Here is a 143,757-nt window from a genome sequence, read left to right as displayed (position 1 = left end):
ATGTTGGGAACTTCCATCAAAAGTATTTTATATTTTCTCTAACTTGTCTGCTTGTGTGGCACAAAACATGAAAGGTACAATCTCATCCAAAATAAAATAAACCTATGAAGCCTTTTGAAACAAAAAAATGGAACCATTTCATTCTGGTAATGTTGATCTTACTGAAGCACTTCACTTTTCCTTCCCCTTTCACAGGGAGGAGCCTAAATTAGGTTTCCCTAAATCCATGATTGGAATAGTGACGCAAAGCCTCACTAGAAGTCAAGCAGCTCGGAAAGAATGGGATGATCACAATACAGTAGAACCCTATTTATCTGACCCTCTATTATCCGGTTCTCCATATTAACCCAACAACCAGCGCGCACAGGTCCAGAAGTGGGCAATCTCTCCTATGGTCCCTAGATGGCGCTGCAGCCTGGCACTTTCCCATTCATCTGATCATCCGATGTTTTGGTTAACCAATCTGGCCCTGGTCCCAACTCGATGGGATAAAGGGGGTTCCGCTCTCCTTGTAAGTGATTGTTTGATGCAGGGAATCTGCTGCTGGTGTTATTCCTTGTGGAAAAGTACAAATTGCAAAACTGATGGGAGGGGCCTTCTGAGGTGGTAGGGAGGGGTCATGCTGTTACCTGCAATGTACAAAGGCCCCGCAGCAGGGATGCACCTCGGACTGTGCATATAAACAGGTTAAAAGTGCTTCACAACAGTGAAGCCGTTGTCAAGATGCTATTTTGTGCAGAGGATTGTAAGACAGCCCCTGTTCCTGATCTGAGGCCTGAATGCCATAGGGATATCCCACTCGAGAGCATTGAGGTGTGTGAAGAGGTTACTGTAACTGAAAAGACAGAGGTCATGGTTGTGCTGCAAAGCCACTGGCAGGTATTATCAAGCAGGCCAGGCCTGACTCACAAAAGTTGCCTAAGATGAACACTGTGGGATCACAACCTGCACCCAGGAAAGCATCCCACAGAACTGGTCCATTGCGGCAGCAAGTTCATAAGGAGATGGCAAGCCTGCTGGACAGGGAATCATTAGCGAGTCAAACAGTCCCTGGGATGAGGAGGTCGTTTTGCTGATGTTTACAGGGAGCTCCTCCCGAGTGTGGGGGGCAGAATGGGAGGAAGCATGAAGGGGCTTGTTTGAAGATTTAACCAGGGAATGATGGGGGTTAGCATCATGATCCATGTAACTGCGAACACTGTATGCACTTAGCCCAGGGGTGAGCAAACTGCCCTGTCTGCAGGCACTGCCTCTGAAGCTCCCATTGGCTGTGGTTCCCAGCCAATGGGAGATGCAGGGGTGGTGTTTGGGGCAAGGAGAGCGTGTGGAGCCTCCTTGCTTTCCCTATGAATAGAAGGCAGATAGGGGATGTGCTGCTGCTCTGGGAGCCACACGGAGACATGGTGTTTTTGTCGCTCTTATCTGGACTCTCTGCAATTGGTCCACATTTTTCCTGAAAAGTGGTGCCCAGAACTGGACACTAGACTCCAGTTGAGGCCTAATCAGCGCGGAGTAGGGCAGAAGAATCACTTCTTGTCTCTTGATTACAACACTCCTTCTCTTACCTCCATATTACAAGTGACAAACTCAGGCAAAGGGAGACTAAACCCAGGTTTTTTAAAGGTATTTAGGCCATCTAAATCCCACTGATTTCAATGGGATTTAGGAACTGAAATCCCTTTAAAAAATCTGGCCATAAGTGATTTGCTCAAGGTCGCAAAGGAAGTCTGCAGTGGAGGCAGAACTTAAACTCAGACCCCTCAAGTCTTAGTCGAGTGCGATAACCTCTGGACCATCCTTCCTTTCTCCTGTGTCTATCTAATGACGTGCTTCTGTCTATCTAACCCCAGAGATAACCATGTCTCTGTCTATCTATCCCAATAGAAAAACATTTGTCTGTCTAGTGTCTACCTGTCTACCTACTTTTCCATAATTAAGCCAGGAGCTATGCTATTTATAATAAATCAATTAAAACCACAAACTAGGAATAAACTCTGATAAGTTCAATAACCAGCATTCTTGTTGAAATCAGTAAGATTATGTTCACACTCATTCACTGTATATTAACTGAGGAGATATGAATGAAGAGCAAAGTTAAGCAGCGGGAGCTGAATTAAAACTATGGGTGAAACCCTCGTGCCTGCTCTGGCTTCTTGCACAGCCTAAAACTGGAGTTCTTCAGTGGGGAAGCAGAGGCAGCAGGTGAGTTTGGAAAAGCTTCCACCTCCAAAAGAAAGGACCCTAATGAATACTAAGTAAAACATCTCCCTCTCTCCCATGCTCACATGCAGTATCTTATCATCCTGTACAACCTACAGCTACAAATCTCTATAATTTACCATGAGTGAATCGAGACAGTGGGAGGACCAGCCTGTCCTTATCAGAAGATAGTTCGTTAGCAGAGTCATGAAGCAGCTTCCTAGAGAATACCCACTGATCTCCACCTAAAGGGCCACAATGAATTGCAGGTCAAACAGCATCAAGAAAGATGGTTCCCTTGGAGGCTAGGTGAGTCCAGATGTTCCTATTCCTTCTCCCGCTTCAAACTAAGAAGAAAACTCAACTATGCAAGAGAGATTTCATTCTCTTATCGGTGTGTATCCACCCCAAGCCCATGAGAGCTTCCATGGGGGCAGAGAATGGTGCACTGGGGAAGCCCATTCCATACTGTATTGTCTTTATTCACAGTCTTCTCTCTCCAGGGCTGTCGACTGGGAATATTTCACCAGCACAAAACTTACTCTGGGAAATTTTAAATGAAAATGTTTGCTATTCAAATAAATGAAACACATTGTTAGAAAAAAAAGAAAAAACCCTCCATTAAACAAGATTCTGTGAAACCAAGAGGTAATTTTAAACAGACTATTTTCATCTTGATTTGCACAGCGTATGACACCTTTAAACTCAGTACAGCAGAATGGACCAGACACTCGGTTGGTATAAATCACCGTAGCTCTGCTGATGCTGATGGTTCTGTGACAACTGACGCCAGGTGATGATCTATTCTGATATTCCCAAACTCTGACATGCAGCATTCAGGATAGTTTAGGCAGTTGGTCCCATTTCACTGCAAGTTATTTTGTGAGAGAAAATGAAGACAACATTTTGGGGTCAAATGCATCAACACTTTGAGAACAGAAAAGCAACCTTTTCTCTTGGTCGACAGAATGGATTTTGAAGCTTTCCTCAGGTATTAGAACTGAAAGAAAAATAGACCACTCACCTTAGTCTTTGTCCCATAATCTTAAAACTTGTTGCAAGACAGATCTCTCTTACTTGAACTCAAATGGATTGTGTAAGGGGTAATTGGAGGTGGGGTTTATTTGTTCTGCCAACACAAGAGGACAGAATTCATAGAATAGCAAAGTTGGCAGGGAACTCAGGAGGTATCTAGTCCAACCCCCTGCTCAAAGCAGGACCCATCCCCAGACAGAATTTTACCTCCATTCCCTAGATAGCCTCCTCAAAGATTGAACTCACAATACTAGGTTTAGCAGGCCAATGCTCAAACCACTGAGCTAGCCCTCCTGAATCTCAGGTCAGGCACAAGTGGAGTGAGTGTGTCGTTAAAATACCAGCTGCGTCTCCCGGCAGCAGGAGGTAGACAGACACCAATATATGGTCTTCAAATATTGTGCAAGTTCTTAGACATGTTGATGCTTCTCTCTGTTTTTCCCTCTGTTTTATGCAGTTCATCTGTCTGAAAATCCCCCCTAGCAAGAAGCACATCCAATTACATATACACTTAGAGGAGCATGGCAAGACATTAATCAATATCTGCCAGGATTAGGCAGGGCCGCCCAGAGAATTCAGAGGGCCTGGGGCAAAGAAATTTTGGGGCCCCCTTCGATTAAAAAAAAATTGCAATACTATATTCTCCTGAGGGCCCTTGCGGGGCCAACGGCAAATTGCCCCACTTGCTCCCCACCACGGGTGCCCCTGGGAAAAATAAACCTTCCGCATTTCGGCACAAACCCAGTTTTGAGAAAACTTCTTTACAAGGTATCACTGGTTCTCAGCATCAGCTAGTGCTAAAAGGCACTAAAGCTCATTAAAAGGGTTGGACAAATATTTTCCATCAAAATTTTTTCTGGATCGAAAACTAGGGGTTTTTAAAAAGCAGAAAAAAATCACGGACAATGTCCGCTTTCCTTTAAAATTTGTTGTTTTTTTAATTGAAAAGCTGAAATTAGTCTGTCAAAACCTGAATATGGTTTGAGGTTTCAGAAGTGTGTGGCCAAATATTTGCTGCTTGCTGTATTTGATTGTTTAAAGAAACAATAAAAAAATTCTGCTTAAAAAAAATCCAAAACTTTTGAACCACCTCAGCTTGTGACCAAATGCCTGAGCCCATCCAGGCAGAGATTTTTCCAGGTTTCTGATACTCTGCTGGCTCCTTGACTCATATCTGTCTCCATAACTTTGGGTTCATTTAGGTTAGAATATAAGAACAGCCATACTGGGTCAAACCAAAGGCCATCCAGCCCAGTATCCTGTCTACTGACAATGGCCAATGCCAAGTGCCCCAGAGGGAGTGAACCTATCAGGTAATGATCAAGTGATCTCGCTCCTGCCATCCATCTCCACTCTCTGAGAAAAAGAGGCTAGGGACACCATTCCTTACCCATCCTGGCTAATAGCCATTAATGAACTTAATCTCCATGCATTTACCTGTTTCCTAGAGACTGGCTCCATGTGGTCCCTCACAAACTGGAGACAGTTACTGTGGGTTTGCCTTTAGTATAGCTTATGTACATACTCCACAAACTGAGCATTTGAGCTTGTTCCAGAATCTGAGATGAGCCTATGTTGTCAAAACTGAAATGTTCAAAATAGCACATGCATGTGAATGGACACAGGTTGCTAAAATTAAATTAATCCAGAGGTTCTCAAACTGGAGGTCAGGACCCCTCAGGAGGTCATGAGGTTATTACTGGGGGTCGTGAGCTGTCAGCCTCCACCTCAAACCCCACTTTGCCTCCAGCATTTATAATAGTGTTAAATATATAAAAAAGTGTTTTCAATTTATAATGGGGGGGGGGTCGCACTTAGAGGTTTGCTATGTGAAAGTGTCACCAGGACAAAAGTTTGAGAACCACTGAATTAAACCTTCTGGAGCCTCAGGGAATGCAGGGGAGGGGGGTCTCCCTTGGTAGGGTTGGGAAGGATATTGCTCTTCTCATGTGATTCCTCCCCCAGTGGCTAATTTTAAATGAAGCTACCCTCCCCTGACATGAATCTCCCTATAGCACTGAAATTACATGTAGACTATAACTTGGCATTGAGAAGTGAAAGGGAAAAGCTAACAGCTTGGCTCTTCTGCAAGCCTCAAACTGCTGAATGAGCTTTAGGGTAGAGAAGGCTGTGCCCTGCCCCAAACAGCCTGGCTCTGCCCCTATTCGACCCCCACCCACTTCCTGCCCCCCCCGACTGCCCCCCTCAGAATCCCCGCCCCATCCTGCTCCTTGTCCCCTCACTGTCCCCCAGAGACCCCCCCAACCACCACCCTGGGCCCCACCCCTGCTCCCTGTCTGCCCCAACCCCTATCCACCCCCCCGCTGAGTCCTGATAGACCCCCCCTGGAACGCCCCCAATCCAACTCTTCCCCATTCCCTGCCCCCTGACTGCTCCCCCAATCTCTGCCCCCTCCCTGTGCCCTGACTGTCCCCAGGACTCCCTGCCCCTTAGCCAACCCCCCTGGCCCCAGCCTCTTACCCCTGGCTCCCTCCTCACCCGGAACCTCAGCGCGTCGCTGAACAGCTGCAGCGTGTCTCTGGCGGGGCCCGAGCTCCGCCCCCACTCCGAGCCACGTGGGGAGGGGGCGGGGCTGTGAGCTCCCTGCCGAGCGGAGGGAGCTGAGCTCAGCCTGGAGCTCGCAGCCCCACCCCCTCCCCACGCGGCTCTGAGCGGGGCGGAGCTCAGGGGCCCCACTGGGGCCATGCTGCGGCACTGTCTGAGGATGCCACTTGATGCGCTAAGGCTCCAGGAGAGGGGCAGAGGCGGGAGCCTCAGGTGTTCTCTTGGGGGCCCCTGCGGAGCCCGGGGCCCGAGGCAAATTGCCCCACTTGCCCCCCCTGGGCGGCCCTGGGATTAGGGCTGTGAAGACGGTTTCTTTCAGAGCAGCAGGACTAGATGTCTGGATGTCGCACAGCCAAAGGGCAGGGAGCATTCTGCTGCTCGGCACGGAGCAAGAAGGAACATTTGCAGCAGCATGAGAGGGTCCAGGAGTCCAGTAAAAAGTCAGGCAATGCAGCTGCACGTGTCCGTCCGATTCAGATCTCGATTGGGTGCTGTCAAGGGCCCTCAGCAAAGAGCCTGTCATGCCACATGCCATTTAGCTGAGCCCTGGCGGGATCCTTATCAGGCAGGATAACGAGGGAACAGGGAAGATCCTACCAATGTCCCTAAAGGCCAGGATGTGACCTCACATTAGATCAGGAGGACCAGTTTGGAGACGATAGCAGTGAAAACTCTGGAGAGGGGGATGTGCCTGGCCAGAGATTGGAAGTCCAGGTGGTTACTGCAACTCTCTAACCCCTCCCTCCCATTGTTTTCTAGAGAAATTGGACTTTCAACACTGAGGATTTGGTAGGTTATGGCCAAATAATTTACTGTGCTGGATATTATGCCCTGCATTGCTGTGTGTGTATGTCTGTGGGGTAGTGCAGATGCCACAACATTTGCGTGGCCTCCTCTCCCTTCCCCTCCCCTCCACCAGCCTCTGCTGGGCACAATCCCAAGTGGATGCAGGGCACTGGGGGGAAAGTTTTCGGAAAAGCCAGCTTTGCTGTTTATCCGAGAGTACAGAGTATGGGCTGTACGGCTTGTGCTGAAGCCCACGGTCTGTAGCAAGTTCACAACTATAAATCAGTGCCCCTCTGGCCGTTTCACCACAGGCAGGAAGGTGGGGGTGGAGGGGTTCAAACATGGCTTGGATCAATGCTCTCCGTCCTAGCTCAGGCTTTGGTTGGTTTCCTTAGTTTCCCTCCAGTCCTGGTAGCTTGTTCTGGGAAGTTTCTCAGGCAGCAGGAATTCTCCATGGCCTTTCAGGAGAACTGGGAGTGCAAACCTGCTCGGGCCTCCATAATAGCCACATCTCTACCAAATTCAGGGCTCACTTTGACTAATTTACACACCCTCTCACCTTGAAATTGACCAACGTCACCATTTCAGATGTTTCCACCTGACATTTCCTGGTATTGTAACCATGGCAGTACCGACCAACCTGGGAGAATGGGGGAGTTCAGAGGTTGTTGTGGGGGGTCACAGCATTGTCACCCTCACTTGTGTGCTGCCTTCAGACCTGGGTTCCAAGGGCAGCAGCCAGCAACCTTTCTGAAGCTAGAGGAGGTTCCCAGATGTGCAGGTGGGGCCCTGCTGTTGGCAGCACCTCAGCTCCTACCTACTACTTGGGAGCACCTTGACTCCTACCATTTTCGGGGCACCCAGAGAAGTGGACCCTTGAGCCCCAGAAGGAACTGCAAGGGAAGCCCCGAGCTCTCACTGCAGAGACCGGGCAGAAGCCCCAAGCCCAGGAACCCAGAGCGCCGGCAGGAGTTGGGAGGGGCATGAAAGTCCTGAGCCCAGTGCCCCAGCACTGGCTGCAGCCACAGGGGGCCAGAAGCTCTGAGTCCGGGCACCCAGAGACATGACTGGAGCAGAAGCTGCCAAGGCCAAAGCCCTGAGCCTAACGCCGGGCTGATGCAGCGCATGAGTGATTACATAGATTCCTGGAGCTCTGTCTGCTGGCAGCTCAGGGAGGAGGAGCCAAGGCAAACTCAGAGTCTGCCCAGCAACCAATAGGGAGTGGAGATGCCCCTCCCAGGGAGTTGAGGGGAGGGAGAAGCCATTTTTTGAGGAGAGGCTGGAGCCAGCCAGGGCAAAGGCCAAACTGGCTGTGTGGGGAGCTGGTGAGTCCCAGGACTGCAAGCAGGGTTCCCCCTGAGAACTGGCCTCTAGGGACCTGACACCAGAGTCCCCAGCTGGTTTTTCCTTCCTCACGGATGATTCCCAATTGTTATGTTTGCTGAGAAATTTCCCCAGCCAGGCTGGGTTCGCCTCCAGCTCCCATGGTGAGACCAGTCCCCACATGGTCAGCGCTGCTAGTCCAGGGCTGATTCCTGCCTGAGGAGGATCCCTGCCAGCGGACAGCAGCCCCTGAAATCGTTCAGCGTCATCCTCAACCCTGAAGATCATTTGTGGAGTTCGTGGGTGCCTTGTCTTCAGTTAGTTAGTCAGGGAATTTGTTTTGGGGACCCTCTACTCCCTGAACTGTGTCCTCAAGCCAGGGAGTGAGGGTTTGAGGATTTTATAATCTACCGCTTATTACACCTGTGGAGGGATTCACCACCTCCTCTCTCTTGGGGTCTTTTGGGCTGTACTGAACCCAGTCAGCCACACTGCTACACCTCTGCAGAGAATTGTATAGGTCATCAAGGGCCCCAGCAAGGTACGCGTACCAACAGGACACTAGTTTTACATTTGTTACATCCAGACACGGGTATTTTAAGTGTGAGCACCGGTGACCCTAAACATAGTGTTTCCCCTATTATGTTGTATTTGTTGCCTGTTTAATATAATTGTTGTGTTGAATATATTTTTATGTGTTGTGTTATCTCTTGGAAGTCTCCAACTATCTGGCAAATAAGTGGGGATTCCTCTGTAGTTAGGATTTTCCACCCAAGCTGCCCTGGTGACCCTGCCAGGAATGAGCGAGGGGGGTGGAGGCACCACCAACTAATTTCATAACCAAAAAAAGAAAAAAGATTCACCCTGCTGAGTGGGTGGCGGGATCCAAAAGAACCCAGACCTGTCCATCAGAACATGTAAGCGGATTGCCATTAAAGGAGGTAATCAGGTGGAGAGGGGCGCTACACTCACTTATGCATTGCCGCTGCAGGTGCGTCTGATTATAAGCGTTTTTTTTTTTGTTTGTTTGTTCTTTATCTTGACTTCTACTTCCTTCTGTTACTGGAGCAGCACTGGAATCCCATCCTCCATCTCCACTTGTTATATCCTTGGGGGCAGCCGGTTTAGGAGGAAATCACTTAAGGTCAGAGAGCAGACAGCTAACAAAACTACCATTTATTTACAGACACAGAGCTCACCTAACCGGCCGAAGCTGGCTGGGCTATCCCCTAATAATCTAACTCAGTTGCCATAGCAACAAAAACCATGACAACCAAATACACAACAGGAGTTGAACATCAGAGTGTTAAAAACAGGAACAGTTCTGTTAGCTGCTTTCAGTTAAGTCTGCAACTTTGGGGCATGTGGTTCAGACCGTGGGTCTGTGTTGGAGCAGACAGGAGTGTCTGGGTCAGCAAGACAAGGTGCTGGATTCCCAGGCTGGCAGGGAAAGCAGGGGCAGAAGTAGTCTTGGCACATCAGTTGGCAGCTCCCAAGGGGTGTCTGTGATCCAACCCATCACACCTGCTTTTTAGACAATTACACCAATGTTGATGGGGTACACACGGCCTTTGTGTTGAACGGGTGTTTTGTCCATGGCTGTGTCACCTATTGTTGTGAAAAAGCACAGAACCCTATGACAGGGACAACTTTGAGGTTTCTTTATTACAAGATGCAGCTCAAGACTGACTGTCTGAAAAGACTTGGTTTTGTAGTGAGGACTCTCTGGGAGCACGAGTAGGTGGTGATGACAGAAACAGACAGGGAGCTTGCTGGTTTTTAAACCAAGCCCACTTGTCCTAGCCTCTTGTGCCTAGGGATGCTCTTTTTGAGGCGAGGACAAATGCTATCCTCCTGTATTACAAACCTAACCCCGGGAAAAAAATCCACTATTATGATTTTACCAACATATACCCTTTTGTAAACAAAACCCAATATAGTTTATGGCAAATTTGAACCCCTCACAAATAATTTTTGAATTGCAAAAGTTAAAGTGTACCCGCCGCAAGGCCTCTTTTTCCCATTGTTACCTGTCAGAATGGGTAGTAGGCTTATGTTCCCGCTATGCTGAAATTCTGTGGAAACAGAGCAGCGGGAGACATGCACTCATACTGATGAGGAGAGGGCCATCCTGGGGACTTGGTGCACGGTGGAATTGAACGCGACCATAGCAAAGGTGTACGAGGTGGCTAAAATCTATGAAATCTCACATTTTAATGAAAAATCTGACACACTCTTTTCAGAGTACATAAAATTACACCTCCACAAGAAAAAAGAGGCTTCAGGGTATCCCAACTGGTGCACAGTTGAAGAAAAACAAAATAAGTACGTTAATGATTTCTACCAAAAGAAGGCGTGCGTTTACGCCAACATGAGAGCAGGTTGAACCTCGCTAAATGCCAAATTGCTAAACTGTTTTTACATTCTCTGTGGGGCAAATTCGGCCAAAGAACTAACCTACCCAATACTAGCATCGTGAGAGACCCTGACGAACTCTTTCAGTAGCTGTTTTCCCCCCAATTACAAGGTTTCATTCTGTGAGTTTATCAATGATGAAACAGCGTACGTGTCTTGGAAGCATGCAAAAGACCGATACTCGGTCCTGGCAATAACACTGGAATTCTGGTCTGTCTGAACAGCCGCAGCAAAGGACTTACTTTCCAGACCAGAAAATAACCACTGGGGATGTTGAAATGCCTATTGATATCCTTGGGGACCCAGCCTACCCCTTAATGCTATGGCTCATGAAGCCATACACAGGCACCCTGGACAGTAGTCAGGAGCTGTGTAAGTGCAGAATGGTGGTAGAATGTGCATTTGGACGTTTAAAAGCACACTTGCACAGTTTTCTGACTCAGATCTCAGCGAAACCGATATTCCCATAGTTATGCCTGCTTCCTGTGCGCTCCACAATATCTGTGAGGGTAAGGGGGAGATGTTTATGGCAGGGTGGGAGGTTGAGGCAAATCACCTGGCCACTGATTACGTGCAGCAAGACACCAGGGCAGTTAGAAGAGCACAGCAGGGTGCGCTGTGCATCAGAGGAGCTTTGAAAACCAGTTTCATGACTGGCCAGGCTACGGTGTGACAGTTCTGTTTGTTTCTCCTTGATGAAAACCCCCTTGGTTGACTCTAATTCCCTGTAAGCCAACCACCCTCCCCTCCCTCCTTCAATCACCGCTTGCAGAGGCAATAAAGTCATTGTTGTTTCAAATTCATGCATTCTTTATTAAATTCACCACACAAAGAGGGGGATAACTGCCAAGGTAGCCTGGGAGAGGTGGTGGAGGAGGGGAGGAGGGAAGGACAAGCTACACTGCACTTCAAAACTCATTGAATTCCAGCTTTCTGTTTGCTTGGGCAGTACTCTGGGGTGGAGTGGTTGGGTGACCGGAGGCTACCCCCCGCCCGCGTTCTTGGGTGTCTGGGTGAGGAGGCTATGGAACTTGGAGGAGGGTGGTTGGTTACACAGGGTCTGCAGTGATGGTCTGTGCTCCTGCTGCCTTTTCTGCACCTCAACCATATGCCAGAGCATATTAGTTTGATCCTCCAGTAGCCTCAGCATTGCTTCTTGCCTCCTCTCATCATGCTGACGCCACCTATCATCTTGCTCCCTCCTTCTATCCTCTTGTGTGTCCCTCCCGTCCTTGCATTCATTTTGTGCTTTCCTGAACTCTGACAGTGTCTGCCTCCACCCATTCTGCTGAGCTCTTTTGGTGCAGGAGGACTGCATGAGCTCAGAGAACGTTTCATTGCGAGTGTGTTTTCTTTCACCTTCTTATCTGCGCTAGCCTCTGGGACAGAGATGATAGGGGGAGTGTTGAAACATTTGCAGCTGCGGGAGGGAAAAAAAGGAGAGTAGTATTTAAAAAGACACATTTTAGAGAACAATGGGAAGACTCTTTCATGGTGAACCAAGCTGTTAACATTACATAGCACATGTGCTTTTGGTACAAGGTCGCATATAGCCTCTTATATTGAGAGCCTGCCAGTTTGGTGTGAGAGATTCCACTCACAGGGCCGGCGGGCAACAGACTTCGGCTTGCAGGCAGCCATGGTAAGCCGCAGTCTTTTGGCTTCTTTAACCTTCATAACATGTGGGAATGGTTTCAAACAGCAGTGCCCTCATTTCCCATATCACACACCTGTTGGGTTAGCCATTTAAAAGGAGGGGCTGCGTGTAGCAGGGTGGATCCCTGCTTAGGGTTTTTAAGGGGTTTGAGAGCGGCTTGGAAGGGCTTGAGAGCTGCTGCTCTCAAGCTGGGCTGATTGGGGAAGTAGCCGCAGCTGGGCGACACCCCAATCAGGCCACAGCTGGCCCCTATAAAAGCCTATGAGCCAGGAGCCCAGTCAGTCTCTCTCTGCCTTCAGAGGGAGATGGGCCTGGCTGCTGGGAACTAGAGAGAAGGTACCTGAGTGAAGCAGGGCTGGGGAAAGGCTGAGGATCTGGGGAGCTCCAGCCTGGAAAGCCCCAGGTTGCATCCTAGCTATAGGCCAAAGATACTGTGGGTTGCAGAGGGCAGCCCAGGGGTAGGCCAAAGCAGCAGGTCCAAACCCCTTTGCCTGTGATGAGTAGGCTGATACTGCAGTCTGCCCCAGAGTGTGGGGCTAGACAATGACTGGCAGTAGCCACTACTGAGGCAAAGTGGGGATAGTAGGGTGGGGGTTCCCCTGGGAGGGGGAGACCCAGAGAAAGGGGCACCAGAGTCCTGGGAGGGACACGGGGGCCAATAGTAAACAGGTGGCTCACCAGCCTGCAGAGGGCGCTCCAGGCTGGAGCAGAGCTAATTCCCCAGAGTCACCAGCAGGAGGCGCCGCAGGGGTGAGTCTACCCGTTACACTGTGGTTTTAGGGTTAATGTGCAGCACAAAGCCAACTAACCCCCCCACACATACATCCCCCCCTCAGTTCTCTGGGATGATCACTTCACCCCACACCACGTGGCTAACAGTGGGGATGATTTTTCAACCACAAGCAAACAGTCCAGCAGGAACAGCCACCTCTGAATGTCCCCTTAATAAAATTCCCCTATTTCAACCAGGTGACCATGAATTATATCACTCTCCTGAGGATAATACAGAGAGATAAAGAAAGGATGTTACTTGAATGCCAGCAAACACCAAGACCATATGCTGCCATGCTTTGTTGTGCAATGATACCCGATTACTTGCTACTGGCCTGGCGTGGTAAAGTGTCCTACCATGGAGGACGGAATAAGGCTGCCCTCCCCAGAAACCTTTTGCAAAGGCTTTGGGAGTACCTCCAGGAGAGCTTCATTGAGATGTCCCTGGAAAATTTCTACCCCATCCCCAGACACATTAAATGACTTTTCCAGTAGCTGTACTGGCCATGAATGCATCGCAAACCTTCAGGGCAAATTAATCATTAAACACACTTGCTTTTAAACCGTGTATTATATTTACAAAGGTACACTCACCAGAGGTCCCTTCTTTGTCTTCAATGTCTGGGAGCTGGCCTTGGGTGGGTTGGAAGGGTACTGGCTCCATGGTGATGAACAGTTCCTGGCTGTCAGGGAGAACAGTTTCTCCAGTTGCTTGCCATGTGCAATCTTCAACCCTATTCTACTATTCAGCTGTTAGTAAGGGGCCCCCTGTGCTAGCACACTCAGAACCACTAGCCCAAAGTAAGGTTAATATGTAAACCTAGGAATCAGTGATTTCAGCTCCACAGCCTGTAATAAGACCCCTAAATAAATCAAAATTAGCTCTGTTATTACACACCCACCCATTCATCTGTCAACTCACTGGGTTTTGGAACCTATGTCCCTTGTCTAGTGAGTGCTACCAGGTTGAGGGCGAATCCATCCATCATTAAGTGCCAAGTACAGTTCTACTGTCTTTGAGTCACATAACCAGGATAGGAACACTTTATTACACATGCTCCAATAACAAAGAGACTGTGCTTCCCACAGCAGCCAAAGTGACCATTTGGGCAAGCAGTACCATCATGCTAGGCGGGGTGGGTGTGCCCATGCAGACGAGATCAGCCCCTGAAGTCCTTTTCCACAGCTCACCACCAGATGTCAGGGTAGAGCTCATTCTGACTCTGCTTACATCTATGTAGGTTCTTTGATAATCCTCCTTAAATATTGGGCAACAGAATTAGACACAGTTTCTCCAGCAGGGGTAGAATCAGTGTAATCTACAGAAGTAATTTAATCTCCCTGTTCATTATTTCTCTCTTTATGCATCCAAGTATTAATTCTTTTGGCCGTAGCATCGCACTGGGAGGTCATGTTCAGCTGATTATCCACCATGAGCCCCAAGTCTTTCTAGGGTTGCCAAATGTCTTATTGCACAATCCCAAACACCCATGCCACTTCCCCAAGGCCATGTCCCTGCATTGCCCCTTCTCTGAGGCCCTGTCCCCACTCAATCCATCCCCCTTCCTCTGTCACTCACTTTCCCTCACCCTTGCTCATTTGCACCGGGCTTGGGCAGGCGGTTGGGCTATGGGAGGGGATGCAGGCTCTAGGCTGGGAGGTGGGGCCAAGAAGTTTGGAGTGTGGGAGAGGGCTTCATGCTGAGCCTGGACCAGGAGGTTGGGGTGTAGGACAGAGTGAGGTATGTGGGCTCCAGGAGGGAATTTGGGTGAGGGAAGGAGCTCAGGGTTGGGGCAGAGGGTTGCGGTGCATGAGGGGATGAGGGATGCAGGCTCTGGTAGGGAGTTTGGGTGTGGGATGGAGCTCAGGGCTGGGGCAAGGGGTTGGGATGTGGGACGCGGTGAGAGGTGCAGGCTCCAGCTGGGTGGCGCTTACGTCAGGTGGCTCCTGGAAGTGGCCAGCATGTCTGGCCCCTAGGCTCAGGGATGGCCAGGTGGCTCAGCCTGTAGGTTCTGCCCCCACAGCTCCCATTGGCTGCAGTTCCTCGCCAATGGGAGCTGTGGAGTTTCTGCCCGGGCAGAGGCAGTGTACAGAGCCCCCTAACTGAGCCTTTGTCTAGGAGCCTGCCTGCCCCGCTGCACTGCCAGACTTTTAACCACCTAAAATCTCCTGGATTGGCTTCAATAGCCTCCAGGAAATTCAGCCTGATTCCAGGAGACTCCTGGCCAATCCAGGAGGGTTAGCAAACAAGTCTTTCACAGGGTCACTGCTTCCCAGGATAAAGTCCCCCATCCTATAAGCATGGTCTACATTCTTTGTTCCTAAATATATAACTTCACATTTAACCATACTAAACCACATATTATATGCTTGCGTTCAGTTTACCAAGTGATCCAGATCATTCTGTATCAATTACCTGTCCTTTTCATTATCTACAACTCCCCCAGTCTGTTGTAATCTTCAAACCTTATCAGAGATGACTTTGTTTTCTTCCAGGTCTTTGATAAAAAAGATTAAATAACATAAGGCCAAGAACTGACCCCGTGGGGCCCCACTAGAAACACACCCACTCAATGATAAATCCCAGTTTACAGTTACATTTTGAGACCTGTGTTGACCTGTAACACTGACCTAATCTGTGTTGCAAGATTAGATTATATATCACGTGTTAAGACATATTAAAATGTTTGAAGATAGTAAAATAGAAGATATCAGAGCTGTAATGCAAGACTTGCTAATAGGTTTACATAAGAATCCGTGCATGAACTAATGAAGAATTGACAATAAAATGAGGCCTAGTGGGTTTGTTAGTAGTTATGGTAGCCTGTGTACAAAAGGAGTTAGCATGACATCTTAACCTAATGTTATAAGATTTAACAATAGTTTACAATAGTAGCTTGGGATACACAAAGGACACTATAAGATTGCATGAATGGGAGGGTGTTGTGTTATATGTATTTGTTTTCATATAATTATGCTTGGATTTATTTGGATTTAAAATAAATTTAAATAAATTCTTCTTATTTCTATTTGTCTGATTCACCAGTCTCACTAGATAAAAATCTTAGGTAGCTCCCTGAGTAAGGAACTGGTTATTAGTGACCTGTGTAATTTGCACCTTAAACTTATCAGTGGCTCCACTTGTCAGGTAACCACTTTTTAGTCCATAATCACGATGATGCTATTTATCAACAAAAATTATAATTTCACCAAAAAGAGGTATCAAGGTAATTAGACAGGATCCATTTTCCATAAACCCATGTTGATTCACATTAATTATATTATACTTTTTAATTCTGTATTAAATGAGTTCCATATTAGAAGTTCTATTCTTTTGCTTGGAATCAATGTCAGGCTCACAGGTCTACAATTACTTAGGTCATGCTGTTCAGCCTTTTTAAATAGTGGCACAACATTAGCTGTCTTCTAGTCTTTCCAAGCTTCCTCAGTGTTCCAAGAGTTACTGAAAACCAATATTTATGATTCAGACAGCATCTTGGCCACTTCTTCTAAAACTCTTGGTTGCAAGTTATCCAGACCTGCTGATTCTAAAATGTCTAACCGTAGCTGCTGTTTAACATTCTCCTGAGCTTTTTCTTCATCATCATCCTTGTCCTCATGTGATATGACTACATCATCTGACTTTGTCCTAAATATGGAATAAAAATATATAATTAACACTCCTGGGGGTTTTTTTGTTTTTGTTTTCTGCATTGCTACTGATAATTATTCCATTTCTGTCCAGTAAATAGACTGATACCATTTTTAGGATTCTTTTTGTTGCTAGTATACTTTAAAAATTGCTTCCAATTGGCCTTAATTCTGCTCGCTATGGAATTCTTCTTGTATGCCTTTGCTTACCTTATCTGTTTTCCACAATTCCTGACTGTTCATATATACTCATTTTTATCACATATATATAATTTTTATAACAGCTTCCAATTCCCCTCTAAGCCCTGGTCTACTCTACAAGTTTAGGTCGAATTTAGCAGCATTAGATCGATTTAACCCTGCACCTGTCCACACGACGAAGCCATTTTAGTTGACTTAAAGGGCTCTTAAAATCAATTTCTGTACTCCTTCCCAACAATGCGATTAGCGCTGAAATCAACATCACCGGGTCGAATTTGGGATAGTGTGAACTCAATTTGATGGTATTGGCCTGTGGGAGCTATCCTAGAGTGCTCCATTGTGACTGCTCTGGATAGCATTCTGAACTCAGATGCACTGGCCAGGTACACAGCAAAAGCCCTGGGAACTTTTGAATTTCATTTCCTGTTAGGCCAGTATGGCAAGCTGATCAGCACAGGTGACCGTACAGATCTCATCAGCAGATGTGATCATGGAATCCCACCATCGCAAAAGATCTCCAGCCTGGACTGAATTGAAGGTACTGGATTTGATTGCTATATAGGGAGACGAATCCATGCGATCAGAACACTGTTCCAAAAGATGAAATGCCCAAATATTTGAAAAAATCTCCAAGGGCATGAAGGACAGCGGCTATAACAGGGACCCATAGCAGTGCCACGTGAAACTTAAGGAGCTCAGGCAAGCCTACCAAAAAACCGGAGAGGCAAACAGCCGCTCCGGGTCAGATCCCCAGACATGCTGCTTCTATGAGGAGTGGCATGTAATTCTAGGGGGTGCCCCTCCTACTACCCCACCCCTGTTTAGGCTGAATAGTAGAATACAGTTGAATATGCCATTACATCTCCCCCTTTAAGGTCTACATTCCTACCATTTACAATATTTACACTATCATACTGTTCTTTGAAGCTCAGTATATATCAGTCTGCTAAGTGTCTGAATCACACTGTTTTTCTAATTATACAACCCAAACACATAACAACTTGGTCATCTGTTTGTGCATTAGTTGCAGCGACAGGCTGTAGCTGGTCTAGAATCCTTGGGTCTTCTTCTGGATCTGCATCTGCCATTTGTACAGTTTGCTCTGTTGATTGTTCTTTCTGAGGAATAAACAGTAGATGTCAACTGTTTCTGTTAAACTCTCCACTCTCAGATTCTATCACATATGATCTGGGCATTAAATTCTTTTTTTTTCTTCACGATAGCTGAAGTGTGGCCCTCTGTAGCTCAAAGCAGCATGCTGGAACCCCCATACTCAGTCCTGTCACATAAGTATACATTTCATACAATGCATGCCATGTAAGATATCACATGAAAGGTTATGATCTGGTGAAACCCATTGTTCTGTCAAAATACATATATCGTTAATGTGTGTGATGTTATGAAATTTTGCTTTATGGTTGTTACTGTAAATTTGAGATTCTCCACTGCTAGTTACCCAGTGACACCAAAGGAAGTGAGCCACTCCCAGAAGGATGTTAAACGGCCATTAATCAGCAGGAGAGTGGTAAGCAAGGGATTTACAATGCTGTAAGAGGGCTGTACAAACAACGAGGGATTACTCAACTCTGTGACTCAGAAAAGACCACCAGGACATGTCTGGGCTTGTGTTATCCAGGCACATGGACTGAGGATATAAAATAGAGGACAATGGAATCATGCTTTTACCTTTCTCCTCCCACACCTATACTAGAAGCAGCAAGAATGCTGGGAAGACAAAGACTTGAACTGAGGAGACAAGTCCCAGGCTTAAAGAGGAAACCTGTATATTAAAAACAGTAACCTACCTGCAACATCCAGTGGAGTGAGAAAGACTATTTGATCCAAATACTGCCTAGTCTAATAAGGTTTAAGAGTTAGATTTTTGTGCTTACCTTTTACTTTCTTGGTTAACTCTCTCTGACCTTTTGTGCCTACCACTTATAATCACTTAAAATCTCTATTTCTGCAATTAATAAACCTGTTTTATATTTTTCCTTAAAACAGTGTGTTTTTGTTGAAGTGCTTGGGAAATCTCAGCTCAGTTACAAAGACTTGTGTGTATCCTTTCCACATCGAGGGAGAGTCAGGCTGGGTAATAAACTTACACTGGTCAGACTTCTGACCATGGCAAGACGGTATATTCCAGGGATACAAGGCTGGGAGCTTGGGCAATTTGCTCCTGCCTTTCTCTGTATGATTCTTGAGTGATTCAGGGAGCATTCACACAATTTGGCTGGCGGGAGGTCGCTCCACATGCTGTTATGCTCAGTGATAACAGTGCCTGGAGGGGATTGCTGCTTGTCACTAGCAAGGCATTGTGAGAGACAGCCCAGACTAGAGAGTTAAGAGGGCACAGCGGTACCCTGGTTTCATATTGTACCCCATGGATCCCTTCACAAGGAGCGGTCTATCCTTTATCTCCATTCGGTTTGACATGAACACATGGCTGTACTCAAACTGAATTACATCTATTGTAAAAGTGTTCATAAGCTTTTTTAGCCTTTTTATCCAGTTTGGCTACTTTCTTCATGACTGGCCACTTTGAAGACAGATTGATCTGAGTCAAGCATAGTTACAGATGCACACTGATGAAATGTCCCAAGAGCTGTTGACTATTAGCATAAGGGGCTTTATCGATACTGTTGCCTACCCTTCGGAATAACATCTGCTCCCGCCCTGTTCCAAAAGGCTATGGACCAGATCTTTTGTGGCTTGCCAGGAGTCCAGTGCTATCTGGATGACATCCTGGTCACTGGAAGGAATGAGGAGGATCACCTACAGAATTTAAAGGCTACCCTACAAAAACTGGAAGAGTATGGACTGCGAGTCCGCAAAGACAAGTGTGAATTCTTCCAGCCCTCTGTTGAATATTTGGGACACATCTTTGATGAAACTGGTCTTCATAAGGCCCCTGCCAAAGTTAAAGCTATTGTGGAGGCTCCCCCTCCTCGAAATGTTAGCCAGCTTCACTCGTTTCTAGGACTATTGAACTATTATGGAAAGTTTATCTCACAGTTAGCCATACTGCTAAAACCACTTCACAAACTACTTGGGCAGAACAAGGCCTGGAAGTGGACTGAAGCCTGTGATGTTGCATTTAACAAAGCTAAGGATGCATTGCTAAATTCTGAAGTTCTGCCTCACTTTGATCCATCGTTACCCCTACAGTTGGCTTGCGATGCGTCACCTTATGGAGTGGGAGCAGTCCTGTCACACATTTTGCCTTCGGGAGAAGAGAGACCTATTACTTTTGCTTCACACACTCTAAGCAAAGCCGAAACTAATTTTGCTCAAATCGAATGTGAGGCATTGGGAATCATTTTCGGAATTCAGAAGTTTAATCAGTAACTTTTTGGATGGAAGTTTACACTTCTCACAGACCATCTACCTCTGACTTCAATTTTTGGACACCACACAGGCATCCCTCCATTAGCCACTAGTCGTATGCAATGGTGGGCATTGTTTCTTTCCGAGCAACATATGAAATCAAATATCGGAAATCCACTCTGCACGGCAATGCAGATGGTCTCTCAAGGCTGCCTTTGCCAAACAACCGTCAAGATATTGCCCAGAAGGAAATCTTTTACTTTGAACAGGTAGCGAATACACCCATCACCGCTATTCAGGTAAAGAAGGCAACTCGAGTTGACCCAATATTATCCCAGGTTATAGACCTGGTGATGCATGGAACATCTCAATGAACCTCTCTGGTCTCATCCGACCTTGTTACCTACATGTCCAGGAGGACGGAGTTATCAAGCCAATCTGGTTGTTTGTTGTGGGAGAGGCGTGTCATTATCCCACCACAACTGAGATCACAGATGTTAGAACAGCTCCATTCCAGTCACTGTGGAATAGTATGGATGAAGGAAATTGCACTAAGCTATTTTTGGTGGCTTGAGTTGGACAGTGATATTGAAGAGAAGGACAGAGCTTGTATGTCATGTCAGGGTGTGAGGAATGCACCCCAGTGGGCACCCCTACATCCATGGGACTGGCCTGAAAAGCCGTAGCAATGTATTCACGTTGACTTCGCTGGCCCCCTTGAAGGAAGCATGTTCTTGGTGGTGGTAGATGCCCATTTTAAATGGCCAGAAGTCTCTATAATGCAGTCCACTACTGCAGAGAGTACTATCCAAAAACTACAAGGACTCTTTAGTCGTTTCAGTCTGCCAGAACAACTTGTGAGTGACAACGGACCGCAGTTCGTCTCGCAGGAGTTTCAAAAGTTTGTGAAGGGAAATGGGATACACCACATCACTTCAGCACTATATCATCCATCCACTAATGGATTAGCTGAAAGATTTGTGCAGACAATGAAACAAGCTTTGAAATCAGCAAGGGGACAATTATCCATTCAAAAGTGTCTAGACACCTTCTTACTATCCTACAGAAACACACCTCATGCTACGACCCAAGCATCCCCGGCCTTTCTAATGATGGGACGACAGCTGCGCACTTGCTTTGATCTGCTGAACAGACAAATTATGCAATGTCAGCAGCAAGATCAAGTCAACAGGCATGCACCCAGAGCAAAAGACTGAACCTTTAGCCCGGGACAGCTGGTTTTGGCTTGGAATTATACTTTTGGAGCTAAATGGATCCCTGCCACTGTCATCGCTCAAATGGTACCTGTTTCCTACACAGCCCGGACTGCAGAGAATCTCACCTGTCAGCAACATGCAGACCAGCTGCTGCCAGGTCATACCAGTGCTCAGGACATATCCTCAGTTGAGTTGCCTGACTTCACCACTTCCGGCAAGACACCGAATCAGGAGTCACCTGTTCCTGACTTTTCCCTTCCATGACTGCCAGCGGCAGAGATACCCTTCTGCCCGGCACGAGCTGATACCCCATCCTCATCCCTTTGCCCTACGAACCCTGAGCCCATTGTCAGGCCCACGCCCAAGACACTTTCCGGTGCAACAACACCAGAAGTCCGTCTTATTCCACCTAGAGGCAGAAGGCCTCCTCATCGGCTAGATCTTTAGCTAGGGCAAACCCATGGTTACAGGGCAAAATAATCCCTGGGGTTTAGCCGGGAATGGAGGCAGTCTACCCTCCTTCTCTAGTTAGTGTTTGTTTTATTTTGGGGACCTTCTTATTAAGGGGGGGAGGAATATGTTGTGTATTTGGTTGTCGTGGTAATAGAATCTTGTGTTGCTATGGCAACTGAGTTAGATTATTAGGGGATAGCCCAGCCAGTTCTGGCTGGCTGTTGGTTAGTTCTGTGTGTAGCAATAAATGGCTGCTCCAACGTTTACAGCTCTCTGTGTCTCCAGTGATTTCCTCCTAAAACTGTTGCCCCCAAGGTTATAACACTCCTGTATGGGTAACCAGACATCTAAGTCGGGACAGTTCCCTAAAGGAACGCTGGCTCATTTTATGTATTCTAGGAAGGGTCCAGAGTCCTCTAAATTTCTGGAAAAATGGTCTAGGTTAAGTCAGGGAGATCCCAAAACTCAGTGGCCACTGTTAGAATCTTGGGACAAAGACCAAGTGGACGTCTTAAAAGACAAACTTAGCCAACCTAAAACTAAATTGGCCAGAGGAGAGGTTCATTGTTTCATGCAGTGGTGGGAAGAGGCAAATCGTAGGTGGACAGAATCGAAACTCGCCTCTCTTAAAGATTCAGATGATAAGTTAAAAGCTTTATTGGAAGCCTCCTCTCCCACCACCAGACCGAGCACTCCCCTTTTCCCTGTTCTCTGAGCAGACTCAGATTGATCCCAACCCCCTTCATACTCCCATCTCATTGTGAAAAAGGATGAAGAAAACCCCTTGTTAAATTCTGGGGACAACAATGAGGAAGACACATTAATTGGCTTGGCAGCCTTGCATCAGATCAATAGATGATCACCAGCCTCCTCAGTTCAGGAACAATTCTCAGAGGTCACCAGTCCGGACCGTTCAATGCCGCCCAGGCCCATTCCTCTGGTACTGCCCCTGTTCCCCCAAACCCTCCAGTCTACCTGACTCCTCTGCTTTTACTTATACATGCAAAGACAGCCTGAATAAGGATGGGGCCCATTGCTTGCGCTCTAGCTCTAAAGCTGTCCAGGCTCCCCTCTGAATCCTGCATACTGGGGGCCAAGAAGGGGGTCCCACTTGGGGCTATAAACCCTGGACTCGTACAGAGCTCCTATCAATTGTAAAAGGCTTTCCAAAGCCCCTGGAAAATTCTACCAAATTTGCAGAGGAATTTTTGTTGGTATGTGACACCTATGAACCCTCTGATGCAGACCTCCTGCAGCTGTGTAAGCTAGCAAACATGAAAAATGGCTCACAGCAGCAAATTGGCCCATCAGTGAGCATCACTCTAATTTGCCAGACACCGGTCCTGACGCTGAATACCGGAAAAAGAGTAAGAACTGAGCTAAAAATCTACTTGAAGCCATCCCTGGAGTATGGACTCTTAAAACCAACTGGATGGCCATACATTGCTGTAAACAGTGACAGGGAGAAAACCTGGGCGACTATTGAACCTGGCTGACTGATGTTTTTCTGCACCATTCTGGTATACAGCAACCAGATGAAAATGGACAGGGCGCCCTGGCTCATGCATTTGTTAATGGCCTCCTACCTGCTATTGGCAGTATGCTAAAGCAAATAAGTGTTGGGTGAGAGGTCGAAACCATGGACAAATTGCAAACAGTGGCAGAGCACTGCCAACACACTCTGAAAGGAAAGGAGGAACAGTCCTCTCAAAAATTAATGGCCCTGTAAATACAACATTATTCAGGGCAGGGCAAACAGTACTGGGGACGGGGAAGGTTCCAGGGATGGGGACGTGGTTGCGGACGGGTCATGGAACTGGATTTTTGGGTTTTGGGGATGTTTGTATTTACTATAAGCATGCCCGAACATTGGAAGAATGAGTGTCCGAACTGGCCTGATAGGTCTGTAAACAACCAGCTAGACCCCATTGTCAGTCTTACTTTGTCCCACAATAATGATGGGATGCTGGGGGACCTCAGGAAATTTTAGCTCATTTACTACCTCTCACTCCCATGAGTGAGTGTGTTTTGACTATCAGTGATCTTTCTCTCCCTTTCCTTGTTGATACGGGAGCTTCGCTCTCTGCAGTTTGTACTACCGATCTGCCTGCGGTTCCCTGCTCCAGAAAAACCGTGTCTGCTGTGGGTATTACGGGAGTCCCAACTCCTTATCCTCTTTCAAAACCTCTACCGGTCCAAGTCAGTCCCCTTTCCATGGATCATGCATTCCTTCTCTCTGATTCCACTCTGGTAAACCTTTTGGGTCATTATCTGTTATGTAAACTTGGCTTTAACATCTATTATTCTCTGGATGGTGTCTACTTACAAATCCCTCAGTCCTCTCTGAGTGATTCTGTGGCCTTCCTGCAGTCTGAAACTCCCCTTTCCACTCCAGTTCCCTGTTACCCATTGATCCCGTCCCCTGAACACCTAATTTTGCAGGTCCCATCCTCTCTGTGGCCAACCCACCCATATGAAGTGGGCCGCTTAAATACTGAGCCCATCTGCATTACTGTTGACTCCTCCAAACCGCTGCCTCACCTGTCTCAATACCCTTTAAACCAAGAAGCAGAGGCTGGCATTGCTCCGGTCATGACTGCCCTGCGGGAACAAGGCATTACTGTCCCCTGTTTCAGGCCCTGTAACACCCCTATCCTCCCAGTTCGAAAAGCTGATGGTAAATCATGGTGACAACTTGGATCGTGTATTACATATCACACATCTGCTGCACTGTCCCTACCACCCACAGAATGCAGGTGCAGTTGATAGATGAAATGGTGTACTTAAGAATAAGCTTGCTAAAATTTGTGACTCTGCAGGATTAATCTGGCCAGCAGCTTTACCACTAGCCCTTATGGAAATGCGACCCACTCTATCCCAAAGGCATAAATTGAGTCCCTTTGTAATTGTTATGCGACGCTCTATGCGATCTGTGGCTACTTTTACTCCAGTCCCGGACTTTAACTTGTCTCACAATACACTCCTTCAATATTGCCAGGACTAATGCAAGCCGTAAGTCACTTCCATTCACAGGTTTGAGCTGCCTGGCTGACGGAGCCCACCTCTGCCGCTTGCTGTAGTAAGAGGAGGCCCTGGGATATAAACCTTGGTATCAGAGGCCCGGTATGAGGCCTAAGGCCTGAACTAAAGTAATGGTCAAGACTTTGCTAACATAAAGCAAAGTTAAGCTGTGAGCCAGAGGCAGGCCCTGCTCACAGAAGCTGGCAAGGAAAGGGCTGATGCTGCAAGAAGATACGTACCTAAAAGGTACTGAACATTCACATACTTGCACATTCCACAGAGATAACAAAGAACAGGCTGGCCCATCCCAATGACAGGGCCAAAAGGGTAATATGATGGATAGAGTCGTTTTGATCGAACCAACATGTACAAGGTGAGAGGCGGCACCTTACTACGTAGAGGGGTTGTACCTTGCTACGTGGAAGGGTTGCACCTCAATACGTCAGGAGTGATGTGTAACTTGTTTGTATCTGTGTATAAGAATGCATCCCTGGGGCGGTGTCTTTGTCCAGCCGAGGGGGCAGTGGAAAGTCCCGCCACTGACTGAGCTGAGTCCATTGCCAAGAGGCACTTTCTCGTAGTATGCCCGGTAGACAAAGTAATTTATGGGGAACTGCCATTGTGTCCAAGATCGCAATAAACCTAGCCGACGTGACTTTGCATCTTACTAGACTCTGTGGTTATTGGGGGTTCTCGTCGGGTCTGCTGTCTCAGCTCTCTACGCAGTGCTGGGGCAGCATACAGAGGGAACACATGCACACAGCCGAGTGATATCAACATTGGAGAAAGCAGAGCACCACACCAGCAGCATTTCTGACAACACTGGTGATCCCGACCGCTGATCTGGTGAGTAAGCGAACCTGCCATAGTAAGAATCGTAATCCAACATGGCAGCAAACCTCGAGCTAGGGAACCCCCTGATCCCCTCCTTTATGATCCCCACAGAGTTTGATAACTCTTGGACCCGCTGGATTGCCAGTAAGGGGGGTCCATATAAATTTTAAAAAGCGAGCAGGAAACATGGACTGGCATATGTAGAGCGATGGTAGAAATCGAGGCTCTGAGAAACAGTAATAAAAGTAAAAAAGCAAGAATTTTGCAACTCATGTCTATGGCAGTGAGATGGCTTAAACAGCATGCTGGCATGCTGGCCAAACAAGTAACAGAAAAAACAGGAGAAGTAGAAGAGGCAACCCGGGCAGTCGAGCACTGGAAAGCCCAAGCTCTGTTAGCAGGGCAACAGGCAGTCCAGACTCATCATATGCTCGAGAAAGTAAAGCAGGAAAATAAAAAATTGGAGACAGCTGTGGAAAACCTGCAGAAGCAAAAAGTGCCGTCCCCTAGTGTTCAACGTACTTCAAGTACTGTTACAGTGCACGAAGAATGGGGGCAGAAGTGGAAAAAGGTGGCCCTAGTAAAATTAAAAGATGAAATGGGGTCCATTGCATTGCAACCATCACCTTATGATAAAAACCAGGTTCCAGTTAAACTTAAACCGGAACCTAGACTGCTGCCTGTCAGAACAGGACAAGTAAGTGCACAGAAGGAAAGAGTAGCAAACAATACTCTCACTGAATTGGTAAATCAAATGAAGGAAAAAATGGAACAGTTCACAGAGCATATTAGGAGACAGGAGCTGCGACTCGATCACAGGGGAGTGAATAAAAAAGAATTTCAAAGTAAAAAACTGAAATTAAGTGGGCTGACACCTAGAATTGATGCATTAACACATGGAGTTGCCCCAAAACAGTTAACTGCAGCAAAAAAGGGCACTCCCACTATCCATTTGGCATGCACACAAAAGCAACAGACACTGGGGGAACAAATTCAAGTTTTACAAGAGCAGGTAACTACCCCCAATCTCCTTTCAGAGCCAAGATAAAAACCAGGGGCGCAATTCCCAACTGTGCAGGTTCCCAATTGCTTTAACCCATGGAACCACACTCCGCGCTCATATCTAAAAATAGGACCTTCTTTCTCAAATATTTTTACATACCGGTTAAGTTTTGTCTTTTATATGTTTTCTCAGTTTGCTAAACGTGCTGCTGCTGCCTGTAATTTCAGATACCTTGATGAAGTTAATCTCTGTTGGCTCAGGTCTCACTACCTTCCTAGGTTTCTCTTCACCCTCCCTTTTCCCCCGCCTCTCCTCACTTCTGCTCTCTCTCTTTGTTTTAAAAGTTATAATTTTTACAGAAACCTCCAAAAGATAAAGCAATTGAAAACAGAACAAAACAAGAAACAAAACAAAAAAAAAAACAAGGTAAAAACTTTAAATAAATCCAGTAAATTAATTATTTTAACCCTTCAGGAATGCAACAGCTGGAATTATTCCTAACTTTCTTGAAGATATGGTCGCCAAGCAACAGAAATGCACTCTCTGCTTCTAATCCTAACCACTAACTAATATTTGAAACATGGACTCTTCTTATTTCCATGTAGCAGAGTTTTAAAATAATGTTAAATATAAAGTAATGCAAAATTCCTGGTTACCAAATTAATACAATACATTTGGCAAATATTAATATATTTTTTATCAAATTTGTGCTACAAGTTTTAAATAAGGTAATAACTTGTTTATTCAAATGTTTAACCGTTTTTACTTTTTATTTTTGGTTGTGTTATTTTGTATTGTTATGAATAGAATTCTGGCACCGTTTGTTTTTAATTGTAAGTTTGTCCTGTATGTCATGTGTGTGTCTTGTGTCTATGTTGTGTGTGTCACGTGACTATTTTTTTAAAATTATTTTTATTTTGTTGCAACAAAAGTCAATTTTATACCCTTTTAAATATATATATAAGATGTGGTACCACACTATTTTAAAATCATGGTTAGGGTGTAATCATAGTATTATTAGCACCAATTTTTGTGCAAAGTTCAAAAAGGTTTCAGTTACAAATATATGTACATATATTTCTGCCTCAACAAGTAATGCAATTGCAAACAAAAAGAATTCTCTTTTATCAATTACAGTTTGGGTTTTTTAAGTTTTTTTTTTAAATTGTTATTCAAAGAAAAAATGTAAGGGGAAACCTCAACATTAAGGTAAAAATAATATTAACAAAATGTCAATTTCTTGTTTGGGCTTTTTATAAACTTGTTTGCACTTTTAAATATAGTTATAAGAATGTCATAACCAACATGTTTTAAAATAACAATTTATGCATAAAGCTAACCAAACAATTTCAACAGGTTTCCGCCTTTGGCTCCCAAACTTAACGGAGCATCATGAAAGTATACCCTCAAAGTATTTGCATGTATCTGTATTTAAAAATTATTTTGGTTTAATTTTATAGTTGGTTTAGTTTTATTTGCTTTTCTTTTGTTATGTTATGTTAATGGGAAGCAATGGTTGTTAAGGTTTGTGCTTCTAAACAGTTAACAAGAATGAAGTTGGTGTCACAAGCAAATTAACTCTAAAAAGCTAGTTAAAATTATGTTACTAACTCTTTTGCTGTAACAAAGCAATATACCTTCTCATGGAATATTATGAACATTTATTTTAGCCGCTAAGCATTACATTTAGTATTAAATATTAGTAATGCACCCCAAATAAAAATGAATGTCTATGCAACAATTGCAAAAGTATAGCTTGTGTTACAAAAGGCTCGGTCCCTATTACATTGTTCTTATTACATTGTAAACAAACTAAATTAAAACTGTATATTAAGTTTGGGTTACTGAAAACAAACAAACAAAAAAACTTTACTGTTAACTAACAAAAGTTGCATCCCACAGATAAAAGATGCCAAAAAAATCACACCCTGAAGACACCAGTTCATATCTGTATACAGTGAAGAAACCCCCAAGCATCAAGAAAAGAAAAATGAAGTGCTTTATAAATAAGAGACTGGTCAAATACACCTCTATCTACCATATATGGACAATTAAGTTAACAATCAGCTAAAAACTACTAGCTGGACCAGGAAAACTGTCATTTAATTTCAACTTGGTTACTGTGTAAAAACAACTGTATTACTGCTGTACTACTGTATTATCATTGTATTGCTGTGTTATTGCTGTATTGTATGATTGCTGTACAACATGTACAATGTGCATAACCTTGCTAAATTGTTTAACCAACACACAGGTAAAAAATCAACAAATAAATGGCAGCAAACAACATGAAGGCAAGGAAAAAACAAATTGGTAAAGAAATTAAGTTACATAGTAACTGCAAATTGGGTAAACAAATTGCCTGTTAGTACCAGTCATAATTTGGGTCAGTAACACTGCATCCTAGCTAAGGCACATGTTATTCAAAACAATCTTGTTCAGTGTCTGGGTATCAATATTAAATCCTGACACAGCAATATTTGATAAATTGGTTACTGTCTGTTCAGTAGGTTATCTGGAAGACAGCATCCATAAGAAACAACTGGATCTACAGCAACCAATGGAACAGAGAAGCTACCCACTTCTGTTTCCTGCCCAGTAAAGCTGACCAGAGGGTGACAACCAGCCTTAAGGATAACCTATAATATGAATGGACAGTACTGTGTAGTAACTAATTACAATATATTTATATATAAAGGCCTCAGTGGTAGTGTCACTACTCCAAATTTTTGTTTTACTTCTCATATACATAGCAGTGTGGGACACACTATCACAATCCCAATCCCAGTATTTTAAAACACTCAGCCTACTACTAATAATGAGAGAGATAGTCACTGGAATTGCCCTAATAAGAGTGTGTTTCTATCTGTGTCACAAAAGTAAAAGGGCCAGAGTACACCAGCAGACTGGAAAAACATGGTTATGCTTGGATATAAGGTGGTGTCATATGTACACATACATACTATACATATATGCCCACTACATACATACACACTACAAATATATATGCCATATCCATATAATTCATATATATTAATTATTTGGGAGTGCCTCTAAGGCTCAATCATAATACTACATTCCTCAGTCATGGTCCCGGGCCTAACATTCCCAGGCCCACCATAAGGGGCCAAAATGAATTGGATAATGAAAACTGTCTGCCAGTTGTATGAGGGAATGTGCAGACGAAACAGACAGATGGGGCATAAGTGTATGGATGGTAAAAAAAGGTAACCACATAACAGTGTTTAGCCCACTGGGTTACCTTTAGTCCATGCATTATGCTTTTCTGGGACGATGGGTAAACATCCTCCCCATAAAAAGACAAAAAGTGTGGGAATGTAGTAAGAGGAGGCCCTGGGATATAAACCTTGGTATCAGAGGCCCGGTATGAGGCCTAAGGCCTGAACTAAAGTAATGGTCAAGACTTGCTAACATAAAGCAAAGTTAAGCTGTGAGCCAGAGGCAGGCCCTGCTTACAGAAGCTGGAAAGGAAAGGGCTGATGCTGCAAGAAGATACGTACCTAAAAGGTACTGAACATTCACATACTTGCACATTCCACAGAGATAACAAAGAACAGGCTGGCCCATCCCAATGACAGGGCAAAAAGGGTAATATGATGGATAGAGTCGTTTTGTTCGAACTAACATGTACAAGGTCAGAGGCAGTAGCTTACTACGTAGAGGGGTTGTACCTTGCTACGTGGAAGGGTTGCACCTCAATACGTCAGAAGTGATGTGTAACTTGTTTGTACCTGTGTATAAGAATGCATCCCTGGGGCGGTGTCTTTGTCCAGCCGAGGGGGCAGTGGAAAGTCCCGCCACTAACTGAGCTGAGTCCATTGCCAAGAGGCACTTTCTTGTAGTATGCCCGGTAGACTAAGTAATCTACGGGGAACTGCCATTGTGTCCAGGATCGCAATAAACCTAGCTGACATGACTTTGCATCTTACTAGACTCTGTGGTTATTGGGGGTTCTCGTCAGGTGTGCTGTGTCAGCTATCTGCGCAGAGCTGGGGCAGCACACAGAGGGAACACACGCACACAGCCAAGTGATATTAACATTGGAGAAAGCAGAGCACCACACCAGTAGCACTTCTGACAACACTTGCCACGACCTCGAGCCAGGTGATTGGGTCTACGTACATCACCATCATCAAAAACAGGCCTTGGAGCCCCGGTGGAAGGGTCCTCATCAGGTACTGCTTACTACCCAGACAGCTGTTAAACTATCTGGCATTGCAGCGTGGATACATGCTTCGCAGTGTAAAAAGGCAGCGAAGCAATCATGACCTCAGAACCACGCAGAGTCAATTTTGACACCAGAAGAAGATGTAGAGGAACAGCCCGCAATACCTTACAATCTACACTCTTGTAAGGGTTGCCAGAAGCAGACGGCGAGCTAAAGCAAGGCCCAAGAAGAAGCAGTAGCAAACCTAGCGCCTGCTGCCTGGTGGATGTAAAACTGTGACTGTGGTTCCCTCAGTTGAGGTTGTCAGAACCAGAAGGGCCTTGCCTCCAACATGCGCCTCTGGTGGCACCTGTTCCTCGGCTGCTGGTGTCTTAAGGCCTGGGGAGTCCACAATGACAATTATTTTATCCAGCAGCAAGTGTGGATAGCTCAGACCCTTAATATTTCTAATTTCTGGGTCTGCAGCCACATCCCAGCCCACTCTCAAGCTGGTGTTCCTGTCCTGGCAATCCCACTCAGTTCCCTAGACCTCACTGGAGGACCTCGTCCATTTAACAAAACATGGAACAGCAATGACACTTGGGAACAGTGGGAATAAATTATCTAAATGGATAAGTGTGGTGGAGGGAAAAGGTCATTGGTGTTGGGTGTGTAATGGGACAGGGATGGATCTGGGAAAAAGCCGTTGCCTTCAGCATATTGTGGCCAATGGTGTATGGGATTATTCAAACAAAACTAAAGAGTGGCGGGCCGGGTATGAGGATATGATTTTTTTCTCAACCTGGGATCAAACAGAAAAATCAATCTCATGTTCCCCCTACAGTAACTTTTAGTGAAAACAATACAATCTTTCAATGCCATGCAAATAACACCACTCCTTGTAAGGAGAATTACCTTGTGCCCTTTACTTATCCTTTGCAGGCACCTATGTGACAAATGGTTGCAACCAACCCTTCCCGGCCTTAATAGGCCATCATTGGGTTTGTGGGACCAAAGCTTACACTGCGTTACCAGCTAACTGGTCAGGTATCTGTTATCCCACCCAACTCTTCCCACAATTCCGAGTGCTAGGGTCCTTCCCATGAGAATGCCTCCGTAATTTCAGGCGAAGAAGAAGGGACTTACCAGATGCCCAATGATATGTAAATAACATAAACCCTTTAACTTGGGAAGAGGCCATTGGCGGCTCCCTTGCCCCACTTGGGGGAGTAATAGGCCATGCAAAAAGGTTCCTGAGGTTACAAGCAGTAGTTGGTCTGTATGAGCAGGGGGATATGAATGCTCCAGAGATTTACCTGGTGAAAGAACTGAGTGTCAAATGATACTCCAGAACTCATATACAGTAAGATCGAGGAGTGTTCAGCTGTGCCTGAACTATTCCTTCTTCTGGGGAGCCTTTCAACCAGACATGATCTCCTGTGTTCAACTCCCTCAGGGTTTGATTCTGTGATGTCTGACAAAGATTCTCTTCTGATAGCTTTAGGTTGTTCTTCCTCCCTTCATAGCACTGGAAACTCAGGCCAACGAAGGTCAAAGAGTGAAGGGATGGTTGAGATGATGACCCTCAGCTCAGCAACTCATAAGGGCTACATCTATTTGTCAGAGGTGCTGGTCTGTATGGGAACAGGGCCATGTAAGGCCTGTGGGTTTTGTAAAAAGCTGTTTCACCATTTTTACTGAAAGCTCTGTTTTGTAAAGACTGGGATGTCACATGGGTGAAACTGCTGGGCTTTGCAAACCTAACAGTTTCTGATACAAATTGAGGATCATTATCAGAGAGGACTTGCAGTGGGGTTCCATTGCAGCCAAACATGGATTTCATCCTGACCCCACTGTCTGTGCTGTAGTGGTTAGCAGCTTGGCTACTTCAATAAATCTTGACAAACAACCAGTGAATGGAAGAGAGGTTCCATTAGCCAACTGGAGAAGATCTTTCTGCTATGGTTTGTTTCGGGGAGGGAAGGTAACAATGGTTCTGGCTGGTTGGTTCTGATGTGAGTGCAGGTCTCAGAGTTCTCACCTCTCTCTGGTACTTGTTGCTCAGTCAAGGTCACTGAACTGACTGTTGAGCTGTTTCTGTGCATTTGGGGCTGGCTTGGTGGCCCCTGTGCAGTTTATGCAGAATGTCCTTTTTAACCCATGTGGGGATGACTAGTCTAGGTGTCTAGGCTAAGATCACCTGAAACCACCCCATGCAGTTTAGTAGAGATGTCTGATGTTACACTTTTGCCCAGCCCTCTTTGCAGTGGGTCATAATTTAGCAATTCAGCAATTCATCTGCTGTTGGCTTTTCTTTCATTTTGCAGGTGTAGCGATGTGCCGACTGACTGGTATGGTGCCTCCTGCTGGTCATCCAAGGAATTAGCTTTTCCAGCCTTTGGAGTGCCCTCTGCAGGCCAGAGTCCCACTTGCTTCAGGCCCCTGTGTCCCTCCTGGACCCCAGTGCCCCTTTATCTTGGGTGCTACCCCCTAGCAGTACCCTCACTCTCTGGGTCTCCCCACCCAGGGGAACTCTCTATTTCTACCTCACCTCAGTCTTTGGCTACTGCCAGTCACCATCAAGTCCCCACTCACTGGGGCAGACTGCAGTATAATTGCCACTCATCATCGGCAAGGACGGTCTGGACATGCTGCATCTGCCTACCCTTAGGCTGCCCCACTGCAACCCCAGTACCCTTCTCAGCCTTTAACAAGGCCTGCAGCCTGGGGGCTTTCCAGGCTGGAGCTCCTCAGATCCTCTGGCCTTTCCCCAGCCCTGCTCCACTTTAGGTACCCTGCTCAGCTGCCAGCAGCCAGACCCATCCCTCTCAACATCCAGAGAGAGAGACTGTCTGAGCTCCTGGCTTGCAATCCTTTTACAGGGCCAGCTGCGGCCTGATTGGGGCATGGCCCTAGCTGTGGCTGTTTCCCCAATCAGCTGAGGCTTGCTGCTATGCCCTGCCACAGCCTTCTCCCAGGGCTGTTTTAAGCCCTTCAGGGCAGGAGCAGGTGCCCACCCTGCTACAGGAGGGTATGTCTACACGGTAATCACAGGGTGTGATCACAGCTTGATCTGACACACTGGCTCAAGCTTTAATCTAGCTAGCTCAGGTATCAGAGCAGTGAAGTCACAGCAGCATGTGCTTCATCAGCTCTGTACAAGCCCATCCAGAACCCTGTGCTAGCCTGGGACTAGCCTGCATTGAAGCTTCTGCTGCTGCAGCTTCACTGCTCTGGTACCTGAGTTAGGTAAATTAGAGCAGTGGTTCCCTCACTTTTTCCTAACACTACCCACTAACTGCATTTTGCTTTTCTTGTGACCCACCATTACCTATATGCACCCTACACCCCAGCACCACAGCACTGAATCCTGGCCCAGTGCAGAGGGGGCAGCCCCCGGATTGGCTCCCTGCTCTGGGCATTGTGAGCTGGCACATGGGGTTGCAGGGTGTGTCCAGTTTGGCTCGTCTTCCCCTCCATAATTATGGAGGAGCAGCAGGGCCAGACCCTGAGTGGTGCTGCAACCCTATGCACCAGCTGCAGCCACAGGGGTCAGAAGCTCTGAGCCCGGGCACCCAGAGATGTGACTGAAGCAGAAGCTGCCAAGGCCAAAGCCCTGAGCCCAAGGCCAGGCTGATGCAGTGTACTTGCTTCTTCACTGCCTCTGGAGGTGCATCTGATATCCCCACGGAGAGCAGCCATACAGGGGAAGTCCTGTCCTCAACCCCAAAGACAAACAGGTTGGAGGCCCCTACTGGGGTGCTCCTGGCTGGGGGGCTCCCAGCAGGCCCGGGAGATCGGATTTCACGGGGCAGGGCTAATTCGATCTAGCCAAGAAAGGCAAAACAAGAACCAATGGCTGTCAGCTGAAGCCAGAGAAATTCAAATGAGAGGTAAGGCACACATTTTTTACAGTGAGAGAGACTAGAACAAATTACCCAGGGAAGAGGTGGATTCTCTGTTTACAGGTGTCCTCACATCACAACTGGTTGTCATTCTGGAAGGTGCCTTTTAGTGAATTACAATCCATTGGGCTTAATATGGTGCTAAGTGTGTGAAATGTCATAGCCCGTGAAATAGAGGCTGGATTAGGAGATCAAATTGTTTCACAACGAACACCTGTATAAAAAACTCAGTGCGGGGTGAGGAACAGACTCTGTTGTTTTACTGGGTAGGCTGATTGCTCCCCAGAATTAATAATGAGCAAGTGGGGTGATCCGGGGTGCAGCTCAAACATCCAGCTGGGCTGGGCAGGGGCAGACATCAGGCCTGCCAGGGAAAGGTGGGTGTGGCAGTGACTTCACAAAGGCCTTTGGCAGGAACTCAGCCTATTGGGCAAAGATGATGAGGCAGCTGTAACCTCACAGAGCTCCCTTGACAACAGCCAGGCAGGACAGGGATGCGGGGTAGGAGGAACCTTGAAGACCCCTGTAACCTTGCTGCAACAAGCCTCCATCTCGCAGTCTCGCTGTGAGGACCAAGAGAGGATTTGTGGGGAGGACATTTTTTGTGATTTGTTTCATTTCTGTGTGGATTTTGTCAAAATAAGTCAACATCTGGGTAGAAGGTAAGAAATATAGGCTCTATGCACAAGATGGGGGACTCTATCCTGGGAAGCAGCAGCCCTGAAAAAGGCTTGGGGTCATGGGGGATAATCAGCTGACCATGAGCTCACAGTGGGCCAATGTGGGCCAATGTGACCCTTGGAGCCATACATAGCAGAATCTCAGGTAGAAATAGAGAGTTTCCATATTTGTGTATTGGGCTCTGGTGCAACCACTCCTGGAATATTGTATCCACTTCTCGTGTCCACAATTTGAGACAGATGCTGATAAATTGGACAGGGTTCATATGAATGATGAAAGGATTAGAAAACATTCCTTGTGCTGACAGGCTACAGGAACTCAATCAAAGAGAAGGTTAAGGGATGAGCAAAAGGGAACAAATATTTCCTGCCCCTTCTACCACCTCTTAGCTGGCCCTACACAAAAGAGACTAGCTAGAGTTTCAGAAACTTGTTTGTTTAAGATTGAGAAGATAAGACACAACAAATTACTGGTATGATTAATTTTGCTGCCTCCTCTCCTTTAATAGAATAGGAGCAGTTTATGATACTCCCGAATGAAGTAGTTCTTCTGAAATCAATGTGAATACTAATCAATGGCTTTTTCAAAACCAAAAAAACCCAAAATGGATTTTTTTTAATTTAAACTGGATTTTTGAAATGTAAATTTAAAAACAGTTGTGTTTTTTTTAACAAAGCTGTCAGGTATAAAATGTGAAACTATGACAAGCTATATTAAGGCCTATAGTTGCTCTAGTCTATTAAACTAATTTAAATTAAATAACTATATGAAGTCCATGTTTGCTGCCACGTTTCAGAGGAAGTCAAACCACTGAACTGTTGGAAGTCATTGCCTAAGCACTTGGGGGTCCAGAAGTTGCTGAAATAGCCAGATTTTGGCAGCAATAGTCTCTTCTGCAGGTGCAGAAGGAATATTTTCTTCAGTTCAGTTGATGAAGCTACTTCATTCAAATTTAAGAAACTGATTGGGAATTGAAAAAGGATGAAGGCTTCTTTTTCTCTTGTAATATATGAATAAATGCTAGAGAGGAGGAAATGTGAGCTACTACTTCTAAAATCTGGAAGGAGGCTTATGACCAGGAACAATCTGTTCAATGCACGAACTAGAGATACTTCTTTACCTCAGTTTGTTTGAAATTTAAAAAAAAAAAGGTTCAGTCAACCTTTTTGTTCTTATGTATCCTGCAAAACCAGCATGTTTTAATGGTTACCAATTCATAGAATCATAAGGTAGGAAGAGACCTCAGGAGGTCATCTAGTCCATCCCCTGCTCATATCAGCACCAACCCTGTTATATCCTTGGGGGCAGCCGGTTTAGGAAGAAATCACATGAGGCCAGACAGCAGACAGCTAACAAAACTACCATTTTATTTACAGACACAGAGCTCACCCAACTGGCCGAAGCTGGCTGGGCTATCCCCTAATAATCTAACTCAGTTGCCATAGGAACAAAAAACATGACAACCAAATACACAACATATTCCTCCCGCCCCAATAAGAACATCCCCTAAATAAAACACACACTAGACTAGAGAAGGAGGGTAGACTGCCTCCATTCCCGGCTAAACCCTGGGGATTATTTTACCCCATAACCGTGGGTTCGCCCTAACTAAAGATCCAGCCGATGAGGAGGCCTTCTATCTCTAGGTGGATTAGAGCGAATTTCTGGTGTTGTTGCACCCGAAAGTACCATGGGCTCAGGGTCCGCAGCATGAACAGGTGAGGAGGTGGTATCAGCTCGTGCTGGGCAAAGGGGTATCTCAGCCACCGGCAGTAATGGAGGAGAACAGTCAGGAACAGGTGATTCGTGATTCGGTGTCTCACCAGAAGAGGTGAAGTCAGACCTCTCAACTGCAGATGTGTCCTGAGGACTGGCATGACCTGGCAACAGCTGATCTACATGTCGCCGCCAGGTAAGATTCTCTGCAGTCCGGACTGTGTAGGAAACAGGTCCTGTTTGAGTGATGATTGTGGCAGGGACCCATTTAGCTCTGGAAGTATAATTCCAAGCCATAACTGGCTGTCCCGGGCTAAAGGTTCAGTCTTTTGCTCTGGGTGCCCGTCTGATGACTTGATATTGCTGCTGATGTTGCACAATTTGTCAGGATTCAGAAGGTTTCAGCAGATCGAAGCAAGTGTGCAGCTGTCGTCCCATCATTAGAAAGGCCGGGGATGCCTGGGTCGTAGCATGAGGTGTGTTTCTGTAGGAAAGTAAGAAGGTATCCAGACGCTTTTGAATGGAGTGTTGTCCCCTTGCTGATTTCAAAGCGTGTTTCATTGTCTGCAGAAATCTTTCAGCTAATCCGTAGGTGGATGGATGATATGGTGCTGACGTGATGTGGTGTATCCCATTTGCCTTCATAAAATTTTGAAACTCCTGAGAGATGAACTGCGGTCCTTGTCGCTCACAAGTTGTTCTGGCAGACCAAAACGACTAAAGAGTCCTCGTAGTTTTTGGATATAGTACTCTCTGCAGTAGTGGACTGCATTATAGAGACTTCTGGCCATTTAGAATGGGCATCTACTGCCACCAAGAACATGCTTCCTTCAAGGGGGCCAGCGAAGTCAATGTGAATATGTTGCCACGAGTTTTCAGGCCAGTCCCATGGGTGTAGGGGTGCCCACTGGGGTGTATTCCTCACACCCTAACATGACATACAAACTTTTGCCTTCTCTTCAATAGCACTGTCCAATCCAGGCCACCAAAAATAGCTTAGTGCAATTTCCTTCATGCACACTATTCCACAGTGACTGGAATGTAGCTGTTCTAACATCTGTGATCTCAGTGGTGGTGGAATAATGACATGTCTCCCCCACAACAAACAACCAGATTGGACCGATAACTCCGTGCTCCTGGACATGTAGGTAACAAGGTCAGGTGAGACCGGAGAGGTTTGTCGAGTTTTTCCATGCATCACCAGGTCCATAACTTGTGACAATACTGGGTCAACGTGAGTTGCCTTCTTTATCTGAGTAGCAGTGATGGGTGTATTAACTACCTGTTCAAAGTAGAAGATTTCCTTTTGGGCACTATCTTGATGTTTGACCGGGAAAGGCAACCTTGAGAAGCCATCTGCATTGCTGTGCAGAGTGGATTTCCGATATTTGATTTCATATGTGTGTGCTGAAAGTAACAATGCCCAACGTTGCATACGACTACCAGCTAATGGGGGAATGCCTGTGTAGGGTCCAAAAATTGATATCAGAGGTCGATAGTCTGTGAGAAGAGTAAACTTTTGCCCAAACAGGTACTGATGAAACTTTCAAATTCCAAAAACAATTCCTAATGCCTCACGTTTGATTTGGGCATAGTTAGTTTCTGCTTTGCTTAGAGTGCGTGAAGCAAAAGCAATAGGTCTCTCTTCTCCTGAAGGCATAATGTGTGAAAGCCCTCTCCATAAGGGGAGGCATCACGACTGCACCCACTCCATAAGGGGAGGCATCGCAGGCAAATTGTAGGGGTAAGGATGGATAAAAGTGCTTTAGAACTTCAGAATTTAGCAATGCAACCTTAGCTTTGTTAAATGCAACATCACAGGCTTCAGTCCACTTCCAGGCCTTGTTCTGCCCAAGGAGCTCGTGAAATGGTTTTAGCAGTGTGGCTAACTGTGAGATGAACATTCCATAATAGTTCAGTAGTCCTAGAAACGAGCGCAGCTGGGTTACATTTCGAGGTGGGGGAGCCTCCACAATAGCTTTAACTTTTGCAGGGGCCTTATGAAGACCTGCAGAATCAATGATGTGTCCCAAATATTCAACAGAGGGCTTGAAGAATTCACACTTGTCTTTGCAAACTCATAGGCCATACTCTTCCAGTCTTTGTAGGGTAGCCTCTAAATTCGTTAAGTGATCCTCTTCATTTCTTCCAGTGACCAGGATATTATCCAGATAGCACTGAACTCCTGACAAGCCACACAAGATCTGGTCCATAGCCCTCTGGAACAGGGCAGGAGCAGGTGTTATTCCAAAGTGTAGGTGACAGTATCGATAAAGCCTCTTATGCGTCAACAGCTCTTGGGACTTTTCATCAACGTGCATCTGTAAATATGTGTTGGAAAATCATAGTGCTAATGAAGCCTTTTTGTATTAGGCCTGAGTGAACCAAAGTTATGCTATGCTTGTCCAAACTGTGTTGGAAAGCTTACAGAACTCATTAGACTGAAGGCCGTGTATTTACCTATGTCAGCTATTTTGCTTATCAGTTTTATTTGGCTCCCCAAGTATATGTTGGCTCCCCAGTATATGCAGCTGTGTTCCCATGAATGTTTCCAAAGTATATAGCACAAAGGGTTGATGGGTGTATCTTGTTTCCCCTTCAGAATGACAAATGTTTCCTCAACAGCTGTATGTATCTTGTAGCCCCCACAAAATGATATATAAAAACAACAAAGAATCCTGTGGCACCTTATAGACTAACAGACGTTTTGCAGCATGAGCTTTCGTGGGTGAAGTGGGTATTCACCCACGAAAGCTCATGCTGCAAAACGTCTGTTAGTCTATAAGGTGCCACAGGATTCTTTGTTGCTTTTACAGATCCAGACTAACACGGCTACCCCTCTGAAAAATGATATATGTATCCTGCATATCCAATTATCCCCTAATAGATACATGTACAGGGTCTATAGGTCAACCAAATGACGTAGACAAACGTAGGCTAAGTTGTTTGTTACCAGCTATAAAGGTAGGCCGCTTGGCCATGAAAGGTGTGTCTCTCTCGGGCACTAGCCGGGACGAGAACACCCGCTCAGCTGATCGATCAATAAAGCTAATGGTACTCGTCTTCCTGGTCTTCCGTGCCTCCTTGGTGTAATTAGGTAAGCTCCGGGGGGAAAACGAGCCCTTTTGGCTAACATATGCTTGACTCAGATCAATCTTACTGAACTTTTATCCCCCAACCAGGCCTGCGAAGAGGTCATTGATGCGGGGAAGCGGGTATTGCTCTGCACACAACACTGGGTTGACAGTGACTTTAAAATCACCACAAATCTGGAGAGAGCCATCTTTCTTCACTATTGGAATGATAGGAGTGGCCCATGGGCTATGGGTAACTGGTATTAGGACTCCATTGGTGACCAGACGCTCCAGGTCTGCTTCAACTTTTGGCCTGATGGCATATGGCACAGTTAGGGCTTTCAGATATTTTGGTGGACTGTCAGGTTTAATGTTCAATGTCACAGTGATTCCCTTTATACTTCCCAAATCATCTCCAAAAACAGCAGCATGTTTCCTTAGTATAGGGGTTAGATTGGTTTCTTCTTTAGTCATCCGGTGCACTTCTGCCCAGTTCAGTTGAATCTTCCCAAGCCAAGACCTACCCATTAAGGCTGGGTAGTTACCTCTCACCACAAACAGTGGCAATTTAGCAGCTGTCCATTGAGCTCCACCTTAAAATCAATAGTGCTCAACATGGGCACAGCTTCTCCCGTATACGTCTTCAGAACAGTTTTTGCTGCCTTAAGCGGAAGATTCTATAGGTTTTCTTTATACAGTCTTGGAGACCAGCGAGACAGCTGCACCGGTGTCCAGTTCCATGCGTATAGGTTTGCCGTCCAACAGCGGGGTTACCCAGTATTCATGTGAGCCCACTGCCAAAGATAAAACATGCAGTGGCACTTCCTCTTGCGATGAGGTATCACCTTGATCATCCTGGGTCTGCTCTAGGGTATGCAGGGTTCTTCTTTTTGTCGGCCAGACAACAGGCTTCTTTTTCTTTTGTTTACAGGCACACTCAATGTGTTCCTTTTTGCCACAGTGTCGACACACCAGGTCCTTACAACAGCATTCTGATGCCTGGTGACCTGGCTTACCACAGCGGTAACATTCTTGACTCTGCACAGTTTTGGGGGTCGGTTCTTGTGACACTTTTTCCACTCTAGGGGATGCACCGATGTATTGCGCCTCCCTTGTAGTCAGTTCCACGGAGACAGCAATATCAACAGCCTTCTGTAATGTAAGCTGAGCCTCTGTCAGTAGGCGCTTTCGTATAGCTTCACTGTAGAGGCCACACACTAACCTGTCACGCAGGGCATCATTTAATATCTCTTTAAATTCACAGTGTTCTGCTAGCTTTTTTAAAATTGCTACAAATTGTACAACTGTTTCATCTTCCTTTTGGTCTCTTTTGTGGAACCTATATCTTTCAGCAGTTACCAGTGGTTTTGGGGAAAAATGGGACCCCAGGATTTCCACAATGTCACTGTAAGATTTAGTCTCAGGCTTAACAGGGTGTAGTAAGCTGCGTAGCAGGGAGAAGGTTTTAGCCTCTACAACACTTAAGAATATTGGCACCTTCTTTGCTTCTGTAATGTCATTTGCAATAACAAAAAGCTCAAAACGCTCAGTATACACACGCCATTGCTCTATATTCTCATCAAAAGGTTCCAGTGGCCTGGTCAGAGTAGCCATGATTTTTAGTTTCACTTTCACAGTCAGTGCAAACAAGCAGGTTTTTGTTTGTTTGTTTGTTCTTTACCTTGACTTCTACTTCCTTCTGTTACTGGAGCAGCACCGGAATCCCATCCTCGTCGCCACTTGTTATATCCTTGGGGCAGCCAGTTTAGGAAGAAATCATTTGAGGCCAGACAGCAGACAGCTAACAAAACTACCATTTTATTTACCGACACAGAGCTCACCCAACCGGCCGAAGCTGGATGGTCTATCCCCTAATAATCTAACTCAGTTGCCATAGGAACAAAAACCATGACAATGAAATACACAATAAACCCCAACCTAATCATCCCAGGCAGGCTTCGTCAAGCTGACCTTTAAAAACTTTGAAGGATGGAGATTCCACCACCTTTGGTTTTCTAAAAAATCTCCTCCAATTTCCTTGGGAATTATTTTGAGGGACATTCTATGGCTAATGTGAAACAGAAAGTCAGACCAGAATGGTTCCTTCTGGGCTTGGAATTTGTGAATCTGTGACTGGCTGGGGGCATTTGAAATTTGTCCCTTTCTGCTTTCCTCTTCCTCCTATCCTCTTGTCTCATCTTCTCTTTTTTCCCATTTCTTTCTTCCTGTTACCGTCCAAGCCTCCGTAATCCAAGAAACACCCGATGGCTGCGGGAGACAGAGGGGTGCTAGGAAGGTCTAACTCATGATTGCCAACACAGAGATGTGTTATTGGCTTTGGATGAGGGACAAGTAACAAATCTGTCAGTCACTACAACAGGTCACACTCAGAGCCAGGCAGACTGGCAATAGAGTCCTGCTGGCACTTCCCAGCTCTGGAAGGGAGTGTTCCTCCAGTGGTTAGTGCGGGAGCCTGGACAAAGGACTCCTGGGCTCCATCCCCAGCTCTATCCCTGACTCTCAGTGCAACCCTGAGGCAGCGGCTTCTCCTGCCCAGGCCTCTGTTTCCATCAGTGGGGCTGGGAACACTGGCCTAGAGCCCTTGGGCCGTCACACTTCAGGAATGCGCGTGAGGTACTAGGAGATCTTGAGATGGGAGGTTTCCTGTTGGCCGTCGGTCAGTGTTGTGACCCCCCCACACAAAGCTGTTAGCCTGAGTTTCTCCATCCCCTGACAATAAAACATCATTTTGTTTTCACAGCCACTTTTGATCTCCTGGCTTCTGCCCCATGCTCTGCTGGCAGGGCATTGTGCAGCACCCTTTCCAGCCCACCTGGGTGTGGGAGACCGAGGAGGAGGGTAAAGAAAGGATCATCCAGCTCCATCCCATCTAGAGCAATAAGTGGAGCTCTCCAGAGCCATCCTCAGTGTGGTGGAAATATCCCACCAATAGGGCTGCCAGCCTGTCCCTTGTCAGAGTTTGTTGCCCAGGTTGAGGGTTTCTGTGCCCTGGGGTGGGATGTGATGGGAGGAGAAATTGCCTCAGCAGAGGGGAGGTGGGCAGGGGAGCAGGCAGGCCCATTAATGAGAGGCTGCTTTGAGGCCAGACTCATGGCTGCTCCCCACTCAGTTCCAGGATGGAGCGGCTGAAGCAGATGCTGAGGAGGAAGGCCGGGCAGGTGGCTCCAGAGCCTGAGGGAACCAGCAGTCAGCTTGCCAGAAGGAGAGTGGCCCCTCTGTCCCCACGGGTGGGGAAGAGGCTAGTGGCCAGGCTAAACGGAGGAGCTCCTTGGCATTCTGGAGGAGGAGGAAGACACCATCTCCCATAGCTGACCCTGAGGCACCTTCTGGGCCTAAATGGAGGTGGCCCCCAGTACAGCTATGGAGGAGAGAGCCAGGAGAGGGCAGGAGCTGGGCAAGGCAGCTCTGGGGCTTCCTTCACAGGAAGCCGAGGAGCCAGGAGCTGCGACCCAGGGCCCAGCAGGAGCCATCCACCCCCCTGGCCACTGAGGAGCCCCCCGACCAGCCCCAGCCTGGCCACTGAGGAGCCCCCTGCCAGCCCAGAGCAGGAGATGGGCGACTCTAGGACAAACACCAGCAGCTCTGCCTACTCCCGAGGGGCCAGCAGCTCCTCCGTGTGGTCTGACAGCCCTGAGGCTGAAGGCTCCCTCTTTGCAGGTGAGGGGAGACCCAGGGGAAAGGGAGGAGGACTGGGGCGGTGGGGGACTAGTAACATTCTGTGCCCATTGGCTCACCAAGGCACCAGGACTGACCCATGTGAGCCTCTCTAACACCAGAGCGGGGGGGGGCACAGCCACGCCCCTCGGCAGGGGAAGGTGGGTGGAGTTGGGGGAGATCCAGCCTCCCCTGATCATGTTGGGTGGGGGCTGACTGACACGGGGCCCTGAGGCTGATGGGGCTGAGGGCGTCTCTGGGAGGGGTAGGGTGGGGCCCTCGCTGCCATGGGGTTCCTTACAGAGAAAGGGGAAACATGGAGCCTTCTCCGTCCACTGCATCCCCCCAGCAGCAGAAGGGATTAAACTTTCTCTTTCCCTCCCTGGTGCAGAGACACCCAGTGCCCAGCTGGAGTTGGTTGAGGAGGAGGAGGAGGATGTGTCCCCTGAACAAGACACCATCAGGGTCATTGAGCTGCACCTCCAGGGCAGAGATGAGGTACAAAAATCCCCCAGCTGAGCTACCACCGAGTCTGTCCTGCTCCTTGTTCCATCCCCACCCAGGCAGAGAGGTCTTGTACCAAAGAATTTCTCACCCCCAATGGGCGGGGACACATCTCCTCTGTTATCTGGCACCCCAAAGTGGGGACATTTGTCCCACACAGGCCAAGGTGTCTGCTCCCTGCAGACACTGTCCAAGTTACAACCCCTGTCTGTGCAAGGCGACACTGGTTTCGGGAAGGGGGTGGCTTTCCCTGACCAACCCCGTGGAAGTCCTGAGCCCTGGATCTGGTTTGGGTTGGGTGGGGAGGTCCCAATGTAACAGGCTCTCTCTCTCCCCCCACCCCACTCCTAGTTGGTGGAGAACAGGGCCAAACAGCTCCGCTTCCTCCAAGCTGTCCTGAGTCTGTGTTTCTCGGCACAGCAGCAGAGGCGGGACACTGTGGAGCCCCACTTTTCAAAAGCGACCCTTGTGGAGAGCATTGAGGTGAGTGGGGCTAGGGATCCAGACATGGAGGAAGAGTTAGTGGGGCCGGAGGGGGAAGCAGAGGACAGGGGTTCCTGGGGCTGAGGGCTGAGAGGCAGGGAAGGGGATAATTGTGACACTGATTGGGAGCTGACAGTGGGAGAATTATAAGCCTGGAGGGGAGCGGAGGGAGGAATTGGGTGGGAGAGGGGGGAGGAAGTTTGTTGGATGAGAGGAATGGGGAGCCCATCTGGTTGGGGGTGACACTGGCTGTTTCTGCAGAGCACTTTGGCCTCCTCCCTGGGAAGTGCCTGTGGGTCTGCGGGGCCTGAGTCTCACACAAAGTTTTGTTTCCTTGGGGTCTCCCAGAAGCTGATTGAAAATCTTCCTGTGGTGTCTGAGCCAAGCTCCATCATGTCCAGCTCCATGGCCAAGGTTTACAATCTCAGGTACCAGGACCCTCCCATCCAGCTGCCCTAATCCTGGCGCTGATTGGGCCCAGAGCCGGGAGTCCCAGATCCTCCTCCAGCTAGGTTACCCTGGCACCAGCTGTGGCTGTTCCCATCCCTCAGCAGAGGAGGTGGGAAGACCCCTCTTTCCTGGCTGCGGGGTTGATTTCACTCCAGTAACGTTACAATGGCCGTAGGAAGGGGGTCATGTCCATGGCAGTGCCAACACCATGCTGGTGCTGCAAAGTGTATGACAGGCTCCTCTGTCCTGCAAGCAAACTGAAGCCGCCGCTTGCCCTGGAGCTGGAATCACGCCTCCTGCGGGCTGTTCTCCACAGAATCTTTACCATGGGCACTGGGAACGACACCACCCACTTCCGGGTAGGTCCTGATCCTACTTCTCTGTCCCAGGAGCAGGAGCAGGCTCTGGTCCCTGCTCCCTCGCTTTGATGGAGCTGCTGAGAATAGGGGAGAGGTGAGCAGAGCTGGGTACAGACCCGGGACAAACTGGCAGGGAGGGCCCCTTCCCTCCAGAGGGGATTGTGTTACCCCTCCGTGGCTGATCCCAGACTTTCATCCTCTCCTCATTCTCTGATCTCCTGCCTGGACTCTCCCAGGGATCCTACCTCCCACCCATTGCAGTTTGGCTGTTCCATAGTCTGCTGGGTACCAGGCCCTGCAGAGAGAACTGCTAAGAGCAAGGATTGAAGAGGCAGCAGGCATCTGGCCATGAACTCTTGCTAAGTGTCCCTGGAGTGATGTGAATGGGAGAGGCCAGGATGTGCCTTTTGAGTCTTGCCCAGGCTCCTGGAGAACCTTCCTGATTGTCCCCTGACCGGTGTAGCCCCATGTCCCATGACTGACAGGTGCTCCCTTTCTTCCTGCAGGCTCTGCACAAGAGCTATTTACAGAGCTTGGACACCATCCTCAGGGGCCTGCTGACAGAAACCCCCACCTTGGACAAGCTGCAGCACCTCTTGGAGGTGAGTAGAATGGGACGGTCTGGGGTGGAATTTCCTCTTAGCTCCGTGGGAGGGCAGCAAAGGAGAGACGAGAAGAGCCATGTTTCCATTGCGTCATCCCAGCTTGGACCTAGCCGGCCACACGTTCCCAGAGCTGTCAGTGCAGGGGGAAGGAGTTGGGACTGTAAGCCAGAGCTCTGCATGGTTGCATTAACAGTGAAAACCAGGCCTGGCTGGGCACTGAGAGACTGAAACCACTGTGAGATGCAGGATATAGGTCTCTGAGAAGAGTCACTGGCTCCTCTCTAGGGAGACCCTGAGATACAGGAGGAGCCTCAGGGAATCAGCTCTTCTGTCCTAGGGACACTGCAGTTACCGGAGGGATTGTCCTCATGGCCGTTCAATCCATCCTACCAAGGCCTTTGCAGCTGGGGTCTGGGGGTCCAGGACATTTGCCTTGATCCTGACTTGCCGTTCATGGATCAGGGGTTCAAAGCAAATAGACCAGCCTCAAGACTTACCATTGTCCCAGGCTAGAGAATGAACTTGTGCCCAGTAAGAGGTGGGCAGTTTCATGAACCCCCTTTTCAAGCTCTGCAACCAGGGCTCAGCTATTCCACCCTGAGCACAAAGTCTCAGCCCCCTGGGGAGGGGGACTGGCTCGTTTGTAGAGCATGTACACCTGCTCGTTGACCCTCCCTTCTGACTCCTTCTCCCGCAGCACGTCCATTTCTGGCTCCACTCCAAAAAGACCCAGGAGAGAGCTAGGGCCATACAGAGCAGCGCTGCCCTGCTCGAATTTCCCACCTCCTTGCCTGGAATTGACAAAGTGAAATTTGACCCCAGCATCCTGCAGAGTCAGGACTTGAGTCAAGTTCCTCATCCTCTTACTAATTGGTCCCCCCTGATCTGTAAGGGACTGCGTTCCATAGGCCACTCATTGGCAGATTTCTGCCTGGCCTCAGGGCCCTTGTTATTCTGGAGCAGCTGGGCAGCGAGTGCTCTTAGAGGGCCCATGCCCTGGTCCCTTTGCTCCAAGCTCCCTTGGGGGCAGAGAGAAAGAGGGCTCTCGCTCCTCTCCCCCAGCGCTTCCTACAGAGGGGTGGGAGCAGAGCTCTGGCCCAGGGGAGCTGGAGAGCTGAAGGGAGAATGTTGATGGATTCCCATCTCCTCCTCCTTCCACCAGACCTCCTCCGCCTTCTTCAAGGCAGGCAACTTTGTGCTGCAGCTGGAACTCTGTGTATCTCACCCAGCCAACAACATCAGCCGGCAAGCCAGGGGTGGGATATATTGGCTGCAGAGGCTCCTGCTGCAGAAGAGGGGTAAGAAACCCAGCTGGGCAAAGGGATCCCATGGAAATGAGCCTCTGGGAGACTAGCTCCAGCTGGCCATTGGGACGCCTCTAGAACTAAGGCCTCTCTGCTTAGACCCGCTGTAGCAGGGAAGAGGAACCCCAATAGAAACAAGGCCCCTCCTTTGAGACTCCCTCTGCTGGGCAATGGGACCCTACAGAAAGAAACCCCCTCCTCTGAGACCGACCCCAGCTTAGATGGTGACTCTTTCTCTCCCCCTCTCTCTGAATTAGGGAGATGAGTGTGAAAGTGCCAAGGAAATTGGCTGCTTTATCTCATAGCCCAGCTCTGTCCCCCAGCCCAGGGAAATCAGCCCACCCCCGTACGGGGCATCCAGCTCGTGAGAGGACAGGAACAGAGCTATTGAGACACATGGAGGGAAAGAGCCCATCATGAGGGCAGAGGCAGGAGCAGGGACCACAAGGAACCGATACAAAGCTTGTAGGATGTCACCAGTTGGGTAGCCAGGGCCAGATTCTGACTTCAATGGGTGTGGGGGGTTCTCTGTATTAGACACCCCCAATAACAGGCACCCACTCGCAGAGCACAATGACCATAAGGGTCACATTATTACTGTGATGGCTGAAACAAATCCCCCTTCTGGTACTAACCCGCCTGGCATGGACCCTGCGATTCCATTGGGCCGTGGATGCCATGAGGACCCTGTGCACCCAGAAGGAAACAGGCACTGAAAGCGGAATGCCAAACCTCCCCAACGGGTGTGTCTTTCACCCCAGGGCTGAACATCAGAGAGGCAAGAGAGCTGTGATGTCGGGACAGGCTCCAGAACACCAAATGCCTGGGCTACAGAAACCTGGCCAGGGTGGCAGAGGTAAGGACTCTCCGCCGGTGCATTGCAGCAGCTCAGGTGTGGAGCTGTCTTCCCCTGCAGTGAGTGTGTCATGAACACAGGGCAAGAGCCTGCTACTTATTTCCAGCAGAGTATGTGAGGCTCAAGGGAATGTCAGTGGGGTGAGGAGTGGGAATGAACCAGATCTAAAAGGCCCCTAACCTCCAGCAGGTGAGCTGCAGCAGCTATCGCTGCTGGGAGCAGTAGAGCTTCCTTTGTTGTCTGTGTGAGCTGGGTTTCAGAGTGCGGAGACACATTTCCAGCATCTCATGACACCTGCGGTGAATCTTGCTCCAGAAAGAGCTATTCGAGGCCTCAGTGCCTGCAGCTTCTTACTGAAGGGGGTTCTTGGTCCATGGGACCCCAAAGGTTGGCTGCCCCAGGACTCTTATCCACCTTGTGAGACACTAGAGGGATTTGGAGCCTGGTTCTGGACAATTGCAAGGTTTGGTGCTGTTGGTTTTAGGTCTTTGGAGAGATCTTCACGGAAGACCAAAGAAGAACTTTCCTCCAGGCGGCGCTTCTGGCCATACGCGACCGCCAGCTCTGTGTCAGCCAGGCTGGGCTGGTGCTCACATATTCCATCCTGGGTGAAGCCAGCTAGCTGATAGGGGACAAGGTAACCAAAGAGGGATCAACTGGGAAGGGACCCCCAGGGCCTTTCACCTCCAGGCCATTGAAAATCACTCCCATCCCATCCCCATGCGGTGACCAGGGAGCAAGGAGAGGATAAACCCAGGCAGGTGCCATTGGTAGGTGCCAGCTTGTCCTCTGAGCAGCTCAAAGTAGTGCAGACCCAGCTCTCCAGCAAGGCTATATCCTAACAGGCATCACATCAACACGACACACTGCCATTGCTCATGCTAGGGGCTGCAAACTTCCCTAGCCACCTCTCTGAGCCTTTCCTACCCCCCAGGGCCTCAGGCTGGTTCCTAGTGCTCTGGTATCATGCTATCCCACCTGCTCTGGGAGAACTGGAGACATCAGTCAGCAGAGGCTGCTTAAGTGCCCCATTCACCAGAGCTACTGCCCATGGCATCACATTAAGGACATGGGGATCCCTTGAGGAAAGGAGTCCACTTCCTCTCATCCCACAGCACTACTGCCCAAAGCCTCCCAACCCCTCAACTGCAGGGAGCGAGGGTGACTGAGGGGATTCCGGGGAGCAGACCTGGATTCTTGCTGGGTTGGGAGGTAGAACAGCTCTCATGGGAGGACTGAGAAACTGTGGGCAGGAGTTCATTCCACAATGGTGGGAGAGGGGTTGGACGTGACTAGAGAAGAGACAAGATTTTGTCTTGGGAGTTGTGTGGGGGAATCCGTCCCTCAGACATGGGGAGGGTTGGAGAGGAAATTTTGCTGGCTCCCAGTGCTGTTAATACCCTTCGTTCTCATGGGTGTCCGAGTCTCTGATTGATCCTTGTTCCCTTGCAGCGGGAGGACATTAAACCAAAGGTCATGGCCCAGCTATTTAACATCAGGTGCTTGCACCAGGTGCCCAAAGGACTGCAGGGGTTGTGCTCCATGGGACAGCCTTGAAGGGCCCCCCCTTTGCATGACCAGAAGCTCCCACTCCCTGCCGCAGGTACTGCTCTGTCTCACTGTGCCTGGAGCGGGAGGGCTGGGGGGAGCGGCCATAGAGCCCACAGCATTGAGAGAAACTGAGGCCGAGCACCTCACTCTCAACACCATGCCCCACCCCGACCCCTGGAGCTGGGGCCAGACCAGATACTGGTTCGGAAGAATCAGGCTGTTCAGGCTGTGGGGCTGGCCCAGAAATGAGAGAATCCGCAGAACCAGGGGTTATGCTCAATAGCCATTGCAGTCTGGGAGGGGTGTCCTGACATGGAGCCCCTCCCCTGTCATCACTGCTCAGACCTTCCCATGGCCCATGTCACCCCTGACACAGAGAATGTCTGACCATCCCCCACCTGGGGCCCAATCCACCCACCTGGTATCTGAGCCCTTCCCAGCCAGGAATGAAACTCCCCCCTAACACTCTGGGGCAGGGAAGGATCCTCCCCATCTGGGAGGTGGGAACTGAGACCTAGAGGAAGGGCTGTGGTCCTGGTCACACAATCCTGGGTGTAGATCTGAGAAGTGGACTGGGTCCCAGCCAGGAACCTTTCCCTCAGGGGCACCTTCGCTTTCTGCCCTTTATTCTCCCCTCCGGCTAGGGAGTCTGTGAGAGTTAAAGAAACAGGGAGGGTGATGGCATCCTAGCACATAGCCTGGATGAGAGCTCCCCTTGGCTTGGACCCCAGGGTCAGAGACATCTTTGTCATCCTGTTGTCCTTCTTTTATTCCTAGGAAGGGAGTCCCATGTTGAGGGGTTTCTAGGGCTCCAGTAAGTCCTCCTCGTTCCTGCCCGCATGTACCCCCTACCCTGCCCTCCGGTTTCTTCGCTGTTGACACTGGCTTGACTCTTTGCTCTGGTTTCTGGCTATGAAATTGGCGTGACCCTTCTTGACTCCAGATTTTGGTTATGAACCCTGGCTCAGTATTCTCCTTGCCTTTCTCTAGCCTCGCTCCAGGTCCTCCATCCACCTGCTCCAGCATTGCCTCCTGCTCCTGATCTTCCCCCACCCCTCAGATTTTGACTACTCAGTTTTGACCTTCGGCCTGTATCTGGACTTTGGCTTGGCATGGACTTGGCTGATCTTTGGTCTGACCACCTGGCTTCGACCTCTGGCCTGCACATGGACACTGGCTTTGGTTCTGCCTGGACGTACTCAAACATTCTTGACTCAGACACCCAGCAGTAGTATATGGGCCCTTCCATCAATCAAACCCTAACCCTGCCCCATGACCCCTTAGTCCCTCCCACCTGTCTCCGGAAGTCCTCCCCCATAGAGGTATTACTTCTGGGGTCAAGGTGGCCACATGACCAGAAGCATGGTGCGTCATGTGACCCCTCTGAAAACTCCTCCCACCACCCTCTATGAATCAGGATTGGGCTTTGTCCCGAAAGGACCACCTCAAGAGGAGATTTGACCAATCAGGGTGATTTCCAGAGTGGGGGGTGACCCATCCAGAAGTGGGTCATGCGACCCCTCTAAGAACTCCTCCCACTACCCTCTACCAATTAGGATGGGTTTTGCCCAAATAGGACTGCCCCAAGAGGAGATTTTGACCAATCAGAGCGAGTTCTGGGGCAGGGTGACCCATCCAGAAATGGGCCATCCCAAGGCCCTCTGCTAATCAGAGTGCAGCACCATTATCCCATAAGTCCCACTGCCAGACAGAGGAGGCCATCTCTTAGCAAGGACATGATTTTTAGAAATCGTGGAAAGGCTGCTGAGAGGAAACATGGACTCCTTCACCACCCCCCTGAGAACTTCGGACTCTGTCTTAGCCCCGAGGGTCTTTGACCATCCACGGAGAAAGTGCTACATCAGTGACAGTCCCGAGAAGGAGGAGGGAGCGACTGAGGGGAGCCCTTTGGCCCAGCCATTGATGGATATGCCGGAACCCAAACCCAAAACCCAACTGCTTGTGAGACACCCCAATGAGCATGGTGGCCTCTCTTTGTCCACCCCCTTAGAGGTGAAATGCGATTGATGAATGATTAAGAAATGACGGTCAAGGTCGTGAGATGTTCCAATAGATCTCTGTTGGTTGCAATGCCCATGACAGAAGATGGTACATTTAGTTCCGCCATGACATTCAGAAACACATCCTATCTTTTAGGTACATGTCTACTAGGAACAGAGCGCGTCTGGGTGATGGCCCTGAGTAAGTCGAGCATGTTAGAATCATTAACCACGGAGCCTTTGTTCATAAAAGCCCCTTTATCGTTCCATGAAGAGAGATTTTTATCCTGGCCCAGCTTATTTGGCAATAATAATGCATTTTTCTTATAACGTTTATTCACGTTATCCAACACCTCCTGAGCAACAGAGTCTGAGGTCTTTGGTGTTTCTGGGGGTTTGGCAGTTACATTCTGTTCCTCTTCTGGTAGAAACAGACTTATTTTCACTTTATCCGCATCGCTCAGCTTCATGTACATTAGGTACCTTTGAAGCACAGCATTGTAAAGTTTAGCCTTTTAGTATTTGGCCAAGTGAGTTCTTTGAAAAACAGACTTCATTTCAGCATTCAGTAAGCGAGTTGCAGTCGGTCGTTAGGCCCCCTGAGGATATAGTTCTCAGTGTTCTGAGCGAAACGTCATATTTTTCCCAGTTCTTTTTAGAATGCCGTTCTTTTAGACCCCCCGAGGATACAGCATCCCTCAGTTTTCTGAATGAAGTATCAAACTCTTCCCAAATACTAGAATATAGGGGAGCTGTGATGAGCTTATGGTTTTGGGAGAATGGTTTGTCAGGCCTTATTTTTTTATTCACAACCCCTAGAGCGCATGCTCTGGGTTCGTGAATGTGTGTGGTTCTGCGCACGTTCAGAGCCCCTAGAGCGCATGCTCTCGGTTTGTGAATGTATGTGTTTTTGCGCACGTTCAGAACCCCTAGCATGTGTGCTCTGGGTTTGTGAATGGGGGCATTTTCGCTCACAGTTTTCTCAGGGTTTGGTGTGGCAGTGGCCGCTGAGGAACTGGAGTTGTGGTTGTGTGGTTGTTTTTTACCAGAGTCTTGTTTTGCCGTTGGGTTTGACGTATATGAGGTTTGGACTGCCCGGATGCTTCATCTGTACTCTTGTGCTGTTTTGCATTGTTATAGGTCTCAAAGCAGATTCTTGGTTCTTTGGCGGTTCTGGAGGAGGTGTCCTTGTAGCTCTGACTACAGTATTGTCAGAAAAGTTGCCCATGCCTATAGGGTGGTGAGGGCGGATCATTTTACAAAACTGAACTTTACCATCTTTCTCACCCACACCTATGGACATTTTTTTAAAATACATCTTATTTTGCAGAATAAAAAAAACAAACTGCTTTAAAATCCATTTTAAACCACATTTTGCACAGTAAAAAACCCTGTTGGTTTGAAACAAACCAAGTACTTTTTAAAAACCTACACCTGTGCCTTGCACAGACCTCTCTCACACACAAAACAGCAGCTTTATAAAACACACCAAACCAAGTTTGCCTACATATACTTTTCAATAACTCCCTCATGCATTTAAAAGCCAGTTGCAAAAAAGTTCCCTTTCACTATAGGGTAACTAGAGCATGTGCAACCTCTGCACTGATTTGATATCCTCAGCTGTTGCCCTGAATTGATCAATTAATAGAAAAATAAAACTCAGGTCTTGGCAGGTAAACGTTACTTCACCTCTAAGAGGGAGCAATGTCTAGTGGTTAAAGCACCTGATTTTGAGTTAGGAAATGTTGGTTCTAGTCTTGGCACTGCCATTCACTTGCTGTGTGACTGTGCAGGTCACTTAGCATGTGTGTCTCAGAAGGCCATGCTTTTAAAGGGAAAAAACTGGCACATGTTCATGGGGACATCTTTTAGGGCTGCAAAGAGTCAGACAAAAGGAAACTTTTATTTTTAAGTGTGCTGATGTCACCACTGCCAGTGTCTGACCCAGGGAGACCTGCATATTTTGGAGTGGAGGATTTTTTCCAATACTTTAGTGTTCTGCATTTATTGTGAAACATTGATCAAGTGTCATCAACAGTCGCTCTGAACAAAGGAACAGCTTTGATAGCGTTTACTTTCATTCAAGTTCTCTTCATTCCAGACATTGTTCATTACCCTGAAAGCTCATTCCACGGGCTGTTTGTTCTCAGTAAACAGTGCAAATTCTACTCAGCTTAGCAATGCATCTCGAACAAGCGTCGTGTAGCTATAAAAAACAAATATTTTGGCTGATGAAATGAAAAAAAATAACACAGGATATTTCAGTTATCCTGGGGCATCATAAGAAAAACCAAGACTATCCCAGTTGAAATAGGTTGTATGGTCACTTTATAGTTACCTCACAGGTAACCAGGGGATATTTACTTCCACCTTACAGAGCTGTTGTAAGGCTATGCTCAGGAGTGCCGGCGCCACCAACAGAGGCGGCGGAAGGTCCAGCCCCCGAAATACCACCGACAACCACCTAAGCGGTCACTGCCTCCTAAATGTCTAGGTCTCCTAGGTCGCCTAATGGGTTGTGCCAGCCCTGGCTATGCTCATTAATATCTGAATTGCTTTGAGAGCCTCAGATGAAAGGCTCTCTGAAGTATCGTTTTAAAGTGGGGATTTTGACAGTAGCCTGGTAATCTGAAATGAGCCTCCAGAACTAGTGCTGCTAATTCTCCCTCCACCTTCCAAAACTCACAGAGGTACAGTCAGACAAGATGTTCCTTCTCGTTCCCCATATTTCCAGAACTGTGCTCCACTGCAGAAGCAAATGACCTAAAATGCTTCTGAAATTATATTTTCTATGTGATTTCCCAGCCCAGCGGGGTGGAAAGCATAGAATAAGTGGAAACAGAAAACTGGTCACTTATCTGAAACAGAAGCTAATCACTTATTTACTGCAAGTGAGTACTGACTAAAAACTGAGATCTCTGAAATGTGTTGCTGTTTTTTTCAGTATGAACCCAGTTCTAGTCGTATGACCACTGAATTTCAGTCAGATGGAACCGCTACAGAACTGAAATCCATGTGCTGTTTACATGGTACAAGGACAATCTTTGACAAAGATATGTATTTCTGTTCTTGCAACAAGGCTGATTCTTATAAAGCACACACACTAAATCCTCTCTCCTAATCATGCCATTTGAAAAGCCTGCATTTTCTCTTTGCTTACAGGCAGCTGTAGTTATGGTGGAATTGTGAATACCAGCCAGCCCTATGTTGTACAGCTGAATTGGAGAAGATTTTCCTTCAAATATGGTTCCTGGGGTAGGGATTACTCTCTTCGGACTCCGCAGAAGGACCTATACTGGATTGCACCTTTGAACACAGATGGGAGACTCTTAGAATATTACAGACTTCATAATTCCTATGATGATTTGCTGCTATTAAAAAATGCTAGAGAGTTACAAATTCAATATGGGGAAGGCAGTGGCACCACAGTTTACAATAACTTCATGTATTACAATGTATATAATTCAAGAGAGAGAGGCAAGCTCGATTTAAACACAAAAACATTGGCTGTGAGGAAAACTCTGTCAAATGCTGCTTATGGTAACCGTTTCTCTTATGCTGGTGTTGGGTGGCAAGATATGGACTTTGCTGTGGATTGTGGGTAATTTATTCAACCGAGGACAGCACAGGAAACGTTATGATTAGCAAACTCAATGAGACCACACTTGATGTGCTCCATACTTGGAATACAATGCAGTACAAGCCGTCCATTTCCAACGCTTTCATCATATGTGGTGTTCTATATGCCACAAGACCTGTCAACACTAGGAAAGAGGAAATATTTTACACATACGACACAAACACTGAACAGGAAGGTAAAATTAGCATAATTTTGGATAAAATGTTAGAAAAAATTCAAAGTATCAGCTATAACCCCTGAGACTGAGTCCTGTATGTTTACAGTGATGGCTACCTTGTTAAATACAATCTTATTTTTCAACCTGTGTTACACTGAGATGAATATACACAACAACTAGAGATCACAGAAAGTCGAATTTTATATCCCTTTGGAGAATGTGAATGTTAAAGTAGGGTCTAATCCTATGAAGAGTAGCTCCTGATCATAAGGTTTATTACCATGAGCTGTCCCATTGAAGGATAATAAGCTCTATGCCTGGTACAAGATTAGGTTCATAGCTTTTTAACTGGTGTTCAGATACAGTGGCAACAGGACTACTAGAAATGCCTCTGCTATAAACATTAAATAGATGACTTAGTGATGGACAGAACATGTATCATGATAGGGAGATTGCTCACACACTGATGTGCATTTGGAGGAATGTCTGTATTTGGATAACACATGGAAACTGAACTGCTGTTTTGTCATCATTGCTCAAAGTATGCAAGGCCATAAATATCATATTAAGGATTAGCCTCAAATAATTATGAAAAGATTAAAATTAGAGGAGAATTGGAACTTGATCTTTAAAGAGCAGCCATGGGTTAAGCTGAACTGTGGAAACGGTTGCCTGGCTCCTTCTTGCAACCCATCAATGTATTTTAGATGGCAGGGCACCAATGCATTACTTTCCTAAAGTTGCACTTCATGAAAAAATATTATTAACCATTTTTGGATGGTTGCATTTTCTTAGCACTGTCCTAGGGGCCTGACCCAAAGCCCAATGAAAGCAGTCCCTTGGTATCTGGCACATGCTGCAGTAGAACATAAGCTATGCCATCCTACATGCTCCATTTAGTCCTGGAGTCCATTTAGTCTGCAATTTACTGTGATCTCCATTAGCACCTTTCAAAACACTCTGAAAACAAGGAGCCAAATTAATTGACAGTATAATTCCATTTGCATCAATTATCTTATATTGGGGGTGAATCTGGCACATGATCTATCAGTTACAGAATACTGAAGTTGGGAAATTTTTGGGATGCAGCAAGAAGCCACCTTGAACAAATGATATTGGAAACAGAAATCATATTCCTTTGGGCTTAGTGTGTTTAAGAGCTCCTGGAACAACACAAATATGTGAATCAATATATCAATAACTAGAGGAGAGACTTTATTTCCATCCATTGAAATATGTTCACCGGTTAGATTAACATTCTCCACCAAGCTGAGATGTTGTTTGAGAGGTCTGAGGCTGGTGACACATTTTTAAGTCAGGTGCTGCCATTTACCAGGTATCTGCATCAGTTTCCTGAAAGTGTGTCAAATGAATTTGAAAGCCAGCCATCACTGGCGCAGTAATCTGATCCACGATCATGGGCCTTTAAAGAATCCACAATAGTTCAATTGAGGGTTTGTTTAACTATAAAAAAATAAAAGACAGCAGAACATTTCTTGATTCACATTTTTTGGGGTGGCATCCCATTAATTCCCAAGGGTTGCCCTATTCACAGGCATAAAAGGCAACTCTCTATGGCATCACATTTTAAGGAGCAATTTGGGGCTAGATCCACAAAGAGAACTTAGGTTCAGTGTTGCAACACCTAACTTTAGGTCCCCTGTCACTTACTGGAATCTTCAGCTCTGACTCAGGTACACAGGCTCCCTATAAATGTATGTGGAGAGCTGGGCATCTAAGAATGGGATTCACAACAGCTGAGTGGGAGGCTGCTGAAGCTAGCCAATAGCAAATGCTGAGTAGAGGGTTAGACTTGAGTCCGCTTAATGCCACTTGGGAGTCACAGATGTGAACCCGCCCCTGGAATTAGGTGTTTAATCCAGGTCACCCCTGTCTGAAGTGGGAAAAGAAAAGGCAACTTGGAGGTTCTGATGCCCTTTTATACACAGTATTTAAAGCATTCAGCCTGGTTGTGGGAGATCAGGGTTCAAATCCCCACTCTTCTGGTCTCAGAGCAATCACTTGAATCCAGGTTTTTCACTATCCAAGTGAGTATGCTAAGCACTGGGCTACAAGGAGAGTTGGGGGATAGTTCCAAATCACCTCATACCAAGTCTTGAATCTTGGCTTGTCTCTTTGTCATCTCCTTGTGGATGTTTTGCTATCTATTTCATTGTAACTTGGTTAAAATTGAGCTCCTTTAATTCCTCTCAAGATCTCCACTGCATTATCAGTCACCATTGACAGTACTACCATCCTTCCTGTCACTCAGATTCACATAAGGGTCATCTTTCACTTTTCACCATCTCTAGAGCCATACATCCAAGCTGGATCCAAGCCTTGCCACTTCCTCCTCCCTCGTATTTCCATTATAATATAATAATTGGAGATATACCTATCTCCTAGAACTGGAAGGAACCTCAAAAGATCATCGAGTCCTGCCTCCTGCCTTCACTAGCAGGACCAAGTACTGATTTTTGCCCCAGATCCCTAAGTGGCCTCCTCAAGGATTGAACTCACAACCCTGGGCTTAGCAGACCAATACTCAAACCACTGACTAAAATTCTCTCCGGTGCTTATCTGCATCCTCTCAGACCTTCCTGGCACCCACCTCACTCTCCTGTCTAGTCAAAATGATGTTGCAAAGTCACCTATTTGACCTGTCACAGTGACAATGTCAGTCCCCTTCTCGAGTCCCATAGAACATGTTATATGCAAGCTTTTTGTTCCTCCTTTGTGGGTCTTTCACAAACTAACCCTTCCCCACTTGTCTATTCTTGTATCCAACCCTGCCTTTTCTGCTCTGCCAATGCTGTCAGCCCCTATCATCCATTAGTTCACCTGTCACACAAGCACCTTCCCATTTTCTTCCATTCTGACTCTTATGCAGGGTCACTCCCTCTAAACTAATCCATAAAACCATTACACTGTGCTCCTCCAAATAGCTCCTTAAGATCGACTTCTTCCAGATGCCTGTGGTAAGTTGCCAACTGATTACAGCTAAGCAGATGTCTCCAGTAGGAACTTCTGATATTTATCGTACTTAATTATATTAAAGACATGAACCAACTCAAAACCGTCTATCTGTGCACATAGTTGGCCTCTGCAAACTCGTGATCTTGTTACTTTTACCCTCATTATTTATCCCTCATTCTTTTCAATTGTTGTTACAATTACTTGTTGTGACTTAGCTTCACTTTTGATGTATGTTCTTCTAGGGAGGAACTGCCTTTTTTGCTCTGGTTAGAACAGCATTGAGCACCAATTGTGGCCTCTAGGTACTTCTGGGATACAAACAATAAATAATTGCCTGCCTAGGATTTTTTGTGCATCTGTATTTTTGTCTGAAATTTCATGTGTGCACCTATATGGATTGAATATAAATTGGCTTTGAAAAGTAGGCAAACTATATGCTTCCAGACAACTGTGTAAACATACTGTTGGAATCATTATGTGCCCATAATGACATTTAAATTTCATTAATTCATCCCTAAATTTATAAGGATCGCTTTCTCCTGTAGATATTACATTTTTTTTGTGATTGAATATTAGTGCTCCTAAAAGTTAAAGTTAAAGACTAACAACTCTAGTCTGAGGCAATCACAGAGCACAAAGCCATTGGGCAGTCTTGTGCACTATTGGTGGGACTCAGTCATAAAAACAACATATAACATATCTCTTGAGAATAGATTGAAAAATCATGAATTGCAGTCTCTGCTGAAGATTCTTGAGGAATTTTGTTCCTATTTGTTCTTAGTCTGTTTTCAAACTCTAACAAATAGTTCTAGTATTAATTACTTAACACTCTTTAGTTAGTTATTTGCCAGTGTAACACCCTTGGAGTTCAAGGAGCATGGCCCCTATAAAACCTTGTTCTGAGGCAGAAGAAGTGCATGTTGTTTCAGGGGCGTGGGAAGTGGGAGAGCGACAGGGCGGGTATGTCTGTAGCTCCAGACAAGAGGGCTACACCGAGCAGGCCCTTGTGTAAAGCAGCAGTGGAGAACTAGCCTGGAACCTGGGAGGGACAAAGTGGCTGACTGGGGCCACCCCAGGCCTGGAGCCAGGAGGAGCACTGTGTCAGGCAGGAATCACCTGAGAAGGATAAACCAGAGCCTGATTACTGGGGCTTGTGATCTTGCATTGAGAATAAAGATGGAGGCTGTAGCTCGTTAAGTGAGGAGGTTGTTGCTCTGTGTGGCTTTGTAGAGAGTGGCAGAAGAGGGCGCCGGAGGGGTTTGCTGGGGAAAATTTACTGGCACCAAAGACTCACTGCCAGACTGGAACTTTGCCCAAGACTCCTTGCTCAATGGCTGCCCCTTTCAGACTGTGGTACCACTGGGGCCTTGTGTTGGATGTAACCCTGTTTTACTGCTGTTCCTCTCTTTCCCCCTGTTGTTTTTCTCCATTCATCCCTCTGTGGTGAAGTATTTCCCTTTCCTTAATTCCTTGTACTATTCTGGTGCATGTGTGTTTACACCAGGGGATGTGGAACAGGTATTCCTGGGTTGGAAGGGACACAACTGTACATGCTTGTGCACCATGCATTTCATGAGCACAGGCGTATTCCTGGCATGGTTTACCCCCGTCCGCGCTAATTGCCCTTTTTGCAGAGTGAAGGAGACCCTGGCACATGTCTATTTGGAATGTGCCAGGTTGCAGCCCCTTTTTCAGCTTGTCCAAAACCTTCTCCTAAGATTCTGACCACACTTTCCCCCACATCTTTTGATTTATGAACACCCAGTCCATATCCTCACGAAATCACGAGACCTCCTCATGAACCTCCTCCTGGTGCTGGCCAAGATGGCCATCTATAAAACCAGGAGGAGGATGCTGGATGGGGAGGTGCGCTGCGACTGTGGGTCTTATTTCTGTTCCCCCCTCTGATCACGTGTCTGGGCAGAGTTCTTCTGGGCCATATGTGCTGGCTCCCAGACACCTTCAAGGAGCAGTGGGCGCTATCTGGGGTTCTCTGCTTGGTGTCACCCTCTGGCTCCTGGCTTATGACTCTATGATCTCACTCCTGCCCTTGTTTTCTTATTAGTTGTCCCTGAAGCCATTTGGGCCGCGGGTTTAGTCTCTCATCCCCTTAGGCTGGGGGATGGGCCTTCAGACGTCAGATGTGGGTGAACTTGTGCCTGCCCTTCTCTCGGAACTGATGAGGTGCTGGACTTTGTTAGCATCCCCATCAGTGCGCTGGAGGTTGGTCCTGGCAGGTATCACCAGAATCGGAGATCTCCTGGACTACGACCGGAGGGACTGGGTGGATCCTCTGGCATTTGGCCTCATACCCCATGGCACATACTCCAGAAGGTGAGGGCTGCCTTACTGCCCACCTCTTGGGTCTTCCTTGAGCAGGTCTTGTGGGAGGGTGCTCCCGGCCTGCCTCTCACCCCTTACCTTCTGGACCTTTTCATCAGGCCTCTGCCCCTCGCAACCCTCCACCCCAGTCCCCAGTTTCCCTCTGCATAACCCAAGCTGGCTATGTGATTTGCAGCTGGTTCATTTTTGAACCATGCCTAGGGAACAGCTGTACACATCTGTGCTCCTCATTTTCATTTTCTCACCCTTGTGTCCCTCCCTGGATGGGGAGGTGCTCTGTGACTGTGGGCCTATTTCCTCTTCTCTCTTCAATTACACATCCAGGCAAAGTTCCTCTGGGCCGTATCCACTGGCTCCCTATATATCTTTGAGGTGCGGTGGGTGCTGTATGGAGTTCTCTCCTTATTGTCCCCCTCAGGATCCCTGCTTTTGTCCCTGTAACCCTGACTCCCATTCCTGTTTTATCATTTGTTGTCCCCTGTATCCATTTGAGTTTAGTGACTTCTCCCCTTAGGCTGGGGGAGGGGCCTACAGATGTGGGGGGGCTTGCACCCACCCACCTTCCTGGGACTTCAGTAGGTGCAGGCCTTCACTGAAGTGCCCCTCGGTACACCGGAGATTGGTCCTGGCAGGAACCATGAGAATCGGAGGCCTCCTGGAGTACGACTGGGTGGATTCCCTGGAACTCGGCCAGCACATGGAGCTTTCCACTCTCCACATTCTCAGGTGTGTACTCCAGGAGATGAGGGCTGCCTTACTGCCCACCTCTCGGGTCTTTCTTGAGTGAGTCCTGTGGGAAGGTGCTCCCTGCCCACCTCTCACTTCTGGCCCTTTGGGCCTTGTTATCGGGTCCCTGCCTCATGAGTCCCCACAACCCTTCTCCCCTGAATAACCCAAGCCAGCTGTGTGACTTGCAGCCAGCCAGTTCATTTATGAACTACACCTAGAGAACAGCTGTATGTGCTTGTGCTCCATATTTTCATTTCCTCACCCTCGTGTCCCTCCATCACACTAAGTGGCAGGAACTTTTATCACCAGTGAAGGGTGAGGAACCCAGGTGGGCCAGCCTGTAATTCACCTTGGTCCCACGGCCCACCAGGGATATCAGCTGGCAGCTCCTTCATGGAACTGTGAGCACAGGCATGTATTTGGTGTGGTTGACCCTCCCCTCCCCTACATCTGCTCCTTCTGTGGCATCAGGAGACCCCTGCCACATGTCTACCTAGAGTGTGCCAGGTTGCAGCCCCTTTTCTGGCTTCTCCAGTTCCTTCTCCTCAGGTTCTGGCTGCACTTTTTCCTGCACCTTCTGATATGCGTACACCCCATCCAGGGCCCCATGAAGTCAAGAGACCTCCTCATCAACATCCTCCTGGCCCTGGCCCAGGTGTACATCCAACACACCCGGAGGAGGATGCTGGACTGGGAGGTGCTCTGTGACTGTGGAGCCTATTTCTGCTCCTGCCTTGGCTCACATATCCAGGCAGAGTTTCTCTGGGCTGAGTTTGCTGGCTCCCTAGACACCTTCGAGGAGCAGCAGGTGCTGTCTGGGGTTCTCTGCTCTGTGTCCCCTTCTGGATCCCTGCTTTTGAAACTGTAACCCTTCCTGCTGTCCCTGTTTTCTCATTACTTCTCCTCAGTACTTGCTTGAGTCCTGTGTTCAGTAGCTCCTCCCCTTAGGCCAAGGGAGGGGTCTTCAGCTGTGGGCAGGGATGCACCCACCCACCCCTCGATTCCCAATAGTTCTAGGCCTTCATTTCTGACCGGGGGTCAGGGGGGCATAAAATGAAGAACATGAACAAGTGGCCTGGTTTTCAGACGTGCTCCTTTTGCTTCTTTAAGTACCCAGATTTGAAAACTTCAGTCTTGGCCAAGGTCACCCAAGTGGTTTGTGGCAGACAGGAGCAGAGCCCACATCTCTTGATCCTCCTAGTTACAAGACCATTCTTCTCATTGGTACATTCCAATTAAATCCATGTTCTCTGGAATGCTGACTGCTTTGATGGAAGAGGTCACCCTGTCTCTGGCTGTTGCTAAACTTGTCTTACCAGAGATGAATTTCCCTTGAGGCTCAAAGACACTACTGAAGAGCAAGTTTTTACCTTTGGAATAGACCACATTGCACTACAGTGTCAGCCATTTCCAAATATATTTTCAGGGTGGAGTAGCAGAAAACCTGAAAGCTCATCGTCCCTTCAGCCTCGCCAACCTCAATCTTGATCTCACTTACACCAGTTTTTCACAAAAGTAAAACTCCATTTATTTCAGCAGAGTCAGTCCAGTTTTACACCCCCATTGGTGACAGGAGAATCAGGCCCAGTACATTTACTACCCACTCATCCTGCTTTCCTCCAAGCTAGGGTTATAAAGAAAACAATTTTGTTCAGAAATGGAAAACAAATGGAAAGATTTTTCTCCCTATCTTTCTCCTTTCTGTAGTTCATGCAATCTCCAGGACATGAAGTGTATCACAGACCAAGGGGAAATTTTTGTGATTCCTTTTTAAAGTATGAGGAGCTCATCCCTCTATGAGAGCACTTTTGCTTACAGTGAAATTCCATGGGGAGTATTTATACATTTTACACACACACACACACACACACACACACACACACACACACACACACACACACAAGAATGTGTGATTTTACATGTTTATAACGCTACAATTGACAGGTATGAGCCCTATATAGACCGACTTAAACAGCAATGGCTATTGCACCAGCTGTATTTAAATTACAGGTTGGTGAAGATGCAGATTTACTTCAACCAACAAATGTAGGGATTTGTTGCCAAACAGCGAATTGTGTCTATTTCAGCAAATTGTTCAGTCAGAAACAAATAAACAGGCAATGAACAAATGCTTTGTTTGGATAATGTCAAAGTGAAACATTTTGATTTTTGGGGATAAGCTCACCAGAGAATTTAGGCACCATTCACAAAACCCCAGAGGTTGGGGTTCCCTTCCATACACCCATAGCCCACTGATTAGGGTACTCACGTAGCAGTAGTGACATCTGGGATCAACTCTCTGCTCCCAGAGTAGGGATTTGAATCTGGGTCTCCTACATTCCAGGTGGGAGCCCAAAACCCCAGACTATTAGCTAGGTGGGGATAGTGCTCTGTCAGTCTCACCTTTTGAAGCTGATCCACTGTGTATAAAACATGTCTATATTCCCTGGGCTAGAGAGATAGAGTAAAGAAAAGAAAAAAGATGGGACTTTGTAGACTGGTGGTAGGGCACTCACTTAGGAGGAGGGATCCTGGGTTCCAATCCTTATGCCAATTTGTCAAATTGCTAATTTGCCAAAAGTTCCCCCCAAACCCCAATGAACATTATTTTTGGTCCAACTTAAACTGAATTTTTGTTTATTTTTAGGAACAGCCAGCAAACCAGAAAAACTCATAGACTCATAGACTTTAAGGTCAGAAGGGACCATTATGATCATCTAGTCTGACCTCCTTCACAATGCAGGCCACAGAATCTCACCCATCCACTCCTGTAGGAAACCCTTAGCCTACGTCTGAGTTATTGAAGTCCTCAAATTGTAGTTTGAAGACCTCAGAGAATCCTCCAGCAAGTGACCCATGCCCCATGCTGCAGAGGAAGGTGAAAAACCTCCAGAGACTCTGCCAATCTGCCCTGGAAGAAAATTCATTCCCAACCCCAAATATGGTGATCAGTTAAACCCTGAGCATGTGGGCAAGACTCACCAGCCAGCACCCAGGAAAGAATTCTCAGATCCCATCCCATCTAACATCCCATCACAGACCACTGGGCATACTTATCTGCTGAATATCAATTGCCAAATGAATTGCCAGAATTAGGCTATCCCATCATACCATCCCCTCCATACCAGTTATTCACCCAGTTTTAATTTAAATCTATACAGAAATCTACATACATCACCACTTGGTTACAGGAAAATAATGGGTTATGTAGCCTGTGGGCCTAATTCTCCTCTCACGCAGATGAGAATCAGGACTAATTTCACTGAAGTCAATAGAAAGAGCCTCAAGTGTTGTAAAATTGGGGTTGCTCCACTGACTTCCATGGAGTTACTCCCTGATTTACACCTGTGAACATGAAAGGAGAATCAGGCTCACAATGCAGGTGACTGGAGCTGTGCAGAAAAAGGTCATTCCATTTCCCTGAGGATTTTGATATTTTGAGGTTTGGTTTCTATACCATTTGGAATGAAAACCCAATGTTTTGAAATTCTCTATGAAAGGGAAATTCCCTGGGTCCCTGATTCAGGGACAGTCGGCCTGACTGGCAGTCCCAGAGCTGCAGACCTGGAAGCTGCAGGGTCCCTGGTTCAGGGGCAGTCTGTATGGGTGGCTGCCATGGAGCTGCAGATCCTGGAACCCCTGGAAGCCCAGGCTACAATGAGCCATGAGACTAGGAACTTGGTAGATGGAGTTCCCATTACTTCCATGGTCCCAGCTCCCTGTCAGCCCACCAGGTGAGCTGCTGGGAAGCTGGATGGACGAGCTAGCAGGAACCATTTCTGCAGAATGTTTCAATTTTGACAAAACAGCCTGGCTAAATAAAGGCTTTCCATCAGGGAATTTCCTATCAGCTCTGTGTGATACCCTGTGATGGGGTTCTGATGGTTCCCCCCTGGAACTGGGGTACCACTGAGCCCTCTGACCTACCAGCCTGGGCTCCCTCTCACACTGTGATGCTGTGACAAGCTGCAAAGCCCTCCAGCCTGCACTTTCACCAGCGTTCATACAGGTCGGGGCACACATGCAGGCTCTCTAACCCCCAGCTTCCCAGCTTAAGACTGCAGAGCAGTACCATCCTGCCCTGATCAAATCTGGCCAGTAGATGGGTTTAATACCCTGGTCCGCCTCTTCCTCAATGTGAAGAGGACCATGCAGATCTGTGGTTAACCAAGCTGAATTTTTTCCCCAGACACCTGAGTCAAACACATACTGGTTTGGATTAAAACATAAAATAAGTTTAACAACTACAAAAACATACATTTACACTGACTATAAGTGATAGCAAACAGATCAAAGCAGATTACCTAGTAAATAAACAAAAATACAATCTAAGCTTAACATATTAGCTAGGTAGGATCAGCCCCTAGCTATTCTGGGGCTCTATGCAGTCCCAGGCCTCTGCAGGAGGGGGGGCGGGGCTGGCTTGGAGGGCCTGGGGAAACTGCACCCTAGTACACATTGGCGGTACAGCTGGGGCTGGGTTGCTTCACTTCCTGCCGCTGGTGAGTGCAAGCGTGGCCTTACTGCAGTCCTCAGTGGAGTGGGGGTGGAGCAGGGAGTGGGAAGAGGCAGGACTAGGGTGGGGTGCAGGCAGATGCTTTGGGGTAGGGGTGGATTGGGGGCAGGGCTGGGGTGGAGCATTCCAACTCCTTCTCCCAAATTCCTGGCCCTACCTCCTCCCCCGGGTGCACCGCATTTCCCCTCCTACCCCTCCCTCCTGGGAGGGAGAGAGGAGAAGCAGAGTGGCGGCATGCTCATTGGAGGAGGCAGAGGTGAAGAGCGGTTCCTCTGCCTCCCCAGGGTTACTTCCTGTGGCCCTCCCTGCGCCCCACACCACCGCAGCTTACCTCCGCTCCTCCTGCTCCCCTGAGCGTGCCACTGCTGCTCTGCTTCTCCCCCCTCCCTCCCAGGCTTGCCGCAAAACTGCTGATTCGTGCAGCAAGCCTGGGAGGGAGGGGGGAGAAGCAGAGTGGCGGCGGGCTCGGTGGCGCAGGCAGCAGTGGAGTGGAGGTAAGCTATGGGGGGAGCGGTTCCTCTGCCCCCACCAGGGTTACTTCCTGCAGCCCTCCCTGCACCCCCCACCACAACAGCCCACCTCCACTCAGGGCTGGCTCCCGGCACCCGAAAAAAGAAAAGAAAAGGAGCCCAAGTGCTGCCCCTTGGGGAGTGCCGCCCCAAACACATGCTTGGAGGGCTCGTGCCTAGAGCTGGCCCTGGGCAGAGGCTACTGTTTCAAACCTTGTATGATAAGTGGCAATTACCAGAGGTGCCTCTGTGCTCAGGGTAGCAGCATTCCCATGAGTTGCTTGCTGCCTGTTCCCCTCTGCCCCCAGCAGAGGGCATTTATTCCTCAGGTGCTCAGTGGAATTACAGTGATAGCACCTTTTGGGCCCCTCTGTTTTTACAGGAGATTTGGGATGAGGGCTAGGGGGGTGGATTTGGGAGGCAAGTGTCTAGCCTCCCAGCCACTCTCTTTCTTCCCAGGGGAAAACAGGAACCCTGCTTCCCACCAGGTTTAAACCCCTCTGCCTGTGGTTTGTTTGCAATAGATGCTTGAGTTTGCTCAAGCTGATCAGCTACAGTAGCCAGTTCTTCCACAGTTTTCACTTTTTAGTCCCATAAACACTGTTTCATATCATCTTTACATATACTCAGGAAATGTTACTGAGCAACAAGGTCACATATTCCCTCAAAGCTTGTAACACCTTCTCCTTTTGTGCACTTATCCATCAAATCTTTCATCTGGTTTACATATGACACATTACTCATCCCAACACCCCTCTTATAGCTTCTACATTTTACTCTAGATGTTTCAGGTATAATCTGAAACCATTTCAAAACCATTTCTTTGAATTTACCATAATCTGAAGCATTCTCAATTGAACATATCCAGAGCTGTACCAGTCAACTTGGCAACCAATGTGGGCATCTTTTGGTCCTCAGGAATCTGGTGAAGTACTCACGACCTCTCAAAGGTGATGACATATTCAGCCATGTCCCCTGTCTGACTGTATGCAGGACACAAATGTTCCCATTTGTGGATTTTTGGAGAGGTGGGACTCATTGGAGCATGAGGGCTCTGGTTCTGCTTCTCTAGCAAGTCAAGTTGGTACTTCCTCTCTCTTTCCTTCTCCTCCATTTCTTCAGCTTGTAATTCCATGGCTCTTTGGTGTGCAGCTTCTTGTCTGGCATTCTCTGCCTCAATTTCCAGTCCTTTTAATTCCATAAATCTGATGTATTCTTTTTCCCTCTCTTCTGCCTGCAATCTGCACAGCTCCAGCTTCTTACTCGTTTTACTTACACTCATTTTCCTGTTTTTCTGTTCCTACTTCCCATGCCCAAAATAAGCAAATAGAAAATAACAAACTGGTAACCTCTTTGACTGATTTCCAGCCACCACACTTAAATGCCACTTAAAATCACCTCCAGTGTATGAAGTGCAAATCTCACTCCAAACAAAGAATTTACCATCAGTACCAAATTCTTTGTTACGATGTTTATAACAAATTTTCCATCATGAGAATCAACAATACCAGCAAATCTTTTATTACAGGTGTAGTAGGAAGAGAGCCTAGGATATAAGCCTTTGTATCAGAGACCTGGTTTGAGACCTCGGCTAAAGTAGTAGTCAAAGCTTTGCTGATATAAAGCAAAGACAAGCTGTGAGTAAGAGGCAGGAACTGCTCACAGAATCTGCCAAGAACAGGGCTGATATTGCAGAAATACACATTTCTCAGAAATGCCAGGCACAGAGTACTCACACAAACACATCTCAATATCAAGTGGTACCAGAACATCCTGCTATCAAAAATGGTACAAAAACACTCCCCAAGGATAACAGGAACACACTGACCCCTCCTAAAAGATAAGATCAGTATAGCAGTACATAATAAAGATGTTTTAATCAAATCAACATGTACAAGGTGATGGGTAATAATGAGCCACATCAGGGGGCAGTAACTAACTATGTCAGCGGCAGTATGTAACTTGTTTGTATCCGGGTATAGAAATGTATCTCAGAGGGAGTATCTTTGTCTGCCTTAGGGAGGAATAGAAAGTCCCGCCATTCACTGAGCTGGTCCACTGTTACAGGCATACATGTATTAGTGGTCCGATAGAGTCTGTGGAATACTGCTTTGTCAACAATAAACCTGGCTGGGTGCCTTCATCCTTTAATGGATTTTGTGGTCATTGGGCAGTTTGCTCGAGGTCTGCCGTGCCAGCTGTCTGCGCAGAGCTGGGACAGCACACAGAGGGAACACACAGATGCGGTCAAACATTGATCAACATCTAACCACACCAGCGACCCATGACCGTTGATCTGGTAAGTAAATGAGCTGTCCTCTGTAGGAATCACAATCTAATATGACAGAAAACCATGGGCTAGGGAACTCCGTTATTCCCTCAATGGAAATCCCCACAGAGTTTCATTAAATTGAACCCACTGAATTGCCAGCAAGGGCCGGCCCATATGAATTTAAAAAAGAAAGTGGGGAAAAGTGGACAAATGTGTCATTCTGGGGGGAGTTCTCCTCCTCTTTTTTTTCTTGTGAGTGATGTGATCCCCCTTGTGGAAGTAGGGAAAGAATTAATAAGGATTTGAAGGGGATCTTAATGCATGTCAGTCAGTTAGCAAGAGTTAGCCCAGCTGTAACCCTAATGATGTGAGACTTCTAGAAGCAAGGATAGTGTGAGGCAGAGGGAAAGAACTGTGTAAAAAGTTATTACAACCTTGTTACTGATAACCAAATATGCTGACTGGTGTCTTCTAGGAGTGAGAAAAATAAGATAGCAGGATGGCTTATGTATAAACAAAATACAGTTGTTGCTCATTATCGTCTGTATTATTGCTAGTTATTGCCTGTAACAAAGGTATAAATGCTTGCTGTAATTGTTTACCAGTTGAGAGACCTGTCCGGGACTGGGGCGACCCTGTGTCCTAGGGCACTCTCTCCCTGTATTGTAATTACTAGAGAAATAATAAAGTATTTGATTTTGCTGCACCCAAAGAAAAAGCGAGAACTGAGTTTTTCTCCGACAATTTGGGGGCTCGTCCGGGATGGCAACGCCCACGGACCTACAGACGGCTACTACGGATCATTCCCCTTTGAACTACATGGCGCCACATGAGAGGTATGAGACCTTTTGAAATCTCTATTGGGGTATCGGAGGAGGACTGTCCATGGGGACGTCTGTCTCTGTTGGGCTCACGCCATCTGAACTTATTGACTGTGCAGCAAGATCAGATGCAAGTGGTATTGGGGAAAGGCCCCAACAAGGTTAGTTTATAGCAGTATTGGGAACTGTTGAGTTGGCCAACAAAGAAATGTATAAGGTAAATGCATAGGTAAATGCATTACGTATGCACCGGTGCTGAGGGGTTGTCATACCGCCTCCTGGTATTGGGTCCGGACCAGATAAAGATGCATCGTGGTTAAAAAAAAAAAGAGAAAGAGAAAAAAAAGAGAGAAAAAAAGAAAGAAAAAAAAGAGGCCTTGGTGTGTGTGTGTGTACACCAGTGTGAGTGACTGTTACCGGAAGACGCCCAGAGTACCATGTGAAGCGAAAGCTCGTGACCAGGACTACTCTAACACAAGCCCGGTAACTAGTGGATCTTTAGGAGATCCGACCCACGGTGGGCTGACTCGGCGTGGCATCGTCCGGCGAGGAAGCTACCTGGGTCTAGGAGTGTGTGAACCCATCTTCCCTCCCCTTTCCTTTCCGTGTGGGCTACTGACAGTCTGATCTTCTCACTGGATGCAATCAGAGTAAGCGGCGCCGTCTCCCAGAGACTAGCCGACGCTCTTTGCTGAAGGGAGGTGTAGGAGAGTCATAGTCATCCTCGTTAGTCTCTCCTGTGTGAGTGCCCTGGAGGGAGGGATCCTTAGTTTATGAGCCGCTAGCGCGGACAGGGCACCCTCCCTGTGTGTGTAAGTGGAAAATGGGGGAGGGACAGTCTAAACATTCCACCTTACCCCCTAAGAGTACCCCAGCATATTACATGTACGTACATTATGGTCCTAAAACCTGCAGGTATTTAGAGAATTTGAGTCTTTACACGCATGAAAATCCATCTAAACAATGCCCATTAGAAGGTACCTTCAATCTAGGTAAGATCATAGCTCTCAGAGGAGCTTTTAATCACCAAAAAGCCTCTGACACAGTGTGAGCAATTTGTCTAGGAACGGGTTAATTTGAAATTCAGCTTGGCTTAGAGATAAAGAGAAAGTTGCTCTGTGTTCAAGGTCAAGAATCAACGCAGACTATGCTAAGTACAAAGAAAAACTGCTTTCGGCCCCAGCTGGCTGTGGGAAAAATATAGACAGAGGCAAACCAAAGGCAATACAAGTTACAGAACAGTGTGCCTTTGCAACCCTGGAACCGGTGTGGCTTGGTGACACTGGAGAAGCCACAGGCAGCTGACCTGGACTGAAATCTCTGAAAGAGACACCGCAGGAGATTCCAGGGTGTAAAAGAACAGCCCTCCCAAGAGCGGAAGAATGTTGGAAATTCTGGACAAGCTGTATACAGGATAATCTCCCGTCCACCTATTCCCCTTCTTTCAACGTTATACACAGACGTGGTCAGTCTGGACATGTGTGAGTATTAAAGTGGCTTAGGGCTTGGAGCATTCATGTTTTTCCTGAGTGATGTGAGAGCGTTCCCAACACTCTGCATTGTTGTTTTATTGTTTTTAATGAAGCTTTAAAATTTGGTTATATGGTGTGTTTTATCTTCCCCCAACATTCTGCAATGTCAGCCTGATCACCTGACATGAGAGAGAGATTGGTAACAGAAATTTGTCACAGTTTGGTGAGCAATTGAGAATGGGGGAGCCCTGCAGAATTTACACCATCTATCTGTTTTACCCTTGTTATTCTATGTTTGCTTTGTTTGTGTTTATATGTTAAGGATTGCATGATTAAAGGTGAGCCCTAATAGAATAAGGAAACACTATCTGGTTCTGGTTCTGTTCTGTTTAACCGGTTACTGTTGTTTTTCTGCTCTGTTCATTTGGGCGTTAGGTGTGTGGGCGGAACTGAACTTCTCGTTCGTAATTCCTCAGAGTGGAAGCCATGTGTGCGATGAAGCTCTGAGGTTGTACTGAGATCCTTCTGTCCCGTCCCCTGTAACGGACAATGTAATAGAAGTAGGAAAATCTGGCTTAGACTGTAATTCTCTCTGCTCTCTGTGTAATTTTATTTTCTGTTTAAGTGTCAGCAGACAAATGGGTGGGTCTCTGGTAAACCCCCTAAAGTGGTTTTGATTATATGTTAAGTAAATGGCCTTTATCCAATGGCCACGTATTTTTGCCCAGAGGGCAAGCCTCATGAGGGAGGATTCGAATAGCCTTGTGAGTAAGAATGTTTAAGAGAAGAGACCAGGAAGGGTGGGGGCTAGTTGAGAAGCCCACCCTCCTAGCTAAACTGGTATTGGAACAAGCTAGTGCCCATGGAAGGGACGGTTCAGCGAGAAAAGCAGGATTGGGCCCAGGCGGGCAGGCAACAGACAGAGAGATTGGAAAACAGGTTGGAAAATTTTGTGGGTGTAGTGGAAGGAAGAAGTAAGTAAGTATAAGCATGGGGATTTCAAATACCCACGACAATACTTGAAATGGTGATTTGAATTGATAAATGATTTAAGCAAGTGATTTAAGGGAGAGCGAAGAGTTAACTCTGTAGTTGCTGGAGGAAACAGCAGTTAAACTTTGTAAAAATGCTAAAGCGGAAAGTTCTTGGTGTCTTTTGAAATGTTTGTAAATAAATTCAGGCAAAGAAATTATTAGATTACAATCATTTGGCTATGAACAATTTTGTTAAATTAGCTGAAGAATGTATACAGTGCTACGTAATTGAAATCCTATTAGGCTCTAAGGGGCACTATAAGAAGTGCTTTTCTTTCAGTGTTTGAAAGCAGGAGTTAAAAGAAAAAAAAAGCCATCGAAATTCTGGTAAAGTTAATTATGTCCCTTTTAAGGTAAGAATCTTCAAGCTGTGAATAGCTTTGGATCCAGAAGCAAGCCAGAAAGCAACTGTATTAATGCAAATTATCTAACTGATAAGGTAGAAGCCACTGAAACCTGGGCTGCCTATGAAACACATACAAGAAAATATGGGGTAATTCCCCTGTTTTGCCTGAAATCAACAAGGGTATTTGTATATTTTAAGTAATGATTGACTGCCCAGAAGGGGTAGACCTCTGTTTTTGTCTTTCAGATAATCAAAGAAAACTAATGCCAGCTGAACAGCATTCAACGTACCATGATTTACTGGCACAGTAAAAATTATGTTTTGTGTTCTATGTTCTGTCTTGTGGTGTTTGTCTCGTGGCCAGAATTGTTGTGTTTAATATTTTCATGGGATGGTCTGATTTGAAATTAAGCGGAAGTGTTGGATTGAAATGCAGATACTTGTTTTGTTCAACTTAGAATACAAAGTGTTTGGATACATCGGGAAAATGTGATATACTAAAGTCTAATACATTTTCTTAAGAGAAATAAACTACATTGGCCAAATCTTTTAATTGAAAATTGTTATTAAAATTTGCATACCAACAGTCTTTGGAAGCACGGACATGAAAAGTTAACCCACTCCCAATATTGTACATGGGATGTTCTGGCTACCTCAGATTTCTAGCCAGACGGCTGGGGATGGTAGGAAGCTATTGCTGTTGTTAAATGTACCGCTCACAAGACCCCTCATGATGAAGTTACCCATGGAAATGCTTTGGCAGACTCTGCAGCCAAAGCAGCGGCCCTTTCCGTACCTCAGGCTGAACATACTTGTGTCCTAATTGAGCAGCCTTCACTAGCCTCCCTTGAGGATCTGGCTAAGATCCAGGAGGCTGCATCAAGAACCGAGAAACACTCTTGGAGTGCTGCTGGATGCATTTTACATACTGATCATCTTTGGCGTGCCCCGGATGGTCGCCTGGTGGCACCGAAGATGTTAATGCCCTATCTTTCTCCCATATACCATGGAATGGCACACGTGAGCAAAGGGGGGATGGTGCTGCAGTTAACCGAGACTGGTGTGCACCCAGTTTCCCTTCTGTAGCACATTCCTACTGTCAACGCTGTGTGATTTGTCAACAGCACAACATTGGTAAAGCTGTTAAAGCTAAGCGGGCAGCCCACCCTCCTCCTTGGGGACCTTTTGTAAATATTCAGATTGATTTTATTCAAATATCTAAATGTTGTGGTTATGAATATGTATTAGTTTTAGTTGATGCATTTACCAATTGGGTTGAAGCTTTTCCTTGCAGGAAAGCAGATGCCAGGACTGTTGTGAAACTTCTGCTTAAAGATTTTGTACCACGTTTTGGCATCCCTGTGAGTATCAACAGTGATCGTGGAACTCATTTTACTGGACAGATTGTAAAGGAGTTATGTGCAGCTTTGCGGATCCAGCACAACCTTCACTGCCCTCACCACCCAGAGTCTGCTGGGACAGTGGAATGCCAGAACAGGATTTTAAAAAATAAACTGGCAAAGATTTGTGCTGAGACAAACTTAAAGTGGCCAGATGCCCTTCCTTTGGCACTGATGAGTATGAGAGCCATTCCCAATTGAAAGACTGGACTCAGCCCTCATGAAATTTTGACAGGACGCCCAATGCGACTACCAGCTGCACCCCCACTAACCCTAGCTCAAATGGACATTCATTTGATGGATGACATAATGCTTAAGTATTGTCAGGCACTAATGAAATGTGTTAAGTCTTTTTATACACAGGTGAAGGAAGCACTACCGAAGGATCCTGTGCAACCTTGCCACTCCTTGGAACCAGGAGACTGGATCTATGTAAAGGTCCACCAATGAAAGACTGCCTTGGCTCCATGCTGGAAAGGCCCTTTCCAAGTCCTGTTAACCACTAACACCACTGTGAAGTGCCAAAGACTACCTGCCTGGACCCATGATTCTTACTGCAAAAAAAGACCCCTCCACCTCGGGAGGACACTTCTACTGATGATCAGCCTATTCTTTCCTCTAGTTCTACTGTGCTTCTGGACAGCAGGAGAAAAGGACAAGGTGAAGTGCTGGTTAACCTCTCCCTTGTCCACTGACAGACCAACTGTGCCTTTGAACTTTTCTAGAAGAAGCAAAACCATTACAGGGTGATGTGCTGGTAAACCTCTCCCCTGTAGGATGCTGAACCACAACTGTTTTGGGAAAGAAGAAGAAACACTCACTCCACTGACATTGCCAAAGTCCAGGAATTCCTTACCAAAAAGGACATTAACAACTGATCCTGGTGAAGAAACAAAGAATTATACACTGGCAGGAAGAAATTTGTGGGACCCCTGCTTGGGAATGTGGTATTGATTGGATTTTGGGGTTTATTCTACAGGCTGCGCCCTGTGTTCTGAGTAAATCCTTCAGCATGTATTGCCCTCCCTAATTGGATTTTAAATGACATTGCCCTTATCCAGTTTCCAGATCACCTCTACATACCCAAATTGCTTACAAGGGGCTGCCATTAGATTAGCACAACAGAGAGCCTGGGTTATTTCCTATGGAAGAAGAGGGACTTGATCAGATCCCTGTGGGCTGGGGCCAATAGTGCAGCTGCCATTTGGAATATTCTTAAAAGCCAACAACATGAGGAGAAATTGGGCCAACTAGAAAAGGACACTAGCCTTATTTTTGAAGCTCAGCTATCTTAAGTACAAGGTGGAATTGGTGAGTTACATGTCATTTCCACCCTTAGTTCTATGACCCAGAAGTTACTGACAGAGATGGTATTGAATATCACTGAGGCTGGGAAGGCATTGCAGTGGAATCTAGACCAGACTTGGCCCACTGCCCTTACAGACATATCAGGAGTACTATCTGATCTGTGGTCATGGAGACATACTTGGACACTTTCTGGATGGAAGTGTGGACATTCACGGTGCTCCTTCCAAGCATATGGACCGGTTAGGGGGGTGTGGGCTCCCACATACCAAATCCTGCCGGGTCCATGGGGAGGATGCATGTGGGACTGAATTATTTACCGAGACATCTGGGAAATTAGACCACCTGATATACCTAACTGATTTATAGTCAGTGTCCCTAGAATAACACCTGACATTTTGGATAAGAATAGGGAGTCAATGGACATTTTGGCCATTAGAACCACCACAGCTCAGTGTATCTATAAACTGAAGCCAGGGGAAGTTGTCACTGTTCATGATAATGCTTGCTGGAAGGGTAGAGGACAAGAAACTATCCTGACGGGACACCTACTTTTTCAAGTTAATGATAGCTGTGTGTATGTTAAAACCACCACTTATGTACTAAGTATGATGTATTGTGCTTTGTGACCAAAACTGTATAACAACCCCATTATATTATTGCTATGGAAATGTTATTGCTTGTATTGATATTAGTTAGATTAGAATTATGTTGTTGTGCTAAAGGATGTACTAAAAGTAATACCTTTTATGTCCATGCTAATCATGCATTGTCATTACATCCAATGAAAACCCCTAAGGTTGAAATATCTGCTGTAGAATCTGAAATCCATGGTTTAATGCAAATAAAGATTTGAAAATATCTGTTGTACTAGAAGTACAAAACGGGGGAGTGTGGAAGTAGGGAAAGAATTAATAAGGATTTGAAGGGGATCTTAATGCATGTCAGTCAGTTAGGAAGAGTTAGCCCAGCTGTAACCCTGATGACGTGAGACTTCTAGAAGCAAGGATAGTGTGAGGCAGAGGGAAAGAACTGTGTAAAAAGTTATTACGACCTTGTTACTGATAACCAAATATGCTGACTGGTGTCTTCTAGGAGTGAGAAAAATAAGATAGCAGGATGGCTTATGTATAAACAAAATACAGTTGTTGCTCATTATCGTCTGTATTATTGCTAGTTATTGTCTGTAACAAAGGTATAAATGCTTGCTGTAATTGTTTACCAGTTGAGAGACCTGTCCGGGACTGGGGTGACCCTGTGTCCTAGGGCACTCTCTCCCTGTATTGTAATTACTAGAGAAATAATAAAGTATTTGATTTTGCTGCACCCAAAGAAAAAGCGAGAACTGAGTTTTTCTCCGACACCCTAGAAGGACTGGCCAAACCCAGAATCATAGAATCATAGAATCTCAGGGTTGGAAGGGACCTCAGGAGGTCATCTAGTCCAACCCCCTGCTCAAAGCAGGACCAATCCTAACTAAATCATCCCAGCCAGGGCTTTGTCAAGCCTGACCTTAAAAACCTCTAAGGAAGGAGATTCCACCACCTCCCTAGGTAACCCATTCCAGTTCTTCACCACCCTACTAGTGAAGAAGTTTTTCCTAATGTCCAACCTAAACCTCCCCCTCTGCAACTTGAGACCATTACTCCTTGTTCTGTCATCTTCTACCACTGAGAACAGTCTAGATCCATCCTCTTTGGAACCCCCTTTCAGGTAGTTGAAAGCAGCTATCAAATCCCCCCTCATTCTTCTCTTCTGCAGGCTAAACAATTTCAGTTCCCTCAGCTGAGATTTCCTGGGATTCCTTCAGCCTGAAAGAAGAGAGGAGCCTTCATCCGCTCCCTCTATAAGGCTCCAGTCCCAGGCCCTAGGCAGCGTTAGCAGCCTGGGTTTCCTGTCAAAGCACAGACACCCACAATGGACCCACTTCCTCTCTCTGTGGTCATTTTCTTTGTCCCACAAATCTGTCTTGAAGACACAACCCTTGAAACAGGGTAGCACAGCCTCTGAGATTTCCCTCCTCAGTCTCTAAGGATCAGTATGCCCTGTTACACAGCTCACTGTCTTTTTCTTACACCTTCTCCTTTCAAAAGCATTGATTTTAAACTATATTTGTAGATTGTTATGGAAATAAACATGTCACTCTGTGAAAATGATCAGTTTTACTGGGGTTTCCAGTAACAACTCAGTGACTTACTTGTTGTAGCCTTATTGGTTCAGTGGAAATCCAGATTCTTATTAACCCTCCTCTTGTCATTATTTTCTATAGAATTCATTTATTGTTCTAGCAGAACTATTCATCCTCTGCATTTATTGCTAATTGGGAAATCTTTTCACAGATTGTTCAATTTCAGGTGCAAATAACCCAGGGAGAATTTTCCATTTATCTCCTTGAATTCAATGAAAGTTTGAAATCTGAATTCGCTTTAGGAACTACCATGTTGCTCATCTCAGAATGTCTCTACCTGATTTCTAACTTTTACCACATGCCTGATGTGTAAACCCAGCCTCCTACCAAACAGCCAGCCATACCCAGAGGTGGTCTTCCCTCATTTCTTGGTTTGTTTAATCTCAGCCTCTCCTTGTGGTGAGCCCTGGAAACTGCACACTCCATCTGGCTAGAAAAACATCCACTAAGGGGAAGACTTTCAGAAAAAATTTAATATGAAAAAGGCATAAAGTCAAGCTGAAGAAATTATAGGCATAAAAAAGCAGGAAACTTCCACCCCCTCCAAACAATGGGAAATTATACAAAGAAAGCTTATGAACCTTTTCCCACTCACTCTTGTATTTCCTGAAACTTCACACAAATCCTATAAAAAACACCTGCTTTGTCTATCAGCTAGGAAGGGCCTTTCTCTGGGCTATCATTTCTGAGAGAAAGAGGTGAGGCGTTTACATCAGAGGTAGGCAACCTATGGCACGCCTGCCGAAGGCGGCACACGAGCTGATTTTCAGTGGCACTCACACTGCTCAGGTCCTGGCCACCGGTCCGGGGGGGGATCTACATTTTAATTTAATTTTAAATGAAGCTTCTTAAACATTTGAAAATCCTTATTTACTTTACATACAACAATAGGTTGTTTATATATTATAGACATAGAAAGAGACCTTCTAAAAATGTTAAAATGTATTACTGGCACGTGAAACTTTAAATCAGAGTGAATAAATGAAGACTCAGCACACCACTTCTGAAAGGTTGCCGACCCCTGGTTTACATCATGACAGGGTTATTTTGTCCAATCAAATTGTTATGATATTGAAACCCCAGAGTCACCATGTCCCACATCATCATAACCTGTGTCTCCAGGAGGCAGAGACGGGGTTTCCTTCTCCATCCCAGAAATAACTTCACTCCTTAGCGAGTGCCGACTCCAACCTGAAAACACCAAGGGGGAGACATACAGTCACTGGATCCATTCTATGGTTATGTGCGGCTGCAGGGCAAGGTGGAGTGTACTTTACAGCAGTGGTTCTCAGACTTATTTGATTGTGGCCCCTTTCTTTGAATCCATAGTAACTGACACCTCCCCTCCTCACCACACAAGTACATGTAACAATTTTAAAAAACAATCAACATCCAGCTCTCGCTAAATATTACAAGCAGTAGGGCATTGAAAGAGCCATATAAGTATATAGCTCTCCAGAAGCCCAGCTCTAAGGCAGCACTACTGCTAGCAGCAGCAGTGAGAAGTAAGAGTGGCAACACCAGACCATGGCATCCTTACTTCTGCATGGCTGCCAGTGGCGGTGCTGCCTAAAAAACTGGGCACCCGGACAGGACCAATCTGTGCTCTGGCTTCTCACGCTGCCCCAGAATATATTCTGTGCTGCCCAGTTTGAGAACCACTGCTCTACAGTACGGATTGAGAATCGTGTCCCCCCTTCAGTCTTCGGTCTATGACATGTTCTAATGAATCATCTCTATACATAGTCTGGAAATTAAAATCTTTGTTTGCCAGACCAGGTAAAGTTGCCAAGTGCCAGCTGTAGCTACCTGTCACTTCATGTACAAAACCCGAGCACTTACCAGCAAGGAGCGCTTAGTTAAGAACATTATAACTTTCATTCTGCCCATTATGAATATTAGCACGTTATTCTTATCAAGTGCTAATCAATGTACATTTCATCACCGCTGCACCTGTTCTGGGGTGGCTGATGATGTCTCTGCTCATGACACAATGGGGAAGAGAGGGAGATATTGGCCAAGGACAATGAGCAAAGCTCATCCCATATTTTACAGGATGTGTCATGGGCTCTTTAACACTGGTGCATCAGTAACAGAACTTTGGTGTATAGGATTCTGCCCAAAAGATACACATTCGGTGAACTGGTGGGAATCGAGCATATACAGCACCACCCAGCAGGGACCCTGCTGTTCCTCTCCCCATGGCAGGCAGTGGAGCCTCTGCTTTGAGGGAATGGAGAGATGAGAGAAGGAGAGTTTGTCTCACAGGCGTTGGGTTGGCCAGAGCTTGCTGTTTACTCCACATTTACAGCCCTCCCACTCTGCACAGACACTGTGAAGTGCAGACAGTTCTCCACTCACCTGTCTGTGAATCCTTGTCCCTGTCATTCACCCCAGTGCCTTGCTCATCATTCTGCCCCAATCCAGGGTCACCTTCAGGGTCAGACACTTCTCTGGCATCATCTCCTGTGACATCTCCAGGCAGGGCAGGGGCATCTGACATGAAGACATGAAGTAATTAAGACAATATTCACAGTGAAGATAGAAATAAACTACAAGCTGCAGATGCACCAGCCTCACTGGTCCCTGGGGATCTCTCAGCACTGCCACCCTCAGGGTGGTAAGAGGAGCTCTCCTCTGGAAACCTCAGACTGAGGGGTTTTATATATCACATTGATTTGATACGTTTCAATAGCTGGTTGAGTGGATCCTAGAGCTTTCACGTGACAAGGGGATGGGGGAGTTCTAGAAAGAGGTGACCGGGATCTAGTCCAGAGGGATTGCTCCACAAGGCATTTGGTTACAATAATTACAAATATAAATGACTTGGAATTGTCCAGAGTTTGTTCCTAGCTTCCTAAACTGGACATTATTTTTAAAATGTCTTTTCAATGTGTTCTCCTGATAAAATTTACCTCATAAACTGCCATCAGGCTCCAATGTACTGACACCACTGGGAGCTGAGCCAGCTAATAAGGGTGGGAACACGGGCCCTTGGGTTTAAAATCTCTGTCCCACCAACCTCCCTGTCCCAGCGTGATTGACACAGATGTATATAAGCTGCCATAGCTGCATGTCAGGAAAGGCTGGCAGGGAAAATTGCTGCTATGTAAAAGTCTCTGCTTTGGTGCATCATGTTTACAAATAGTGAGTAACCCTAGTGCAATGGCAGTGAGGTTCACGGGACAGTGACCTGAGCCAAGTACCACGTGGGCTGCTTCTGAGCAAACTGCTCCTTCAGTCTCTGCAATGGGCCTCTGTCATGGCCTAGGACATCACACACTTCCCTACCTCCACACAGCTCTTGTAATGTATCTGGTCAGCGCCCCTAGTGTTACGCCAATTGACAATACTGGTAGGTGAACTTTGTGGTTTTCTTAACAAACCACTATTGTCCCTACTGGGAAATACAGTTAGTTTTTTGTCGGGATGATGTTGCTTCCAGGAGGTGAATTCACTGCTCACCTCGGCCGTCTGGAGTCTGGGGGACGTCGTTCAAGGCAGGCTCCTCCACGTTATCGTAATCCAGCTGAGACTCACCTGGGGAAGCTCCGTCTGAAACAGCAAACACCACACTCAGCCCCTGGCACCAACAACGTTTCTTCAGCACAGGTGGCCCTTATAACCAGAGCTGTGTATCATGGCATGTGAGAGGGGAAGTCGCGGGGGCCCATGGTGAGAAGGGCACAAGTCAGAGAACTACAATAAAACTACAGAAATAACTAGGGGCCAATCCTGTCCCTGCAGAATCCGTCAACAGCTTTTATGTGTTTCAGTGGGAGCAGGATCTGGGCTTGTGCTGAGATAACAGGTTGGGACACAGGCCTGGCAAGGCCAGAGATGGTCTCTGAATCCAGCTGATCTCCTGTTTCACTGGGGAGGAGAAACCTCCCTGCTGCAGGAATTAAAGCTCATGCTGGGAGGTCACTGTTCTGATCCTTTGTGAGCTCCTGCTCTCCACTAGCCTCTCAGGCAGCCCAGGGCTCAGCTTGGCAGCGCTCCAGCTTCTCAGCAGAACTGGCTCATCTGCTCAGTGTCTCCTCCCCCAGCCACAGGCTAAACTCCCAAAGAGCCCAAATTCATGGACTCCCTTTAGAGCAGCTGAGGTAGAAATGCTGCCTCGTTTACAACTAGAGATGGGCCTAGGCAAGGAACTTCAGATCCAGGGTTTTGCTTCAGCCTTTTATAGCAACAGCTGCTAGCCCCAAAACTGAGATCCAGAGCTGGAGTCAGAATCAGCAAATCCCCCTCCCCCAAAGTTCTGGTGGGTTCGGATCAGTGAGTTAGGCTGAGCCTATCTGTAATGATAATATAAGGCAATCTTCTCATCTCTCTCACAGGTGAGAAATGAGCTTTGCTGGGCATTGATGCTTTCCACCCAAAGAGACTGACCCATTTCCTCCAGCTCCTCACCTGGGGAGGTCACTGGGAGCCACTCCCAGGGGTGCATACTCAGGAGATGGTCACATATTCCCATCCTGAGATTCTGGCAAAAATCTTGTTCAATGGGATTAGACCCAGTGATAAATGAAGGAAGGTGTAGCTCCCTTTGATAGACACGCAGCCAGCCAGTTAGTTGTAAAATCCCTCTTGGTAGCTGTTCTCTACTTGCTTTACCTGTAAAGTGTTAAAAAGTCCCCCAGGTAAAGAAAAAAAAAGTGGGCACATGACCAAAAGAGCCAATGGGAAGCCTAGAACTTTTAAAAAATTGGGAAAGAAACTTTCCCTTTGTCTGTCGTTCTCTGGGCTGCAGGGACACGGAGCAGCCATGCTATAAGCAGGAATGCTGTTTAAGGTTTGAACCAGGTATGAAAAAGTATCTTCCATATCTAGAAGAAATAATTTGGATAGGGAATGTTTAGTTAGATGCTATCAGGTTTATTTCTTATTTTGCCTTGTGGATCTCTACTGTGCTAACCCCTGATGCTTTTGTTTGCTTATAACCTTTAAGATGAACCCCAAGAAAGCTAGTTTTGGTGCTTAATTTTTGGAATTGCTCTTTTAAAATCTAGCAAAAGCCTAAGTTCCAGCTGTATTTTCTTTCTTTTTGTTTTAATAAAATGTATGTTTTTAAGAAGGATTTGGATTTTTGTGTCCTAAGAGGTTTGTGCCTATGTTATTTAATTAGCTGGTGGCAACAGTGAATTTCCTTTGTTTTCTTTCTCAGCTCTTCCCCGGAGGAGGGGTGAAAGGGCTTGAGGATACTCCACAGGTAGGAATTCCAAAGTGTTTCTTCCTGTGTCCAAGTTTTCTTTCTTTTTTTTCCTTTTTTTTTTGCACTTAGTTGGTGGCAGCGTTTACCAAGTCAAGATCAGAGAGAAGCTGTAACCTTGGGAGTTTAATACAAGCCTGGGCTGGCCAGTATGAATTCTTAGAATACTTGCAGGCCCCCACCTTCTGCACTAGAAGTGCCAGAGTGGAGATTCAGCCCTGACAGACTCAACTGTGTAAAATGGAAACCATCTGAGGGGAAATAGCTGTGATTGCAGAAAGTGTGATAGAAATTCTGTTCTCTGCCAAGATTCTGGTCTCTTGGCCTGAGTCTGCCCCTCCCCCATTACCTTGTTCTGATCCAGGATCGTTTTCCCCTTCACTGTCCCTGGTATCATACTGTAGCTTCGCCACTGAGTCATCTGAATAGGAGACTGGAGAGACGAGAACCAGAAATTAATCACAGTGAGAACAGCAGGACTTTGGGACTGGGAACACATTTGGGGCCTGGAGCGGGATTTCCAGTTTCAGTCTATTCCTTCTTCTACAGGAGATGGTGACTCACAATGACTCTGAGTGGTGAGATGCTGACACAGACTCTCCAAGAGAAATCTCCATGTCACTGTGGTAAATGTGATTGAGGGGATGCTACAATCTGACCTTAAATATACTGGGGTGAGTGAAGGGCACGTCTCTGGCTGCTAGTCCAGGGAAGTTCCACAATGGTCCTGGCCTCCTCAGCCACAGAGGGGACTCCTCCTTCTTAAGGGTAAATACCCACCTCCTCCATGAATCAGTCGATCAGCTCTCCGTGGTGTTTCCAGATTAGGCCAAGAAAGGCCCAGAGCAGAGTCTGTGATTCACTGTAACCATCTTGGCAGTGGTGCTGGGGGATGCCCTGAGCATGTTCCCAGAGCCCCACCAAAGCACAGCCCTTGGGCAGGATGTTCCCATCAGACATTGAGACAAAATGGCACGAAGGATAACAGGGCTGTGATTCAAAGTCATGAGCTCTCCTGGGCTGATCTCTCTGCTCCAGAGGCAGGAGGGAGCCGACCCAGCAGACCAGTGGCTGCAGGGGTAGGGGGGCACAGAACATCAGCTGCTCCAATGCTCCAGAGCAGTTTTCAAATGATAGTTTAGCCTGGCCCCATACATTTGCTTTCCTGACCCCTCCCTGGTTACACTCCAAGGCTGCAGGATGGGCAGAGTGACATTAACTGTCCCTAGAACAGGGACACTCAGTGTATGGTGGGAAGGAAGCCCATCTCCCTCAGTCTACATGAGTAACTGCTGGTCTCACCACAGACCGAGCTCCACAGCTAGAGCTTGGCAAAAAAAACCAGATAGTTTGGTTCTCTGGCCATTTGGGAAAAAAAAGCAAAAAAAACCCCAACATTGTTATGAATTGAGCTAAAAATGACTTTCGTTTTGGCAATTTTTGGCAAATGCAAAAGTTAAAAACAAAGTTTAATGTTGAATGAAACCATGTGGTGTTCTTCATTACTTAATTTTTGTTTATTTGTTTGTTTTTATAGATAAAATTAAAGGAAATTTCTAATGGAAAAATACTATCAAATTGAAAAAAACAAAATGTTTTCTTTAGAAAGTGTTGAAATGAAATGAATTGTTCTGTGTGTATTTGGAACAATTGGGTGAAATTGACAGGAATTTATGAAATGTTTCTGTGTCTCTGACTCCGCATTTTTCACCAAAACATTTTGTAATGAAAACTTGTGCCAAGCTCCAATGACATTCACAGGTCTGAAGCTGATTTAACTCTGTGTCAAGGCCTCAGATGGGAAGGGCATTAGATACTCTTAACAGGGAACAGCTAAGACCCACAGACCTGAGCGACTGAACATCTCCTGCTTCTCTCTCATCAGGTTATAATCGACCTCCTCATACACGGCCTCTGAGAAGGGATCCAAGGGTCTTCTGGAAACTGAAAACAAAGGGCAGGGTTTGCACAGGGTCATTGAAACCAGAGATGGGAAACAGGATAGGATCAGGCTGATGCCGCAGGATCTTTGGGGAGGAGATACCGGAACACTCCAAGTGTCTAAGTTTTAAAGCTTTATTGATAAAATAATATAAGAGCAGAGAGTGCTGGGACCGCTCCCATGTCACTTAGGGGAAGAAAGAAAGTGATAGCGCCCCAAGCCCTAACCCAATTTCATACTCACACATGCACTACCCAAGATTGGCCTGGCCTGGGTGTAGCATCAGAAGAAGGGGGTGGGGGGGGGAGGATGGATGGGAGTGCTGTCCTGAACCCAAGCCGTCCTGGTCTGCTGTTGATCTCAGAATTGCTCCAGCTCTCAGGAGGGTTTTAAGTCCTGGCTCCTTGCGCAGGGGGGGTGGGGGGGGGAAGGAGGGCAGTTCTCCGTTTGGGGACCTTTGATCCTGGTGCCCTTTGTGCCAGTCCAAACCAGCTTTCCCTGGTTTCTTTAGCTTTCCCAAAACACCCCGGCTCCTGGGACGCAAGGCTCGGCCCCTTCACTTGTTGTTTTGTTTGTGTTTTTTTTTTTTTTGCTGGCCTTGCTGTCTTGCAGGTCTGTACAGTTGGATTTTTTTTCTTACAGCTGCTAGAGCACATTCAAGCCCCCATCTTTCTCAGCTGAAAGCCAGCGCCAGCTGTGAGATATGGCCTTGGGTGGGGGGGCAACATCTTATTTTTAACCTGAGACTGAATGAGCTGAAGTGTTGAGTTAACCCATTCGCTGCTGGTCTCCTTCCTCCCCTCTCGGCCTCTCATACCTGCAAAGGAAACTTCCACTCCCCACTCACACACCTTTGTCCCTCCCCCAAATGCCTTGTGATGTTTGCAGCAGCATTAACAATATACAATGCTGATCTGCCTTGGGGCTCCCTGAGGGGTGTGACAGGAGAACACACAGCATGAGGGCTGACCTGTAGGCAAACTGGTTTGCTGGAGGTATCACAGTGGAAGGCAGGGGGCTGTGCAGCATTAAAAACCGCTGGCAACAAGGAGGTGGTCAGGGGGTTCCCACCCAGATATAGATGATGACTGGAGGCCTGAGTGGATCACATGAGGGTTGGGGAGATACAGATGCAGCTTCTCTGAAACTGTGACACTCCCTAGCTAGTATCATCTCCAGATTTCTTGACTGGGCTGTTCCATTGTGAGACAGTTAATGAAATATTAAATGAGAGAGGAGTTAACAGGCATCCTTGGCCACCCCACCCAGCCTGGCATCACCCCTCACCCTGACACCCTTCATCCCCCTGCTATTGCAGAGGCATTTCACACAGTGACACCAATCAGCACCCACCTCTGTGCTGTGCCCTGGCATTTCGCACCTTTGCCCCCAGGATGATTAAGACCAGGCAGAGCAGGGCCCCCAGGATAACGCAGATGATGACGGGTGCTGTGAGTCTCCCACTGTCAGCTGGATGGAAATGAATAAGCGACAAGGAGAGATTATCCTGTGAGTGTCAGGGTGGGGACCCAGGGAGCTCCCCAGTCACTCATTGCACGGCCCAGGCCAGCAGGATAATAGGTGGGGACACAGTCTGTGAACCATGGGGGCAGCTCACAGGTGGCTATTTAAACCATGGGCCCTGCCCAGTCAGCTGGAGCCAGCCGACAAGAATCATCCTGCTCAGCAGGGCCTGCAGCTCCCACCCTCAGATTTCCCAGGCCATGGAAAGGAGCTCCTTCCCTCAGGCTGCAGCTTGCAGCTCCTCCCTCTGTGACCCAACACCAGGGAAATTTAACTCTTGATGGGCGATTCTTTACCTGGGTTATTTGGAGAATCCGTCCTCTCTGTCAGACCTGCAAAGGGAAAGGGAGGAGAGTTGGAGCCTGGAGTGAGGAGTGCGGGGTGACGTGCCTGTTCCCGGGGGGAATCTCACCACTGAGAGTCCCTGGTTGTCTCCAGCTGTCACCTCCACAAACTTCCTCACAGCAGCACAGGGCCTGTTTGTTAGTGATTCAGGGTCCAAGTCCCCTGTGCTCTGTGCAGCAATGAGGGCTCTAGTAATAAACCAGCACACTGGGGCCTGTGATGGATGCAGGAGCTATGTGCAACCGAATGACACTAGCCAGTACCCCCTGTCCCAGACACCACCGTAGGAACCTTCGTAATGCAGTGTCCAGTTATGCCCGCAGGATGCTGCGAGCTTATAAGAGTTTGTCAATTTAACAAAGAAATTGATATGCACCAGGCTTGTTATCCCAAAAAGAGTCCCTGACAAGCTTCAAACCAAATGCACTGCTTCAGTTAGAATAAACAAACAAATTTATTAACTATAATGATAGATTTTAAGTGGTTATAAGTGAAAACATAACAAGTCAGATTTGGTCAAACAAAATAAAAAATAAAAAAAACCACATTCTAAGCTGCTCTTAACACTTTCAATGCCCTTACAAACTTAGATGCTTCTCACCGCAAGCTGGCTGGCTGCTCTTCAGCCGAGCTCTCCCTTTTGATCAGGGTTTCAGTCACTTGGTGTGGTGTCTGTAGATGTAGGTGGAAGAGAGAGGACAAGAATGGCAAACGTATCTTCCTTTTATCATGTCCTTTTCTCCCTCTTGGCTTTGCCCTCCCCCAACTTCAGAGTCAGGTGAGCATTACTGTGGCTTTGTCTACACTGCCAATTGAATAACAAAACTTTTGTCGGTCACAAGTGCTTAAAGAAGACCCACCCCCAAAAGATAAAAATTTTGCCTGGGAAGTGGCAGTGTAAACAGCTCATTGCCTGCAGGAGCACTCTCCTGTTGACAACAGAAATCCCGGTCATAGCAGGTGGAAGTATTTTGTTAGTAAAAGTGCTGACAAGCAGCATTTACACTGCCCGACTTTTAGCGACACGGCCATGTCACTAAAATCTGTGTAGTGTAGGCAAAGCCTGAGTCTCTCCAAGCAAGGCTGAGCAAGTCCCCTGGTGTGGCCTTATGCAGGTGAGTTATTGCATTGTAGCTCCCTTGCTAAACAATGGCTGTTGATGGGTGGTTTGAGATCCCCTCCCAGGCACTGGTTACTTTCCTTGCAGTTGCCTTTGGGGAGCTAATACCTGTCTGATTCCCCCCAATTTACAGGATGTTTTATTGACAACCATACTACACAATTCTCAAAACTTCATATGCATTAATGATATACATATATGGAGAGAGAAATGGCTTTCAGTAGATCATAACCTTTCCTCTGATACCTTACAAGGCATGCTTTGTATGTAAGAGCATGATCATATAAAAATGAGGAATATGGGGGTTACAGCATGCTCTCTCAAGGTATAGAATGTCACACTCTCTTTTCAGCTTTGAGGGCAAAGCACTTCTCCTCAAAGCAGGCCACTGCTGATAGAGGATGTGGCACCATTGGGGTCAGTTGGTGGCTTGCTCTTACCAGCTTGTGATGTCCACATGCATTTTATTGAGATACGCTTTCAGTGTGTCTTTGTAGCATTTCCTCCGACGACCACAGGATCTCTGACCATGGGTGAGCTGAAAGTAGAGGGCTTGTTTTCGGAAGTGAGTGTCTGGCGTCCGCATACAATGTCCAGCCCAGTAGAGATGGTGAGTGTGGATTATTGCTTCAATGCTGGTGATATTAGCTTCAGTGAGGATGCTGGTGTTAGTGCAGCAATCTTCCTACTTGATGCAAAGGATCTTCCGGAGGCATCGTTGGTGGTACCTCTCCAGACTCTTGAGGTGCTAACGATAGGTCACCCAGGTGTTGCATCCATAAAGGAGTGAAGGAATAATAATTGTCTCATAGACCTGGATCTTGGTGTCCTGCCGTAGGTCACAGCTGTGAAAATTCATCAGAGCAGTTTCCCAAATCTGTGGCACACTGGATCCTGTGCTGGATCTCACTGTTGATTTTTAAATTTTGAGAAAGTTGGCTTCTGAGGTAGCAGAAGTGTTTGGCTGTCTCCAAAGTCTGTTCCTCGATGGTTATGTGTGGTGGGTTATGTGCAGCACCTGAAGGAGGCTGATGGAACACTTTAGTCTTTTTTATATTGAGTGAGAGTCATAGGTTTTGGTATGCTTGTGCAAAAAAATCCAGTGAGCACTGAAGGTCGTTCTCAGTGTGCACAAAGATGGCACAGTCATCAGCATACTGAAGGTCAGTAATGGACAGCCTGACAACTTTAGACTTTGAGCGGAAACGTTGAAGATTAAAAATTTGCCCATCCATTCTGTATTGAATGTCAACTCCAGTGGGGAGGCGGTCTTTACACAGACCAAAATGACTGCTAAATAGATGGAGAACAGGGTTGCGGCAATAGCACATTGTTGCTTAACCCCAATTTTGATGAGGAAAGGATCCATCTCCAGGCCATTACAGAGAACGGTGGCAGTCATCTCAACATAAGCCCTTAATAAATATTGGAGGACAGCCAAATCTGGCTAGCAACTTCCACAGGACTTCGCGATTTACAGAGTTGAAGGCCTTCATCAAATTGATGACGGCCATGTACAGGTCCTGATTTTGCTCCCGAGACTTCAGTTCCCCATATGTAAAATGGAGATAACAACATTTTCCAGCGGTGTTGTAAAGAGAAACTTTTTAATGTTTGTGAAACACTCAGCTACCAAAGAAATGAGCTCTATAGAAAAGCTCAAGAGGAAATTAACAATTCTGTTTTTGGAGTTCAGTCTGGATGATGTGCAATACATAGGGGCTGGGGCCACACATTGACAGTGAGTATAAAAAGAACTATTGACCATCCACCCATTCAGTCAGCACCACGTGTCCTGTGCATTGAGTGAGGCAGGGTCCTGTGGCAAAAATAGCATTTGATGATGTAATTAAAGACTGTATCACAATGGAAATACAACAGGGACTAATTAAGGTTACAGAGGACAGCACGAGTCTGGCATTCTGAATGTCTGAGTGCTCGACTTTACAAATTTTACCTCCTTTTAGAGGTTAGCTTTATAGATTTTAAGGGCAGAAGGAAACATTAGATTATATAGTCTGGCTCCTGGGTAACAGGCTATAGAATTTAATCCAGTTATTCTTGAACTGAATCCAATATTTTTTGTTTGGCTAAAGCACATCTTCCAGAAAGGCATCCAGTCTTCATCTAAATACTTCAGGAGGTGAGTAATCTTCTGCTTCCTTTTTTAGTTTGTTCCAATGGTTAATCACCCTCACTATGAAAAATGTATGACTTAGTTCTAATATGACTTTATCTGGCTTTAACTTCCAGCCATTTGTTCTTGTTTTGCCTTTCTCCAGTAGAATAAGGAGGCCTTTACTACCAGTGTTTTGTCCCTGTGCAAGCACAAGTACTTATACATGATAATCCCGTCACTTCTTGGTCTTTTTAAAAAATAAATAGACGGAGCGCCTGGAATCTCTCACTGCAAGGCAGATTTTCAAGTCCTCAAATTATCTTTGTGGCTCTTCTCTGCATCCTTTTCATTTTTTTTAAATATCCTTCTTAAAATGTGGACAGCACAGCTGGATGCAGTATCGGTCTCACCATGCTGTACACAGAGGTAAAATCACCTCCCTGGTCAGAAATTATCCAACAAAATGGAGCTTCATTGGAAAATGCTGGTTTGTTGAACTCGACATTTCCCATAAAAGTCAGTCGAGTGCAATGAACTTTCTCCAGACCACAGACAGGTTGTAGCAGAAACCTGCATGGTTAAGTGCCAGCTCGCTTGGGGGGCTCCAGCCAGCCCTGCCATGCAGACTGCCTTGGGGCCAGGTACCCCAGTCATCTCAGGTCAGCTGCTCTGGGATAGCTGCACCATGTAGACTGCCCCAGGACCAGAGACTCTGGTGTTCTATAGTCTGCAGCTCCAGGGCAACCCTGCCATGGGGAAGGGAGTCCCAGCTTTAACCAGGGCTCAGCTCCCAGATCCACAGCAGGGAATTTAGAAATCCTGGGGTGGGATCCCGATTCCCAGGGTCTGCGGCTCTGAGGCAGCCCTGCATTGCAGACTGCCCAGACCGGGGACTCCAGAGCTTTGAGACTCCCAGACCAGTGAGGTATTTGGGACACCAGTTGGCCCAGGAGTCTGGAAGCCCAGGGGTCCCCAGCCCACGGCAGTCTGCATGGCGAGGCTGCCCAAGAGCCACAAACCCTGGGAGCCCCAGCAGCAGCTGAGAGAAATTGACATTTTTTCTTTTTCTCTTAGCACTGGTGAAACTGACAAGAATGTCAGTGTCACTCAGCATCTGCAGGTGTCCCTGGGAGCAAATTTCACATCGGACACTCCATGTGTTGGTGTTTCCAGAACAAATTGTTGAGGGGATTTCTGGTTCACAGGAAGCTTTGAAATAGCAAAATTTCCTGTGAGCTGGAAATCCTGCGTTTCAGTCAGTTTTTCTCACTGCTCCCCTGTTTAACCCTCCAAGGATCACCTCAGCCTTTTCAGAGCATCTCCCTGGGAGCTCTAGTTCAGTTGCTTGTCCACTATGACCCCTGCAAAGACCATGGGAGATATCTGTATGTTTATGTATATTATGTGTTACCTCTGTTTCTTTTATTGCTGTTTTGCCATTTCCTACCAGGGTTCAAAGAGTAACTCCTGCTGGAGCTCCCCACATGTCCCAACAAGGCAGACAATGGCTACAGAGACCCCAGTCACTGGTACTTAATTGACACTACAGGGGTCAAGGCCTTTCAACTTTTGCCTCTGACCAAGCTGGGCACAACCCCCCTAGCTTGGAAGAGGGGAGGGGCCCTTCAAGTGGGCAAATTAAACAAAGAGTTTGGGAACTATGAAGAGAGAGCCCTGATGAACAGAGAGGGAGAGGCAGGGTCTGCAGGAAAGGAGATTGAACCCAGTCCCCAGAAGCAGGGGTACTTGGGATAGGTTGGGCCAGCCCAGGTTTTGAGGGAAGTGCTGAGGATTAGGTAAGACATATGCTTGTTTGGCCTTTAGTTGCTTTAATACTTTTCTCTCTGGTCACTGTGTTCCTATGGATACATAAATAATATCACTCTCCTGGGCCTGATTTGGATGTTGGAGTAAAGAATAAACTCACAAAATTTGTGGATGACACAAACCTGGGAGGGGTCACAAGCTCTTTGGATGAGAGTATTAGAATTCATAATGACCCTGATACATTGAAGAATTGGTTTGAAATCAGTAAATTAAAATTCAGTAAAGACAAGTACAAAGTACTAGACTTTGGTAGGAAAAAATCAAATGCAAAAAAATCCAAAATGGGGAAGAACTGACTAGGCAGCAGTACTGCAAAAAATGTTCTGGGGTTATATTGGATCAGAGACTGAAATGGGTGATGTTGTTTTGAAAACAGGAAATGTCCTTCTGGATTTTATTAACAGAATTGTCCTATGCAAGACAGAAGAGGTAATTGTCCTGCTGTACTCAGCACTGGTGAGGCCTCAGCTGGAGCACTGTGTCCAGTTTTGGGCTCTCTCTCTATGATGGGTAGGTGGGACAAGAAATAATCCACTTAGATTGCAGCAAGGGAGAGTCAGGTCAGATATTAGGAAAAACTTTCTAACCATAAGTATAGTTAGGTATTGGAACAAGATACCAAGGGAGGTTGTGGAATCCCCGTCATTGGTGACTTTTAAGAACAAGTTAGAGAAACATCTATCAGGGATGGGGTAGGTATACTGAAACCTGTCTTGGTGTCGGGGGATGGACTAGCTGAGTTTGTGAGGTTCCTTCCAGTCCTACATTTCTACTTATTCCAAGGTTTTATAAGTTATTCAGGCCTGCCAATTTTTTTTTTAAAAATATCACTAGTAGATACTGCTTAACATCCTCCTTAGTTACCAGCAGACTGCAGAGTGGATCACCCTCTTCACATATTATGAATACACATCCTACTTCTATCCCAAACCAGAAATGTTTATTGAACACCTTTGCCTTATTTGCATTATTATAAACTATATTACCATCTCCATTTGTAATGGGCCTACACATTTGTTAGGATTTGTTTTTTGTTTTTGCTCCTAACATACTTAAAAAAAATTGTTATTGTTCTTATCCCTGCCAAACATGGAGTTTTCCCTGATAGCTTTACCTTCCCTTATCAAGTTTCTACATTTCATAACTTCTAATGTATATTGATTGCTACTGAATTCCCCTCTCGCCTTTTTTTGTAAAAAAAAATAATAATAATTTCTAATTGCTGCCTGCACTGCCCCACTGCACCAGGATGGGCTTTTTGCCAAACTTATAGGGCTGTGGAACACCTAACTCCTTAAGGCTACTTTGTAATTTTCATCCTTCATTGGCTTTCTAGAACAAATTGAGCTCCAGCTGGTTGGTGGGGACAGTGCCTGCTCAGGACGTGTGGAAGTAAGACATGGAGACACCTGGGCTACAATCTGTGATGCACACTTTGGCCTCAAAGCTGCCAGTGTTATCTGTAAAGAACTACAGTCTTGAACAGCTCTATCTATCCCAGGAGGAGCTCATTTCAGAGAACGACATGGACCAATCTGGACTGAGGAATTCCAGTGTGTAGGGAATGAGTCACACTTTGTGTATCATAGAATCATAGAATCTCAGGATTGGAAGGGACCTCAGGAGGCCATCTAGTCCAACCCCCTGCTCAAAGCAGGACCAAACCCAACTAAATCATCCCAGCCAGGGCTTTGTCAAGCCTGACCTTAAAAATCTCCAAAGAAGGAGATTCCACCATCTCCCTAGGTAACCCATTCCAGTGCTTCACCACCCTACTAGTGAAAAAGTTTTTCCTAATGTCCAACCTAAACCTCCCCCTCTGCAACTTGAGACCATTACTCCTTGTTCTGTCATCTTCTACCACTGAGAACAGTCTAGATCCATCCTCTTTGGAACCCCCTTTCGCGTAGTTGAAAGCAGCTATCAAATCCCCCCTCATTCTTCTCTTCTGCAGGCAAACAATCCCAGTTCCCTCAGCCTCTCCTCATAAGTCATGTGCTCCAGCCCCCTAATCATTTTTGTTGTCCTCCGCTGGACTCTCTCCAATTTATCCACATCCTTCTTGTAGTGTGGGGCCCAAAACTGGACACAGTACTCCAAATGAGGCCTCACCAGTGCTGAATAGAGGGGAATGATCACATCCCTCGATCTGCTGGAAATGTCCCTACTTATACAACCCAAAATGCCATTAGCCTTCTTGGCAACAAGGGCACACTGTTGACTCATATTCAGCTTTTCGTCCACCGTAACCCCTAGGTCCTTTTCTGCAGAACTGCTGCCCAGCCATTCGGTCCCTAGTCTGTAGCAGTGCATGGGATTCTTTCGTCCTAAGTGCAGGACTCTGCATTTGTCCATGTTGAACCTCATCATATTTCTTTTGGCCCAATCCTCTAATTTGTCTAGGTCCCTCTGTATCCTATCCCTACCCTCCAGCGTATCAAACACTCCTCCCAGTTTAGTGTCATCTGCAAACTTGCTAAGGGTGCAGTCCACACCATCCTCCAGATCGTTAATGAAGATATTGAACAAAACCGGCCCCAGCACCGACCCTTGGGGCACTCCACTTGATACCGGCTGCCAACTAGACATGGAACCATTGATCACTACCCGTTGAGCCTGACCATCTAGCCAGTTTTCTATCCACCTTACGGTCCATTCATCCAGCCCACACTTCTTTAACTTGCTGGCAAGAATACTGTGGGAGACTGTACCAAAAGCTTTGCTAAAGTCCAGAAATAGCACATCCACTGCTTTCCCCTCATCCACAGAGCCGGTTATCTCATCATAGAAGGCAATTAGGTTAGTCAGGCATGACTTGCCCTTGGTGACTGTTCCTGATCACTTTCCCCTCCTTTAAGTGGTTCAGAATTGATTCCTTGAGGACCTGTTCCATGATTTTTCCAGGGACTGATGTGAGACTGACTGGCCTGTAGTTCCCTGGATCTTCCTTCCTCCCTTTTTTAAAGATGGGCACTACATTAGCTTTTTTCCAGTCATCCGGGACCTCCCCCGATCGCCATGATTTTTCAAAGATAATGGCCAATGGCTCTGCAATCTCATCGGCCAACTCCTTTAGCACCCTCGGATGCAGCGCATCCGGCCCCATGGACTTGTGCTCATCCAGCTTTTCTAAATAGTCCCAAACTACTTCTTTCTCCACAGAGAGCTGGTCACCTCCTCCCCATACCATGCTGCAGAGTGCAGCTGTCTGGGATCTGACCTTGTCTGTGAAGACAGAGGCAAAAAAAGCATTGAGTACACTAGCTTTCTCCACATCCTCTGTCACTAGGTTCCCTCCCTCATTCAGCAAGGGGCCCACACTTTCCTTGACTTTCTTCTTGTTGCTAACATACCTGAAGAAACCCTTCTTGTTACTCCTAACATCTCCGGCTAGCTGCAACTCCAAGTGTGATTTAGCCTTCCTGATTTCACTCCTGCATGCCTGAGCAATACTTTTATACTCCTCCCTGGTTATTTGTCCAATCTTCCACTTCTTGTAAGCTGGTTTTTTTGTGTTTAAGACGAGCAAGTGTACTCTCCCAGGATATCACACCGGAATCAGACGTTCTCCCATACAAATGATGCTAGTGCCATATGCTCACATAAGAATTTGGCACATCTCTAAAATCCCAGTGTTGTGTATTCTAGAGTAGGGTGCAGCAATAAAATGATTTCACTCTGTAGGGAGCTGGGATAATAGAGCTGTTAGCAACTTGTAGTAAAACCTAAACAACTCAATATAATGGGAATGGGTTCAGTCCCCCCGACTTTCCTTTTCTTTATTATTTAATATAAAATATCTTAAATGCTCCCTCTCTAAATTCCTTCTCCCTTCTCCCCTGGGCACACAGGGTTCCTGCTGGTGAACGGCAGCACTGCGTGCTCAGGGAGGGTGGAGATCCAGGTTCTTGGTGCCTGGGGAACCCTCTGTGACTCACGCTGGGATTTACCAGATTCCAACATTCTTTGTTGTCAGCTCGACTGTGGGTTTGCCGAAACAGCCCCAGGAAGAGGGTATTTTGGAAAGGGAATTGGCTCTGTCTGGACAGACATATTTCACTGCAAAGGGACTGAAACCTATTTGGGCTATTGCCCTGTTACTGCTCTGGGGGCCTGTCAGTGCTCACACAGCAATGATGCCAGTGTGATTTGCTCAGCTAAGTGCTGGAAAGATGCTGGATTAAAGACACCTGCCTCTCACTGTGTGACACTGGCCCCCAGAGCAGGGGAACCTCAGGGCACAGCAAGGGGAGGGGGAGCTAGATCCTAAGCCACGTATAATAATAGCAAATGTATTAAAGATAAAATTAAATAATATCTCACAAAAGAATAGTTGTGATCTGGGAAAGCCCTGGATTCTCCAGTAAAAACATCAGCAGCTCCGTCCTTATGCAGGCCAGCGTAGCAGGGGCAGCACTTTGTCCTTCGGGTTACATAAATGTCACTAATTTATTGTCCCCAGGCTTCTCCAATAGTAATTAGAGGGGAGCTGGTAGTGACTCACAATATGGAGGTTGCGTCACACTTTCTATAATAAAATATTCTTAGCACCTTCTTGAGAAGCTCTCGCGCCTTCCTTGATTGCTGCAGCCTTTGAAATTTGGGAAGGGGTCAGAGCTGGGGCCAGGGAGGTGCCTTCTCCTAGTGTAGTGAGAATCCTTCCAGGTTTGGCTTTGTATCAAGTGTTGAGAATTTACATCTGCCTACACTGAGATGTGAATAACAACAAGTTCTATCCTAACCCTTCAATTAATTGAACACATTGTGTACATGTGTGTACACGTGCGCATGCAGGTAGTTTCAGAATTACCAGTGCAAGAAATATGGGTCTTTTCTGCTCGGTTATCACATGACTTTGGATTCCAGGGCTCTGACGGGCACTGCCAGAGGGAGCTGTGCTGCTCACTGCATGCAACATGGTCCAGCCATGTGGGACCCTTTCCATATTCAGAGCTGCCTGAAATATACCCTCTGTCTGCACAGTTCAGCTGTTTGCAGACAGTTGCTGGGGTGACTCCAGAAATCTGATTGGCGCAAACACTGCCCCACGTCCCATTGTAGAAAACTTCCAGCCACCCAGCACACCACCCCTGGGTGCCTCTGAGAGGCAAAACTTCCGCACTGCACTACACTAGCTGCACACAGGCATTCTCCTGGTGCAGTCTTAGGGCAAACTCCTGGCTCCATTGAAGTCAATGGAGGTTTTACCATTGCCTTCAGTGGGGCCAGGATTTCACTCTTAGCCTTGAAATGTTATTTGGCTACCAAGAGCCTTGAGCTGTTTGTATCCAGTGCACACATACTGCACCCATGAGGTTGCCATACTAGCACATACTGTACCTGACACAGCCAGTGGGTGTGCCGTGTACAGACTCTGCTGTTGTCTTTTAACACTGTCAGTCTCTCCTGGCTGCAGCTGTGTCTGAACTCGGTGAGTAATTCCTAACTTACCACCTTGCTGTAGGACTCACTGATTCTGAGACACATGCAAAGAGTGAGATTCACATCCCGAGGAAGTCACAATATTCACCAACAGAGCACGTCCCCTTCCCCACCCCCTATTCACAACCTGCTTCGTGTGGTGTGGATTGATCACCTGGAATCTCACGTTGGACTCAGAGATGACACCACACTTCAGGGGACAGATCCAATCAGAACCACCAGTGCCAGGAACTGTTTCACATTGGGAGCTCCTGCATGGACCCAGGTGAACCAAGAAAGTTGCCACCTACTGAGCAAAGATCAGAGGGAACTAAGATAATTTACCAACAATAATCTGTTCCTGACCACCATGAACCCTGCTCTTCCATTGGCCAAACTCCCTCAAGGCAAACTTACCTAAATCATTCACAACTCAACTGCTAAGTGCGTGTGCAGACACCATTCACTGGCTTCCAGGCATTTAAGCCTGGATAAAGCAACTACAACCTCAGCAGCCATTCCACCACCACACACAGTGACTATTTTCCCAATCAGTAACCCGCAGGAATTCCCTCGCTCACTCATTTACAGGGGCTGCTAGCAAGCCCTTCTGTCAAGCTCAAAGTTTTACAATCCTTATAGCACCTTCCACTTATAGATTCAAAAGAATAAGTGTCTTCTGACAGAGCTTTTTCCATTTAACTCTGTGACACACTCTGATCACTGGCTTATACCTTCTTATTGAGAAATAGTCCATAATTTTATACACACTATGTATTATTTCTAGTGTACAACAGGGAGTGTTATTCAGTGTATTTTCCATCTCTCCCCTGAGCCCAGGTCGCTCTGAATCACTCAGACTGCTGAATGGGGAGAGCTGGTGCGATGGGAGAGTAGAGATTTCCCTCCATGGTGCATGGGGCAGAGTGCTGGATGACCAGTGGGACATGAACGATGCCAATGTGGTGTGCATGGAGCTCCAGTGCGGAGTAGCTGAGAAAGCTTATAACCCCCCTAAGTCTGAGTGAGGAATGGGCCCTGTGGGGCTGAGAAGTGTCCAGTGTGCAGGAAATGAGACTCGTCTGACTCTCTGTGACAACTCCATGTCTGAGAGAGCCCAGGCAGGAATTGCTGAGGATGTCACTGTCGTTTGCTCAGGTGATTCATTTCCAATGACAGTTCAGACTATACGTGGTGGCGTGTCCACATCCCAGTTCTTTACAAATGACATTGGAGTCTGACAGATCCCAGGAATCATCTCAGACTGTCCCCCGGCCGCCATTGTAGTAAATGTCACGGGACAGCGACCTGCCCCATTCACCAGTCTTGGAGACTCAAACCAGTTCTGTGTCGTATTGTTGAAAAGGACCCATTAGGTTTTGAACCTGGCCCTGGTTGCTGCCAGTTCCTCCTCGCAGAAGGGTGACACATACAACCCCTCTCTCTCCCCACTGCTACCCATGTGAAGATAATGTTGAGGTTTATCCCTGAAACACTCAAAATCCAGGAAAGGGCTAAGATTAAACACTTCCCTGAGCTCCCATTGCCGGGGGAGCTACTAAATTTTTTGGAAATTATGGGAAAATATTCCATTCTTCCCTGTGCTATATTCAGAGGAAGATATTATTCCTATTATATGTTAAGAAGAGAGAAGTAAAAAATAAAACATATACTGGATCAGTAGCTGTAATGTTAACTACTGAGTCACAACAAATGACTCCATAATATGATATTCCTGTGCTGTGTAGAGTTGAGGTATATATTTTTGGCTGAGCTGTATATGCTACGCTAGATCTACAGGGTATCAGAGATTGTGTAACTTTCTATTACTGGTTGGTCCAAAATGTGAGAAGTAACAGAGCAGACCAGGGAGAGCTCTCAGCTAAATCTAATTCTGGCCAAGCTGGGAGAATCTTCCCATTCCTCGGTCACCCCATGAGGGTGGCAAAGGGGCTACATAAATGCCTCACCCTCTGTACCTCTGCGGTTGGGTGTCTGGGTCTGCAATTTACATGAGTGTAACATTTTCAAAAGTGCCTCAGTGACTTAGGACTAACCTGCCATTTTCCTTTTCCATTTTCTCTCGTATCTGCATTTTTAGAGGAAAGGAAAGATGTGGCATTGAAATAACTGGAGATGAGATAATGAGCACACTTCACAATCACAAAGGGGGCTCCTCAGTGGCCAGTGACATAATTAGTAATAATTACAGTTAAATAATAACAATAATGACAGGAGTTGTTCTGTTTTTTGTTCATTTCTCGTTAGGGTCACAGGCACACGAAGCCCTCTGGGTTCAAGCCCTTTTGTCTCAGGGGATTTCCCTTTGAGAACAGAGCTGGCTCATTCTTACCTGAACAGGTCACTCCAGCATCCTCTCCATGACCGCAGTCGCTCTCACCAAATCCCTCATTCCCACAGTGCCAGAGAGCAGACTCGCTACCGTCACAGGCAACTTCATCCAGCCAAATTGCTCCAGATCCTCGTCCAAAATGAGCATTAAGATGGACACTGACAGCAGCTCCACATCCCAACTGCTTACAGACAACCACAGCATCTGCCATGTCCCAGCGATCACTACACACCGTCCCCCACCGATCCTGGAGTTTAACCTCCACTCTCCCAGCACAGGGGCTGCCTCCATCCACCAGCCTCACCTCAACAGCACCTGCAAAGAGAGACACAGAGCAGGGTCAGAGTGAGCAGGGAGTCCCCTCCCCAGTACTATAACAGCAGAGTCCGCGCCCGGCAGCAGAGGATCCGTACCTAGAGCCAGGAGAATGGGACATGCCCAGAGCTACCTCATGGCTCCACCTGATCCCATCTCAAGGCCTCACACTCGGGGCTGTCAGTGCTGCAGCTCTTGCCATTTTATCCTCACTCTGGTGGTTAGGGGTGTTTTTACCTGTCTCGTGAGAACACAATGAAAGGCCCCAACTCACAGTTTCCCTTATTCAAAATGGTGCCATCTCCTGTCACTGTCACTGGGGCTGAAGCCAGTGAGATGCCACCATCTTCCTACAGTCTGTCAGTGTGTGGGACTGAGGCCGCCCTGAGTAAAGCTGGCTTCCACTTCCCACTAAAGCCCGCGGGGAACAGGGCTGTCTCTGTATGGCTGAGGGGGCTGGAGAGGACCCAGGGACTGTGATGGGCAGCAGAGACCCTGTGAAAGGAGGATGGGGAGAGTGAGGGGAGCAGGGCACTTGGAGAACAGGAGGCAGATTCAAGGGTTGAAAGGGAATGGGGTAAAGACAATGAGTTGTCCGGAGGGAGAGGTGGGGAGGGGGTTCTGGAGCAAGAAGAGTAAAGAGGGTGGGGAAGGGAGAGAGAGTCTGTAGCAGGGGGCAGGAGGGACAGAGGGGAGGAGGGTCTGGAAAGGGGGGTAGGAAGGGGAAGGAGTGAGGAGGTGGGTGTGGAGTGGGAGGCAGGAAGGAGGTTGGAAAGCAGGGGCAGGAGGGAGGAGTGGGAGGCAGAGGGTTGTCTGCATTGGGGGTTAACAGGGAGGCAGGAGAGAGAGTCAGAAGGGAGGGGAGGGGACAGGGATCTGAAATTGGGGTAGGAAGGAGGAGTGGAGATGGAGCACAAAGTGGTCTGGAGGGAGCACAGGGAGCATGGGGCTGGAGAGGGTTATTGAGCAGGGGGCAAGAGGGAGGGGAGGAGAACGGGGTCTAGAGAAGAGAGTCTGCATGGGGAGGTGGAGGGAGTCTGGTGTGGGTGGTGGGAGTGAGAAGTGAGGAGGGGGTGAGGAATTGGGCAAGAGGGAGAGAGGGGAAGGGAGAGAGAGCAGAGGGGGCCAGAAGGAGGTATGGGGAGAATAGAGGCTCTAAAAAGGGGGAAGGAGGAGCTGAGGTGAGGAAGGGTAATCATGTGTAGGGCAATGAGGGAGGGGGCCTGAAGCAGGCAGTAAGAGGGTGAGGACAGAGGGGTGTGGCACAGAGGATGGTAGGGAGCAGAGGGAGCCTGGAGCAGGGGCACATGAGGGAGTGTTGGAGAGGATGGAGGAGTGGGAATGGATGGGGGAGGTGTCTGGTGCTGGTGGACGTGCGGTAGGGGAGGGATTTTGGAACAGGGGGACAGGAGGGAGTATTGGGGAGGGGAATGGAGTCCGGAGCAGGCAAGGGATGGGGTCAGGAGTGGAAGGGGGCAGGAGTGAAGGAGAGATGGGGAGAGGGCTCTAGAATGGGGCAGTGCTTCCTAGTCTCAGGCAGAGAAGTTGCAGGGGGCAGGGTAGAGGAAGCCAGGGAAGCGTTGCTGTTTGCAAATGGCTAAATCATTCCCGTTGTGTTACGGTGACACTATAATTGATGTAAATGGTTGATGTCAGTGTGAAGGTCTCCTATATCTGTAACTCACCCCTGACCAGTAACAGAAGTTCTGTGTGTGAATCACGCTGCATTGACCAGCCCTTCATGTCATAGGTCTCACCCCCACTTAGAGCTGTTGGGTTCCAAAATGGGGACCTGCATTGGTTCCCCTAAACTAAAATCCTAGTTTAGATCTGGTAAAAGCTGCCACCACCCAATAATGTACGTGTATTGGGACACAGTCCTTCCCCAAAATCCTTGGGGATCCCAAGAGCCCCAAATCCATGGAGTTCTTATACCTAGGAGAAATAAACCATTCCCCCCTGCTTCCTTCCCCCTCCCTTTTCCTAGGAGAGATACCGGAATCCAACTACAGAGGGATGCCTCCCTCCTCCCCTTTCCCTGAGAATCCACCCAAGGAAAGATCAACCAAGTCCTTTACAGAAAAGATTTATTAAAGAATAAAAAGAAAGTAACTGTCTCTGTAACCAAGATGGAACAATACACAGGGTCTAAACTTATCAATCTCTGGAGAGAATTCCCCCCCCCTTTCTTTCTCAGTAAAAGCAATCACAGTACAGAATTAAAGAAATTCTATAGCAAAACACAGAATTGCAAATACAGAAATAAAAGTATAAGAATACTAGTTCCTTGCTAATACTCACTAGCTTGAATAGAAGAATTTATTGCAGAAACCTGGGAGGACTTGATTAAGATGTCTGGACTCCCTCAACTCCCAAGAGAGACTCTCTAAAAAAAAACAAAGAACAGGAAAAAAAACTTCCCTCCACAGGGATTTGAAAATATCCTGTCCCTCATTGGTCCTCTGGTCAGGTGTCCACAGGTACTGCTTGTTAACCCTTTACAGGTAGGAAAAAACCTTAACCCTTAACTAACTGTTTATGACACCTTCATCTGTCAGAGGAACTGAACCAGGAGGGGAGAGGGAAGTCAGTGCTTGGCAATGGACGGCAGTTACCCATCTCACAGTCTCCATCTGAGCAGCCGGGGGAGTCGTGGAGTTTGGGTGCATTAAATGTTGACTTTTCAGCCTGTGATTCTCACCCCCACTCTGCCAGAGGAGTAGAATGGGGTTCTAAAGTCCAAAGACGGATGGAAAAATGAGACTGGATGGTTTTTTAACCTCACAATTTTTGTTCTGTGGAGCTTGGCATTACAGCCTTGTGCTCCCTACCGGAACTTACTCTCCCCACCTGCCCTACACATTTCCCTCTTCCACTGGTCTCCTCCCACCCTCCTCCCCTGGGCTTTTCCTCCTCTTCTCCCCTTTCTACTTGGCCTCTCTGTCCTGCGTGTACGGCAGGGGTCGGCAGCCTATGGCAAGCATAACAAAGACAGCACGTGAGCTGATTTTTAATGGCACAGTGCTGCCTGCCTGGGTCCTGCTCAGCCCACTGCCGAACCCCGGCAGCGGGCTGAGCTGGACCCCGGCAGGCAGCAGCGTGCTATTAAATATCCTGCCCGACCCAGCCCGCTCTTCTCTGCCTCCCACCTACCACTTTCTCTGGCAGGGGCAGGGGGAAGAAGTAAGCTTGCTCCTGCCGGCTGCTGCCGTACAACAGGCTCCACCGGCAGCCAAGCTTCCTCCATCCCTGCCTTTTCCCCCAGCGTGCTGCGTGGAGTCCCGCCTCCTCTCCCTCCCTGCCGCCAATGGCCCTTGCGAGGGAGAGGAGAAGAGCAGCCCCAGCACCCTAGCTGCTCAGACCGGTAAGGAGGTGAGGAATGGAGGGAGGAGTGGGGCCTTGGGGAAGGGGGGTAGGAGCAGGACGTATCCCTCCAGCCCCCTGCCGTGAGCCGCTCAGGACAGGGAGCTGAAAGCACCCCATGATCCCAGACCACCCCCCAGCCCTCTGCCCTGACCCCTGCACCCCCTTGCATCCTAGCCCCTGCATCCCCCCCACAACCCCATCCCTGATTCCTTCACCCTCCACACATACCCAGCCCCCTCACACCCCATGCCCTGATCCCTGCACCCCCTCACATGCCCCCAGCCCTCTGCCCTGACCCCTGCACCCCCTTGCACCCCAGCTCCCTGCATCCCCCCATGACCCCATCCCTGACTCCTGCACTCTCCACACATCCCCAGCCTCCCCACACCCCATGCCCTGACTCTTGCACCCCCCACATCCCCACCCCCCACCCTGAGCACCAGGTTGGCAGCGGGCTGAGCAGAGCTGGCAGCTGGGACCCCAGCTGACAAGGGGCCAGCAGCCAGAACCCCAGACCGGCAGCGGGCGGAGCGGGGCCAGCGGCTGGGACCCTGGCTGGCAGAAGCCAGCAGACAGAACCCCAGACCAGCAGCAGGCTGAGCCGCTGGGCTGGGGTGCCAGCCCCTCCCAGCCTGCCGCTGGTCTGGGGTCATGGCCCCGGCCCCGCTCAGCCTGCTGCCGGTCTGGGATTCTGGCTGCTGGCCCTTTGCCAGCCGGGGTTCCGGCCACAGGCCCCGCTGAGCCCACTGCCGGCCTAGGTGAACCGAATCCCTGGCTGCCAGTGGGCTGAGCAGGCCGGCGGCTTAAGATCAGCATTTTAATTTAATTTTAAATGAAGTTTCTTAAACAATTTGAAAACCTTGTTTACATACAACAGTAGTTTAGTTATATTATATATAGACTTACAGAGAGAGACCTTCTAAAAACGTTAAAATGTATTACTGGCACACAAAACCTTAAATTAAAGTGAATAAATGAAGACTCGTCACACCACTTCTGAAAGGTTGCTGACCCCTGGTGTACAGGCTGCTCCTTCCCCAGATGAGGAGCAGATTGTGCCCTCACTCCCTGCAAGCTGCTTTTCTCCCAGTAGTTCTGAGTTCCACCTCTGCCCCCAGTTGTCTCTACAGCTGTTTGCATTTCTCGGGGTTGTGGAGAGGCAAAGCTGGCTGCTGGGAGAGAGGCAATTCACAGGAACTAAGAGGATGGGCCACTGCCTGCCACACAGTCCTCCGATATTGCCTGGGAGAACTGGCCCCCAGGACAGGGTTTGAAGGCCCAGGACTGTCCTTGAGACTGGGAGCAAATCCAGGCATCATTACTATGCCTAGGAGTTATGGCTACATGCAGAGTTCCACTGTGACCGCTGGAACAGGCTGGTTGCAGCAGTGGATGGCTGAGCTGGGGACACCATGTTCAAGAAGCCTCCATGGAGCTTAGTGAAACAGTGCGGTTCACACCAGTACATGGCCAGACCATCCTGCTCCTTTAATGCCAAGCAAATACAAAGTGGTCACTTTGCTGCAATCCATAGGGAAGGTTATTCAGCTGCTGCTCTGTTCAGTCCAGTCCCAAAGGAAACCCCTTGGGCCTGGTCTGCCCTATGGAAAAAAGGGGCTTTTTTCAACCAAGTTAATTCAGTGATGTTCACTTGCGGTAGGACCCAAAGCTAAATGCACACAAAGTTCTGTTTCTATGAACAGAGTTGAACCTAACAACAGGCAGCAGTTTCAATGCTCAGAAATCCCCAGCCTGCCCCTCCAGTGAGCGTCAACAGGCTTTGGTTCTTTTATCCCTTCTAGGATCCTGGTCCCAACTTCTCTCTCCAACAGGGATAGTCCAACACCTGCACTGGCAACAAAGGAAACCCCTGGCTAGCTCTGCCTTGACCATGTGGCTAGTGCCTTGGGCAATAGCCCCCACTGGCTGCAGATGTTTTTACTGCATGAAGCATTTTGATGGTTCTGTCTATTGAGTGGGCTTGGGCTAGCCCTTGACTTTCATGAGGTCTGTGGGTTGCTTTTGATCCAAGACCCTGTGATCATAGAATATCAGGATTGGAAGGGACCCCAGAAGGTCATCTAGTCCAACCTCCTTCTCAAAGCAGGACCAATCCCCAGGCAGCTTTTTACCCTGGTTCCCTAAATGGCCCCCTTAAGGATTGAACTTACAACCCTGACTTTAGCAGGCCAATGCTCAAACCACTGAGCTATCCATTGCCCCTCCTGCCCACAGCAGCCATTAGTACCATTCAGGATAACAATTATATTTACATACTGCACCTATCATATGCTTGCACCACTTCTGTGGTCCAACTTGAAATAATGACCCCACCCAGCACTCTGAACGTTCACAAGTTCAGATCTGGGTCTGGGAGTGAAAACCGCAGCTTTGCTCCATCCTTGATATTTTCTCATTTGTTTGTCTGGAGCCCACATAATTGTTTTCCCACACAATTTAAAGAGGTCAGTTGTTGTGAAACACTATTGTGACGGGTTCCCCCTGGGATGCCACCTGGAACTGGGATACACCCCCTGACACTGCGGCCTGGGATCCCTCTCACATTGTGCTTCTGTGACAAAATGCAAAGCCCTCCAGCCTGCACTATCACCAGCATTCACACAGGTAGGGAAACAACAAGCTGCAGCTACACACAGGCTCTCTGGGTCTGTAGCTGTAATGTTAACTACTGAGTCACAACAAATGACTCCATAATATGATATCCGTGTGCTGTGTAGGGGTGAGGTATATTTTCGGCTGAGCTCTCTATGCTACGCTAGTTCTACAGGTATGAGAAATTTTGAAATTTTCTATTACTTGTTGGTCCAAAATGTGAGAAGTAACAGAGCAGACAGCGGAGTGCTCTCGGCTAAATCTAATTCTGGCCAAGCTGGGAGAATCTACCCATTCCTCGGCAACCCTATGAGGGTGGCAAAGGGGCTACATAAATGCCCCACCCTCTGTACCTCTGCAGTTGGGTGTCCGGGTCTGGAATTTAGCATGAGTGTAACATTTTTTAAAGTGCCTCAGTGACTTAAGATAAACCTGCCATTTTCCTTTTCCATTTTCTCTCATATCTGCATTTTTAGAGGAAAGGAAAGATGTGGCATTGAAGCAACTGGAAACGAGATAATGAAAATGCTTCACGGTCACACAGGGGGCTCCTCAGTGGCCAATAACAGGATTAGTAAAAATTATAGTTCAGTAATAACAATAATGACAGGAGTTGTTCTGGTTTTTGTTCACTTCTTGTTAGGGTCACAGGCACACGATGCCCTCTGGGTTCAAGCCCTTTTGTCTCAGGGGATTTGTCTTTCAGGCCTGAGCTGGCTGATTCTTACCTGAACAGGTCACTCCAGCATCCTCTCCATGACCGCAGTCACTCTCACCCCATCTCTTGATCCCACAGTGCCAAAGAGCAGACTTGGTACTATCACAGGCAACGTTATTTAGCCAAACTGGTCCAGATCCTGCTCCAAAATGAGCATTATGATGGACACTGACAGCAGCTCCACATCCCAACTGCTTACAGACAATCCCAGCATCTGCCATGTCCCAGCCAGTCTGACACACTGTCCCCCACTGATCCTGGTGTTTAACCTCCACTCTCCCGGCACAGGGGCCGCCTCCATCCGCCAGCCTCAGCTCGTTGACACCTTCAAAGAGAGACACAGAGCAGGTCAGAGTGAGCAGGGAGCCCCCTCCCCAACGTTATCACAGCAGAGTCCGCGCCCGGCAGCAGAGGATCTGCGCCCAAAGCCATGAGAATGGGACATGCCCAGAGCTGCCTCATGGCGCCACCTTCTCATGTCTCAGGGCCTCACACTTTCTGTCAGTGCTGCAGCTCTTGCCATTTTATCCCCACTCTGGTGATTTGGGGTGTTTTTACCTGTTTCATGATAACACAATAAATGGTGCCAACTCACGGAGTTTCCCTTATTCAAAATGGTGCTATCTCCTGTCACTGTCACTTAGGGTGACCAGACAGCAGGTGTGAAAAAATCGGGACGGGGGTAGGGGGTAACAGGAGCCTATATAAGAAAAAGACCAAAAAATCAGCACTGTCCCTATAAAATGGGGATATCTGATCACCCTACTGTCACTAAGGCCGAAGCCAGCAAGATGCTGCCATCTGCCTAAAGTCTGTCAGCATGTGGGACTGAGGCCGCCCTGAGTAAAGCTGGCTGTCACTTCCCACTAAAGCCCACAGGGAACAGGGCTGTCTCTGTATGGCTGAGGGGGCTGGAGAGGACCCAGGGACCATAACGGGCAGCAGATGCCCTGTGAAAGGAGGATGGGAAGAGTGAGGGGAGCAGGGCACTGGGGGGACAGGAGGCAGATTCAAGGCTTGCCAGGGAATGGGGTAAAGAGGATGAGTCGGACAGAGAGAGGGGTGGGGAGGGAGTTCTGGAGCTAGGGGAGGAAAGAGGGTGGGGAAGGGAGAGAGTCTGTAGCAGGGGGCATGAGGGACAGAGGGGAGGAGAGTCTGGAAAGGTGGGTAGGAAGGGGCAGGAGTGAGGAGATGGGTCTGGAGTGGGGGGTGGGAAGAAGGTTGGAAAGAGGGAGCAGAAGGAGGAAGTGAGGAGGGGAGGGATGTCTGCATTGGGGGTTAACAGGGAGGCAGGAGAGAGAGTCAGAAGGGAGGGGAGGGGACAGGGATCTGAAACTGGGGCAGGAGGGAGGAGTGAAGATGGAGCACAGGATGGTCTGGATGGGGGAGCAGGGAGCATGGGGCTGGAGGGGGTTATTGAGCAGGGGGCAGGAGGGAGAAGAAGGGGTTTTTGAGAAGGGGGTCTTCATGGAGAGGTGGAGAGTGGAGGGGTCTGGAATGGGGACAGGAGTGAGATGTGAGGAGGAGATGAGGAATCGGGCAGGAGGAAGAGAGGGGAAGGGAGAGAGCAGAGAGGGGGCAGAAGGAGGCATGGGGAGAAAAGGGGGCTCTAAAAATGGGGGAAGGAGGAGATGGGGTGGGGAAGGGTGATCATGTGTAGAGGGAGGAGTGAAGGGGCCTGCAGCAGGTCAGCCGGAGGGTGAGGGGTGTGGAACAGAGGATGGGAGGGAGGGGAGTTACCCTGGAGCAGGGACACATAAGGGAGTGTTGGGGAGGATGGAGGAGTGGGAATGGATTGGGGGTGTCTCGTGTTGGTGGATAGGAGGTAGGGGAGGGGTTCTGGAGCAGGGGGAAATGAGTGAGTATTGGGGAGGGGAATGGAGACTGAAGTGGGCAGGGGATGGGGTCAGGAGTGGTAGGGAGCAGCAGTGAAGGAGAGATGGGGAGGAGAAGGGAGGGGGCTCTAGAATGGGGGCAGTGCTTCCCAGTCTCAGGCAGAGAAGTTGTGGGGGGGATGGGGTGGGGGAAGCCAGGGAAGTGTTGCTATTTGCAAATGGCTAAACCAATCCCGCCATGTTAAGGTGACATTATAGCTGATGTGAATGGTTGATGTCAGTGTGAAGGTGAAGGTCCAATATCTGTAACTCACCCCTGACCAGTAACAGAAGTTCTGTGTGCAAGTGTGAACCATGCTGCATGAATTAGCTCAGTGGCTGTCAAGCTAGTTCCCAGTGAGTCCTTCATCTGTCAGAGGAACTGAACCAGGAGGGGAGAGCGAAGGCAGTGCTGGGCAATGGACGGCAGTTCCTGTCTCAGGGGTGAGGGGAGGTAAGCGCAGTCTCCAGCTGAGCCGCCAGGGGGAGTCGTGCAGTTTGGGTGCATTAAATGGTGACTTTTCAGCCTGCGATTCTCACCCCCAATCTAGCAGAGGAGTAGAATGGGGTTCTAAAGTCCAAAGACGGATGGAAAAATGAGATTGGATGGTTTTTTTAACCTCACAATTTTTGTTCTGTGACACTTGGCATTACAGCCTTGTGCTCCCTATCGGAGCTTCCTCTGCCCACCTGTCCCACACATCCCTCTTCCACTGGTCTCCTCCCACCCTCCTCCCCTGGGTGCTTCCCCTTCCTTTTCTCCGGTTTCTGCCTGACCTCTCTGCTCTGCATGTACAGGCTGCTCCTTCCCCAGATAAGGAACAGACTCTGCCCCCACTTACTGCCATTGGCTTTTCTCCCAGTAGCTCTGAGTTCCACCCCTTGCCCCCAGTTGTCTCTATCATAGAATCATAGAATCTCAGGGTTGGAAGAGACCTCAGGAGGTCATCTAGTCCAACCCCCTGCTCAAAGCAGGACCAAACCCAACTAAATCATCCCAGCCAGGGCTTTGTCAAGCCTGACCTTAAAAACCTCCAAAGAAGGAGATTCCACCACCTCCCTAGGTAACCCATTCCAGTGCTTCACCACCCTACTAGTGAAAACGTTTTTCCTAATGTCCAACCTAAACCTCCCCCTCTTCAACTTGAGACCATTACTCCTTGTTCTGTCATCTTCTACCACTGAGAACAGTCTAGATCCATCCTCTTTGAAACCCCCTTTCAGGTAGTTGAAAGCAGCTATCAAAGCCCCCCTCATTCTTCTCTTCTGCAGGCTAAACAGTCTCAGTTTCCTGAGCCTCTTCCCATAAGTCATGTGCTCCAGCCCCCTAATCATTTTTGTTGTCCTCCGCTGGACTCTCTCCAATTTATCCACATCCTTCTTGTAGTCCTGGGCTCAAAACTGGACACAATACTCCAGATGAGGCCTCACCAGTGCTGAATAGAGGGGAATGATCATATCCCTCAATCTGCTGGAAATGCCCCTACTTATACAACCCAAAATGCCATTAGCCTTCTTGGCAACAAGGGCACACTGTTGACTCATATTCAGCTTTTCGTCCACCGTAACCCCTAGGTCCTTTTCTGCAGAACTGCTGCCCAGCCATTCTGTCCCTAGTCTGTAGCAGTGCATGGGATTCTTCCGTCCTAAATGCAGGACTCTGCATTTGTCCTTGTTGAACCTCATCATATTTCTTTTGGCCCAATCCTCTAATTTGTCTAGGTCCCTCTGTATCCTATTCCTACCCTCCAGCGTATCAACCACTCCTCCCCAGTTTAGTGTCATCTGCAAACTTGCTATGGGTGCAGTCCACACCATCCTCCAGATCGTTAATGAAGATATTGAACAAAACCGGCCCCAGCACCAACCCTTGGGGCACTCCACTTGATACCGGCTGCCAACTAGACATGGAACCATTGATCACTACCCGTTGAGCCCGACCATCTAGCCAGTTTTCTATCCACCTTACTGTCCATTCATCCAGCCCAGACTTCTTTAACTTGCTGGCAAGAATACTGTGGGAGACTATACCAAAAGCTTTGCTAAAGTCCAAAAATAGCACATCCACTGCTTTCCCCTCATCCACAGAGCTGGTTATCTCATCATAGAAGGCAATTAGGTTAGTCAGGCATGACTTGCCCTTGGTGAATCCATGCTGACTGTTCCTGATCACGTTCCCCTCCTTTAAGTGGTTCAGAATTGATTCCTTGAGGACCTGTTCCATGATTTTTCCAGGGACTGAGGTGAGACTGACTGGCCTGTAGTTCCCTGGATCTTCCTTCTTCCCTTTTTAAAAGATGGGCACTACAGCTGTTTGCATCTCTGGCGGTTGTGGAGAGGTAAAGCTTCTGCTGGGAGAGAGGAAGTTCACAGGGACTGTGAGGGTGGGTCACTGCCTGCCACAGAGGTCTCACATATTGCCTGGGAGAACTGGCCCCCAGGACAGGGTGTGAAGAGCCAGCACTGTCCCTGAGACTGGGAGCAAGTACGGGCATCATTACTATGCCTAGGAGCTACGGCTAGATGCAGAGTTCCACTGTGACCCCTGGAACAGGCTGGTTGCAGCAGTGGATGGCTGAGCTGGGGACACCACATTTAAGAAGCCTCCATGGAGCTCAGAGAACAGTGCAGTTCACACAAGTACGTGGTCAGACCATGCTGCTCCTTCAGTCCGAAGAAAATATAAAACTTTGCTACAATCCATAGGGAAGGTTGTTAAGTGCTGCTCTGTTCAATCCAGTCCCAAAGGAAACCCGTTGGACCTGGTCTGTACTAGGTCTGAACTAGGGCTTTTTTCAATCGAGCTAACTCAATGATGTTGACTCTTGGCAGGACCCAAGGCTAAGTGCAGTGCACACACAGTTCTGTTTCCCTGCACACAGTTGAACCTAACAACAGTTGACAGTTTCAGTGCTCAGAAATCCCCAGCCTGCCCCTCCAGGGAGCTCCAACAGGCTTTGGTTCTTTGCTCCCTTCTAGGATCCCAGTCACACCTCCTTCTCCTGTCTTCTCCCTCCAACATCAATATCCTGACCCCTGCATTGGCAGCAAAGGAAACCCCTGGCTAGCTCTGCCCTGACCATGTGGCCAGTGCCTTGGGTAATAGCCCCCACTGTCTGCAGATGTTTTTGCTACATAAAGGATTTTGATGGTTCTGTCTATTGAGCCTAATAGAGGGGGTTTGGCCCAGCCTTTGGCTTTTGTGAGCTCTGTGATTTGCTTTTGATCCAAGACCCTGTGATGGCCGCCATGACCACCTTTCAGGGTAACAATCACATTTACATACTGCACCTATCATACGCTTGTACCACTTCTGTGGCCCCACTTGGAATAATGACCCCACCCAGCACTCTGAGCATTGACAAGTTCAGATCTGGGTCTGGGAGTGAAACCCACAGGTTTGGTCCATCCATGATATTTTCTCATTTGTTTGTCTGGAGCCCACATAATCGTATTATGTTTGCCTGGAGCCCACATATTTGTTTTCCCACACAATTTAAAGAAGTCAATAATTGTGAAACACTATTGTGACGGGTTCCTCCTAGGATGCCACCTGGAACTGGGGTACCATTTACCCCCCTGACACACCAGCCTGGGCTCCCTCTCACACTGTACTGTTCTGACAAGCTGGAAAGCCCTCCAGTCTGCATCAGCATTTGTACAGGTAGGGACACACCCAGCTGCAGTTGCACACAGGCTCTCTGGGTCTGTAGCTGTGATGTTAACTACTGAGTCACAACAAATGACTCCACAATATGATATTCCTGTGCTGTGTAGGGTTGAGGTACATTTTCGGCTGAGGTCTCTATGCTACGCTAGTTCTACAGGTATGAGAGATTTTGAAATTTTCTATTACTGGTTGGTCCAAAATGTGAGAAGTAACAGAGCAGACAGCGGAGTGCTCTCGGCTAAATCTAATTCTGGCCAAGCTGGGAGAATCTACCCATTCCTCGGCAACCCTATGAGGGTGGCAAAGGGGCTACATAAATGCCCCACCCTCTGTACCTCTGCGGTTGGGTGTCTGGGTCTGGAATTTAGCATGAGTGTAACATTTTCAAAAGTGCCTCAGTGACTTAGGACAAACCTGCCATTTTCCTTTTCCATTTTCTCTCGTATCTGCATTTTTACAGGAAAGGAAATACGTGGCATTGAAACAACTGGAAACGAGATAATGAAAATGCTTCACGGTCACACAGAGGGCTTCACAGTGGCCAGTAACAGGATTAGTAATAATTACAGTTCAGTAATGACAGGAGTTGTTCTGTTTTTTGTTCATTTCTTGTTAGGGTCACAGGCACACGATGCCCCCTGGGTTCAAGCCCTTTTGTCTCAGGGGATTTGCCTTTCAGGACAGAGCTGGCTGATTCTTACCTGAACAAGTCACTCCACCATCCTTTCCATGACCGCATTCACTCTCACCCCATCTCCTGATCCCACAGTGCCAAAGAGCAGACTTGGTATAATCACAGGCAACGTTATTTAGCCAAATTGGTCCAGATCCTCGTCCAAAATGTGCATTTCCAGGGGCATTGACAGCAGATCCACATCCCAATTGCTTACAGACAACTCCAGCATCTGCCATGTCCCAGCCATCATCACGCACCGTCCCCCACTGATCCTGGTGTTTAACCTCCACTCTCCCGGCACAGGGGCTGCCTCCATCCGCCAGCCTCAGCTCATCAGCACCTGCAAAGAGAGACACAGAACAGGGTCAGAGCAGCAGGGAGCCCCCTCCCCAACGTTATCACAGCAGAGTCCACGCCCAGCAGCAGGGGATCCGCGCCCAGAGCCAGGAGAATGGGACATGCCCAGAGCTGCCTCATGGTGCCACCTGATCCCGTCTCAGGACCTCACACTCGGGGCTGTCAGTGCTGCAGCTCTCCCCATTTTATCTCCAGCTGGTAATTTGGGGTGTTTTTACCTGTCTCTTGAGAACATGATGAAAGGTGCCTACTCACGGAATTTCCTTTATTCCAAATGGTGCCATCTCCTGTCACTGTTACTGGGGCTGAAGCCAGCGAGACGCCACCATCTCCCTACAGTCTGTCGGCAGGTGGACATGTGGCTGCCCTGAGTAAAGCTGGCTGTCACCTCCCTCTAAAGCCCACAGGGAACACGGCTTTCTCTGTGTGGCTAAGGGGGCTGGAGAGGACCCAGGGACTGTGACGAGCAGCAGATACCCAGTAAAAGGAGGATGATGAGAGTGAGGGGAGCAGGGCACTGGGGAACAGGAGGCAGATTCAAGGGTTGCAAGGGAATGGGGTAAAGACGATGGATATCTGCAATGGGGGTTAAGAGGGAAGCAGGAGAGAGAGTCAGAAGGGATGGGAGGGGACAGAGATATGAAATTGGGGCAAGAGGGAGGAGTGGAGATGGTGCACAGGGTGGTCTGGAGGGAGCACAGGGAGCATGGGGCTGGAGGGGGTTATTGAGCAGGGGGAGGGAGGGAGGAGAAGTGTGTTTAGAGAAGGGGAGTCTGCATGGAGAGGTGGAGAGAAGAGGGGGTCTGGAGTGGGGGACAATGAGAAGTGAGAAGAGGGTGAGGAATCAGGCAGGAGGGAGAGAGGGGAAGGGAGAGAGCAGAGAGGGGGCAGAAGGAGGCATGGGGAGAAGAGGGGCCTCCAAAAAGGGGGAAGGAGGAGGTGGGGTGGGGAAGGGTGATCATGTGTAGGGAGAGGAGTGAGGGGGCCTGAAGCAGGGCAGTAAGAGGGTGAGTAGGGGAGGGGTGTGGAACAGTAGATGGGAAGGAGGGGAGGTAGCCTGGAGCAAGGGCACATGAGGGAGTATTGGTGAGGATGGAGGAGTTGGGATGGAGTGTGGGGGTCTGGTGCCGGTGTACAGTAGATAGGTGAGGGGTTCCGGAGCAGGGGCACAGGAGGGAGTATTGGGGAGGGGAACGGAATCTGGAGTAGGCAAGGGATGGGGTCAGGAGTGGATGGGCACAGGAGGGAAGAAGAGATGGGGAGGAGATGGGAGGGCGCTCTAGAACAGGGGCAGTGCTTCCCAGTCTCAGGCAGATAAGTTGCGGGGGGCAGGGTGGAGGAAGCAAGGGAAGCGTTGCTGTTTGCAAATGGCTAAATCATTCCCCTCAAAGAGGTTCCAATCTCTGTATTATTTGAATCATATCTGGGTCCCACATTCGATTTTAATCCTATTTTTAATCAGTTTGGGGATCTCTGGGCCAGATTCATTCCCTGCATTGCACCAGCACATGCTGCTGTAACACATGGCCTAGGCCCCCCAACTAATGTTAAGTCTGCCTGGAGCTGGGACACAGCTTGGCAAAGAGCCTGCAGCTCCCTCTGTGCTGGAGGAATGAGAGCAGCCCTGTAAATGGATAGTGGCAGCCTTGAGGGAATGAAACCTATGTGGCCATGAGAGGCCCTGATACAGCACCTCTCCCATGCAGCTTATGCTTCTCAGGCTTCTCTAGACTCCATCTAGGATTCAAAGCTTCTCTGCTCCAGCAGAAACCCTGTGGGAGGGAGGCAGGGCTCCTGCAGAATAAATCTTCCCACTGGCAGAGCTTCCAGTACCCTCACGTGCACAGGGCATTGCACACTGCACCCTACCTCACACACCCTCCTCCCTTCTCTGTGGCAGGAATCAGTTCTGAGTTTATTTGGATAAATCCTGCTGATGTGAAAATTGCAAAACTTCTACTGGCTTCTAGTGAGTGAATGGGGAATGAGGAGCCAGGACTTGGCCCTGAGAGCTCTTGGGTTCTTGACCAAACAGACATTTCTGTTGGACCCAAATTATTAATGTATTTATTGGGATTTAAAACACTAAAGTGACACCTAGCCAAGGCTCTAGGCACCCAGACAGCATTGATAACACACTCAAATCCCAGCAGCATTAAGTGACCATTTCAATAAGAACTCAGCCAGCCAGACACCTACAGAAACTCCTTCCCACCCCTTTCTCATTATGTGACACATGGCCTGGGTCCATCCGAACCCCCACCCCTCAAACAAGTGTTTTTTGCAGTGTGCACAAAAGGTCACCCAATTTGGGCTATTTTGGCCCAAAGGGGTGAGCAAGTTCTAGAGTCCTAGAGCCCTCACAGAGATCACCCTGCCAGCCACCCCTCTCCTTTATAAGAAGGGGAAGCAGGTCAGGTGTCCCTGCTAACCATAGCGGTGGCAGTATGACACGGGAGAAAGGTGATCCCTCAGGGAGGCCGGTCCCAGGCCATTAAGGACTTTATAAATCCTAACCGACACCTTAATCTCAACCTAGAGATGGGCAGCCAATGCAGATCCTGCAGCACGGCTGTAACATGCTCCCAGCGAGATGTGCTGATCAGTCAGTCACTGCCAGTTGAACCAGCTTCGTACTCTGAATGGTTCTACGGTGCAGCCCCACATTAGTGTCATTTGAATAGTCCAATCTCCAGGTAACAAAAGCCTCAATGACAGTGGAAAGGTGCAATCCCGAAAGGAAAAGTCACAATCTCCTAGCCAGACACTGATATTAAAAAGCTGACTTTAAAAGTTACCACCCTAGTTCCAGTTAACCCAGCTCCCCTGGTGAAACACAGAGGAGACTTACCTGCTACGTCCTGAACTGTGAGGAGAAGAAGCCACAGCACCAAAATGGAGAGATGTCCCTTCATTGCCAGCCTGACTTGCAATGTCCCCTCTCTCTCACTGCACTGGCTGCACCTAAGCACCTGCCAGGGCTCCTCTGTGTCTGACAAGTGATAACAAAGCTGTGGAAGGGAAATATATAGATTCAGAGGCTGGCATCAGCTGCGTGAAGGAACCAATAGCAAACCCACCTGCCTTTTTAGTTATTATCAGTGGTTTTATCTGTGACTTTATGCAGCCAAAACAGCCAATAAAACTCAAAAGCAACAAACATCACCATATATGAGTGATGAGACCCCTCCTGACGTCAGGTTTACCACAGCCTCAGATCATCGGGTAACCCCCAGTCTCTGGAGCTGGAAGGAAAAGTTCTGTACAAACTGTATTCGTGCTGTTTCTCACCACAGTAGATTCTATATCATACTGAACGTGAATTGGGAGACATTAGAGGCAGGTTATTTTATAAACTAGGAAAGAAATCGCTTGTGCCAAAGGTGATCGTTACAAGACAAACTCCCAGTATTGGACATGCCCAATTGTAGACAAGGACAACTCACTAGAACCAGGTTGTGTCACTCAGATCAACTTTATAGAAGAATTACTCAGCAGCATCTGAAATATTGACAGTTCTTCTACTAATAGAACTTGGATCATGGGTGAAAGTGGGCCAGTACGACGTACTCTTAAAAAGCGGCTACCGGTACCAGCCCGTATGCAGCCATGGCAGCGCTTTAACATCATTGCCCCTTTCCCCCTATCCCCCTAGGCCGCCAACATGGGGGGGGGGGGAAGGGGCATCTGCCCTGGGGCTGGCAATTTAAAATTTAAATCACCACTGGATCCCCGGGCGGCGCAGGCCAGGCAGTGCAGATGAGCTGTCTGGGGGAGGCTGAACTCCAGCCCCAGCCCTGCCACCCAGGCCCCGCCCCTTTTGAGGCCCCGGATCCAGACTCTGTACGAGTAAGTGCTTAATGTTAATTTCATCCTGGCCTTGGGGTTTCCTGCCTAGACTATGATTCTTAGTGGTAGAGGCACAGCTTAGGGCTTCCTGAGTAGGCCATGACCTTCTCTTGCAGTAGCAGGATGTCCTGCACACACCATGCCCATCAGTGCTGTCAGCAGGAGGAGGGCTCCTTGGAAACAAGTTTACTTGATTCATGGGACACAGACAATTCAAGGAACAGGCACAAGGCAAGGGGCATATAGCACAGAACAGTGACTGGCTGGCACCACACCTACCTCCTGCTCTTCCTCAAGAGAACTGTTACAAGTACTTGGATTAATAATACTTTGCATTTGCATTTTCTCCCATGCTGCCCTTTCTGTATGGAGAAAAATCCCTGAGAAAATCTATGCAACCAACACCTGATCCTCCTTTGAATCCCTCCTTGAGATTCTGCTCTGTTCTGATTCTGGAAAAACACTTGACAGTGAGTGACTAGCTTGGCAGGGGAGGAGGTGTGGCTGTGCCTCTTCCCCTTCCTTCCCTCTCCTTATTTTTGCCAAAATCCCCACCCCAATCCTGCCATTCCCCTTCATTCTGCCCTCCCACTACTTAAACAAACAGTAATGACAAAACAAGAAATTGCACCAAAATAGAGTAAGGGCCCTAATGTCAATCAAAACTTAGCTCCGCCTCTTGACCCCTGTCCACCTGTCACAGGAAGTCCTGCCCCTGGGGGTATTACTTCCGGGGTCAAGCCAGACACATAACTGGAAGCAAGGTGTGTCATGTGACCCCTCCAAGACCTCCTCCCACCTCCCTGTACCAATGAGGATAGGTTTTGCCCCCTTAGGACCACCCTGAAAGGCAATTTGACCAAACGGGGAATTCTGGGGCGGGGTGACCTGTCCAGAGGTGGGGGGTCATGTGACCCGTCTTAGAACTCCTCCCACTGTCCTCTTCCAATCAGGAAGGGTTTCAGCTGCTGGGACCCACTCCCAAGAGGATATTTGACCAACTGGGGGAGTTCTGGGGTGGGGTGACCTGTCCGCAAGTGGTCCGTGTGACTCCTCTAAGAACTTCCCCCAATGCCCTCTACCAAGTGGATGGGTTTCAGCCACAGAGGACTGCCCCTAGAACAGATTTGACCAAAATAGGGCAGGTTCTGGATGAACCACCCAGAAGAGGGTCATGTGACTCCTCTAAGAACTCCTCCCACCACCCTCTTCCCCATAAGTCCCAGCTCCAGGCAGAAGAATCCATCTCTTCCCAAGAATGCATGTTTTAGAACTTGTGGAGATGCTGAGAGGAAACATGGACTCCTTCACCACCCCTGTGAAAACTTCAAACTTCAAACTTTGTTTTAGCCCCGAGGGCTTTTGACCATCCCCAGAGAAAGTGCTACTTCATCAACAGTTCCAAGGAGGAGGATGGAGCGTCCGAGGGGAGTCCTTTGGCCCAGCCGTTGATGGGTATGCCCAACCCCAAAATCCAACTGCTTGTGAGACACCCCAATGAGTGTGATGGCCTCTCGTTGTCCACCCCTGTTGTTAGAAAAATAAGCCAATACAAGCCTGTGAGCAAGACTAGGCCCTTAGCATAAGTAGAATCAAGGCCTCAAAATGCAAGTAGAGAGAAAAGCCTGTGTCAGCTATTATCAGTTTATGCTTGATCTGTGCTAGTTCATGCTTATCAGTCGGCCTACGCTTGGCGTAACATATATGCAGCTGTCTTCTCATGCTCATGGCCAAAAGTAGTTCGCTTAATGGGTCACCTTCTCATGCGTGAAGCCAAAAGTAGTTAGTATGTTAGTACAGTAGGTCAGAGGGGATATCTTATGTCTTCCTTACAATGATAAATGTATCCGCACAGCTGCACCCTTATCATGATGGATGTATCCGTGACAGTTATGCATATCTTGTTCCTTTTTGATTGATATATGTATTCTATGTACTCCAATATTCCCTATAGATGCATTTACAGGACCCATAAGGTCAGCCAAGTAACGTAAATAAGACGTCAACAAAGTTGTTTGTTTCAGGGTATAAAGGTAAGCCCGTTTGGCCATGGGGGTGTGTCTCTCTCGGGCATTAGCCGGGACGAGAACACCCGCTCAGCTGATCGATCAATAAAGCTAATGGTACTCGTCTTCCTGGTCTTCCGTGCCTCCTTGGTGTAAATAGGTAAGCTCCGGGGGGAAACGAGCCCTTTTGGCTAACAAATGGCGACTCCGCCGGGACTTCTCTCCCTGTAGGGGGCGCTGACCGGCGGCCGAGAACGGCTCAGGAGAGTGGCCACCTTGAGCTATTGGTTTGCTCGAGCTCCGGGTCGCCGCAATCGGCCGGGACGGCTACGCCCCCTCTATAGAGAACTCCAGCCGACACGGAAGCAAGACAGTACCAGAAGAGGGGAGTCCACCTGCCGGACGCGGCCACTCCGGGCACGGTAAGTGCGTTTACCTCCTGGGTTTGAGGATTAACGCCCCCGAAGAGTGAGGGTTGGGACCTTGGGCCCCTAATGGTAAAGGAACCCACAAATAGGAAGGTGTGTGTGGGTAAAAGTTTTCTGACTGAGGTACCTAGGTTCAGGCACGGCAAATGAATAACTCCACTAACTCTACTGGTTCGTGGACCGTGCTGAACGAATATTGGAATGTAAATACTACCCTCTTGTGTTTGTTTTTGATAGCAATACTCGTGTTTTACATTGTATTAACAACTTGGAAACCGCGGTTGCGCTAGCCTGGTCTAGGACTTAAGCCAACTCTAGCCGCCCCAAGACTTTCGCGAGGGGAATTTTCCCCGGGACCGGAATATCTTGAAAGCAAGGGGAGTTGGCCGAACCCGTGACCAGGCTAATTAGACATCTAGGTGTAATGGGGTCCGGACAAAGTATGTCTACCCGGACACCCTTAGGATGTATGTTAGAAAACTGGCCGGCGTTTAGACGCCAGGCCGATTATGGAATTGTATTGTGTAAAGATAACCTGGAAAAATTCTGTACTGTAGAATGGCCAACATTTGGGGTGGAGTGGCCCGCAGGGGGAACACTCAAATTGGAAACCGTACAGGCGGTACATAACGTTGTTACTCGGGATGGGCATTGGGATCAATACCCCTATATAGATATCTGGCAGGATCTCGTGGCCAATCCCCCCCCATGGCTACGGGAATGCAGGGCACAAGCTATCAGAGCCTTATTAGCCCGCACCCCTGTTAAAAAGCCCTGTCCCCCTCATGATACCCCCCGTCCGCCCGCTGTGATTCCTTCTGCCCCTGACCTGATGCCTCCTCCCCCTGTATACCCTGGTCTCCCGGTTTTAGCAGCCCCAGCAGCCCCAGCAGCTCCAGCTCCTGCTCCCCCTCCCTCGAAGGAGGAAGCCCTGGCCGCAGTGGTAGAACCCTTGCCTGCCACGCAAAAGGCTGCAAGGATAGACCCGGCCGCAGAGATAGGGGGTGAGCTGTCTGTCTCGGAGCACTCTGATGAGGATGACTCAGTGGCAGACCGAGTTAAACGGAATCCTAGGGCAAGCCTCAAGGCACAGGGGACAGGGAGCTCCACGTTTGTTGCCCCTTTCGGGAACACCCCAGGCAAGGGTACCCCAGTTTTTGAGTGCCCCTTACGGGAGACTGTGCTTCCTGGTGGTGATGGGGGTGCTGGTGTCCTGACTATGGTATATGTCCCCTTTACCACCAGTGATTTGTATAACTGGAAACACCAGAATCCCCCGTTTTCGGAGAACCCTGCCCCGCTGACAGCCGTATTTGAGACCTTGGTCACAGCCCATAAGCCCACCTGGGGGGATATGAGGGTCGCCCTAAATACCCTCCTTACTGCAGAGGAGAGACGTTTAGTTTTCTCCCAAGCCCGTAAGTGATTATTAGAAACGGGGGTGCAGGAAGGTGATCTGGCTGCACGGCTCCCTGATGCGCCACCCGAGTGGGGACATACAAAGACTGAGGAGCAGGCACTGCACCATAACTATGCCACGGCAGTGGTACAGGGAATGAAACGCTGTATTCAGAAAACCACAAATTGGCCCAAATTGTATAATGTTAGACAAGAAAAGAACGAGAATCCAGCCGCTTTTTATGAGCGCTTGTGCAACACCTGTAGGAGGTATACCGACCTCAATCCAGAGGATGCCAATGGAAAGCGGGTATTAATCCCCCTTTTCATTGGACAGTCCTATGAGGATATCAGAAGGAAATTGCAAAAGTTAGATGGAGCCTCAGGCAAAAACATAGAGGAACTTCTGGGAATTGCGATGAAGGTTTATGATCGCAGGGACGACAAGGAGCAAAGGAAAGGGGCTCGTGTACTGGCTATGGCCCTGAGAGAAGGAAGAGAGGAAAAGGGGGGCAAGGTAAAAGGACGGCCAGGAACAGTGGGAAGGGGAAGGGGTCCCCGGTTGGGTCGGAATCAATGTGCATACTGTAAAGAAGAGGGCCACTGGAGAGATGAATGTCCCCACAGACAGGTCAAGGGAGAGGGACACAGAGAAAGAACTTCACCCGTGCCCATTTTCTATGGTAACACGGGGGAAGGGGCCACCCTATAGGGAGGCCGGGGGACCCAACGGCCCCTCCTGGCAGCACAACCCGCCAGTCTGGATCCCATGGTAAAAATTAAGGTAGAGGGCCGCCCAATTACAGCCCTTATTGATACAGGGGCTACTCTTAGTTTACTACGCCTCGACACGGCACCACGAGCCAGAGCCCAAGGGTGTGTCACAGTCCAAGGAATAGAGGGGCAGCACATCACACTAAAGAAAACCCTCCCCCTCTTAGTGAAAGTAGGGGACCGCCAAATATCCCATCAATTCGTTTGCAGCCCTTCCTGTCCCATTGCGCTGCTAGGGCGAGATCTCCTCACCAAATTACAGGCGGAGATCTCGTTCAATAATGGGACTATGGAAGTTAGGCTCCCAAAACAACAAGTTTCCAATTATCAGATGGCCCTACTTAATGCTGCTGTGAAACCTGCCCTAGCACACCAAGGGGTTAGCGAGGCTTGCCTGCCAGGTATCAGTGCCAGAGTTTGGGCCGAGGAGGGAGGCCATGCCCATGCCAGAAACGCCTCACCAGTACACATCACCCTTAAGGAAGGGAGCTGCCCCGTCCGCATCCGACAGTATCCCCTTAAGCTGGCCACTCGAATCGGGTTAAAACCTCTGATTCAAAAGTTTGTACAATGTGGGTGGCTAAGGGAGGGCACGTCCCCGTATAACACCCCGATAATGGGAGTGCCTAAGCCCAATGGACAATACCGGCTCGTGCAGGATTTAAGGCAGGTCAATAAGCTGATAGAGGCGCCTTATCCTGTTGTCCCAAACCCCCATACGATTCTAGGACAGATACCAAAAAGCCATGGTTGGTTCTCAGTAATAGATTTAAAAGACGCTTTCTTTTCTATCCCCCTTGATCAGGAATCTCAAAAGCTGTTTGCCTTTGAGTGGGAGGATCCCGACACTCATTACAAAGCCCAATACCTCTGGACTGTTGTTCCGCAGGGCCTTACCTGTGCACCGGAAATTTTTGGTAGTAAGCTACGGAGGGACCTTGCTCCCTTCCTAGCTCGACACCCTGCGTGCAACATAGTCCAGTACTGCGATGATTTACTTTTAAGTACTGAAACAGAGCAGACTTGTAAAGAGCAAACTGTAGAACTCCTTAACTTCCTAGGGGCACAGGGATACAAAGCCTCTAAAGAAAAAGCACAATTGGTTAGACAGCAGGTCACTTTTCTGGGGTACCACCTTAGTCGGGGAAGTCGTAGTTTAAGTAATGATCGAATCCAAGCGATACTCGACAGCCCTCAGCCCCAGAATCCTAGAGAATTGAGAGCTTTCCTGGGACAGACCGGTTTTTGCCGACTCTGGATCCCTGACTATGGGGGAAAGACCAGACCCCATATATGAGGCCCTTACTAAAGAAGGTCTGCTACATTGGAAGTGGACTAAGGAGAAAGAGAAAGCATTTCAAGAGCTTAAAAGGGCTTTAATTCAGCCTCCTGCTCTGGCTCTCCCAGATCCACGGAAACCATTTACCCTGTATGTCCACGAAAGAGCCGGGGTAGCATCTGGGGTCCTCTGTCAAAAGTCAGGACCGACCTGGAGACCCATCGGCTATTATTCCAGAGTCTTAGATCCAGTTGCCAGGGGATGGCCAGCCTGCTTGCGAGCTGTTGCTGCAACTGCTCTCCTTGTACAGGAAGCCGAAAAATTAACCCTGGGTGGAGACACTGAGGTGGTGGTACCTCACGGAGTACCCCAGATACTAGGGACAGGGGCGGGGGATAGACACTTGAACCCTAGTCGGCATACTAAATATGAGGTGGGACTTTTACTAGCCCCGAACCTAACCTTTAAAACAGTTAGTTCTCTCAACCCAGCTACCTTACTGCCTGACCCTCAGGCTCCCACTGTTGCTGGTCCGACCCATGACTGTGTCAAAGTCCTGAAGCAAGAGACCAAACCCCGTCCTGATCTTTCGGATTTGCCCTGGCCCAATCCTGATCTCGAGGCATATGTCGATGGCTCTAGTTACGTACTAGATGGGAAGCGGTATACGGGGGCTGCGGTGATAATTAAAAGCACAGAGATGGTGTATCCCTTTAAACTCAGCCCCTCTCTATCCGCTCAAGCAGCAGAACTAGTAGCTCTCATAGAGGCTCTCCGATTGGGGGCTGGGAGGACCATCAATTTATACACTGACAGTTGTTATGCGTACATGGTGGTACATGCTCATGGGACCTTGTGGAAAGAAAGGGGTTTCATTACAGCGTCGGGCCAAAGAATTGCCCATGGGACCCTTATCAAATTGTTACTTGAAGCCTTACTGCTTCCCCTGCGGGTCGCCGTAATCCATGTCTGTGCACATGGAAGGGCTCCTGAAGCGGAGCAGCGCAAGTATAATCGATTGGCTGATTTGGCTGCGAAGGAGGCAGCACGCAGGGGAACTGTATGGCTTCTTTTAGTTCAGGACACTGAGGCCAAAACCCCTATCCCCCGTTACACGACAGAGGAGGTATCCCACGCCCAAGCTGCAGGGGCCAGGCAGACCTCCTCTGGGTGGTGGAAGCTACCCGGGGGAGAAATATTCGTACCCCGTCCTGTGCTCCAGGAGATTCTTCAATCCCTGCATAAAGAGGGACATTTAGGATCAGGAGCAATGGTTGACTTGGCTGCCCGATCCCTTAGAGCAGTGGGTATGCATACGGAAGCCCAGAGAATTGTCAATAACTGCTCTGTTTGTCAGCGCACAAACCAGAGGGGTTCTGGCCCCCCTGTTCCAATGGGAGGCCGACCCTGGGCTACCTACCCCTTCCAAAGGTGGCAAGTGGATTTCGCTGAAGTACCCCCTTGCCGAGGCTACAAATACTTGCTTGTTTTTGTAGACCAGCTTACCGGGTGGGTAGAGTGTTTCCCCACCCGACACTGTCAGGCTCGGGTGGTTACTAAGGCCCTGCTACATGAAATACTTCCCAGATTCCACCTCCCCGAGGTAATTGAGTCAGATCGGGGAAGTCATTTCATCTCCCAAGTGGTCCAACAGGTAGAGCAGGCCCTCGGTATCCAGTGGAAGTTGCATACGCCCTGGAGGCCGCAAAGCTCAGGACAGGTAGAAAGAATGAATAGAATTCTCAAAGATACTCTTACAAAGCTCTGCATGGAGTCTGGTTTAAAGTGGCCTGATGCCTTGCCGCTTGCGCTCACTCGCATTCGAAGGGCTCCCCGTAAGGGTCTGAGACTTTCACCCTTTGAATTGGTTTTCGGGTTCCCTCCCCGAGTACTCATCCCCGGGTTTCGGGAAAATGTAAACTGGGAGGTAGGGAACGACTCCTTGTGGAAACAGGTCTCTGCGCTGCAATCTGTCTTGTTTCAGCTACACCGGTACGCAGCACCCTTCCAGGCCCTTCCCTTGGATCGACCTGTGCATTCGTTCCAGATCGGTGACCAGGTCCTTATTAAGAAGTGGAAGCGTGATCCTCTCACATCAGGGTGGGAAGGCCCATATACTGTTTCGCTCATCAGCCAAGCCGCTGTCAAGGTTCTTGGGAGCGACAAATGGACACACTGCACGCGAGTTAAACGATTTGTAAGCTCAGATCCAGAGGACGAATCAACCGAAGAGGACAACAGCCCTCTGCTCACCCCAGCTCCGGATGCCCGTGGTGTCACAGGTGAAGACTCCAACTGGGAGTATCAAGGACTGGAGGGCCTAAAGGGACTATTTAAAAGGAAGAAGCCATGAAGTTGTTCCTCCTGCCACTATTCTGTATGCTCAATTGTACTTATGGTTGGGAGAACAGATTTTTACAGTTAGGGGAGATAATCGCACATTCCTTTAATCTCACTAACTGCTGGGTGTGCGGCGGCCCAGGGGAATTAGATGAATGGCCCTGGGTAGCCCAACCAGTGCAGCCCAAATACTTGCTGAGTAACCTCAGCATCGTGCATAATGGCACGGAGCAATGGTCCACGGATAGTAGCCCCTGGCGGCTCTACTCTGCTGGCATGGGTATCTTTTGCCTTAATCGAACACGGCGTGGGGGCCGGTACCTGAGAGAAAGTAAATGTAGTTGGACCCTATCCCGGGGATATGATTGCTACCATCATCCTGGCTGTCACACCTATGATTGCTCTAAATATCGAGGGCGATGGAACCATACCCATGTGAAATTAACCAATAGTAGCTGGGTAAGATGTTCCTACCAACACCATACCGGTGATGGTTGTAAGGCAGTGGGACTAGATGGGTTCTTTGATTCCCTCTTTCTAGCCTGTCAACGAGATAATACCACTAGTTAAAAGCATGTAATATGGTGGTATCAATGGGCATGGCAGCACTCTAATGGAACTCGGGTAACTCACTTTAGACACTTTTGGTCAAATACCAACAGGCCCAGATCTGGTTGTAAGTGTGTTTGGAAAGCAGGGGCTGGAGCATGGAAATGTGAATACTGTGCTCCTGATGGGGTACCGTCCTCCATAATGGGTGGGCCATTCGGAGGACCCCTAGGAACAGACAACCACATATACTATGAACGACCCTGGGACCCCGATACCTGGGATGGCCCTTTTGCTAATGGGACTTGGGCCCTAAAGGGCCATTACTGGATCTGTGGCTCTTATGCCTATCGTAGATTGCCGCCAAATTGGTCGGGGATATGTTATGTGGGGTATATTCGGCCATTGTTCTTTCTCCTGCCCCAAAACCGGGGAAACACACTAGGAATTAGAGTATATGATGATCTCATTAGGGAAAAGCGGTTTGTGGACTCCACTCTAACTGCCGGGAGTTCCCAGGCCTGGGGAGCTCAGGAGTGGCCCCCAGAGCGGATCATCAAACATTACGGGCCTGCTACCTGGAATCCCACCGAACTTGTCACGGGGGCCAGAGAACCAATTTACAATCTGAACCGCATTATCAGGCTGCAAGCTATCTTGGAAATATTAACCAACCAGACAGCTGCAGCATTAGATCTGCTGGCAGATCAGTCAACCCAAATGCGAAATGCTATCCTCCAACATCATATAGCCCTTGATTACTTACTGGCAGAGGAAGGCGGCCTCTGTGCAAAACTTAATGAATCTAATTGCTGCCTGCAAATAGATGACAATGGGCAAACGGTGAAACAGTTGACCAAAGAAATGAGAAAACTCGCCCACGTCCCAGTCCAAACCTGGGGTGGGTGGGACACAGACTGGTTCACATCCTGGTTGCCACAAATGGGATGGCTCCGTAAGGGCTTTTTGCTTTTTATGCTTATTATAATTACCCTTGTAACCTTCGCTTGCTTCACCCCCTGCTTGGTCGCTATAGTCCGACGACTGGCTACCCATGTTACGTATCAGCAGATAATGACTTTATATCGGCCTGAGGATCGGCCAAAGAAAGCGGAGGAGTGGGGAAGTTTAAGCTCTTAAAATGCTTTAAGGGGGGAAAGCTGTTAGAAAAATAAGCCAATACAAGCCTGTGAGCAAGACTAGGCCCTTAGCATAAGTAGAATCAAGGCCTCAAAATGCAAGTAGAGAGAAAAGCCTGTGTCAGCTATTATCAGTTTATGCTTGATCTGTGCTAGTTCATGCTTATCAGTCGGCCTACGCTTGGCGTAACATATATGCAGCTGTCTTCTCATGCTCATGGCCAAAAGTAGTTCGCTTAATGGGTCACCTTCTCATGCGTGAAGCCAAAAGTAGTTAGTATGTTAGTATAGTAGGTCAGAGGGGATATCTTATGTCTTCCTTACAATGATAAATGTATCCGCACAGCTGCACCCTTATCATGATGGATGTATCCGTGACAGTTATGCATATCTTGTTCCTTTTTGATTGATATATGTATTCTATGTACTCCAATATTCCCTATAGATGCATTTACAGGACCCATAAGGTCAGCCAAGTAACGTAAATAAGACGTCAACAAAGTTGTTTGTTTCAGGGTATAAAGGTAAGCCCGTTTGGCCATGGGGGTGTGTCTCTCTCGGGCATTAGCCGGGACGAGAACACCCGCTCAGCTGATCGATCAATAAAGCTAATGGTACTCGTCTTCCTGGTCTTCCGTGCCTCCTTGGTGTAATTAGGTAAGCTCCGGGGGGAAACGAGCCCTTTTGGCTAACACTGTGGAGGAGGAAGGTGAACGCAGCTCAGAGGAATCACTGGTGGACCAGCTGAGCAGAAAAGATGTTACACAGGTAAATGAATGATTTAGAAATAATGTTAGAAGGGGTGTGTGTGTGTGTGTGTGTAATGAGGTGAGGAACCGGGGTTGTGTAAATATAAAAGCAGTTGGAATTTACATTTGTTTCTTTTCTGAAAATCTCTCGACAGCTCGACGATGCCTTTCTAGAGGACCCGGAGGCCCTGGACAATGTTGCATCAAACAGCGAAGATGAACTGGGCCCACCTTGTTTTTGCTCAACGCCAATACAAATTGTTGAAGAGGACTCCGAGGATGATGGCTATGAGGAGTTTAGGAGGAGGCTTGGAATGAAACTAACTGAGCCAGTGCCACGTTGTGAGTGTAAAAAAATCATGTGGACTATTGCTTATTGCTGTTTATGCTGTCCTTAATCACTGTCCTAGGGAAAGCTTTTCGAAGATTGTGAGGGCTGTGTCATAGATGCACCATGTAACCGTGTAACATGATGACTGTGTAAGTTGGACTTCAACGGGTATAAACTGCAAGCTCCAGGGCCTGTGTGCTGAGCTGTGTTTGGAAAGCTTATTAAACACTGCTTTTGCAGTAGGTGATGCTATGCAATTTCTGTGCTTAACTCAAGAACATTTAGTGCAAGGAGTGACCTTGATAAATGCTGTGCAATTCAGTGAAGACCCTGACCATGTTTTAAAGAAAATGACCAAACCGGAAAATGCTGCTTACAGCGTTATATTGACCGTCTGGTCCACACAAAAAGTTATCGACCCCTGCTTAAGAAAAAGACTATTTGTAAGAAATCTAAAAGGATTAAGTTAGAGGATGATGAAGGGACAAACATGCAATATAAAACTTGGTAGCTGTAAATAAAAAAAATATATTGAAAAGGGCTTTGTGACTATCTCTGTTTCTGTTAGAAGGTCTCTGTGGCCCTTAAGTGTGCTAAAAGTTTTAATAGAGCATCTTGGTTTGTTTTCAAGGAACTGTACATATTTTAAATTAAAAAAATAGTTTGTAAGAACCTAGCTCTTGTGTCTTTGTGTAAAAGAGACCCATTTACAGCAAAAAGATGAAATGTATCTTGTGGAATCTTGTGAGGGGGGGAAAAAGAACTTAAAAATGTGTTTACAATTGAAAAAAAAAACAGGGATGGTTCAGACATGTGTTTGAGTATAATAGAACTGATGCACAGTGTTGAACTGAATGTTTTTTACCACACCCCCACTGAATAGCCATGGCGACTGAGATTACCCACCCTTGTTGCCATCAGGGTTAATTGTATCTGTGATTAGTAATTAAATGTGATGGGTGTACATCCACAGTAAGGAAGGTGGGTGGGTGAGGATGGTGAGCTCTCATTAATGTGAAATGAAATAAAATCTCAGGCATTCTTAGCTGCTATTGAACAGAGGGAGGGATAGCTCAGTGGTTTAAGCATAGACCTGTTAAACCCAGGGTTGTGAGTTTAATCCTTAAGGTGGTCACTTAGTGATCTGAAGCAAAAATTAGTACTTGGTTCTGCTAGTGAAGGCAGAGGGCTGGACTCAATGACCTTTCAAGGTTTCTTCTGGTTCTAGGAGATAGGTATATCTCCAATTATATATAACACTTTAAATAGAACCCCAGGAGTTGGTTGAACACTATGGGTCATTTTTTCTAGCAACTCAATCATTAAAATAATATATTTACAAAAATAAACAAATGTCTAACCCAAAACTGAAATGTTTCAAGGGTTCACAAACCTCCACCATACTTTAGAACAAGCATTTCTCTAAAGACAATAAAAAATTTAAAAGCTTTGGGTATTTGTAGGGTGCTTACTATGATTGTGACACACTCATTTTATTTAAAAAACAACCTCCAAACTTTAAGCATGAAAGAAATATGTTTAAAAAAAAACAAAACAAGGCCCAAGACATTCATTTATATCTGCAAGGGGCCTTCACTTGGGAATGGGGTACAGGAACATTAAGGATGGTTGTATATGGTGATTTACTGTTTTTTCATTGAAACAGAAAAATGTATTTTAACTAAAAGAAAAAAAAATAGCCAAAAGCCGCCCACTTGTGCAGACAACTTAATTCCCTCATCCCAGATCACAAAAGGCAATGTTAGGGGAGAGGTGCCTAAAGTCCTTAAGTATCTATTAATTCAGAGTTGTGGTGATTGAATCAACCTGCTAACTACAGACTTTTGAAATCTGTTTGAAACAAAGAATTAGGATGATATTAAAACCTCAGCTTTTTGAAGACTGTCCCCTTTCAACAGAAACTATCTTGAATTGAATTGCTGCTGGACTGCAAGAGGAGATATGCTCCCTGTTTTTAAGTCTGAAAATATATACTATATAATGTCACTCTTTGGCTATGCTGTCCTTACTAAATAATGGTACCTCTCTTCATTGTAGGGTGATCTGTTTAGCATGGAACCAATAAATTTAAACTGCATTTTACCACCAGATCAAGGTGGTAAAAAAGGTTTTTGGTTTTTAACTATAATTGTGCTTAATACTGTTAAATTTAAAACTTCAGGTATTACACAGATTGTATAGGGGTTTGATGCATTTAGGGAATAATACTAATTAAAATTTTTGCTTGTTCTTTAACCCAAAGGCCCAAACACACATGGAGAGACAGAACAGCCATGTGCCAGTAACCCTTTATCCTGTGGTAGAAGGTAACTTTCTATAATTGGCTTTTAAATGCAAGTGGGTTTATTGAAAAGTATTTTGTTGCAAAGTGTTGGTTTTAAACTGCTGGGGTTTTCTGGCTACAAACTAATTGTATGGTGTGTTTCAAACTAACAGTGTTTTTCTGTGCAAAATGGTTTTTAAAAGTTGTTTGTTTGTCTTAAAAGAGTTGGCTTTAATGTTGAAATTGTTAGTGATTCACGGGCGTAAGCTAGAGATGAGTATAGGTTTTTTAAAAAAGCATTTTGTTGTAAACTGTTTGGTGTTTTAAACTGCTGGTGTGTGTATGTGTGTCTGAGTTTGTGCAAAACATAGGTTGTTTTTTTTTAAAAAGTATATGGCTGAAAACTATTGGTTTGGTGTGTTTCAAACTAACGGGTTTCTGTGCAATATGTGTTTTTAAAATAGATTTTAAAAGTTGGTTTTTAAAGCAGTTTGGTTTTAAATTCTCCAAATGAGATGTATTTTTTTTAAATATTTGTTTATTTTTAATATGGTAGAAATAAACTCAAAACCTGTGTTTGTTGTACAGCCAGAAATGGATTATTTTGTTTTAAATCTATGACTTTTTAAACAGAAAAACATCCTAATGAGTATTTTATTTTTTAAGTTTACAACACAGTTTCAGATGTTTTATGATGATAATGTGGTCTGCTCCACAGTATGGTCAAAACATGAGAGTTCCTTAGACCAGAGGGAAAACAAGCTCAAAGGAAAGAGGCAGCTGAAAAGGAAAATTCACCAGCATCAGTGACTGATGGATGGATGAAGCCCAGTAAATATATTTTGCTTATTGGTTTGGTTGTTTTATGAGGTTGTGTATTTTAAGTAAATACAAAGATGTGGGTGAGAAAAATGGTAACCTTAAGTTTTGTAAAATGTTTTTCCCCCGTCATTAGGCACGTAAAGCTCTCCTGAAAATACTGCAGTTGGAGCTACAGGCACACCTCCACCAGAACTACCAAAGAACCAGGAATCTGCTTTGAGACCCATGGCCGGTGCAACCTATTAGGTGACCTAGACGGTCGCCATGGGCATTAGGATTTGGGGGGTGGCATTTTCTTCGGCAGCGACCGCAGCAGCCAGATCTTTGGCTGATCTGGTCACTGCCAGCATTTAGGCGGAGGGAGCTGGAACGGGGGGAGAGGAGAGGGCTGCCTGCAGCAAGTAAGGGCAGGCGGGGGCGGCACGCAGGGGAACTCCCCGCCCCAGCTCACCCCTGCTCCGCCTCCTCCCCGAGCATGCCATGGCTGCTTCACTTCTCCTGTCTCCCAGGCTTGCAGTGCCAATCAGCTTAGGCACCGCAAGCCTGGGAGGTGGGAGAAGTGAAGCAGCAATGGCGTGGTCGGGGTGGAGGTGGAGCAAGGGTGAGCTGGGGCACGGGAGGGTGCCTCAGGGCAGAGGGGGGTGGGGAGGTGCCACGGGGGGGGACGCCTCAGGACGGAGGGAGGGATCTGCTCCAGGGGGGAGGGGTCGACTCAGGGCGGGTGCTCGGGGTTGGGGGAGGGCGCAAGATGGAAGTTTCGCCTAGGGTGTGAAACATCCTTGCACCAGCCCTGTTGAGACCTTTAACAATGCCAATGCAAACCAGCACAAGAGTGCAGATGAAGCATCAGGGCAGTCCAAACCTCATATATGTCAAACCCAAGGACAAAACAAAAGACACTGGTAAAAAGCAACCACGCAAGCACAACTCCAGTTTCTCAGCAGCCACCACCACATCAAGCCCTGAGAAAACTGTGAGCAAAAATGCCCACATTCACAAACCCAGAGCACATGCTCTAAGGTGTGAATAAAAAAACAAGGACTGATAAACCATTCTCCCAACACGATAAGCTCATCACAGCTGCCCCATATTCTAATATTTGGGAAAAGTAGGGTGCTTCATTCACAAAACTGATGGACACTGTATCCTCAGGGGGTCTAAAAGAAAGGAGGGCTGGAAACATAAGCTCTTGTGGGTGAGTTTTTGAAAACAACTTCAATTTTTCCAAAGGGTGGCTCTGAGCAGGCCTGACTATTCGTGGAAAGGGGCCTGGGTAAAAGGGGCACCCTCAAGGGTACACATCAGCTAAGGTGTAAACAAAAGGGGGGTCAGTGCTTGGGGAATGAACAGATGGCTACTAAAAAGTTCCAGGCCAGGGTTGCTGTACAAATTTTTAAAAAGTCTAAAGCGGTAATGAGGGGGGAAAAACCCAAAGAGATGCTCCCTACTGGAGGCTCTTAGACTGGCTTGTCTGAAAATGGGGAGGCGGAATCTGACCTGCAGGGTGGTGGTGACTCTCACGCAGAGTCTGCTTTAGAAAATTCCCCAGAAGGCTCTCTAGATGGGTCCTCATTTACTCCTGATGACCCTCTCGGAGGCCCCTCAAAGTGTGACTCTCAAATAGCCTCTGACGCAGAAGATGCTGCTGATGGTCCCGTAGAGGAATCCCCAAGTAACCCTGAAAATGTAGAGGTGTATATGGAGAGAGTGAGAAGCTGGCAATATGAATTACCTAGATTTGGGGGGTCGGTGTATTGTGAGGAATTTCGTTCTGTCAATCTTGAGTGAATATATTCAGCTCAGCAGGTTGTTGAAGCCATACACAGGGAGATACAGTTAGTTCTCAATGATGTTAATGACATCAGGGTAGGCCCTGATGATTATGTTCAGTTACGTTTAGAGAGCCATAATTTAACTAATCCCTTGTTTTTGTTCAGAAGAACTAGGGATGAACTGTCTGCCGAGGATTTCTTCAATCAGACCTCAAAGCTGCTACAGAGCAATAGAGAGTTGCATGTCAATGGGACGTTGCGCCTCATTGTGACAGTTGTAAAAACAGGGATGGGGATACTCATAGCTCAGGCTTGCACAACTCGTAAAGCAGCGAGGGCCACATTCCTCCAAAGAAAACAGCTGAGGGCTGAAACCTCCCAGCCCCGCAGAAACACCCCGCCCCAGGGCCGCCCAGCCCTGCGGAAACAAACCCTCCTTCTCCAGCGCCACCCCACCAAAACAGCTGTGGGCCAAAAAGGAAGGTTGGGGGTGGGGCAGTTTTGATTTTAAATCAACCAGGGGCTCCCAGCTGAAGAGGTGGCTGGGAGCCCTTGGGGCAAATTAAAGGGCCCGGGGCTCCGGCGGCTGGGGGAACCCAGCAGGGCCGGCTCTAGGTCTTTTGCTGCCCCAAGCAAAAGAAAATAAATTGGCTGCCTCCCGTCCCAGCCCTGGGCTGCCCCCTGTACCCCCTTGCTGCCCCAGTCCTGGGCTCTCCCCCCACCCACACCCCCTGCCTCCCCAGCGCTGGGCTTCCCCCTTTTCTACCCACCAGTGCCCTCCCCCCACACCGCTGCTGCCCCAGCCCTGGGTCACTGGTAACTCACTCCCAGGGTGGGTCATTCAGCAGGAATTTTGGATGTGCACAGAACACAGACAGGATTGGTTCCCATATGATTACAGAGCTGCAGTAAAGTTGAACAATTTTCGGCTTGTGTGACTGGAGGATATCTGGATGCATATTATAAGACTGTCCTCCATAAATGAGGAAAAGTTGAGGTGCCTTTATTATTCTTTTGTTCCACTCTTTCTTTCTATGGGGAATTTGCCAATGCAATATCACTGTCTTCCTTTTAAACAAACAAAAAGGCAATGGCTGTTGAAAATAGCAATTCCAGTCCTAATAAGCATTTCTTGCTCAATTTTATCCTACTTTTTCTACAGCAAGTTACAGTGGATCAGTATATTTGATTTGGGAGAAATGAAGTAACAGCTGCCCAAACTGAGCTTGAGCACTCCTGAATTTTGAGGTGTTCAAATCTGGAAGGCAGGTGAGGGGGCGGGGGGACTGTGGGCTCCATGGGGGAGCATGGCAGCAACATGTCTGGAGCTGCATGGAGCCAGACACGCTGGTCTGAGTGGCACGGTAATGGGGTTGGGGAAGGGGTATGGGGTTCCGGGGGCCAGTCAAGGCACAGGGAGCGGGGGAGGGTTGGATGGGACGGAGGTTCAGGGGACAGGCAGCAATTGGATAGGCATGGGAGTCTCAGGGGTTCATCAGGGGACAGGTAGGGGGTGAGGTCCTGAGGGGAAGTTGGGGGTCTCAGGAGGGGGAAGTTGGGGACAAGGAGAAGGGAAGCTTAGATAGGGGCAGGGGTCCGCTGGGGCGGGTGGGGCAGGGGTCGGGGGAGGGGGCAATCGGGGGACAAGGAGCAGCGGCATTTAGATAGGGGGTGGGGTCCTGGGAGAGGGATATCAGGAGACAAGGACGAGCTATGTTAGATAGGGGGCGGGGGTCCTGGGGGGCAGTTAGGGCAGGGGTCCATGGAGGGGGCAATCAGCGGCCGTGGGCCAGGATTCAAAGAGCTCTGGGCTGCCCTCTGCTGTGGGCAGTGCAGAGCCCTTTGATTCCCTGCCATGGCTGGAATTTAAAGGGCTCTGGGCTCCCCGCGGCTGCAGTCAACCCAGAGCCCTTTGATTCCCGGCTGCGGCTGGGCTTTAAAGGGCTCTATGCTCTCTGCCGCTGCAGGCAACCCAGAGCCCTTTGATTGCCCTTCGCCGCTGCAGGCAGCGCAGAGCCCTTTGATTCTCGCTGCGGCTGGGATTTAAAGGGCTCTGGGCTGCCCGCAGAGGGCTGTGTGGGGGGGATTCAGAATCCCCCCGCAGGCCGCACAGTGATCAAATCATCCATAAAAAGAGACAATGTTTAGTAGACCTGACTTACACTGGTACCAAACTGTGTTTTGCAGGTGGGCTCTGGGCCATCATGTCTGACTGTACACCTACAGACACATAATTGTTAGTGGGGGCGAGAAAGTTTCATGAGAAACTGGGGATAGGGTGGTCAGATTAAAAAAAAAAAGTTCTGCTCAGTGATGTAGCGATGTTTGAACAGCATTTAAGAGTCAACAAACAGATGGTGCTTTATGTAGCGAAAGGCTGATGAGGCTTTTTTAAAACGAGGGTCCCAGTATACCCCAAGACTTTTCATCCTGTTGCACGATGAGCATTACTATGGGGTTCAGGATGTGAAAAAGTTGTTTGGTGCAAAAAAGTATTGTGAGTTTTGTGTCACAGTGTACAGCTACAACCACTCTTACAGGTGTCATTGCCGCTTCTGCTTGAGCATAACGTGCTCGAGCAGCATGGGCGTACAGCTGAGGTGTCCTAGCTGTAGACTTTATTGTTGGTCCAAAGAGTGTTTAGACACACGTTGACTGTACATCGAAAGAACCTGTCGAATGCCTGTCTAAAACTTTGTGTGATAAGTGTCACTCTTACATGGACAAGCGGCACAGTTGTAAGGGGGGGCATTGTAAGCAGTGTCAGGGTTTGATCACTAGTGATGTAAACAGCCACCTGTGTTTTATGGATAGCATTAGAAAGCTGAATCATTGGAAAAATATATTTTTTATGATTTTGAATTCATGCAGGAGACGGGATTGCATGTGTCCAATTACATTTTTGCCATGTCCCTAAAGCTGCAAAAATCCAGGGAATTTAAGGGCTGTCAGTGTCTTTCTACCTTTGTTACGACCTTTATTGGCAAAGAGTTCTGGGACTACATGTTCCTAGTACACAGTTCCAAAGGTTATGATGTGTACTTCATCATTAGAAGTTACTGAAGGAAAAGATGTGCATAGAACTGATCACTCAGGGTAGTAAACTAATGTTTGTGGAAATTAAGGCCCTGGGCATTCATTTTATAGACTCTTTAAACTTCTTGTCCATGAAGCTTAGCAACTTCCCACAGGGTTTGAAGGGTGCAAAGGGCATTTTCCACATTTTTTTAATTCTTTAGAAAAACAAAACTATGTGGGGCCTATGCCCGGTGTGGAGCACTATGGTATGGAAAGCATGATGCCTAGAGAGAAAGCAGAGTTTCTCAACTGGTTTTCTTGACCACTGGTATGAGAAGTTTGACTTGCAGAAAGAGCTGGCGTATTACTGTCAGCAGGATGTCAAAATTTTGAGGCAGGCTTGTATCCTATACAGAAAAGAGATTATGAAAATGACGGAGATGGGAGATATATTATAGGCCCTGGTAAATTCACCGAGATAAAACTGTGTATAGATCCATTCCGGTATTTAACACTGGCATCTGTCTGCATGGCTATGTACAGGTTTATCTTTTTGGAGCCTAATACGGTAGCTCTTCTCCCTCCAGACAACTATCACAGGCAGAAAAAGAGATATTCGACCCCATCTATTCAGTGGCTGTTGTATACCTCTCACAAAGAAAATATACAGAGACAGCATGATTTACAAGGTGAGGAACTACAGGTAGGCCCCTACTGTGACATTGCACTCTAGCATATTTTCATAAAATCATATAATCAGTTTGAATATAATATAACTGAAATAAGCTTCATGGAAAAGGTCTCTTGTAAGGTATCAATATAAAGTTTATAATCTATTGAGTATGGTCATCCTACTTGTATAAATGTATCACTCTTGTATCTGAAACTAGAAATATGAAATATAACTCTGAGGGCCTATTGTAATTATGCAACGTGTGGGCCATTAATGGTGATTTGGAATCTTCATGACTCCCATTAACCAGGACAATTGACGGCAGATGGCTCTGTTTTACTTGTGAGTCTTCCTGTATATGTGTGTACTGGCAAGCGGGTAATGAAATCTTACAGTGACATGTGATCATGTCACCTGAACTGGAATCCATTTTTAACCTGGTGCTTTTCCATTGAGAAGGAGGGGTGGGAACCCAGAGGCACAAAGGATTCCCACCTTGTGCAAAAGATATATAAATGGGTGGAAGAGAACAGAGTGATGAGCCATCATGAATAATCCCCTATCTACCACCTGAGCTGGAACAAGGGTTGTACCAGGGGAAAGGATGGTGCCCAGACTAGGAAGGTGTCCAGTTTGTGAAAGAAACTTATTGAAACATCTCTCAGGGTGAGATTTTTTCTGTACTCAGTTGTATTACTGTATTAGGCTTAGATTTACATGTTTTGTTTTATTTTATTTTACTTGGTAATTCACTTTGTTCTGTCTGTTACTACTTGGAACCACTTAAATCCTACTTTCTGTATTTAATAAAATCACTATTTACTTATTAATTAACCCAGAGTATGTATTAATACCTGGGGAGGAGCAAACAGCTGTGCATATCTTTCTATCAGTATTATAGAGGGCAAACAATTTGAGTGTGACAGGTTGGATTAAAAAAAAACCCTGGGAGCTGCCACCCGATGTGCCCAGACTACTTCTACCCCTGCTTTCCGTGCCAGCTCAGGACTCCAGCACCCTGTCTTGCTGAGACAGATACTCCCATCTGCTTCAACAAAGACCCAGGGTCTGAATCACTTTCCCCAAAGCTGCAGGTTTACCTGAAAGCAGTTGTACTGGCCCCAGCCCCTGGAAGGACAAGCCCAGAGACTGGATTCATTCCCAGAGCAGTTCACATCATCCAGCCAGGTCTGCCCAGATCCTTGCCCATAATGAGCAGAGACAGTTGCATTGATGGCACGTGCACATCCCAGTTGTTTGCAGACAACATTGGAGTCTGACAGATCCCAGAAATCATCACAGACTGTCCTCCAGCTGCCATTGTAATAAATCTCCACTCTCCTGGCACAGCGACCTGTCCCATTCACCAGTCTGATCCACCTGCTCCCTGCAGGGATAGATCTCAGCTGTTAATATGCATTTTCCAACTGAACAGAAAAGGTTTGTGAGATTTGGAAATGAATCACCTGAGCAAACGACACCGACATCCTCAGCAATTCCTGCCTGGGCTGTCTCAGATGTGGAGTTGTCACAGAGAGTCTCATTTCCTGCATACTGGACCCTTCTCAGCCCCACAGGGCCCGTTCCTCTCTCAGACGCAGGGGGTTATAAGCTTTCTCAGCAATTCCACACTGGAGCTGCTTGCACACCATGTTGGCATCGTTCATGTCCCACTGGTCATCCAGCACTCTGCCCCACACACCATGGAGGGAAATATCAACTCTCCCGTCGCACCGGCTCTCTCCATTCAGCAGTCTGAGCGACTCAGAACAACCTGGGCTCAGGGGAGATGGGAAACACACTGAATAACACTCCTTGTTATACACTAGAAATAATACAGAGTGTGCATGAAATTATGGACGTTTCTCAATAAGAAGGTATCACCCAGTGATCAGAGTGTGTCCCATGTTAAAGGGAACAGCCTGTCAGAAGACACTTATTCTTTTGAATCTATAAGTGGAAGGTGGTATAAGGATTGTAACGCTCTGAGATTGACACAAGAGCTTGCTAGCAGCCCCTGTAAATGAATGAGCGAGGGAATTCCTGCAGGTTACTGATTAGGAAAATAGTCTCTGTGTGAGGTGGTTTGGTGCTGCTGAGGTTTGTAGTCACTTTATCCAGGCTTAAATGCCTGGAAGCCAGTGAATGGTGTCTGCACAAGCACTTAGCAGGTGGGTTGTGAATGATTTAGGCAAGTTTGCCTTGAAGAAGTTTAGCCAAAGGAAGAGCAGGGCTCATGGTCGTCAGGAATAGGTGCTGGAGTCCCAAGCTGGCAGGGAAGGCAGGGACCATTGGAACCACTCAAATCCTACTTTCTGTATTTAATAAAATCACTTTTTACTCATTAATTAACCCAGAGTATGTATTAATACCTGGGGCTGGGGGGAGCAGCTGTTCAGATCTCTCTATCAGTGTTATAGAGGGTGAACAATTTGAGTTTACCCTGTATAAGCTTTATACAGGGTGAAATGGATTTATTTAGGGTTTGAACCCCATTGGGAGTTGAACATCAGAGTGCTAAAAACAGGAACAGTTCTGTTAGCTGCTTTCAGTTAAGTCTGCAACTTTGGGGCATGTGGTTCAGACCGTGGGTCTGTGTTGGAGCAGACAGGAGTGTCTGGCTCAGCAAGACAAGGTGCTGGATTCCCAGGCTGGCAGGGAAGCAGGGGTAGAAGTAGTCTTGGCACATCAGTTGGCAGCTCCCAAAGGGGTGTCTGTGATCCAACCCATCACACTTGCTTTTTAGATGATTACGCCAATGTTGATGGGGTACACACGGCCTTTGTGTTGAACGGGTGTTTTGTCCATGGCTGTGTCACCTATTGTTGTGAAAAAGCACAGAACCCTATGACAGGGACAACTTTGAGGTTTCTTTATTACAAGATGCAGCTCAAGACTGACTGTCTGAAAAGACTTGGTTTTGTAGGAGGTGATGAAAGAAACAGACAGGGAGCTTTCTGGTTTTTAAACCAAGCCCGCTTGTCCCAGCCTCTCGTGCCTAGGGATGCTCTTTTTGAGACGAGGACAAACGCTATCCTCCTGTATTACAAACCTAACCCTGGGAAAAAAATCCACTATTATGATTTTACCAACCTGTACCTTTTGTAAACAAAACCCAATATAGTTTATGGCAAATTTGGACCCCTCACAAATTATTTTGGAATTGCAAAAGTTAAAGTGTACCCCCCGCAAGGCCTCTTTTTCCCATTGTTACCTGTCAGGGTGGGTAGTAAGCTTATGTTCCCGCTATGCTGAACTTCTGCGGAAAGAGAGCAGCAGGAGACATGCACCCATACTGATGAGGAGAGGGCTATCCTGGAGACTTGGTGCACGGTGGAATTGAACACAGCCATAGCAAAGGGGTACGAGATGGCTAAAATCTATGAAATCTGACATTGTAATGAAAAATCTAACACACTCTTTTCAGAGTACATAAAATTACACCTCCACAAGAAACAAGAGGCTTCAGGGTATCCCAACTAGTGCACAGTTGAAGAAAAACAAAATAAGTACGTTAATGACTTCTACCAGAAAGAAGGCATGCGTTTACGCCAACATGAGAGCAGGTTGAACCCCGCTAAATGCCAAATCGCTAAACTGTTTTTAAATTCTCTGTGGGGCAAATTCGGCCAAAGAACAAACCTACCCAATACTGGCATCTTGAGAGACCCTGATGAACTCTTTCAGTAGCTGTTTTCCCCCAATTACAAGGTTTCATCCTGTAAGTTTCTCAGTGATGAAACAGCGTACATGTCTTGGAAGCATGCAAAAGACCGATACTCGGTCCTGGCAATAACAATGTCTTCATAGAATATCAGGGTTGAAAGGGACCTCAGAAGGTCATCTAGTCCAATCCCTTCTCAAAGCAGAACCAATCCCCAGACAACCTATTTCACCACCGCTTAGAACTATACAATCTTCTAATCAGGCTGCAAGAGCAGTGTTTGTACCACAACACTGACTTGGTGATATTTGTGAAAAGAGAGGGTGACTGGAATTCCCCTCTGGGGGATTATTTAGGGGACTTCATGAGCGAGATCCCACCAGATCAACACATCACTGAGTTTATGTCAGTAGGCCCGAAAACATATGGATATAACCTGTTGGGAGGTAAGGCTTGCATGAAAGTCAAATGGATTACCCTGAACATAGCAAACTGTGAAAAGATCAACTTTGGCAGTTTGAAAGATCTAGTCCTGGACTATTGCATGGGCCTGAGAGAAAACACCTCCAAAAATAGAGGTGCAAGAGCCCTCTCTCGTAAGGAACAAAAATCAGTGGCAAATAAAGACAAAAACCCTTAAGAAAACACTGAAAGTCGTTTACCACAAGAGGGTCCTAGGAGAATGGTTGAAAACCCTGCCCTATGGCTTTTGAAAATGGATACAAGGTGGAAACACCCATTTTCTGCAATTCTCGTGGGGCCTACCGACTGCGGGAAAAGTTACTTTATAAAAAATGTGTTGGATAATGTTGAACAAACATTTTCTGTTATGCCTGAGAATATTGTGTGGTGTTACAGTTGTTGGCAACCTCTCTATAAAGAACTGCTCTGTAAATATCCATGTATACATTTTGTGGAGGGGCTGTCTGATGCTTTTGACGATGATTGTTTGTGTGGAAGCAGGGAAACAATTAACAAGGATTTGAAGGGGATTTTAATGCATGTCAGTCAGTTAACAAGAGTTAGGCCAGCTGTAACCCTAATGACGTGAGACTTGTAGAAGCAAGGAAAGTGTGAGGCGAGAGGAAAAGAACTGTGTAAAAAGTTATTACGACCTTGTACTGATAACCAAATATGCAGGCTGGTGTCTTCTAGGAGTGAGAAAAATAAGATAGCAGAATGGCTTATGTATAAACAAAATGTAGTTGTTGCTCATTATTGTCTGTATTATTGCTAGTTATTGTCTGTAACAAAGGTATACATGCTTGCTGTAATTGTTTACCAGTTGAGAGACCTGTCCGAGACTGGGGGGACCCTGTGTCCTAGGGCACGTCCTCCCTCTATTGTAATTACTAGAGAAAGAATAAAGTATTTGATTTTGCTGCACCCAAAGAAAAAGCGAGAACTGAGTTTTTCTCCGACAATTTGGGGGCTCGTCCGGGATGGCAACGCCCACAGACGGCTACTACAGATCATTCCCCTTCGAACACCTTTATTGTAGTGCCATGGGAAGAGACCTTTTGAAATCTCTATTGGGGTGTCGGAGGAGGACTGTCTGTGGGGACGTCTGTCTCTGTTGGGCTCACGCCATCTGAACTTATTGACTGTGCAGCAAGATCAGATGCAGAGTGGTATTGGGGAAAGGCCCCAAAAAGGTTAGTTTATAGCAGTATTGGGAAATGCTGAGTTAGCCAACAAGGTAAATGCATAGGTAAATGCATAAGGTAATGCATAGGTAAATGCATTAGAATGCACCGGTGCTGAGGGGTTTTTACCGCCTCAAGAGGGGTTGTCATACCGCCTCATGGTATTGGGTCCGGACCAGGTAAAGATGCATTGTGGTTTAAAAAAAAAAAAAAAAAAGAGGCCTTGGTGTGTGTGTGTGTGTGTGTGTGTGTGTGTACACCAGTGTGAGTGACTGTTACCGGAAGACGCCCAGAGTACCCTGTGAAGCGAAAGCTCATGACCAGCACTACTCTAATGCAAGCCCGGTAACTAGTGGATCTTTAGGAGATCCGACCCACGGTGGGCTGACTCGGCCTGGCATCATCCGGTGAGGAAGCTACCTGGGTCTAGGAGCCTGTGAACCCATCTTCCCTCCCCTTTCCCTTCCGTGTGGGCTACTGACAGTCTGATCATCTCACTGGATGCAATCAGAGTAAGCGGCGCCGTCTCCCAGAGACTAGCCAACGCTCTTTGCTGAAGGGAGGTGTGGGAGAGTCGTAGTCATCCTCGTTAGTCTCTCCTGTGTGAGTGCCCTGTAGGGAGAGATCCTTAGTTTATGAGCCGCTAGCGCGGACAGGGCATCCTCCCTGTTTGTGTAAGTGGAAAATGGGGGAGGGACAGTCTAAACATTCCACCTCACCCCCTAAGGGTACCCCAGCATATTACATGTACGTACATTATGGTCCTAAAACCTGCAGGTATTTAGAGAATTGGAATCTTCACACGCGTGAAGATCCATCTAAACAATGCCCATTAGAAGGTACCTTCAATCTAAATAGGATCATACATCTCAGAGGAGCTTTTAATCACCAAAGAAAAGCCTCTGACACACTGTGAGCAATTTGTCTAAGAACGGGTTAATTTGAAATTCAGCTTGGTCCAGAGATAAAGAGAAAGTTGCTCTATGTTCAAGGTCAAAAATCAGCGCAGACTATGCTAAGTACAAAGAAAAACTGCTTTCAGCCCCAGCTGGCTGTGGGAAAAATATAGACAGAGGCAAACCAGAGGCAATACAAGTTACAGAACTGAGATTGCATTTGCAAAGCTTAACTGTTCAGTGAGATCCAACAGTCTTTGCGACCCCGGAGCCGGTGTGGCTTGGTGACACTGGAGAAGCCACAGGCAGCCGACCTGGACTGAAATTTCTGAAAGAGACACCGCAGGAGATTCCAGGGTGTAAAAGAACAACCCTCCCAAGAGCGGAAGCATGTTGGAAATTCTGTATCCTGTATACAGGATAAACCAAGGGTCGGTGCTGGGGCTGGTTTTATTCAATATCTTCATTAATGATCTGGAGGATGGTGTGAACTGACCCTTAGCAAGTTTGCAGATGACACTAAACTGGAAGGAGTGGTTGATACGCTGGAGGGTAGGGATAGGATACAGAGGGACCTAGACAAATTAGAGGTTTGGGCCAAAAGAAATATGATGAGGCTCAACAAGGACAAATGCAGAGTCCTGCATTTAGGATGGCAGAATCCCATGCACTGCTACAGACTAGGGACCGAATGGCCGGGCAGCAGTTCTGCAGAAAAGGACCTAGGGGTTACAGTGGACGAAAAGCTGAATATGAGTCAACAGTGTGCCCTTGTTGCCAAGAAGGCTCATGGTATTTTGGGTTGTATAAGTAGGGGCATTTCCAGCAGATCGAGGGATGTGATCATTCTCCTCTACTCAGCACTGGTGAGGCCTCATTTGGAATACTGTGTCCAGTTTTGGGCCCCACACTACAAGAAGGATGTGGATAAATTGGAGAAAGTCCAACGGAGGGCAACAAAAATGATTAGGGGGCTGGAACACATGACTTACGAGGAGAGGCTGAGGGAACTGGGATTGTTTAGTCTGCAGAAGAGAAGAATGAGGGGGGATTTGATAGCTGCTTTCAACTACCTGAAAGGGGGTTCCAAAGAGGATGGATCTAGACTGTTCTCAGTGGTAGAAGATGACAGAACAAGGAGTAATGGTCTCAAGTTGCAGAGGGGGAGATTGAGGTTGGATATTAGGAAAA

The 143,757-nt window shown here is 47.5% G+C and overlaps 2 protein-coding genes and 1 pseudogene across 4 annotated transcripts; 2 read left to right on the top strand and 1 right to left on the bottom strand.

The window, feature by feature from the left end:
* The first annotated feature begins 42,480 nt into the window (after window positions 1–42,480).
* LOC120404164 lies at window positions 42,481–55,082 on the top strand. 3 transcript variants are annotated; one of them, XM_039536202.1, is made up of 9 exons: window positions 42,481–43,680; window positions 44,069–44,175; window positions 44,533–44,664; window positions 45,980–46,075; window positions 47,241–47,376; window positions 48,144–48,238; window positions 48,723–48,875; window positions 49,691–49,841; window positions 54,952–55,075. In XM_039536202.1, the coding sequence occupies exons 1-6, from the start codon at window positions 43,575–43,577 to the stop codon at window positions 48,173–48,175; spliced, it is 609 nt and encodes a 202-aa protein (XP_039392136.1). In that variant the 5' UTR covers window positions 42,481–43,574; the 3' UTR covers window positions 48,176–48,238; window positions 48,723–48,875; window positions 49,691–49,841; window positions 54,952–55,075. The 3 variants fall into 3 exon arrangements, with proteins under 3 accessions (XP_039392136.1, XP_039392141.1, XP_039392150.1); XM_039536207.1 differs by lacking the exon at window positions 49,691–49,841 and having other exon boundaries at window positions 54,952–55,082; XM_039536216.1 differs by lacking the exon at window positions 47,241–47,376.
* LOC120371527 lies at window positions 51,832–55,817 on the top strand (annotated as a pseudogene).
* A 12,989-nt stretch (window positions 55,818–68,806) lies between these two features.
* On the bottom strand, window positions 68,807–116,048 carry LOC120371459 (antigen WC1.1-like). Its single transcript, XM_039487260.1, has 12 exons — window positions 115,801–116,048; window positions 112,618–112,932; window positions 106,383–106,697; window positions 99,361–99,675; window positions 86,472–86,507; window positions 86,005–86,121; window positions 84,558–84,653; window positions 83,059–83,142; window positions 80,963–81,052; window positions 79,859–79,993; window positions 78,587–78,688; window positions 68,807–68,871 (listed from the first exon to the last, which is right to left on the bottom strand). The coding sequence occupies exons 1-12, from the start codon at window positions 115,862–115,864 to the stop codon at window positions 68,807–68,809; spliced, it is 1,734 nt and encodes a 577-aa protein (XP_039343194.1). The 5' UTR covers window positions 115,865–116,048.
* Between the last annotated feature and the right edge of the window lie 27,709 nt (window positions 116,049–143,757).

This window comes from Mauremys reevesii, linkage group 1, assembly GCF_016161935.1.
Source record: "Mauremys reevesii isolate NIE-2019 linkage group 1, ASM1616193v1, whole genome shotgun sequence".
Taxonomy (NCBI): domain Eukaryota; kingdom Metazoa; phylum Chordata; order Testudines; family Geoemydidae; genus Mauremys; species Mauremys reevesii.
The sequence above is the reverse complement of the archived record's forward strand: the minus strand, read 5'-3'. Positions and strand labels throughout refer to the sequence as shown.

Bases quoted from the DNA above. Each gene is read 5' to 3' on its own strand.
- LOC120404164 (XM_039536207.1), top strand. From the start codon at position 43,575: ATGGGCGACTCTAGGACAAACACCAGCAGCTCTGCCTACTCCCGAGGG. The intron at 44,176-44,532 runs GTACAAAAATCC...CCCCACTCCTAG, and splicing joins ACCTCCAGGGCAGAGATGAG to TTGGTGGAGAACAGGGCCAA. The intron at 44,665-45,979 runs GTGAGTGGGGCT...TTCTTCCTGCAG, and splicing joins CCCTTGTGGAGAGCATTGAG to GCTCTGCACAAGAGCTATTT.
- LOC120371459 (XM_039487260.1), bottom strand. From the start codon at position 115,864: ATGAAGGGACATCTCTCCATTTTGGTGCTGTGGCTTCTTCTCCTCACA. The intron at 112,933-115,800 runs GTAAGTCTCCTC...CTCTCTTTGCAG, and splicing joins CACAGTTCAGGACGTAGCAG to GTGCTGATGAGCTGAGGCTG. The intron at 84,654-86,004 runs GTGGGTGCTGAT...CTTTGTTTTCAG, and splicing joins TGCCAGGGCACAGCACAGAG to TTTCCAGAAGACCCTTGGAT.